The following is a 125448-nucleotide window of genomic DNA, read 5'->3' as shown; positions in this document are numbered from 1 at the left end:
TCACTGCATTTCACTTATCCATTTTAAAGCTAAAGGCAAAATTCTTTATCTTTGCCTGCCTGGTTTTGCTCCCCTCTTGTCTCTTTCCTTGGTAAGCCTCATAGAAATATTACTACAGTTTTAGTTCATTGGGGCTTTTTTTAAAAATCTCTCTCCTTTATTCATTTGCCCATCAATTCACCCAGTAAGCATTTATTAAGTATCTGTCAGGGACTGTGCTCGATGCTGGAGAGAGAGGTGAGTAAGAACCAATCCCTATTGTTGAGGAGCTCACAGTCTAGCATTTTCCCAATGTCTCCCTAAAAACATATTTCCTTTTCTTCATTCCAGGGTACTTTAGAATGGTATAAAACATTAAATAAGAATCCATGTGTTTCCAAAGTTGGTTCTAAAGAGTGGACCTCATTCTAATTTAATGACTACCAAATAGTACCTCCATTTGTTTGACCAAGCTATATGTAGCTGTGCCTGTCATGAAAAAAATAAAAGTGATATCCAGCAGTAATTAAATAAAGCATGATACACCCAAATGATGAATATACGGCCGTTACAATTATGTTGTGGAACATATTGTTCAAGAAAATTCCAATTTTGTTTTTCATATATACATATAAACCAAAAAAAGGAAAAAGGACTGGAAGGATAAGACATTGAAAAGAGCAGTGGGTTATTTCCAGGTATAATAGGTAGGATATAAGTGATTATTGCTTCAGACTTTCTGTACTTTCCAAAATTTTTACAGCTAACATTTATTTATGTTTTTGTAATCAGAAAATGTGTATATAACTAAAATGAGAGAGCTCTCCAAGGACAGAGACTGAATTTTTTCATGTCTTACAGTGCTTATGGCACTTTAGGAGTGCTTTACAAATGGCAAGGGGCAAATACAAAATTGAGCACTATGTGGTAACTGTAACAAGGCTGAAAACCAGACTGTTGAATTACAGGCTGCACTCTTACCCAATCCCCACTCCCAAATATCAGCCCTTTCTATGTTAGAGCCATTCACCTGTGGCTGATGTACCCTGACACCTGTCAACTGTGGGCATTCTTAGTTTAATTGAAGACAAAGATATATAATTTTAAGGATATGAAGGCTCTAGAGTATGAAGTCCCAGACTATGCATGAAGTCAGATTTATTTATCTTACAATGATAGCAGTAACCAGTATCTATTAAACCTACTATATATGTCAGGCAGGTGTACACCTCACTTAATCTTCACAGTATCCCTGTGAAGTATATTATCTCTGGTATTTCCTTCCAGTCTTTTTCTATGCATACATGTACACAGAATTTCTCTACGAAGTTAGGATATTAACTCCTCTTTAAAAAACGTGACATTAAAAAAAAAACAAACGTGACATTATATATCAGGAGCATTTTCCCAAGTCATTAGTTGTTGTTTTTTTCTTTAACAGATTTCATTTTTTAAAGCAGTTTTAGGTTCACAGCAAAACTGAGCAGAAAGTACAGGGAGTTCCCATATACTCTCTGCAACCACACCTGCACCGCCCCACCCCCAACTTCCCTTGAGTATCAACATTCCACAGAGTGGTACATTTGTTACAATTGATGAACCTACAGTGACATAACATTATCATTCAAAGCCAACAGTTTACGTGAGTTCACTTGTGGCATTGTACATTCTATGAGTTTTAACAAATGTATAATAACCTGTATCCATCCTTATGTAGTCACACAGAATAGTTTCACTGCTCTAAAAATCCTCTGTGCTCTGTGTGGTTAGTTTTTTAAACTGTGGTTGTTAACGATGACATCTTTTGTGTGAATACAACCAAAATCGATTTAACAATCCCCTATTATTGGACATTTGGATTGTCTTCTGATCTCTGTTTTAAAGATGAGAAAACTGAGATCTGGTAACTTGACAAATGACTTGTCCAAAGTCAACTGGTTAAAAAGCAGGCAGAGTTGAGATTAGAATCCTGGTCTTATCCAGAACTCACCCACTTTTACCCCACCACACTGCCTCTGAGTTAATAGACCATTAACCCCCCCTTAAATTGTCTCCCCTCAACTTGAAACCAGGCATTCTCCACTACCAGAGCAGCCAAGGATCCAAACGTGTTGAGAAAGGCAGGAAATACAAAAGACTGAGGTGGCCCAGCAGAGTCAGCACTGAAAAAGCAAAGGGAGGAACAGGGACATAGAAATAAGCAGAAGGTGGGAGATGGGTACACAGCATACTGGTTAAGATAAAGAGAAAGCTGGGTTTGGGAAACCTAAAGAAAATCCTAGCTTTTATCTCTGTATAGAGGAGAGAGCAAAAAAAACTCAAGGCCATGTGGGGAGCCAGATTTCTGGGAAAGTGAATGAGACAAGGGAGGATAAAACTCCCCAGGACTTAAGGCAAGGAGGGGCTTAGCGTGGGAAGGAAGAAAGGCCCAGGGCAAAGAAACAGGCTAGAGCAGGCACTGGTCACCTAACCCAGGAGTTCAAAAATCTGTGGCGGGACTCCCAGACTGAGCCTCCTCTAGTGTCTCAGATACTCAAGGCTCTCCAACCCTTAGTGGTTGGAAAGGGAGAGTGGGGGGCGGGGACTGGAAAGTGTTCTATCTATAATGGGGACTGAGAAGGGATCCCGGCACACATTTTTTAAAGCCAGTAGGGCTAAAACTAGTACCCCCCTCCCCCACTTCTCTAGCCTCAACCTCAGCCACACCCACATGCTAAGGACCATTCCGGAGAGCGCGCGCGCACGCGCGCGTGCGTGTGCGTGCTCGTGCAAAAGAGAGGTAGAGACTGAGACCGAGACAAAAAGAGACCGGGAGAAGCAGTGCGCCGTAGGGGAAGAGAGACAGGGAGACAAGGCGGTCGGGAGGGAGGGAGAAGGAGATAGGACAGGGACTGAAAGAGGGAGACAGAGAGAGCTAGAGAGGGACAGAGAAAAGGAGAGCTGTCGGCCTTGGGGAGGAAAACTACTGAGGAGATAATGCAGGGAGCTCCTGCAGGAAGACTCAGGGAGAAGATCCCAGAACTTACCCTAAGACCGTTGAGGGAGTGGGGGAGTGTCTTTGCAGGACCTGGTTTGGGGGTCATCAAGCAGTAACAGCTACTGCCTAGGCGTTGTCACTCAGCCAGAACCATCTAACCCGCTCTGGGTGGCTGGAGACCAAGCTTAAGACACCCCACAACTGTGACTCTCAGAATGGTTAAGAGGGCCCGAGGCTGTAGACAAGGGGAGGAGGGGCACGCGAGGGCTGGGTCTGTCTCCCCCAACACTCCACTGTCAGTACCCCTTGAGTCGCCCAGGGGGCGGGCCCTGGAGAGGTGGGGTTGGGGGGAGGGTAATCTTGGCAGGCGCCTGCTGCATGGCGTAGGTAGAGGCTATTGAGGGGGGGCGGACGCGGGGGTTTGAACACGAGTGGGAAGCGAAGAGAGACACGGGGAGGGGGAGGGGACCAGGAACCATTTGAATGAGAGGAGGGGATCACTGGTAGGGTGGGCTCCAGGAGGTAGGGCGGGCACGGGTGTGACGGGGGAGGGGGCCTGACTCTTGAGCCAGGTAAGAGAAGCAGGTGCGCAGATCTGATTTTTGAGGGTTAGGGTACTCGGCCCTTTCGTGGAAAGGGGGTGCTGCCTTTCCCGGAGGCGGGCTTCAAAGCTCCGGAGGCTAGCTTTTCCTCCTCAACTAACGGGGCCTCGGGCGGGGGCTCTAGCTCCATCTCCAACGACTAGACTCCACTCCGCAATTTCCAGGCGGCCACTGGGCTGGGAGTCTCGCGCCGGGGGCCGGCGCTGTCTCGCGAGCCCCCTCCTCGAGCCAGCCAATGGGGTTGGTTGCTGGCGCCGCCCGCCCGCCTGGTGCAGAGCGCTGGGCGCTGTGAGCGGCGCTGCCATTTAAAGGGGCCGCGACCCCTGTCCCGGCTGCTGGGGAGGGAGGTGGAGAAGGAGCGCGGGTCCGTCGCTGTCTGCAGTTTTAGGCTTGTAGCGGGTACGCTAACCCTGCCGCAGGTAGGGGTCGGGCCTGATCAAGCCGAACCGAACCTGCAGGCGGGATCTCGCAGTAGCCGGGGGTGGGGGGGTGGTCTAAGGAGAAATCGTAGCTCCAAAATGTCTTCCTGTAAATGCTTGCGGGGAGAGGTGGGCAACAGGAGGAGGAGAACTGGGGGAGCAATGGGAAAGGGGGACGGGGCTGAGGAAGTGGGCGACCCTGCAAGGTAACTGGGGGGAGGGGTTAGGAAGGGCAGTTTGTGGGGGCGAGGGAAGGGTTGAGGGAGGACCTTGCAGCACGGGGAGGGGGGTTGGGGCCAGACCGAGTGGGTAAGGACTGGGGAGCTGGGGGGCTCCCAAGAGAGAGGGTAGGGGATAGAAACTGGGCACGCGAGGGCCAGAAGGGCTTCTGGTGGCAATGGTCCTAGGAGACTCTAAGGGGGCGTTCAGCCCGAGTTGGTGGGGGAAGGTAATGGGGGAGGGGAATTGGGAGTTACAGTGGGGTGGTGGGGGCAGTCGGGTGGGTGGATGGACCCATTGCCTGGCGAGTGTGGGCACAGGGCCAGGACGGGAACGCCTCTCCCCATAGGAGGCGCTGTATGGGGGGGGTGGGGAATGGTCTTTTGGACTAAAGCCTGTGGAAATGCTTGTTGGTTGTGGTGGGGGCTGTTCGTGAGCTATCCAAGTGGATGATGGGGTGTGTCCCAGAACCTACATGGGAAGGAATTCTGGCAAAGACCACCCCTTCTTCTACCCTTTATCTACAGCCCATATCCAGTCATCCTCATGGACCCCAGTGATTTCCCCAGTCCGTTTGACCCATTGACCCTGCCAGAGAAGCCCCTGGCTGGAGACCTTCCAGTAGACATGGAATTTGGAGAAGATCTGCTGGAATCCCAGACTGCCCCAACTAGAGGATGGGCCCCTCCTGGCCCTTCTCCATCCTCAGGAGCCCTGGACCTGCTTGATACCCCAGCTGGCCTGGAAAAAGACCCTGGAGTCCTGGATGGAGCCACTGACCTGCTGGGGCTGGGGGGGCTGCTCTATAAAGCCCCCTCTCCCCCAGAGATGGACCATGGTCGGGAGGGAACCTTTGTGTGGGCTGCAGGAGATCAGACCCTAGATCCTGGACCAGGGGACCAGACCCCTGAGGTGGTGCCACCTGACCCAGGGGCTGGGGCAAATCCTTCTTTACCTGAGGGGCTGCTGGCACCTTTGGCTCCAGATTCTCCAATAACCCTGCAGTCCCCACATGTTGAAGAGGAGGCGACCACCTCCATAGCTACAGGGAGAAGGGGCTCCCCTGGGCAGGAGGAGGAGCTTCCCCAAGGGCAGCAACACAGCCCAAATGCTCCCCCGAGCCCTTCCGTGGGAGAGACCGTGGGGGATGGAATCAACAGTTCTCAGACCAAACCTAGGGGCCCTAGCCCCTCTGCACACACTTCCTTACCAGGTAGGTTGCCTACTGAGCTGGAGAATCAGGCTGGGAAGAGGGTGGGGATAAGGAGGGGTGGCTGTGTGTTTGGGGAAGAAGGGGAGGAGGAGGAGGGTAGAGTTAGAGATGTGCATGAAGAAGGAGTTGGGGGTTTGGAAGGGAGGAGTGGAGGTGTGAAGAAGATTAAGGAAAGTAGGGGTGGGGGAAGCTCAGCAGCTGTGGGGGAAGAATAGGGGTGAGGTTTTTGGGGGGTGGGTTGGGAAGGGTGGATTTGGTTGAAAGTTTCCCATTTTCTTGCACCAATGGGCCGTGGTACCAGGGTTCTTTCTTCAGGATTTGGGGGGGACACCAGGCTTCTTGGTTCTAAGATCTTTCCAGCTGTTTTCTAGATGAGTGGGGTTTCGGTTTAAGGAATGATAACTAGGTTCTGGAGCCACCAACAGCATAGTGATTTTAGGAGAATGATAGAAATGCAGGGCCTAGGATTGTGTATCTGATAGGGGAGCAACAGCCTAGACTTGAGAGGCTGTCATTTCTCCCCTGTTCTGCCTGGAGGTGGGCCTCTCCCATGCTGTGACCAGGCTCTTTAGGGCTTATATAACCACCTGAGTCCAGGGGAACCTACCCATACGTTAATGCTTGCTTTTTCCTTTGCTATCCCTGGGAGGCTCCATTTGTTTTTGTTGATAAACTATAAATTCTCGAAAGGTGTGTTACCTGTGTTTCCTTAATTCCCAATGATTGGGACAGAAAGCTGGTGGGAGGTAGGATTTTCTTTTCATGGAGGATAGCTGCGCCACCCCCACCCCCCACAATTAGTACAGAGCCCAAGGTAACCCTGAGAGGGGCACCAAGAAGCCACAGGCACTCGAGTTTTCCCTTTCAGTTTTGAGTAAGTTCTTCCCCAGGAATGGAGGCAGGGGTTGGGTTAGGGAGGAGGTGGTGAGGGCAGGTCAAGATTTAGGCTGCTTTCTGCTTCCTTTGCAGGAGATGGCCAGACTGGGAAGGCGAGTGAGAAGCCGCCAGAGAGGGTGAGTGGGGGAGGGGATTGGAAGAAGTCTGGTTCCCCCTATAGCTCTAGAAACGACAGACCCTTCATTTTCCCTCCCAGATGTTCTGTAGAGGGTGTGTGAGAGGAGAGCTAGGAGGAGGGCGGGAGCTCTGTGTCTACTGCTTCTTAAGAAGAAAGTCCGACCTCCTTTTCTCCCCTCCTCCGAAGGGCTGGGCCAAGGGTCCCTACTCTCTCTTCCCCCTCCCACCTCTGTACTACCCCAAGCCTTCTACTAGTGCAGCTGGCCCTTTAGCTGGGCCCTGGTGTCAACTTTCCTCCCTCCCGTGTTTCCAAGGTACAGAAGAGAAGTGAGCGCGTTAGAAGAGTGGAGCCTCCCAAACCTGAGGTCGTGGACTCCACTGAGAGCAGTGAGTAGGACTTGAGGAAGGGTGATGAGTGGGCTGCGGCATGGCAGGCCACAGATCGCCCGGCTCCCATTGTGCCTTGCCATGCAGAGTGTGAAGGGCCTATCTCTGCTCCGGGTTGGCATGGGAACCAGGGGCAGTGGGGGAAATTGAAAACAAGAGCAGTGAGAATGCAGTTTCCTGTTTCAGCTCTGCCATCCCTGTTCCTGAATCTTGTCACTTAGAGCCCTCTCTTCCCCTCCCCGGGCGATTCTGGAGTAACCAAGAGAAAGCATGACACCGGTGACTTTAAGATATCAATGTAATGGGGGCGGGGGCATAAAGGCAAGAACTACAGGGGTGGGGGCCCAGGGGCCCCAGTATCACTGGAGCTACCTGTTGGTCGGTTGGGGGATGGCTAGAGACCTGGCCGGCCCAGGTGCCTTTCCTCACTGCTCCTGCCCCTGCTGCCTCAGTTCCAGTGTCAGATGAGGATTCTGATGCCATGGTAGATGACCCCAATGACGAGGACTTTGTGCCATTCCGGCCCCGGCGCTCTCCTCGAATGTCCCTACGCTCAAGCGTGGCCCAGAGGGCAGGGCGCTCTGCAGCAGGCACCAAGATGACATGTGCTCATTGCCGGACACCACTGCAGAAGGGGCAGACGGCCTACCAGCGCAAGGGGCTGCCCCAGCTCTTCTGCTCTTCATCCTGCCTCACTACTTTCTCCAAGAAGCCCTCAGGCAAAAAGACCTGTACCTTCTGCAAGAAGTACGTCTCAGAGTGTGGGGCAGACAGGGATCAGGCCAGGAATAACAGGGGAAACAGAGACTGTTGGCAGGACCTAGCAGGGAGGAACTGGTAGGGAGAGGCAGCTGAGTGCAGGGGTCCCAGCAAATTTGTCTTTGTAGTCATGGATCCGCGGAGGAGGGGGTGGGAGCTGAGGAAATGAGCAGGTGGTGCCAGGAGAATATCCAGACCTGTTGCCACTTCCAGGGAGATCTGGAACACCAAGGACTCAGTTGTGGCGCAGACTGGTTCAGGAGGCTCCTTTCATGAGTTCTGCACGTCCGTCTGTCTCTCTCTCTATGAGGCCCAGCAGCAGCGCCCAATGCCCCAGGCTGGGGACCCCGCCGACGCCACTCGCTGCAGCATATGCCAGAAGACAGGAGAGGTGAGGAAGCTCGATGGGGGCTGCTTTACAGAGCCTGGCCAGCCCTGAGCTGCCCCTGCAATCCTGGGGCTGCAGGGGCCAGGCCCTGTGGAAGAAGGGAGTGGGGAGGAGAGGCAGCCATCATGAGGGAGCGTATTCAAGGATAGAGCTTCTCCAGGATGTGTGCAGCTGGCCTTCCTTGCCTCCCAGGACCTCACCATCAAGTCGGCAGCCTGATGTGCAGGTTGGGGGGTCCCTGGGCCCATTGTCCACTGTGAAGGTCTAGGGTGAGGCGGGGCGGGCTGTCCTTGCATTGGGGGGGTGGTAGTGGCCAGGCCCCATCTCAGGGTGTTTGTGTGTGTGGCAGGTCCTACATGAGGTCAGCAATGGCAGTGTGGTGCACCGGCTCTGCAGCGACTCCTGCTTCTCCAAATTCCGGGCCAACAAGGGACTGAAAACCAACTGTTGTGACCAGTGCGGGGCTTACATCTACAGCAAGATGGGGACCCCTGGCCCCGAGCTCCTCTTCCACGAGGGCCAGCAAAAGCGGTTCTGCAACACAACCTGCTTGGGGGCATACAAGAAGGTGGGGCCGAGGGAGTAGCACTTTAGAGGGCTGTGGATGGGGGTGTGGTTCTTGGGTAAAAAATAAAGGTGCCTAATGGGTCGAGGGCTGGGAGGAATAAAACAAATAAAGGGGGTTTCAGTTGTACCTGTTATGTTTTATTTTTGAAGCTGGCTGGTGGATACACAGGTCTTTGTTATCATCGTCTATACTTTTTTGTATGTCTGAAATATCTCATGTCTTAAAAATTTAACAAATAAAAGTGAAGGGACAAATCCAGCCTCAGCCTCTCCTTCCCCATCCTCACAGAAAAACACACGTGTGTACCCCTGTGTCTGGTGCAAGACCCTGTGTAAGAACTTTGAGATGCTATCACATGTGGATCGTAATGGCAAGACCAGCTTGTTCTGTTCCCTGTGCTGCACCACCTCTTACAAAGTGAAGCAGGCAGGGCTCACTGGTAGGTGCAAAGCCTTCTTCTCCGAGACCCCTGCTGGCCTTCCTTCTACCTCCCATACCCCCCTCTTCTGAAGTAATCCTTGCTGCCCAACCTCAGCCCCACCACATTTCCCCGTGGATCTCCTGTTCCATCTCTGCACTGCCTTACACCTTCTGTGTGCTCTCTCTCTCTCTCTGTCCCCCCATCTTCCACCTCCCCTCCCCCCGTTGCTCTCTCTCTTTCTCTTTCCCTCTCTCTCTCTCTATGCCCCAGGCCCTCCCCGACCCTGCAGCTTCTGCCGTCGCAGCCACTCTGACCCCTGTTACTACAACAAGGTTGATCGCACAGTCTACCAATTCTGCAGCCCCAGCTGCTGGACCAAATTCCAGGTACTCCAGACCCTGGACTGGGAATTAATGAAGGATGTGGTAACAGAGAGAGGGTATGAGAATTGGGGTAGGTAGGCCTGGACAGGGCAAAGAGCCAGCCTGACTTCCCCTCTCCACCACCACCACACACCTCCCTTGTCTTCCTTCCCTCCAGCGCACAAGCCCTGAGGGGGGCATTCACCTGAGCTGTCACTACTGCCACAGCCTCTTCAGTGGCAAGCCTGAGGTCTTGGACTGGCAGGTAAGATCCCACCCCCACCCACATCCTGCCACACGACCAGACACTTGTCTGAAGGGCTCCTTCCGCTGGGCTCGCACCAGGTCCGGATGTCACAGCTCTGTCTTCCCCGCCCTGTGCCCCCATCTCAGGACCAGGTGTTCCAGTTCTGCTGCCGTGATTGCTGTGAGGACTTCAAGCGGCTTCGAGGTGTGGTGTCCCAGTGTGAGCATTGTCGGCAGGAAAAACTCCTGCATGAGAAGCTCCGATTCAGTGGGGTGGAGAAGAGCTTCTGCAGTGAAGGTAAGCAACTGGAAAAGGGGCAGGAGGCCTTGTACGTCAGGCAGGGAGCTTGCGGAGAAAGGAGGCGGGGCTTGGAATGCTGTCTGTTGGGCAAGGGCTAGGATACTCTATGCTGTCCATCCTTGGGCTTTGGGCAAGAGATGAGAGGTTTCAGGTGGTCCACCTTGGAAAGGTTGGGTCTCGTGGCCATGAAGACCTCTGTGTCTCCAGATTCTTCCCTCTTTCCAGGCTGCGTGCTGCTGTACAAACAGGACTTCACCAAGAAGCTGGGATTGTGCTGCATCACTTGTACTTACTGCTCCCAGACCTGCCAGCGCGGAGTTACCGAGCAGCTGGATGGCAGCACCTGGGACTTCTGCAGTGAGGACTGTAAGAGCAAGTACCTGCTGTGGTACTGCAAGGTAAGGGGGGCAGAGCATTCGAAAGGAGGACCAGGGAGGCTTCTGTGTGTGATCCGGGTGTGGCCCATCTCCAGGGAGGGAGCTCCAGCTGGCCCAGCCTCTGACAGGAGCAGCCTGGCTCCTCCCAGGCTGAAGGGCCCAGCACGTGTGAGGGAGGCAGGTCTGACCATCCTGTCAACACCCCCAGGCGGCCCGGTGCCATGCCTGTAAGCGCCAGGGGAAGCTGCTGGAGACCATCCACTGGCGTGGGCAGATCCGTCACTTCTGCACCCAGCAGTGTCTGCTGCGCTTCTACAGCCAGCAGAACCAGCCCAACCTGGATACCCAGAGTGGGCCGGAGAGCCTCCTGAACAGTGAGTCCTGGACAGGGGGTGCGCTCTGGTACATCTGGCTGGGACTCGTCCAATCCTGGGCCTGGCCCCTCTCTTCTTCCTCTCGCTTTCACTGCACCCCTGGCCCGAGCTCCTGGTACTGTGTTGTCTTTTAGCTTCTAGACCGGACAGGTGCTAGGTGGGGGGTAGGGGAGACTTATGTAAGGATTCTTAGATTCCACTGATTTTCTGTAAAGGATGTGTTTTTAGGGAATGGGAACCTACCCACATGGGATGGGGCAGGTGGGGGCTGTGGTTAGTTTTCAGAGTGAAGGGAGTGTCAGCGTTAGTTCTACCTTTAGTGAGTTTGAAGTCTGGTGATGTTTCTGAAATGGTACGCTGGCCCCTCTGCCACTCCAGGGGTACGAAACTCCAGAGGGCCATCTAAATGAAAGGTCTTGAATTATGGGTGATTGGGGAAACTGTAATATTTTTCATTTTTCTTGGCAGCCAGGAGCAAAGAATCTTCCTGGCCTCTGTTCTGGGGTCTAGATAAGACTAGAACTGGGTGGCAAGGAGGGGAAATTCCAGACTTCCCCTTTGCATTTCGGGGGCCTTTTAGTGAAGCTCTCTAGGAACAGGGGTAAAGGAAATGGAGAGCTAGCCTCTCACTTGAGAGCATTCATTCATTTTGATCTACAGGTCAGTCTTCTGAGTTGAAGCCCCAGACCCCCTCTCAAACCAAAGTGGAGAACAGCAGTGCAGTGAAGATCCCAGAGGAAAATGGGAACCTGGGCAAGGTCAGGGCAAAGCCAATGGGTAGGATGGTCTCAGGTGGGTATCGTAGTTGGTGGCACTAATGTTCCTTTGTCTCTACAGATCCCTGCAAAGACCAGATCAGCTCCCAATGCTTCCACCCCTCCTCCACCCCCGCCGCCCCCAGCAACACCTCGCAAAAACAAAGCAGCCATGTGTAAGCCACTGATGCAGAATCGGGGGGTCTCCTGCAAGGTGGAGATGAAGTCCAAAGGGAGTCAGACAGGTGAGCCAGGATTACCTGGATGCTGCAGGCCACATTCCATAGACCCAGGCCTCCGGCCCTGTGCCCAGGAGCTGCACGAGAGGGTTTCTTAAGTGGCCGAAATATCATGTGTATGGTTGCCATAGAATCATGGAGTTGTCTCTCAGCCTTTGGTTCAAAGGCTGTTTTGTGACACTGAGCACGTGTTAGCACTTTGGGGATGACAGGCAGCCATTGGGTCCTGGGTTGAATGTCACCCATTTAGCAGGGGCCCTGAAAAGACCCCTTTCTCGGCAGCAGAAGAGTGGAAGCCGCAGGTGATTGTGCTGCCCATCCCAGTGCCCATCTTTGTGCCAGTGCCTATGCATCTGTACTGCCAGAAAGTCCCAGTGCCTTTCTCGATGCCTATCCCAGTAAGTTTCCCTGCCCTTCCTGGTGGGCTCCTCCTTCACCTTTCTGGGACTGAGATGCCCCCTCTGCCTTACTCTTACCAGCTGCCCCTCTCATCCACTGGTGGGGTTCTTGGCGTTCAGTTGGGATTCATGCTTCCAGGTGCCTGTGCCCATGTTCCTGCCCACTACCTTGGAAAGCACAGACAAGATCGTGGAGACCATTGAGGAGCTGAAGGTGAAGATCCCTTCCAACCCTTTGGAGGCCGACATCCTGGCTATGGCAGAAATGATTGCAGAGGCTGAGGAGTTAGACAAGGCCTCATCTGACCTTTGCGGTATGCCAGGGAAAGCAGTGATGAGGGAGACAGGGTGCTACCAGTCTGTCTCTGCATAAGAGGGTGTAGAGTGGTGATCTTGGTGCCCAGTGGACGGGGAAATGGTTGGGATTAGCCCCCGAAAGCCTGTGAGGGTGCTAGGTAGGCGCTGTAGTGACTAAGCCAACCTCCCCACCTCCTAGACCTGGTGAGCAATCAGAGTGCAGAGGGACTTCTGGAAGACTGTGACCTGTTTGGCCCAGCTCGAGACGATGTCCTGGCCATGGCTGTCAAGATGGCCAATGTCTTGGATGAGCCTGGGCAGGACTTGGAGGCGGACTTCCCCAAGAGTGAGTAGTATTTGAGGCATGCCAAGTGTAGTGGCATTTGTGCCGTCAGGAAAGGAGCATTCCTTGTGACCCTGAGCATGACCCTAAACAGTGCTTCTTGTGACCCTGCAACAGAAGGTGCTCACAGTGGGTGGCACCTGAGATGCAGGAGCCCCGTTTCACACCTGAGTCTGTTTTTTTTAAGTTGTGGTACAATAACGTAAAATGCACCATCTTGACCATAAACATGGTGACTGACCATAAACACCTTGACCATAAATGAAGGTGCAGTCTGAGAGTGTTATGAACGTTCCCACCGTTGAGTTTTTGTGTTTCCATGCCTCTGAGTGTGGCCTTGGTACAGCTTTGCTGTAATGCAGTGGTCTGGGAGGCTTATCTCGAGTCAAGTGGGCAAGCAGGGGTGGGGTGGGAGGCCCACAGGGTTGAGATCTTAAACAATTGATATCTTCTTCCTTTCCTCTCAAACAGATCCTTTGGACATTAACCCCAGTGTAGACTTCCTTTTTGACTGTGGCCTGGTAGGGCCTGAGGATGTGTCTGCTGAGCAAGACCTTCCCCGAACCATGAGGAAGGTGAGGGCTGGAGGCTCAAAGGGCCGGTTTAGGGGGTGTTCTCGTAGTGCGGTCAGCAGCCTCAGTTTGACCTTCTCTGACGTCCTTCCTCCACCGCCATGAGTACTGTGACACAGCCGGACTTTGCTCTCTCCCCAGTTGACAAGGTCAGCAGAGCATTCCTGGGGCCTCTGTGCTGTGGAAGCTTGCTGTGTTCTTCTGTCAGTCCCTCCTCTGGGTGGAAAACACTGTCCTGACTAACTGCCATGGTGCCCCCAGCCTTGCCTCCTCCACCTCCCCATCGCCTTTCTCCTCACCTCCAGGGTCAAAAGCGACTGGTGCTTTCGGAGAGCTGTTCCCGGGACTCCATGAGCAGCCAGCCCAGCTGTACTGGACTCAACTATTCCTATGGTGTCAATGCTTGGAAGTGCTGGGTGCAGTCAAAATATGCCAATGGAGAAACCAGCAAGGGGGATGAGCTGCGCTTTGGTCGTAAGTACCCAGGGGAGGGAGGCGGGGAAGGATTGGAGGGAGGGGCAAGGGGCAGGGCTGGGAAGGCTGATCCCTGATCACTTAAGGGCATTCTGTACAGATGGGGAGGAGTTGCAGAATAAGGGGAGATGCTGTCCAGGTTTCAAGGCTAAAGGCTCTTTTATATTTGGTGGGTTTGTTCTGGAGTTGGATGTGACTGAGGGATAAAGGGCTTAATGGTAGAGCTAAATGAAATTTTCCATGTGGACTTTTCTGAATCCCATCCACCTCCTCTACGTATCACCACAGCCAAGCCTATGCGTATCAAAGAGGACATTCTGGCCTGCTCAGCTGCTGAGCTCAACTACGGTCTGGCCCAGTTTGTGAGAGAAATCACTCGACCCAATGGTGAAAGATACGAACCTGACAGTATCTACTATCTGTGTCTTGGCATCCAGCAGGTACCCCTTGCACACTGCCTCGCTTGTCTTCACTGTCAGCACCCCAGGCAGGGTCTCACCAGAAATGATTCTGTCCCTTTCCCTGTTCCTCACCCTGTCTCCTCCTATCCTGAGATTGCAGCTTGCCTTTCATCTCCTGCTCTGAATAGGACAAGATAGGTCAATACCCTTCTAAAATCAAAGCTGCACTGCAGGACTGTGGACCAAAGATCAGTCTTCGTTGCTTTCTGGGTCCCCTTGGTGGTTCTCACACCCATTCTCGGAGGGGAAGGATGGGCAGACCTGGGCTCCCTGGAGGTTGGGCAGTGTTTGCTCCCCACTGGGGGTAGTTGGCCATGCATTATCTGACAAGGGGGTCTGGGGGGCTTGGGAAGAACCAGCCAGGACACATCTTCTCCATACCTCCTCCTTCTCCAGTAAGGCCTCAGTCCCTCGGAGTTTATAGGTGTGCCTGGGGAGCAGCACTCTGCGTCACTGAGCCATGCAGCTAGCTGTTCCAACATCTCCTGATTCTCAAGGCCACCATACCTGGGGCCTTCGGCACTATTGTCTTTCCTCTAGGACCTGGCATCTAGCTTTATGAGTGTCTGCTTTTCTTTCTCTAGTACTTGCTGGAAAATAACCGAATGGTGAACATTTTCACGGACCTTTACTACCTGACTTTCGTTCAAGAACTCAACAAGTCTCTGAGTACCTGGCAGCCCACACTCCTCCCCAACAGTAAGGGACAGGGATTCAGCAACCCCTGTGCCCTTTCCTCCACTCCAACACACCCTTCCAGGAGTCCTGGCCTGCTTGGTCTGCCCCTCCTCACAGAGGGGCCAAAGGCAGGAGCATGTAGCTGGGTGCCTCGGGGCTTAGAGCTAGGGGAGCCGAAGCCACTGATCTTGAACATGAGGAGGGCATCAAGATTTAGGTCTGAAGAGCCCTCTCTGGGCCCACAAGTAAGGTGGCCTGGGTGGGTGGTAAGGGAAGAAAGAAAGGAAGAAATTGTGGGCTCCTCAAGGTTCACATTGACCTGCCTGGAACTGAGGGTGGTAAGAGCTGCTCCAGCAGGTGGAAACTATAAAATCCAGTCCTGCTGTATCCTGGAGCTCGATGTCAGGGCTTTATATGGTGGCCACTTCCCCAGGGCATAGGGTGTGGTGAGTGCTTCTGAGCAGGTCCTCTGGGATCAGAAGTGATCGGCTTAGGGTAGTCCATCACGCCTGATCAGCCTCTCCCTCTTGCCTCTTGCAGACACAGTGTTCTCCAGAGTGGAGGAGGAGCACCTCTGGGAGTGTAAGCAGCTGGGGGTCTACTCCCCCTTTGTCCTTCTCAACACCCTCATGTTCTTCAACACTAAGTTTTTTGGGCTGCAAACAGCGGAGGAGCACATGCAGCTCTCCTTCACCAACGTGGTGCGGCAATCCCGCAAGTGTACCACCCCTCGGGGCACCACCAAGGTGGTGAGCATCCGCTACTACACCCCAGTCCGCCAGAGGAAAGGGCGAGGTATGAGGTTGCCCCTACTTTGCTCTACCCCCTCTCCAATTTCCCCTACCACCCGCTGTAACTGCCAGCTCCTTTGCCACTCGCTTCCCTATCCTTCCATTCCTGTGTTTGCAGGAAAAGTGAAAACAGCCAGTCCTTCAATCTGATGGGCAGTGGCTGTTGCATAAATAGGAGGCCACCCAGCTGCCTGTTTCCTGCCTTTCCTCATTTCAAAGCAATTTACTTGCTTGCCTACTTTTTTTGGGTGGTGGACAGGTAGGAAGCTATGGGGTGTGTTTGGCTGTGGGGGAGAGTTGGTGGGGTGAATGACAGGCTTTCTGTAGTTCTTTGCTATTGGGTGTAATAGGAACTGCACCTTGGTTTCCATTCTGGCCCTGGCATCCTGCCCCATCTGAGTGCAGTTCCCAAGGCCCCTTCTCTGGCTGGAGCCCCTACCTGGACTAATGCACTGGGGGCTGGGGCCATCGCTTTTGCTGTATCTCAGAAGGCAAACCCCACCTTGCAATAGGGCTCTTTTGTCCATTTGTCTGTATAACTTGTGAAATTACCTCTTCAGGGAATCAACTTGGGTGGGCTGCAGAGCAACACCCTTACAGGATGTTTGGTTGGTGTGGGGAGACTGACTGATTCTTCTTCCACCTTTAGTTCTTGATGAGACTGTATTCTGTGACCTGAGGCCTCCTCCCCATGTCCTGGACTGTGCTCTTGGAGGTGGCTCGTTGACACTGTGCTTTTAGCGGGTCTAAATCATGTGCCTCCTCCTCTACAGACATGGGTCCGGGGAAACGGAAGAGAGAAGACGAAGCCCCAGTCTTAGAGCAGCGTGAGAACCGCATGAATCCCCTCCGTTGCCCTGTCAAGTTCTATGAATTTTATCTCTCAAAATGGTGAGTTGGGTTTTCAGGAATACGTTGGCCTGGGGACCCACGAGATCTACATTGCCTTGGTATTGATCTCTGTCCTACCACCCCTGCTCCCACCATTGCAGTCCCGAAAGCCTCCGGACTCGCAACGATGTGTTCTACCTGCAACCTGAGCGGTCCTGCATCGCTGAGTCACCTCTCTGGTATTCTGTGATCCCCATGGACCGCAGCATGTTGGAGAGTATGCTCAATCGCATTCTGGCCGTGCGTGAGATTTATGAGGAGCTGGGTCGCCCCGGGGAGGAAGACCTGGACTGAGCCCATGTGCTGTTTGTGTCCATCTTTCATACCAGTATCTGTCCTGTGGCCATATCCCATAGGGTGACTGGCCCAGGAACCAGTGCTACTCAATTCTGAGGGGCCCCCAACTACCCTTTTCTACTCATCCCTCCCTGCCTTCCCCAAGGAACCCCTGGCTTTTACTTCCTTCCACACCACTGGATAACCATGGGGCCCCAGTCATCTGTCATCAGGGGCCAGCCTCCCAGTAATGGGTGAAACCCAGCTAGGTCATTTTCTTCATGTTTCAGAGTAAGCGCCTTCTCCTGGGGCCAGACTCTGGGTGGAGTGTGGATAGGTCTGGTGATCCTTTTGGCTTTGGGTTCCCTGACCCATCCGTGTAGGGAAAGCCCCTTGTTCCTAGGTTGGGCCAAGGGAAGAACCTGGCTGCCTTCTGTGCCCTGGGCCCACTCCCTGCTCTCTTATTCCCCAGTATTATGCTAGAGGGTCTTGTATGAAAGATACAAAATAAATGATGAAAGTTATGAGGGGACCACTTAACTAAAACACAGAGCTTAGACACCCCTCCCCTCTCATAAAATAACTGGTTGTTGGAACCCCCTTCCCACCTTGTCTCCCCTCCCCACCCCTGCAAGCACCAACCCTTGGTGCCACAATTGAAAAAAACTTCCAAATGCTTTCTTTTCCTCAAATGCAGAGAATGGCTCTTAAGTATGGGGAATAGACTCCTGTCCCCTTGGTTTATGGATTCGTCTCTCTCTGCCATCTTACGTTGGCATGACCCATGATGTCAACATGCTTTTAGCCCTCTTCTGTAACTGCCTCCCTTTAGTTCAATGGACAGTCCCAAGGCTAAAACTACCTTCTTCTGACTTGGGTTGGGGCTGGGTTCCCTGTCCTTGTTCTTCCCCTAGAAAAAGAACCAGGCTAAGTCTGGGGGAGCCCTAGGTCAGGCAGGATGGAATCTGTGGTCGAAGGATAGGTGAGGAGCTGTGGGCATGGGTCCAGCCCCCACTGCCTACATCTTTCTTCCCCATCTTGCCTTTGTAGTTCTAGAAAACTATTAGCGTCTGGCAAAGGGGGTACCCAGTTCCTTCCCTGATGGCTTTGCTGTTCCCCAGCCTCCTCTTTGTGTTTTTATAACTGTCATCAGTTTAGCCACTGTTTAAACTGTATATATTGTTCTGAGGTGCCTGACCTGTCCCTTCAGTGAGCCATGCCCCACCCTTGTGTTGTAATGAGAAGCTGTTGTCACTACTAACCTTCTGTCTCTGAAGTTGTTTGTTTCAAATAAAGAATTAAAATTGTCTTTTGCCTTCTCTGGGTAGGGAGAGCAGTGTTTGTAGGGGTGGGAGATGTAGAGGAGCAATGCTGGACAACTTCAGATCTCACAAGGGGTAAAGAAATAAGGAGTACTTCCTCAGTTTGAGAATCATTTTCACCTGCCTCACTGAATGAATCCACTAGGAATATCGTCCTTCTTATAACAAGTTTCCAAACACTTAAGGGAAAAAAATGTGTTCAACAGCTATCTGTTAAGGACCTACTATGTTTAAGGACCTACATTACAGGCTTCAGTGAAGATAAAAATTAATCAGACCAGGATCCTATCTCTAGCAGGCTCCTAGGCTAGAGGGGAGACAGACCAGGGCACAGCTAGTTCTAAGACAGGCAGGATGAAATAAATATCTAGTGCTGTGGGAGAGCAGAGGAATAAAGAACTCATTTCCAGTTTACGGGGAGATTGTGTGAGAGTTCACAACGATGGTGGCATTTGACCTGGGCCTCAGAGTAAGTGGGAGGGACTTAGGGGACCAGCAAAATCAAAGGCATAGGGATGGGAAGTGCAAGACTTAAGTTTCCCAACCAGGGAATGACAGGATCAGATCTGTTGCTCTGGGGAGGAGGTCCCTAGAACAATATGAAGGATGGAGTGGGGGGTGGGGGTTCAGGTCTGAAGGCTGGAAGATCAGTGAGAAGAGTATAGCTAATAGATTCTATGGGCCTCCATGGGGGCTATGGGGATAGAGAAGGAAAAGAGAGGATGTATTCAGACATTTTGAAGGTCAAGTCTGAAGGATCTTGGGGAGAGGGAAGAATGGAGCATGAATCCCAGGTTTTTAACCTTGATGATTGGGAGAGTGAGATGCCGTTACCTAAGTTGGGGAATGGGTGGGTTTTTTTTTCATGGTAGTTATTTTTTTCCATTGGGGAGCAGGAGTAGGAGTTGGTCAGTAACAAGGTGGGTTCAAGACTACATTGAAACTTTCATGTGGAAAGTGCATTCATATTGCACCCTTTCTCACAGAATTGTGAAAGTCAGATGACAAAATGGATATGAAAGAGCAATATTGATACTGCATGTTACCATGTATACTAGTCAGTTGGAAATGTATGTCTGAGGCTTAGTGGGGAGATGAAGTATCTTATTATGTTTCCAGCTCTATTGAGATGCAATTGACATACATCATTGTATAAGTATAAGGTACTGATTTGATAAACTTTTATATGTTGCAAAATGATTACCACTATGGCATTACTAACACCTTGATCTCATCACATAATTACCATTTCTTTTTTGTGGTGAGAACATTTAAGATGTACTCTCTTAGCAACTTTCAAGTGTATAATACAGTATTGTTAACTATAGTTACCATGCTGAGTATTAAAGCCCCAGAATTTACTTATCTGATAACTAGAAGTATGCACCCTTTGACCAACACCTCCCCATTTCTCCTGCCCCCAGCCCCTGGAAATCACCATTTTACTCTGTTTCTAGACGTTCAGCTTTTTTAGATTCCACAAATAAGTGATATCATATAGTATTTGTCTTTCTCTGACTTATTTCACATAGCATAATGCACGAGGTGTCAATTTAGAGGTCATCTGCAAAGAGCTCTTAGCTAAAACTCTGGAAGTGGACAAGATCACTCGGGGGAAAATAGAATGAAGAGAGAAGAGGACAAAAAAAATGGTACCTTGGGAGAATGTCTCCAGTTAGCCTCCAAAAGGAAGTGAGCGGGAGAGACCAGAGAAGTAGGAGGAGCCCAAATCTGCCAGATGCCAAAGATGGAGCCATCCTGTGAACAGCTGTCATCCCCCAGGCCAAGATGAGGTCTATTAAATTTGCCTTCTCCTTCTCCCATCCTTGACAGGGCCCAAAGCCATCTGGCTCTCTTACCTCCTTCCCCTACTGGAACAGAGAAGGGTCTGCTGTCATTTGTTCAACTGGATTTCTACTCCAATGTCCAGCCCTGTGCTGGCCACGAAGGATACAAAGATGAGTAAGAATATGGGGTCTGCTCTTGAGAAGTCCCTGGTCAGGTTGGGAGGACAGGGCTGGTTCCAAGGTACCTCAGGGGGAAAATATAAAAAGGCATTCACTGTCAGGGTCATGCCAGTCCAGGGTAGGCATCTGCCCAACCCTAGAGTGAGTGCCTCCTTCAATTGTACACCCGCATGCCTCGATTGCTTCATCCTAGTCCTGACCCTGGGCAAGACTCATATGTCAATAACATAACCAGGGTGGCATATAATTGTTACTCATTCGCTCCCAGGAACTCAAGAAAGACCACAGAGGTGCCCTGGGGGCTTGGCTTTCATGAAGAGTGGGCATAGTTTTTCAGGCAGAGCAGAGGTGCTGAGATCAGTGTGCACAAAAGGCATGGAGGTATGAGAACACAGTGTGTCTTCCGGAAAGCATGCTTGGGCTGCAGAGGAGGTAGAGAGGGCACAGTAAGAAGGGTGAGGAGTAGTGTTGCTGGGAAAATGGGGATCAGGTTGGGAGAGGCACTGGATGCCATGCCATGCCCTGCTAGGGTGACCAGCAATTGTGGTTTGCCCAGGACTTTCCCAGTTTTAGCAGTGGAAGTCCAGCACCCTGAGAACCCCCTTGGTCCTCACAAATCAGGACAGTTATACATTATCCTCAAAGCAGTGGAAAGCCATTAAAAAGGAGTTCCACAAAGAATTGGCAGGGTACTCTTCCTGCTTTAAGGTGACTCTAGCATGTCTGGGTGAAGTGGAGGAGGACTGGGTGTGCTGAAGAACCCCGAGAGGCCAATTACAGGGGGGCAATGGGACAGAAATGGTTAACATGCACGCTTCACCTTTGGCAGATGGCAGACATGAGTTTCAGTTCCCTGGTCAGCCCCTTCTTTCCTAGCTGTGTGGCCTGGGTGGGTTATTTAACCTATGTGGGCCTCACTTTCCTCATCTATAAAATGGGAACAATAATGGTGCTTACCTCAAAGAATGGCAAGGCTTAAAGGAGATACTGTTTAACACAGTGCCCAGCATACAGCAAGCGCTGAACAACGGTTAGCTTTTATTGGCCATGTAATTGGTTAGGAGCTGATTCCAAGGCCTGAAGGAGGGTGGCAGCTTAGCAGGAATGCCAAGGAGGAAGGGGACTTGAGAAAGATTTGAGAGGCAGAATCATCAGACCTTGTCTGTTAGTTAATTGATGATATTTTAATGTGAATGAGTTTTAGTTGGCATAAATTCCCCAAGGAATCTGCACTTCACGACTTTTATCTCTAACCGTGGAATGAAAGGCTTTGTCCAGTGAAAGGAAGCTGAAGGGGAAACAGAAAGGGGCAAGGGAAAAGGACTGGAAAAAAAGTGTGCCTTTTAGATCCTTAAGGTTAAGGGAGGGGAATGGTGGAAGTTTCCAAAGCTTCTCTTATAGGGGTTTGGAGACTAGAGGTTCTGATAGCTGTCTCTCCCCTTGTGCCCCGCACTCCCCAAATCGGCTTGCCTCCTGGGGATGGACAATTTCTGGATCCTGCTCCTGGCAGAGACCCTTGAAGAGGCCCTCTCCCTGCAGACGGCCCTTCCGTATCTGAGCACAGTGCAGCCCCTTCTTCAACTCTCACCATTTCACTTTGTGAATCTATTTGTGCAAAGGTCTGCCCATAATTCTGACGGCAAATTCTTAACCTTAGGGATCCCCAAATGCACATTTTGTTTTCCAGCAGATTAGTAGTTAGGGAAATTTTAATATCATGCTGAGCTCCCACATCTATATCCTGAAACACTCCTGAGGTAGCTGGGAGTGGCCAGTTTGCTGCAAAGGAGACAGAACAGACTTCGGAATAGCACAGGTCTAAGCTGTAATTCTCACTCTGTAGTTTTAAGCTGTGCCACCTTTGGACACATTACTTAACCTCTCTGAGCCTCCATTTCCTCATCTACAAGTATGCCTATGGTAATAGCTACCTTGCCACTACTGAGATTACATATGTAAGTGCTTAACTGAGCACCAAATCTGGTCCGCACTGGGTGATCCATAAACATGGCCTCCTTTCCTTTCATCCACCTATGTTATTTCTAAGTCTGCCAATGAAGTTACAGGCTTTAATATGGTTGAGACACATCCTTTTCCTTAAAACAATGTTCAGAATTAGGACATTCCCCTCACAGCCATCCTCCCACATGTATATGAATGTGGCCATTTATACTGCAACATATGTATGTGAACACATGGACTTGCTTACTTAAGCACACGCACATGGCAATTGACAACTTAACAGTCAAGAAAGCATGTTAATTCGGTGAGACAAAGAGTTTGCTTCTGACCTAAAAGTTAGGTCAACGTTTGCGAGAGTCAGTGAATAGTCAGAGGATGGCAGATACTGAGATGAAATAGTAGAGCTTGCACTTATGTAGAACTTACTATTGACAAGGTGCTGTTCTAAGGGCATTAGATATAATTCATGCATTTAAGCTTCACCACAGCCCCATGATATAGGTACTAGGATTATTTCTGTTTCACAGCTGAGGAAACTGAGGCACAGAGTGGCCAAGCATCTTGGCTGAAGTCACACAGGTAGGAAGTGGACCATGCTCTCAATCACCATGCCATACTGACTTTCCAGAGGGCCCCAGGTGAAATGGAGAACCATCCTGTCGGCATCCTGTGTTAATTACCCCTTCTCCTTGGGACCCACTGTCAAACCACTCTGCCCTTTCTTCCATACTTCACCATCAACCTTAATGAATCTATTTGTGCAAAGGTCTGCCCATAATTCTGAGAGCAGATTTGCCTGTAAGTCTAGTAGGGGCCTAACTTTTAGGTCAGAAGTATTCCTCCATGTGATAACTCAGAGTCCAAACTCCTGGGCAAACTTGTATGCCCAGAAAATTAGACCTTTCAAGGACTGATCCCAGCCTACTTTGCCCATCCCATGCATTCTCTGCTCTGGCCACATCCAGCACACCCTGCTCTTGCAAGACTCTGAGCCTTTACACATGCCTGTATCCTCTTCCCTACTTCTCTTAATTCAACAGGCTCAGTGCCTACTATGTGTTAAGCTTATGCAAGTCCTTACCACACAAATTAATCAACCCACACTACAATATACTGCAGGAATTTAGAATGGTGGTGAAGGCTTGTTCTCTCTGAGGGATTTGGGTGGGGGCAGTGAGGAGATGAGAGCTGAAGGCTTCACATAGGAAATGACATTCAACCTGAGTCCTGAATGATTAGGAGTCTTCCAGTCAAGGAAGGGGAAGGAATGCTCCAAACGATCTTGACTCCTCCATCTCCCCTGACTCACACATCAAGTCCTATTGTAGATTCTACATCTGAAGTGGCTCTCCAGTTGTCTCCTCTTACTCCTTCTGCCATCATCCTACTTTAGCACATGGCTATTGCAACAGCTCCACAACTGGTCATTCTGCCTCTCCTCCTTCCAATCCCCAATCTGCTCTCCACGTGGCTGCCAGAGTAAGCATCCAGATGGCAAATCTGAAGGTGGCACTCCACCACCTACAGGTCAGTCGTAACCCCTTATGGTGACATACATGGCCCATCATAAGCTGGTCATAGTTTATCTTTTCCCACCTCCTCTCTAGCCACTCCACTTCTCAAATCCTCCACAGCAGATTATTTGTCTAACTTTGAAGACAAAATCTGTTAGATATCTGTGTGTATTTTGCCCATGTTATTCCCCCCTCCCTAAAATGCCCCAGTCCTTTCCCCATCTGTTAGGTTCAGCATGGCCTAGTCCAGGAATCAAAGGGAGCCCAGCTTTATGCACTTTTACAGCCCTTTCTTTACCATAAGTCAGGCCTGGCATTTGAGTACTGTGGAATTGGTAAATGGAGCAGGCATTCTCCTCTAACCACCACTGTGCACACCCAGACTATCTGATTGGACATTTGAATCAGTTCATGGTTGCCATGCCAATTATCTATGGATACTGCAGCCTGCTTTGAAATCCCAACTCAGCTGGCTAGGGCCTTGACTCCTCTCCTAGTCCAGCCAGTCCCTTCATCCAGGAGCTGATTGTTGTCCCTTTGCCCCCAGGTCTTGGCATCTCTGTACACAGATGCCTCTAAAAGACCATAAATGTCCCTAAAAGCATCAGTGCTGTGAGAGAGAATGTACAAAAAGTTCCTGTAGCCAGGCCTTTTTTGTCCCCAGATCAGACCCCTTGAATATTGACCCTTAAATGGATCCTGCTCAAGAGAAGTTTGCACCATCCCTCAGATTTTGCTCTTTGGACAGCTGTCTGCTCCCTCAGGGGAGCCAACCCAATTGCTGCCATGTTCTTGCAATGAGCTCCCGCCTAGCTGAATCAGCCTTAGCTCCTTTCTGGCCCCTTCCAAGTTCTAGCATGCCTTAGGCTGTGGTCTCAGGGCTTAGGAAACTATCTTTCCTTACTTCACATTTTATAACCAGCTTTTGAACACATCTTGTTTGGTTCTCACAAAAGCTCTGTGAAAGAGGTAGTGAGGTTGTTATTGACCCTATATTGCAGATAAGGAAACTGAGACTCAGAGAAGGTAAGTATAAGGTGTCCACATGGGCAGAGCTAATAAGTGGAGAACCAGGTCTCCTAATTCTGACACCCTCTTCACTGCCCAGGTCACTTAGTACATTGAGTGTCTACTGTGTGGCAGGTACTAAGCCCCACTTGCCTCCTGTGTCTTCCTTATACTCTTGTGCTAGAGCCTCAGATAAAAAAGTCAGTCGGGTTAATTTGACTCACCCTCCTCCCTCCCTGTGACACTATGTCCACCAGCTCTCCTCGGGGTTCCTTTGGCCTGCTCCCATCTCGTTCACAGGACACAAGAGTAAATGTCCTCTCTTTGGCTGAAACACCCAGCCTGGTAGCTTTATTGTCCCACCACTGCCCCCTGGAGAGGAAAGCCTTGATCTGGAGTTGGAACCTCTTTCCAAGGGGGATTCTTAGAATCTTTTGAAGAGAAACTAGATTCCTGAGGTGATGATGGATTTTAGCATTTCTCAATGTGGAGAGGGCATGAGGTTCCTTTGTGGACCCCGGATGGGATTTAAAAAGAAAATCTCTTGATGGCCTTTTGGACAGAGAGGAGAAGCTCTGTGTTTATTGTGTGGTGGGTGAGTGGGGGGACGGATTTCAATAAGAAAAGGAATCTCTCCCACCATGAGGGGGTGGGGACCACTCCTCTGACAGAGTATGATGTCCGTCGTTTTCTAAGGAGAAAGGAAATTTCTTGCAGGAAAGGAATGTCTTTCTCTTTTAAGAGACAGGGAAGCTCTCTCTAAGGGATTGCTGAGTGTGGGGGAAAGGAATACTTACTCTCTCCTTTTTTTTCTAAAGGAGAAACCTCATTGAATAAGGAAAGCTTCCATGTGTTTGTCTGCTGGGGAAAGACTTTCTAGAGAACAATTCTGACAAGATTATGCCTGGTTTTCTCTTCCTTTCTGATATACTTCCCTCATGGACTCAGCTCTGAGAGGGAGTGGCAAATAATATTTTTCTGTTAAGAGGCTGGGGAAGCTGAGAAGAGAGACTTACTGTGGGGGAAAGTTTTACTCTGAGGGGCTGATGGTGGGGACATGAGATTGATGACTCTGAGATGGGGAAAGCCCAAGTTAGGCTGGGGAAGCCTTTTAGGAAGTCCAGAAGCTAAGAGTGTTAAAGGGAGCTTAGAGATGTGCTGGGCCAGCCCTTGTTTGCTTACCAGGTAACTAAGGCTTGGGGAAGGGAATGCCTCTCTAATGAGTGACAGAGCTAGGACTTGAACCTGGCTTGTCAAGTCCCAGCCTGGGGCTTTTCTCACCACAGTTGACTGATGGAGGGAGGGCTCTCTGCTGCTTTGGAGAATGACACTGGCGAGGGAACTTCTGCTGTGAAATGCCTGACCTATGGAGGTCAGGCACTGGAAACGTCTCTGGGGCAGGAGGCACTGATTCCTTAGAGAAGGAAACTGGGAAAGAGTGGAGAATCAGGGGCTATGCCCAGAGGAAAGGGGTCAAAGTCACTGTGCTGTCCGATGGGTGGCCTGCTTGTGGGGCATGGGTTTACAGTGCATGAGGAGTTTCAAGGAAGGAAGGGGACTATTTCTCCCAGGAGTGTGGGGAAGGGGCCCTTGCCAAGGTAATGTGTGCTACTTTCTTGGACTTATGAAATTTCTCTATCTTTTCCTATCTCTCTAGAGGAAGCTGTCATTTTAATCTTTCTAAAATTGGGCAAGAGGCCCAAGGAAACTTTCTGAGGTGATGTAAATGTTTTATAATATATTGTGGTCATGCTTACAAAAATGCACACAAAGTCTGAAACTCAGCAACATGCTATGTACTTAAATGGATGAAAAAATAAAATAAAATTAGAGGAAGGGGGTAAGCAAATTTGATCCCCATAAAGCTGTTATTAAAAAATGAAAAAGTAAAACAAAACAGAACAAAACCCGAAACCCGAACAACAGAGAACAGGAGAACATGGCTCAGAGGCTGGTTTTGTGGGGTTGGGAGGGAGAGCCTCTCCTTCTCTGCAGCTTCAGCTACTCAAGTTGTTATTTCTGTTACTCATTCCTTTCTTGATCAGCAAAGACCCATGGCCAGCTCATCCAGGGGGAGGTCAGAGGTTGCAGGATAAAGAACTTGACAAACACACAAGCCACCTCTACATTTACTCTAAAATTTTGTTTAATGTGTAACATTTCAGGCAGAGAGAGGCCTTGGGGACTAGAGGCAAAGACAGCTCTGACCACCCCCCACTCAGACTTATCTGCCTGCTTCTCCCTCCCTAGTTCCCTGCTTCAGACAGGTCTTCCTTTTCCCTTCTTCCTCCTTGTGTGCGCTACCCTCCCTTCTCCACCCACTTGTTCACATCACCCTCCTCCACTGCACTCACTCACATCCCTCCCCACTGATGTGACTCCAGAAATAGGGTCTCTGACAACATGGGGTTAAGATTAGTTTCACAATTGGAGATGCTGTCAGAACATCCCATCTCTTGTCCCCAGGGTCCCCAGGAGAGGGGTTGGGAAGAGGAAGGGGTCCAGTGAACAAGAGCTGCCCACACCCCCACCAGCTATGAGCACTGGGGTGGGTGACCTCCAGCTCCCCGCCCCTTCAGCCCCTCAGATGGAAAGCTCTGGGGAAAGGGACATGGAGGCAGGGAAGGGAGGTGTGGGTGGAGCGATCCCTCACAGGCAGAGGCCTGTGGGCAGGCAGGGGAGAAGGAGGGCCAGGCCCTGGCCAGGGGCGGGCAGGATGGGAGGTTGCCTGGTGTGTGGCCTCAGCAGGCCGAGCAGCGGTCGCTCTTCTCGGCCAGCCCGGCCCCACTGCCTGGGCTTCGACGCAGTATGTCTTTCAGGGAGCCGTCCTGCTCGCTCAGCAGCTTGTTGATCTCATTCTGCTTGTATTCAGGTGAGAGGCGGTGGCCGAAGCCCGAGCCCTTGCGGGAGGGCGGATTGGAGCGGCGCTGGGCTCGGCGGGCACAGGCCCGGATGATGAGGTACACCACCTCAGCCACGTTGAGAATGATGCAGATGCCTGAGGCGGCCAGCATAAAGACCGTGAAGACAGTTTTCTCAGTGGGGCGGGACACGAAGCAGTCTACCGTGTTGGGGCAGGGGTAGGCGTCACACTTGACAAGCCGCACCATGGCATAGCCCGGGTAGAGCAGATAAAAGACATACATAAAGGCAGCCTCGAACAGCAGCCGGAAGACCACACTGATGACATAGGTCCACCACAGTGTCCCTGAGATGTGGACCTTGTGCCTCTTCACCTCCTCCAGGTGAAGGGGGTCCCCATGGCCCTCAAGTCGCAGCATTTTCTTTTCTATGTGCTGCTGGTGAGCCACATGCATGGCTACCAGGAGAGCTGGGGTGGAAACCAAAATGAGCTGCAGAGACCAGAGACGCACATGGGAAATGGGGAAAAAGTGATCATAGCAGACGCTGTTGCAGCCGGGCTGGAGGGTGTTGCAGATGAAGGAAGACTTCTCGTCACCCCACACACTCTCCGCAGCCACCACCAGCACCATGATTCTGAAGATGAAGATGACCGAGAGCCACACTCGGCCAATGGCAGTAGAGTGCCGGTTCACGCCACTGAGCAAGGTGTACAAACCTGTCCAGTTCATCCTGCCTCATTCACACCTGCAAAACAGGAGCCACAAACAAGCTGGCAGGAAGCTGGAGCAGAAAGCCAGGCACCATGACACTGCCTGACACCCCCCAACCTCACCCCTTCCCAGAGCCAGTGGCAGGAAAGGAAGGACAGCCATAGCTTTCCTCATCACCCCATCTCCTTTGCCAGCCTCTCCTCCTTCTCCTCCTCCTCCTCCTCCTCCTCCTCACTTGACTTGAACTCCCTGAGCCCCATCTCTCTTCTTCATTTTCGTCCAATATTCTTTCCTCTCCAGCCCCTTTCTTTACCAGGTCCATTTTGTTCTGCCATCAGCCATCCTTTTTAGCTCCCCAGCCCCCGGCTCCTTAACTCTGGACCTGGGGCCAACCCAACAAAGCCCCATTACCTTGGGCAGCGCCTATCCCTGAGGCCACCCAGACAGGGCCCCTATGGTCTCATGTCTGTGCAGGGGGAGTGGCCCCTGGGTCCGCGCCTGCGTCCCAATTCAACGCCGCCCGGTGCTGGGGAGTCATATGCTGCTTTATACCCAGTGTCTGCACAATGGAACCTTTGTAGGGCTCTGAACAACACCCTTTAGAATTCAGATCAAACGCCCTGACTTCCGCCCACCCTACACACAGAGCACTTGTGTCCCAGAGCCGGACACCCAGCCTGCACCCACCTGTTCTGTGCCCGCCCGGTCCATCGCCGCACCCGCCCCAAGGCCCCGCCAGAAGAATGGCCATGGCTGGGACTGGGTGAGATGGAACAAAGACAGGTGCATGTAAAAGGGGACCCCAAGGGACCAGGAGGCTCTGGGCTGAGGCCCTCCCCCCTGACCCAGCTAGGAACATAGGGTCAGCAGGATTTTTCCTAGGCTTAGATTCTCTCCAGGGTATGGGAGAGCTAGAAGAGAGGAAAGGGAGCTCATATTTATGAAGGCAGGAATCATGTTAAGCTTTTTCCCACACAGTCTTTCTTTTGCCCCACTTAGCAAGCTTCTAAGGTCCGTTACCTCAGTCTTTCCACATGAGGAAGCTGAAGCTCAGACAAGTTAAGTAACTCAACTCAAAGTCACACAGCTAGGAAGTATAGAGTAAGATGAAACACAAAAGTATCTGAGGCAGCAGTCTAGACTTTTCACAGTACACTAAGATGGTGTCAGGAAAAACAAAGGCTAGCCATTATTAATAACAACAAAAAAAGCAAGAGTTAATACTACCCATAAAAGCATAAGAAACATGTAAGTGGATGAAACCCATGAGTACATTCCAGCTCCAGTGTCATGGAGCAAATGCTGACCATCCCTCCTTGAACTTCAGGAAAGGGAACCCATACAGAGGGTGGAGAGGAGGGCATATAGTGAGTACAAGCTGAAGGAAAAAGCAAAAGGTAACCAAGCAAACAGAAGTTTAGAAGATGGAATAGGTAGGAGTTCCATGGTTTTGGGTTTGAATCCCAGTACAATCATGGGCTTATTACTGACTTTCTCTGAGCCGGCTTGTTCATCTGTAACTAGGGTGAATACCCAGGGTTATCGTGAAGTTCAGTGAAGCAAGCAAAAGTTCTTAGCCTGGCTCCTGTTTCATAGTTGGTGATCAAGGTAAGGAAGAACGAATCAGGAAAAGAAAACATTGTTGCTTGAGGAGGGCCAGGTGGTCTATCAAATGCAATAGCCCTCTTTTTTTCTTAGTAATGCTGTTGTTGACCTAGAGTGTCCATCTGGATAGAACAGACTGTTTGACCCTGCCCCCAGCATTAGGTATACATTCTAACCTCCTGGCTTCCTGAGCTTGCCAATTGCTCCAGGGAAGAAATTCCCCTCTATCCCTTAGGCAGGCAGAGAAAGCCTCCCTCACCTCCCACCACTTCTGCCATTAAGTAGTAGAGAGATGGCACTGGAAGCTGGGAACTGAGAGGAGGCCACACAGGCGCACCATTTCCTGCCACCAGTGCAGGGGCAGTGGCTGTGGCAAAAGGCCCACGGCCAGTTCTGGGCAGTCCACTCTCTCTTGTTGGCGAAGGGGCAGGAGATTAGTGACTGGGAAAGTTGGGGAATGGGATGAAACAAACTAGGAGATGAAGGCATGGTCCACAGGACTCCTCTGAACTTCTCTGAACAAGGTTTCTTGATTTAATGAAGAAAAAAAAAGCCTTAGTGAGTCCATGCTGTGGGTTTAAACCAGTGTGGGGAGGCAGGGACACGGGTGCCCTTTGCCCCAAGCCTGGGATTCGGAAAGCAGGGATGCTATGGGAGGCAGCATGGTCGGCTCTAAAGAAAATGATTCCTCCAGTGAGACATGTTGGATACAAAACCAGGGGGCCAAGGAGCATTGTTAAGCATAACCCTTTACCGAGCAGGTGTTTCCATGCCAGACCCTTGTACACACACTGTCTCAAGTAAGCCCATGAATAACCCCATTAGTTAGGTGTCATTTTGAATCTTCATGTAACAGATGAGGAAACTGAGGTAAAGAAAGGTGAAGGGACTTGTCCAGGGGTCACAAGGGTCACACAGTCAGCATGTAATTAAACTGGGGTTTGAGCCAGGCCGAGCTGACTCCAGAACCCATACTCTTTCCCATAAGTCCTACCACCATGGCTAGAATTAGAATTTTCCTTCCTGTGAGTGTTTTTAGAAAAAGATTTTCAAAACTGGCCTGGCTTTTATTCTCTTCTAACCCTTTCCCCCTTTCCTATCAAATGACAGCACTTATTCCTCTCCTTCCTTCCCAGGGCTCTCTGCTGCCACCTGATTTGTTCTGTTTTTCCTTCCTTACCTTTCTTGGGCTGCTTTCTCAGGCTCCAAAGCAAAGTTCAGCTGTTCCTTTCTCTCTGCTCCTCAGGGGTACCCCACAGACAACCTGGCCACTGCTGAGTTTCTAGGTTTTGGTAGCTCTCTGCGTCTCATCTTCTTGAGCCCCCTGGGACATAGCCAGTAGCTCCCTCCAGGGCCCCTAAAGACTCTTGTATAGGCACTGAGAGCTCAAGCTTTGCTCTTCCCTTTGGAAGGAGAGCTGATCCCTTTGTCAACATAAATTCCTCAAAGGTTTCACTTTAAAAGCAGCCAGGGGAGTGACCTGATTTTGAAATCCAAACCGTTTTTGTGACTTTGGGTTAAAGTCCAGGTATTGATATACTCTGTGTTGCTCCAGGCATGTTTTGCTCTCCTGTGTAATTAGACAAGACTTCTCTGGTCACATCAGGCTCTGGCCTCATCCTCGCCACTCAAGCACAGTTCAAACTCAGATGATACTTAGTCCTTACAACAGCTTGTAATATTATCCACATTTTTCAGACAAGGAAAGTGAGGCTCAGAGATGTTAAATAACTTGCCTCAATGGCAACTGCACTGCTGCTAAATGGTAGAGTCGAGTTTCAAATTTATTTTCCTTTGACCCCAAAGACTTTGTACATTACACTGCCTGTGGTGGACTCACTTCCTTTAAGGACTTTGCATTCTAACCGAGACTAGGGCCACAACTCAAAAATGTATATCCTTTCCCACGTGTGCCTGTGTGTGCGGGCATACACACACACACTCATGCATGCACACCTGCTCCCCTACGCATGCATGTGTGGACATCAAGACCCCTCTCTCTTTCTGGGCACCCCTCCTTCCCTGTCCCTCCTTCTAACTACAGGAAATCCTTATGTTTTTTGGTTTGGGGAAGAAGGGCCTGGCTGGGCTAGATGAGGTTGTGTTCAGCCTCAGACTCCACTCTTCCTCCTCCATTTCACAGACAGCCTTTGGCCAGGAAAGGACAGGGGGCTCTCTTTGAGATTGCCTTTTGAATTTCAGGCTGCATTCATCACTTTGGCATGGCTAAGACCAAACCCCAGCCCTCTTCCTTTCCCCCTGCTTCTCTTCCCTGTCTCTTCCCTGTGGTTCCACAGCAGATCGGTCTGGCCCTTGTCCTCTCTACCCTGCCATATGTATTCTGTGGCCAGACTTGGGCCAGGGCGAGCCTAGATCAGTCCGATTTTCTTCTTCCCTCACTCTGCCACGGTCTTTTCATGGAACTCCAGCGAATGGCAGCTTTCTTAATCACTGTTTGGACCACAACCTCCTGCTCCTCCATCAACTTCTGACTTCCTGTTGTTCTCTACTTGGGCCTCTATAACAGCCACCATTTATGGAATGCCTACTGTGTTGTAGGAGCTGTCTGTTCATTAACTCTCATCCTCACAACCCTGCGAGCTGTAGGTTATTGTCTTCATTTCATGGACTAGGCAGTGGAGGCGCAAAGAAGCTGAATAACTTACCACACAGCCAGTAAGCAAGTGCTGGAGCTCACATTAGAACTCATGTTGGCCCCTCACCAAAGCCCAAGCCCTTTCCCCATTGCTGTGTGGCATCCTCAGCCTTCTCTCCCTTCAAGCCCCGCTTGTTTATGTTCTCCTATCTCATTTCCTAAGTCCATGCATTATGCCGTGCCATTCCCAACAGCTGGAACAACTTTCAAGCAGCTGGGGAGCTACCCCTCCTTTCAATCTCCCAATCGTCTTACTCAAAGCTCAGCTAGAGTCTGCCTACTTCCCTCAAGAAAATGGAGGTGTACATTCCCAAATCTCAGCCCCATTGCCTAGCTCCCTGTGCCCACCAAGGGCACTTTATTCATCTGTCTGCAGTCCCCATGCTGGTGGTGTGTCTGGTTTACTAATCAGGGAAGAAAACCCTAGCAGTGCCCAGCAGACCCACCAAGCCCTAACCTTATGTGGCAGGGAATGTCTTAAAGAGACAAACTTGGCCACCCTGTGCCTTGGGGGCCCCTTGAGTCTTCTCAGGCATTTGGCCCTGTGGGGATGAGGGGAATCCTTGGCTCAGAAAAAAAGACTGAGAGAAGCAAGTTTGAGCCCGGAAAGAAGATAAGAGTTGGGAGCTACAGAAAGAGGCTAAGCAAGCGTGGCACTTGGCAGGAGGGGCCTCACCCCAGCTCAGAGGAAAGAACAGAAGGGATCTAAGGGTCTGAGTGCTGAGGTCAAAAGAAGGCAAGACCTGGGTCTCTCCCCAGCCTCCGTTTCTGCCCCCACACCCTGTGCCACACCGCTCCCACCTGGTATACCTCCCTCACCCCCAAGCTTCCTCACCTGGCTGCTGCTTCCCTTTCCCAGAGAGTGTCTGCAGGCGTGTCTGCACTATGCCACTAGGCACTGTCAGCCCAGTTCAGGGGAGGGACCAAAAGCCCAGGGGCCGGAGCCAGATATGGCCCACAGCCCAAGAGGAACCAGACAAACATTAACCAGCCCTCCTCCTTCCACACAGTCATTAAATGAGATCGGTCCCCTGAGCTCCCAATGGGTTCAGAAAGACAGAACACATAGCCTGGAATTACTGCCCTGTCTCAGACAGAGAGAGGCATCATTGACACCCATGTGCCCATATTTAGCCCATCTGGGAGGCTGAGCTGGGCCTGGGCTCACCAACAGCCTTCAGCCTTCCTCTAGCTCCTGGCCACAGGCAGACACAACCTGTGGGCAAGCTGCAGAGAAGGCCTCAGCCCTGGGTGCCCTCCTTTCCATCCCTTACAGTCCCTGACTATAAAACGGTAAGACTGTGGGGGGAGAAATAGTCATGGGCAATGCTTACTGGCACCTTGAGGTCAAGGTAGGGAATGGCAGTGCTTCCCCGATAAGGCAGGAGCAGGGTGCTCTTTGACCCTCTGCTGATTGTCCATGACCTGAGTGGCTGGGGGTGGATCAAAGTATTTCCAATCCCATCCCAGAATCCTAAAACTGCTTCAAAAATTGCCTTCTACCCTCAGGGATCAAGGCAGTTGAGCCGCAAAGTGTATCACGTGCAACAACAGATCTTGGCAATCATTAAGGCAAACAAAGAATGTCAACCATTAACTGAGGGGTCAGTCCAATTTGTAGGAGGGCTTACCCGAAGACCCTGTTAGTTCTGTGGCCTGACTGGCAGTGAAGAAATGAACAAAGGCCCCTGCCTTCTGCCCTACATCCCAGCCTGAGTTCACTGCCAGAAAGAGAGTGTGAGCTTCAGCTTCCCTTGGCCAAACCCGGGCAAATGGATCCATTAATCCCTGAGTCTTTACTAGGCACCTATTGGGTCCCCAGTCCTGGATACATGCTGGGGACAGGTGGCAGAAGACGGGAGAGTATCCCAACTGTTCTTAGGAATTTGTCAACTGCCTGAGGAGAGAAGACCAAGACTCAACAAGTTGCCATGAAGAACATCAGTGTATGTTCAGTTACGTGCTGCTGACCTTGACTGCTCAGGGAGTTTGAAGAAGGGGAAGATGAGAATAAATGGAAGTTATTAAGGAAGGCTTCTTAGAGGAGGTGAGGCTTGAGTGGAGAAGTAAGGGTTGGGTGGGAGTTGGAAAGGGGAAGGGTAGGGCTAGCATTCCAGGGAGGAGGAAGAGTACCAGTAAGGGCACAGAGGTAGGAATGTGCAGGGCATGTCTGGAAGGCAGAAAGGAGGACTGTGTTGGGTGGCTGTGGAAGATACTGTCAGTCAGCTAAGAGGCTGAAAGTATGAAGAGCATTTTAAGTCAGGTGGGCACCTTCTTTAGAGAGTGTTTGGTAAACTCAATATAAGGCAAAACTGAGCTAGACACAGCGGGGGGTAGGGGGCACAGGCTGAATGTTATTCGTTGCACTTGGCAATTCCTGCTGAGAGTACAGGTTGGAGTGGATAAATAGGAGTAGCATATCTTGAGTACCTAGTGTGTGAAAGGTTCAAAGTGTGTACAAGTATTACTTTGTTTGATCCTCAAAATAACCCTATGCAGTAAGCATTATTAGCATTCCTGTGTTACAGGGAAATTAGGGCACACAGAGGTTAAGTGACATAACTGAGGTCACCCAGCTAATAAAAAAGCTAGATTTGAACCCAGGCAGTCTGGTTCCAGAACTTATTCATTTAGCCACTCCATCCCAGCTGATGAGCTCTACAGGTCCCACTGAGAATCTGTGTAAGAGCCAGTCCCTGACTCTAGAAGATTCTAATCTAGCAAGAGAGATGTGACAGGTACCTGAGTACCTTCAACAAGAGAGCACGTCCTCAATATCTTATGTAGATATGAAGTGCCAGAAGGCATTCAAATGTAGGAGAAAGGGTAGGTTTAATGGAAGAGGCCGAGCTGGACAAGGGGCAGACAGGAGATGGCCAGGCCAAGCATTCCAGGTGACAGGAGCTGTGAGATGTGTTTAGGGAATGGTGGGCAGACCTGTTTGACCAGAAGACAGAGCTCTTATAGCAGAGCTCCAAGGAAGGGAAACTACAGGTCAGTATCAGTGTGTACTCATTGTTCTTTGGAGTTCTGGCAGGGTTTCTCTAGGGTGTTTGTAGTTCTAGGCTACAGGAAGTCTATTTGAATAGTTTGTAGCTGTATGAAAAATACCGTTGCTAGAATAGACTTGCCCTCCACCCATTTACTGCTACATGAACACATCTTCTGGATGGGGTGCTGCTGCAAGAAGATAGAGAGGAAAGGGGAGGAGACAGAAAGAAGAAGGGAGGCACGGGAGGGAAAAAGGGCAGGAAAATGGAGAGCAGAGAAGGAAAGCTGTATTACAATGAGCAATGTAAATCCATGTGCTCCTGGTAAGCAGCTAAAATCAGCTTTTGCCTTGACTTCTAAGCAGACTTTCCTCCTCCAGAGGATGTTTTAGGGGAATATTTTTAATTTTGCATCAGCCTGCTTATTTCCTCAGATTCACTCAGGGAGATCTTCATTAGATCTTGACACATACAAGATAAGAGGCCTTAAACATAAGCCTGCTTTCTCCAGTGACTCAAACATCAAACCAAACAAGGTCTTTCCCCGTTCCTGTTCTGAAGGATGAAGACAGTTGATAGAGGAAACCGATTGCATTATTTTAAGAGCACATCTCACCAGCGACATCGTCATAGTTCAGCGATTCGGGCCTCATCAACAGAATCAGCAGGCTGGTGGGAGCTCTGTTCATTACATCAGGGAGCAGTGCCGGCTGCCTCAGCACAGCAGTCTGGAGGCTTCCTCGGATGGCACGCAACAGCACTGCCTCGCATGTGGACTCTATCATCCGGCCCATCCCCGGGCCTCATTACTGAACAAAATGTGGCATTTGGTATGGCTTTGATCAGTGAGACAGCATTGCTGTATGGCTCAGAAAGCAAAGGGGATAGCTTCCAATATAAATGTTGCTTAAGACACACGGGCAATGCTACTTCTATAGCTTTTCTTCTTCCTTCCTAATTACAACCCTTAAATAGAATTCGTGCCTCATATCAAATTTACCGAGTATCATAATTCTTCCAAGTGGTAAAGATACCTCAAGACAAATGCTGGGCATAGAAGCCACAGGGCATAAATATGCAAAGAAGTAAAAAGCTAACCTTTTCAAACAATAAGGCTTCTCTCTCACTTACCAACTTTACATTTCCCTGTATGGCTCTGGAAGATGACTGGTTAGCCAGAGACGGGTAAGATTCCTCAAGGGAGGAACAACCTAAGACAGGCACAGTCGCAGGGGGGCCATCAGGTGAGAAATTGGGGATCAACAGAGGTGAGGCTTAGAACCTCACCCCCCCTGTTCTGAGAGAAATCTTCTGCATCCATGGATGTTTTATTGCCCTGGTCTAGCTTGGATTAACACATAGTCTACAGGCACACACCTGATCATCTACATTTGCTCTCTTACAACACTAAACTATGTTTTCTACCTTTATCTTGTATCTACCTACCACTTCAGCATTTTATTAAAAATAATAATAATAAAGAGAGAAATGTGGTATCCACATATAAATCAAGTATAAAAACCAAATGAGTATTCATATTTGAACTGACTGTGTATAGTTCATAATGCATGAGCAAAACCGAAAGTTTCTGTGATGACTGCCCTTGTACTGTTCACCATGTAACCTATTCACTATGTAAGAATTTGTTCTCCATGTAAGAACTTGTTCGTTATGCTTCAGAAGATTGGAGACTGACGAAAATTAGGCTTGGGGTGGATTGATGATTGTGCATTGAGCATTGACTCCCCTATACAGAATTTTATTGTTGTTAACAACCATTTGATCAATAAATATGAGAGATGCCCTCACAAAAAAAAAAAAGTACACACTTCCAATTGTAAAATAAATAAGTAACCGGGATGTAATGTATAGCATAAGGAATATAGTCAAAATATTGTAACAACTTGGTATGGTGATAGCTGGTACCTAGAATTATCATGTATATAAATGTTGAATCACTGTGTTGTACACCTGAAACTAATGTAATACTGTGTGTCAACTACCCTTCAATAAAAAATAATTATCTACAAAAAAAAAAAAAAGACACACGGGCAAAAGCTCTTCCCAAATGGATCCATAGCATTAAGGAAATGGCTAAGTATGAAAATCTGTAGAACATTTCAAAAGTCCCCACCCCAGATCAGGCTGTGGAAAGTTATGCAAACTGTTTCCAGTAAGGGTTACTAGGGAAAGGCAGAAGTGGTCTTCTATTCATCACTGGCATTGGTTTTCACAAATCCTTTTCAAAAGGACACATAATTACATGAATGACTCTGTGCCCCAGGAATTTATATTCTTAGAAAAGGTCAGTTAGAGGGAGTTATCCATATTTTTCCAAGGGGGTTTCTAAAGAACTGTACCCAGATAATGCACCAATTCACTTGATAATTAGGCATATACCTTTTGCTCTAAGGATAGTTTGGAGTGGGGAACAAAAGCAAGGGTTGTTTCAGCTCTCCCTCAACTCCCCCCAAAACCCAAATTGTAGGCAACATCCTAAAACCAGCTGTACATAGTCAGGATGGTACACTCATCGTGCCAACAGTAAAGCCTAAAGGTGAAGTGGTGCTTCTTGGAGCTTATAGATGTCATGGGAATAAGGGCCTTAAGCAGTACCATATCCATTCCCTGCAATTTGGAATTCATTGTGCCTGTTTTTGTGGTTTATGAAAACCCTCATTCCGGGGTTTGAAGAATGGTACTATATTTCACTAATGTCTGATCCCCACACCAACAGAGGGTATGCTTGCAAAAGACTCCAGAAAGTTCCACATCCTTTCACTAGGCCAGGTAGCCAAGTGAAGAAAATTGAAATGAGAAACTGGAACTTTTTGGGCTCCCATCTTAATGTTGCTTATATTCAGCCAATACGGCTTGATGTCTATTACCTGATCTTTTCTGCTCTTGGGAGTATAGTGCAACTGTAGGACCTAGGGTGTAGCACGTGGTAGAAAGTTCTCAGATTGAATCCAATCCTGGGTTTTTACCCAAAGGGACTAGAGGTAATGTGGTTAGGGTGGTGAATCAGAGAGGAGTCCAGATCATAGCCAGAAAAATGGGGCCAAGTGTCAAGTTTAAAGGATGAAATGCAAAGGGCACACAGAAGAGTCGAGGTTGTTCTAATTGTCCAGATTTGGGCAGCCAGACTGATGAGACAGTGCCCTGCTCATTCAGTTGTTCATAGTTTGGTACTTTTCATCTAGTTTTCTTTCTTTACATACACATACCCATCATTGAAATTATATGGTATATACGGGAGGTTTTTTCTCATAAGATCCTTTTCCAGGTCCTCCAAACAGAAATCTACTGGTCTATCATCAATTCCTCAAACCGATGATCCAATAAAACATATATACCAGGCCCTAAGCAGAAGCCCTGGTGCTCACCCTTTCTGTCCAATCTTTGGACTCCTCAGCCAAGATTGCCAACAATAACACCATGAATGCCTCATCCTGCCTCAGTAATCACAACCACTAGCCCTGCTACTTCCCTGAACCACCCAGCACTACCAGGTCAATACCTAGGGAGTGCCAGGCCACTGCCCACACCCTGAAGGTCAAGGCTTCTGCTGACAAGCACTGTTCCAAGGAGAGATGGTGGGCTATCTGGGTAGGAAATCTAGGCATTTTCCCTCCAACTCCACCTGCCCAACCAACCCCGCTGCAAATTAGAGGACTGATTCCTAGGCCCATTAAGATAGCAGAAATCATGAACTCCATTGCTTTCTGATGAAGCCCCCGACCTTCTTGACCATGCGCATCCACCCGTCCTGTTGGGGATAGGAAGACAGAGTATATGTTACCTGATTCCGGGGAGCCCCACCGATGTGGTTTCCAGTACCTAGTCCAGGGAGAGAACTGTGTGCCAGAGGAGCACTCATAAGAGCTTGAGCCCAACCTTATCTCCCATCCATGGTGCCTTGTGCCTTCTGCGGAGCCAGCTCAGCACCAGCCCCAGCCAGTACAGTGGTGTGTGTGTGTGTGTGTGTGTGTGTGTGTGTGTGTGTGTGTGTGTGTGTGAAGGGGAAGCCAGGATATAGTCCTGTATACCTTCTTTAAACCACCAAATAAATCCCGGCAACAGGCTCTGGGCACCATATAAAAGGGGGAACTCTAACACATCTTCATCCTTCACAGCCTGCACCTAACTAACTTACTCTCCTTAATCTGTTCCTTGATTCTGAACAGGGCAATCCTGCTCCTGAGCCTCCCAGACAAAGACTTTGTCTCCCTTCTTCTGTTCTTCCCATCCTTGCCTTGCCATTTTTTCAGAGATTATGGCTCGCCTCTATGGCTGGCTGCCCTGGGCCTCCTCAAGTGGAAACATCTTCTAGCTGGATGCCCCTAGGATTCTCCTCCCTCTGCTCAACTCAGAAGCAGAAACTTCCAGAATAAGAATTCCACAATCTATGGGGCCTCTGCTTCAGACACAAAGTAAGGGAGGGCTTCGGGTCCTCTGAAGGGGCCTCCATCTTGGTTATGTGTTCCTCCTATGATAGACAGAAGTGACTGAGCTACCTCATTGTTTCCCAGGAAATGTGAGCTCAATGGCATCGGATTTGCCAGCACGGGGGTGCTTTTCAGGATGTCAAGCAGTTATTGATTTCTGAATCAGAGTTACTGCTTTACAGTAAACATGAACTGCTCTTTCTCACTGCTGACATGTCACCTCACAGAGTCAGGGCTGGGTGGAGCCATAGAATACACTGAGGTTTGGCATTATTCCTAGGGAACAATATTGTCTACAGAACTGAGCTACACACCTTGATAGATAAAGAAGCCCAGACTATTACCACATGAGTCACAAGAACTTCCACAACTGTTTCATACTCACCACAAGCTTTTGTGCAGTGGGTGGGGGGCTCTTTTCCAGGGATTAGCCCACATGCTAAATCGTGTAGTCACGTATGTAACATTGAAGTGTTCTGCTCAGTTTTAATTATGGTAAGTTTGTCTCTGAGCCCAGAAGAGCACTTTATGATTTGATTTCCCAAGCTGGCTGATGTTGCCAATCCTACACTCTGCTGTGCCCCTTACACTGAAAACCTGAATGTCAGAAGACCTCCATAACCTATGTCTCTTGAAGGCACTGACAGCCAGCACACCTAGGCTGGGAGTCTCAGATTGGATGGTACCTGAAGCCAGGCTGCCTTGCTAGCTCTTTTCCTTCTTTACCAAGGTTTGTGAAAGATATTCTGTACTTGCTGTCTACATTTTCTTCATCTCCGATTCATTCTTCTGTCCCACTCCAGTCTGCGTTCGGCCCCCACTGCCTATGCCACTGAAATAGTTGTCATCAAGGTCACCTTGCTGCTAAATCCCGTGGACCCCCCTCAGAATGAGTCTTAGTGACTCTGAGGTGTTTGATCCAACTGACCCCTCCCATCTTCCTGAAACTTTCTTCTGCTTTCATTTCTTCGTTTTTATATTAATTTCCATGTTTGCTGCTTAAACAAGTAATGCATGTTCTTTATGGGAAAACTGGAAAGCGAAGAACAATCATTTGGATGAAAATACAAATGGTCTGCAAAACCACAACCAGAGCTGTAGAATCTTATGTCATTTTTCAATGGACATATATACATATACTTGTAAAACAAAATTGTCATCATATGACACATAGTATTATTGTTATTCTTACTGAGGTATAGCTGACATATTACATTAGTTTCACATGTACAGTATAATGATTCGATATTTTGGATATATTGTGAAATGATCACCACCTTAAGTCTAGTTTACATCCTTAGTTACAAAATGATTTTTCTTAGCACCTTTTAAGTATGCCATACAGTATTATTGACTACAGTTGCCATGCTGTACCTTACACCCCCAGGACTTATTTACTTATTTTATAACCGGAAGATTGTACCTTTTGACCCCCGTCACCCATTTTGCCCACCCCACCCCAACCCTTATCTCTAGCAACCACTAATCTGTGCTCTGCAGTGCCTATTATTTTATGCCCTCTTTCACTGGCCATTATGTCATGACCATTTAAGAATGTCATTATGTATTTCTCTAAACACAGCTTTGGATGGCTACATAGTCTTCTTTGATTTTTGTTGCACTTTTCTCTATGGGTCTCTTATCCCTCTGACCGCTCATGCTTTCTTCTTATTCTGCCCCTTAAATGGTGATGTTCCTCAGAGCTCCATTCCTGTGTCCTTATCACTTTGCAAACTCCCCCTAAGCAGTCTCATCTACTCCCATGGCTTCAACACTCAGAGTTCCAAATCTGTATCTTCAGGCCAGACTTCACTCCTGGTCTCCAGACAGATGGATGGATAGATAGACAGACAGACAGATAGATAGATAGATAGATAGATAGATAGATAGATAGATAGATAGATAGATAGATAGATATCCACCTCATCTTTTGTGCTCTGAAATCTGCTGATCCTCCAGTGTTCCCTTATCCCACTGAATGGTGTCATATCCACCCATTTGCCCAAGTCAGGAATCTGGGGAGTCAGCATAGCTTCTTCCTCTTGCTCACTCTCCACCACTCTGTAATCAATAAATAACTAACCCATTGGGTTTAACCTGCCCATATCTTTTGACTCCTTCTCTTCCTCTCTTTCCCTCTTCCACTGCCCTGGCACACACTCAAACCTATTTACAGCTGAACGAGCAAACCAGGTTCCTAAGTGTCTTTCTCCCTGCATTCATGCTCTCCTCCAGCCCATCCTCAGAACTTTCTTCAGAGTGGTCTTTCTAAAACACATTTATCGGATCATGTTGCTTCCCTGTTCAAAATCCTCCATTGGCTCCTCACTGCCTTTGAGATAAAATCTGCTCTACCACCTTTTCTCCATTTTTTTTCCAACTTGTCTTCATTCCTTGGAACTCAGCTCAGATAGTCTGCCCCATGCACACAAAGGCTGAGGAGTGGTGAGAGGTAGCCAGCAGCCTCTTGTGCGGAATTCCAGAGCTTAAGTTTTATTTCCTCCCCTTTCCCTATCCCTTTGTTTCTCTTCTGTGCTGTGTATCTCTGATAAGTGAGAGCATCATATGTAGTCCACCATACGTCAGCTTACTTGTGAGTCTCCTCCATTAGTCTAACACTTTTTAAGGGCAGGGACCATTCATTTCACCTTTGTATCAGCACCTGTGTGCCTCGCACATAGCAGGTGTTTAGAAAACGTTTGGTGAGTGGCAATTGAACGAACAGATGGAGGTGGCCAACAGAGAAATGACCTCGGGGACTTCAGCCTGTCTTTAAGCTGTCAACATGAGAGCACACCCATCTTTCATCTTGGCCGTACCCAAGGCACCACTCCCAGGACTGGGATGAGCTGCACAGTAGCCTTAGCTAAAAGCTGTGGTCAGAATGACCTGGAATATACCTTGCCACTGAGAAGCCATAAAGGTATGCCATACGTGCCAACCTACTGGCCTACGTCATCCACCACAGTTACTCACTCTCCCAAGGGAAAAGATCCTGGGTGCTTGGTCAAGAATCCCTCTCCAAGGAAAGATTACTTCCTCAATCTTGGTAGTCTCCTTTTACAAATGGCTCCAAAGAGCTTCTGCTTCCACTGCCTCACCTCTTCAGTGCCAGTCACTGTTCTCTCCAGCTACTTGTAACCCCCTGGCTGGGGACAATGGGCCTGCACTGACCTCAGTTCACTTCAAAGAATGTGTGGAGGAGACCTCTACCTGAGTTAGGTCACCTTGCCCACCTTCTCATCCTCAAGCACACTGTCAGGTTAAAAGTTACCCAGGCTGCTGCAAAGCACATTGTTAAAGATTTGCCAACAAGGTTACCCAGATTTCTTTTCTCTCGACGTGTCAGTCCATGCTCAGCAACAGGAGTTGGTCTTGCTGAATTACTGACGACACAGTGTCTTAAGACTTGGCTCCACAGTTTTCATTTCACCTCAGTAATATTTCTTAAGTACCTATTGTGTGCTACGAACCCTGTTAGGAGCTGTGGAGGATGCAAAGCCAGATGAGACAAGTCACACTAGTTGTTGACATAACCAGCCCTAATATAAGGTAAGTGAAGTAAGTGTTGAACAGAGGCATAAGCCACATGTTGTGGGAACACAAGTGAAAAAAGGAAGGGAGACAGGAACTCATGTCGGCTAAACACCTCTCTCTGCTGGCAACTCCTGTCACATACATTATCATAGGGATCAGTTTTGACTGGGGGAGCCTGAAAAGTCTTCATGCACTAGAACATTTGAGTTGGGCCTTGAAAGTACGAATTTGACAGGAGGGAAATCAAAGTCAGGAGACTCAAAAAAGTTGAGAGAACAGTATGTGAAAAGGCAACAGGGCATGCAAGTTCATGAGCTGTTCAAGGAACACAGGGTATTGGGCACAGCTGGGACAAGGGGTATGAGAGGGCAGAGCAAGTAACGATGCATGGAAGGTGGGTTGGCACCAGACTTTGGGGGAATCTTGATGCCTAGCCTGGGCATCTGGATTTTATTTAGTAGGCAATGAGGAACCAGTAGAGCTTTCCAATGAGGGGAATGACAAGATGGAAAAGATGCCGTGGGGAGATCAACTTGGCAGATGAACTGGAGATAGGATAGGCGAGGGGTTACAAGAGTAGGTAGGAGGCTGTGTCAGTAACCCAGGCATGAGTTTATAAATATTTGATCTACGAAGGTGGCAGTGGTGCCAGATTGAATAAAACTGCATGAGGCAATAGGGTGTAGCACAAAGTGCACTGGACTGGAGCTCCAACAACTCTGGGTTCCAATCCTGCCTCCTATTCTCAGGGTATGGGCATTTACCATTTAGGGATTCAATACCATGTGAAAAAGGTGAAGCTTGGAGAAATAAGTATCTTTAAGGTCTCTTCCAGCTCTAATGGCCTCTGGTTTAGACTAAGTCACTTGCCCAGGATCACAGAGCCAGGATTTGGTCCCAGGCAGTCTTGTCCCTAGAGTCGGTATGCTTAACCGCTGTACTATGTGGGTGTGTATGTAAGACTAATTGACGCTCTCTAATGTCATTTCCTCTGTCAGAACTTCTCAGATTCCCAACCCCTTCTTCTGATAGAAATTATGTTCCCTCTTCCATGCTTCCAGACCTCCTTCTCTGCCTCCTACTACTTGGTGAGAGGGAACATCATTGCCTTTTCCCTGATCTTAGTGGGAGAGCTTCAGTTTTCCCACCATTAAGTATGATGTTAGCTGTAGGGCTTTTTTTCCTGGTACATATTATTTATCAAGTAGAGGAAGTTCCCCTCTATTTGTAGTTTACCAAGGTTTTATCATAAATGGGTGTTGGATTTTATCAAATACCTTTTCTTCATCTGTTGATATAATCATGTGATTTTTTTTTTTAGCCTGTTGATGCTACGGATTACAGTAACTGATTTTCGAATGTTGTAGCAGCCTTGCATACCTGGGATAAACCCTACTTGTTCATGGCAAATAATTATTTTTATACATTTTTAGAGTTGATTTGCTAATATTTTGTTGAGGATTTTTGTGTCTACGTTTATGAGTGGTATTGGTCTGCAAGGTTCTTTTCTGTAATGTTTTTGTCTGGTTTTGGTATTAGGGTAATGCTGACCTTATAGAATAAATTAGGAATTATTTCCTTTGCTTCTATCCTCTGAAAGCAATTGTAGAGCACTGATATAATTTGTTCCTAAAATTTTTGGTAGAATTCACCAACAAACCCATCTTGGGTCTAGTATTTTATGTTTTGGAAGGTTACTGATCCAATTACATGGATCCAAATACATGTATATCTATTTCTTAGATATAGATGCTTATTCAGATTATCTGTTTCTAATTGTGTGAGTTTTGACTGCGTGTGTCTTTCAAGGAACTGGTGGTCTATTTCATCTAGGTTATCAAATGTGTGGGCATAAAGTTGTTCATGGTATTATTTTATTATCCTTTTAATGTTCATGGATCTGTAATGATCCCCTTTTTCATTTCTGATATTAGTAATTTGTGTCCTCTCTTTTTCTTAGTCAGCCTGGCCAAAGGCTTATCAGTTTTACTAATCTTTTCAAAGAGTCAGCTTTTGTTGATTTTCTGCATTGATTTCCTGTTTTCAATTTCATTTTTTTCTGCTCTAATTCTCATTATTTATTTTCTTCTGCTTACCTTAGATTTAATTCTTTTCTAATACAGGCATTCAGTGTTATAAATTTACCTCTAAGCACTGCTTTTTCTGCATCCCATGTATTTTGTTAAGTTGTGTATTCATTTTCATTTAGCTTAAAATATTTTAAAATTTCTCTTGAGATTTCCTTTTTGACCCATGTATTATTTAGAAGTGGGTTGTTTAATCTCCATATATTTTGGGATTTTCCCGTTATCCTTCTGTTATTGATCTCTAGTTTAATTCCATTGTGGTCTGAGAGTAGACATATGATTTCTATTCTTTTAAATTTGTTAAGGTGTGTTTTGTGGCCCTGAATGTGGTCCATGTGAATGTTCCATGTGAACTTCAGAAGAATGTGTATGCTGCTATTGTTGGACAAAGTAATCTATAGATGTCAATTATGTCCAGTTGATTGGTGGTGCTGTTCAGTTCAACTATGTCTTTAATGATTTTCTGCCTACTGAATCTGTCCGTTTCTGGTGTTGAAGTACCCAGCTGTAATAGCGGGTTCATCTATTTCTCCTTGAAGTTTTATCAGGTTTTTCCTCACACGATGGTAAGGAAGACTTTGTCAAGCTAGGGGAGAGAGATCAGGCTCAACTCTGAATACAACAAGGACAAATGGGGATGTATATAGGCAATGAACAGAGTGAGGGGTAAGTAGGTAGAAAAGTACTAAGAGGAGATGTCTAGGATGGGGGATTCTTGCTAAAGTGACCTAACAGTCTTGCTAAAGGCAGGCCAAGGATTTAGACATCAAAGGTGGGGGATGAAGAAGTTGGTCAGCTATCAAAGATGATCAGAAGTCATGGGTAGGAAGATGACTTAGCAGGATTCTTTGCTAAGATTGGGATGGGTGGACCACAGACAGGTCAAAGGTAAAAGTTGAGGTCTAGGTAAAAAGAGAACTCACAGGAGCCTAACTAAAGTTTGATGAGGGAGAGAGTTTTTGTCAGTCCCTCTTCCTGTTTCTTGTCTTTCCTCTAAACAATTTAAGTCCATTTCTCATTTGGTGACCCATTGTTCATTAAAGACCACCTAATCCTTATGTTGAGATTTGGTAGTAGAGGATATTTATTGGATGGTATGAACCATCAGCCATTTAGTGAGGGAAATTTCTATAAAAACAAAACAAAGTCAAAGATTAATGATTAGAGCAGATTATAAACCCAATTTCTGAGTCCAGAGGGCAGCCAGTCAAGAGGATTTCTATATGCTGGAATCAAAGCATCTTTAGATGGTGGAATGAGGACAATAGTGGCAATCTGATAGATTTTTTGGTTTACAGTTTGCATGGTTATTTCCTGGAGCAGAGCATGGACGATGCAGGTGTTCTAGCAAATTTCTTGAGTTGCCCATACAGCAGCAGACACAAAGGTTGTCCGTATGTGATCTGCTGCAGTGATGACTCCTTTGAAGTTTATACCAATTTGTCCAGCATCAGCTTATAGGGCTTCTTCAGATCCTGGGGGGAAAGTCAGCCACAAGGCAACCCAGAGTCCCAATAAGGATCCAGGCAGTCAGGTTTTAATTCTCAGTGGCACCAAGTCAGAAGGGTGGGAGAGAAATTGGAAATGCCAACTTGGAGAGCTATAGTCAGAAACTACAATATTTAAGAAATTGTTAAGGAATGACAAAATGTGCAAGATGACAGGACCCAGTCCAATTTACAAGTGGAGAACAAAGTGAAAAGTAAAATGCAGTTTACAAAGAGGTAAAAAAGCTCAAAGACAATGAACAAGGCTAGAATCTAATAACCCACAAAAGTGTGCTATAGTTTTCTACTGAAACATAAAATCTCTCTCTATAGTCACCCCCACCTTTTGGTTCTTGTTTACAAAATAAGTCTGATCTTATTAGATTTGGCCTGATTATTTACATAAGTGCAGCAAGAATGTAATTGACCACATAGGCCTCTTTAAGTTTGCTTTTCTGGAACTTTTCGTAAGGAATCTCACATTAAACTTTTTTTAAAATTAAGGTATCATGGATATACAGTCTTATATTGGTTTCAAATGTACAACACAGTGGTTCAACAATTACCCATATTATTAAATCCTCACCCCCTCTAGTGTGGTTACTATCTATCAATGCAGAAAGATGTTATAGAATCATTATCGACTATATTCTCCATGCGGTACTACCATCCACGTGACCAACTTATATTGTGATTGCTAATTATTGTGACCCTTTATCCCTCTTTCCCCCACCACTTGCCCCAACACCTCCCCCTAGGTAACCACTAGTCACTTCTCAGTGTCTATGACTCTACTGCTGTTTTGCTTTGTTTTTATATTCCACAGATAAGTGAAATTATATGTCTTTCTCTGCCTGGCTTATTTCATTGAGCACAATACCCTCTAAACATTAGACTTTAAAAGCCTTCTGGAGGCTAGGAAGCCAAGCCAAGAACTTGCCACTATATTTCACCTGCAATACCTATAAATTTGGGTGAATTCCTCTCTCCTGGAAGTCCACCAAATAGCCTAAGATTCCTGGGCCTTCTCAGAAGTAACTTTCCCTAATCACCTGTAAGTCTGGTAAACTTGAAAGCCAGGTACCAGGCCAGTTTTCTCTAGAGGGCTTTGTAAGCATTGGTTCCATACAGTCAACCTTAGTTTTGTAAAATTGTCTGGTCATATCTGATTCTGTGAACATCATTCTCAAATATGACATTCCAATAAAAATCTTGGTTATATAAGCAGTGTTTCCAATTATGTCCTGTTACCAGGAGGACAGATTCTTATTGAACTTACATAAATAATTATATTGCCATGGGAATAAGAATGCTCAATAAGAGTTTTCAAATTCTGGAGAGATCAGTTAGGGAGAAAAAGTAAATGGTTCATTTCTGGTTACAAATGTATAATGTACTAGTTGTTACGAGTATAGGTAACTTCAGAGAAAAGAGCTCCTTAAATCCATCAGCAATATTCCAAACAAAAGCCATAATCATCCTTCATCATCAGTTCATTCAGTCCCATGTAATTAATTCTTGATCTGCTTGACGTTTGATTACCAATTTTATGAGCCCATTAGCTTCTCCACTGGAGTTCTCAAAATCCTGACTCACTACAGTGGTGTAGTCTCAAAATCACTTACACAATGGCATGAGAAACCTGTGCCCCAGACTACCTGGCACAGTCCTTTCTATGTGTCTCTGAGACTGATCATTGAATTTTCAGGAATTTTGTGAGTGGCTTGACATCACATTGGTAGCAGGAAATTGGCTTTGATGGGCATATTTACACCACAGAAATCAGTAAATCAAGACTCCCCCCCATCACCCAGAGCTGGTAGTGGTTGCCCAGCACACCACTAGGCATCTCCAGTTTCACATGTCCCAAACTGAACTCCTTATCTCCTCTTGTAAAACCCATTCCTCATCCCAGATTTCCAATCTCTATATGAATGGTGTCACCACAGACCCAGATGTCAAGCAAGAACTCTTTGCAGTTGTCTGTGGCTCCTTTCTCCCCACCACTCACCACATCAATCACTGAGTCTTGTCAACTCTCCCTCAGAAATGTTTTCCTGAATTAAGCCTCTCTGTCACTTCCTTAGTTCACACTCCCATCATCTTTTGCCTGCACAATCACAATAACCTCCTGAGTGATCTGCCTGTGTACAGTGCATCTGCGTGCTATTTCCCCATGTAGAGTTCCTAAAACACTCCACTGTAATCCAGTCACTTGCCAATACAAAGAGCACAGCTGGCTCTCCTTCACCTATGGGAGAATGTCCGAGATCTCAGCAGCACCAATCGAAGCCTTCAGAATCTGACCTCTGGTCTTCTTCAGATTCGTATTCCCTACCCCTTCCTACCATACATCCTATGGTCCCGAATGAATTGCTTACTGTTGTTCAAGTGTGACCTGCTCTTTCAGAACTTTATGCCTTGGCCCATGTTATTCTGTTTGCCTGAAATCCTTTCCACCACTCAGAGCCTAGGAAATTTCTCCTCTTCTTTAAAGACCCAGTTCAGAGTTCATATTCTTTGTGAACTCTCCCAATAAAAGTTAGTCTCCTCCCCACTCCACATACACAGTCTGTTTGTGCCTCTAGAACTAATCACACAGCATTGCAGCTACCTGTTTTACAGGTCTGGCTCCCCTGTCACACTATGTCTTACCCCAGAGCCTAGCAGAGTACTCGCAACATAATGAGAACCAAAAAATGTTGAAAGAATAGACAGGAGGGTGAATTAAAGAAGTTGATTCCTAGCTCTACTATCTGGACCATTTCCTGGTTTGTTGTATAAAATCCCCTACCTTAAGTGTCCCATTGGCACCTTAGTCCTACCTCAGTGTCCCCAGCTCCTAAGTCCTACGTCAGTGTCCCACTGGCACCTTTAGTCTTCATCTTGCTCTTGCCAGACCTTCTGACATCTGGCAGCCTGCTTTGGTAGCCTAGGCCCCACGGCAGAGCCTCTGTCACTGGCTGCCAGATACTCTGGCTGCCAACCACTGCCTGTCTGGGCTTCCTCCTAGTGTCTGCTGCATCCTGGTTACCCAGATGCTTGCTCTACCTGCCTGTCTAAATAACCCGCTGGGAGCTCTGCTGCTGCTTCTGGGATCTTCTGCTTTACCCTTGTCCTCTCTCAAAGTCCTGCCTTCCTTCCTTATTCCCCTGCCACCCAAGGAGTCCATTTCCATCACTGTTGGACTAGAAGATTAGTTAGAGTGCACAGAAATTCATGGGCTTTCGACTCTAACTGCCTAGATTAAAATCTCACCTCTCCCACTTACAGCCAGCTGTGTGATCTTGGCGCAAGTCACTTCATTTCTTTGAATCACTCATCTGCAAAATGGTCATGATAATGATACCTACAACAGAAGGGCAATGTGAGATTTAAATAAGATAATGTGCTTAACACAGTACCTGGCAGGCACATAGTCAACACTCAATAACTATTTGCTATCATTATTATTTTTGTTAGCAGCAGCTAGGACAGAGCTGGCACTCAACAAATGTGGTTGAGAGGGGAGGAGAAGGGATAACAATCACTGGGTATTCAAAGTTTCTTGATCAAAGTCTACTCCATCTGCTAATTTCATTCCCACTTCAGGATGTATATACCTTATGGCCATTTAATTTTGTCACTCAGCTATTTCTGAAATCTCACCTCCTCTAGGAATCCCTTGCAGTTGAGAGTCAATAGCTTTGCTCATCCTGATCTGCCTAGATCTAAAACTCTCATAATTGCCCACACCTACTTTCATCGCAATTACATGAATTTATCCTGATTCCTCAGATCCAAATTGCACTGACCCCGGATGTGGCGCTGCTGAGGACATCTCTGGACTGTACATTTTACACATTAGCACATTCTGCCGCCTCCCTCGACCCCTACTCCCCGCCCCGGCCATGTATATGCTTTCTGTAGTTTTGGTGTCACTCAGCCCTTTTTACCTCTGATTGTCAGAGCAAGGACTGTGTGTAAGCTAATGAGGACAGACAGAGCCTTGGACAAAGAAATGCTTCAGAATTGTTTTGTGATGAAGATGAAGGAAAGGAGGTGGAAACAGAAGCCGAGGAGGGGATAGGATTTGTGTCTCCACTAACTCTTCACCCTGGCAGGGTAGAAAGCATGCCGCCTCTTTCCTGCTTGGTGGCTACATTCCTCTCAGAGGCCAGAGGGGCGAGCTTGGACAATGCAAATGAGCTGTGGAAGGGACTCAGCCAAGGGGCCTCCAAAGGGAGAGCAGCCGGGCTGGCTGGGAAGGAATAGTAAAGGAAGGTGCCTACACATTTCTCAGCACCTTCTTTGTTTCCCCAAGCTGCAAACTACTCTCTTCTCCCGGAGACAATACCAAAGTGCAAAAGCTTCCCCTGAATAGATGCTTAAGTCTGAGAGCACTTTGCATACTGGGTGGTCCCTGAGTCTCTAACCTTTGGTAGGATACTCAGACTCCCGGGAATTTGTTGTGTACCCACTAAGCACAAAGTCCTGTACAGTTAAACCTAGGCAAAACTGGAAGCTTTCAATTAGAGACTTTAGGTGTAGCATGAGAGAGAGAGAAAGCAAAGAACTGGTGATGACTGTGTGAGCATGAAAGAGCGACGGAGGCGACAAGCACCCAAAGGGGATGAATTACGGCAGGCAGTTCCTTGCCAGCTTCCTACTAGAGATCTGGCTTCACTTGACTCTATCTAGGAAAGCATGCTGTGAGGTCGTGCAGAGGCACAGCATGGCTAGAGCCTCTTGCCCAGGTGAAAGTCCACTCACTTATTTAATGACTGCGTCCAGGGCAGTTTCTTAGATTCTGTCTGCCTCCTACTGGTTTTAGCCCTCCCTTCCCTCTCACCCCAATTGAGGACTCAAGGTCTGTTTCCCCTTTAGGGCTGCAGTCGCCAGCAAAGATGCAGATGCCCAAAGGATCCACAGCAATGTCTTAAATAAACTTCCAACCCTAATTGTGCCTCCCTGGACTCCTCCCTTCGTGAGGCCGGCTGGTGGAGCGGGGCAGCTTGACCTTTGCTATGAACTCAGGGGTGCCTCGGGATTCGTATTGAACTGGAAAGAGAGGCAGAAGCCCTGCCGGCGTTTCCCCCTCACACAGCCTCATCATGTGAAAGGAAAAGCTCAAAGAACACTGACTAGTTAAGCTCCTTATGAGGAGATGAACCGCCTCTTTCCTGTGCGTAATTTTTTTTTCTTCTATATGTCTAAAATACACTGAAAAACTATACACGATAGGATTCACAAAACCCATGCCCCAAAAAGGTGGGGGACAACTAGGAGCTAAAGAGAGCAAGGACGGGCGGGGCGAGCACCAGGTAGGAGAATGAGCGAAGAATTTGAGGGATGAGTCATCAAAAAGAAGCTGGCAAAGAAAGCGGAACTAGTAATCCGAGCTGGGAAGGAGGTGAACATTCATTAGACACAGATCATGTCAATCACATATGCTCCACAAATGACCTGAGAGCCTCTCCGACCTCTCAGACCGGAAAAAGGGTCTCGTTGGGCGGTCTAACGGCTTTGAAATCGGAAAAGACGGAGCGCTAGCAGCTGTCAAAGTAGTCTGAAGCGGGCTTCCTAGAAACTGCGTATGCCATTAAGGTCACATGGCCACTTTAGGGGACTGAACGAATTACTAGCTGAGAGTAATCGGAACGGCTGCCAGAGAAGCCACATTTTCAGAAGTAGTCTCGAATCCAAATGTTTTTTTCCAGTAGACTCATGAGCACACTAGTATTTGTTAGAACACATGTCCTAAAAACATCAAAACAATATGTGAAGGGGTGGAGTTTCGCAGGGGCCCTGCTCTCAGGGAGACGGAAAGGGTGGAGGAGCCCGGGGCCAAGGGTGACTGCCGAACCAGAAGGCAGTAGGTGCCAGGCCAGCAGGTCTCCACCGAGAGCAATATGGGAAACCGAATCTTCCGAGGACTGCAGACTTCACCAGATCTGTGTCAGGCTAAAGCCTAGGCAGCTTGCTCTAACCTCTGCCCTCTCTCACCTGCTTTGAAAGGTTGTCCTAGCCAAGAAGGGCTTGGTTGGGTACCCTGTACCATATGCCAGATCAGTTGACTTACACTTAGACTTGACTCAGATAGGATAAGAAACATGAGTTAACCCATAAACCCATTTGTTTGTATGTTTTTGTTAGTTTTCGCAGATGTTTCCTAGCAAATGTTGCTTTTAAAAAATTGCCAAACTACTGTAGCTAAACTGTAGGATAAACAGGGATTTGTTAACATCTTGGCCAGGCCAGTTTGGGGACCTCTTCTCCCACCACCCTGTGTGGTAGGGACCAGGGAAGAGTTGGGGCATATAAAAGTAGTGATCCAAGAATCGAAGCATTCCAATAGACTTGATGCCTTCCTTTTGCACTTCAGCCATTTGCATGCTACTACAATTCCTACTCCAAACTGAGAGGTGGCCCTGGGTTCACCAGGGCTCAGAAGAGCCTGAAAAGGCTACACATGGGGTGGTGGCGAGGTTGCCCAACAGAAAATCAGACTTCATGGGTACTTCAGAATGGAGGCAGTGGTGGAGTGATTAACCTTTTCACTGGCTCAGTCTTGTCCTTCCTCAGCTCTGGCCATCCCAATTCAAGCCACCCCCTCAATCTACGCTTTACTATTACCCCATTGGGAGGCATCATTGGACCAACCCGGTTTTAGTCTTCTTGATCGCTTTGACTGAGGTTTGAGGGGAAAAGGGGCCAACATCTGTTCTATTCTCCCAGGCCCCTGTTTCCCCTCCCCAACCTTTTAGAAGGACTGTAGGAAGCCTAAATGTGGCCTCAGGGAACATATTTCATATAGAGGAGTTTGGGTTCAGTTGTTCTAGAACTGTATAGTCCACTCAAGAGGAAACACTTAAATCTGCATTCATGGGGGCACAGACCAGACCCTTTTACTCTTTCTCCCCTGGCCACCCTAGAGGCCCACAATTTCTCTTGGGAAGTCTGAAAGGAGGACCTAGTCTTCTCTGTTACAGATACTCAAGTCATCATACGAGAGCTTGTATGAGTGTGTGGGGGGGTGAGGGGACATGGCAAACACAAATAGACGTGCCCCGGGGTACTCTGGGGGAAATAGAAACTTTGGCGACAGAGAAAAGGACGGCCACAAGGCCTGGAGGAACACTTGCCCTTTCTCTTTCTTTTCCATTACCCAGACCCTGAAGTGCCTCTGAATGGCTGGCTCTACCCTACTGGAAGGAAGACAGCCTAGACCCTAGATGCTGGGCAGCTAAACTTAGGAAGCAGGGGAAGGAGGCTGTGTGCTGTATTCTGTCTCTGACACCAGGTGGCACCAAATTATAACCGTAACTCTGAAGAAACCATCAGGCAATGGACCTTGAGAGCCCTTGAACTATTTTTCTCTCCCTTCCCGCTCCCCTCACGGGATTGAAGAATAAGAAACCTTTCATATATGGTGGATAACTTCCCCTCAATGAAAATGCTTGAATCCTTAAGCTAGAGCCACTTCCAGCTGAAAATTCCTAGGATTTAAATGCAGCCATAGTCTCCACCCTTCTTGGAGGCTTATTTCTCAGCTGCAGATAAGGAAAAAAGGTGATCTTCATGGAATCTTTCAGGGTGCCTCCACCCTCCCGAAGAGTCGTTTTTTCTCCTTGGAGGTCAGCTAAAGAACAACAGACATGAAACCCAAAGAGCGTTCTGCTCAAATGCTGGACCCCATTCTGAAGGGCTGAATGCTGGGAACGACCATGTCTAAAAAAGTTGTGATACGGTCAACCAGCTTCACTGCCTCTACGGTCAAACAGGATGGGTTCCTGCACCTCGGATATGCTCCACAAATTCTCATTCCTAGGCTCCTGCACCTGGAATGCTGTCCTATCTCAACCACTTCTATCTGTCGGATCTGGGCCACTTGTCAAGGGGCAGCTAGAACTCTGTGAAGCATTCCTTGATTTCCCCCAGTGTGAAGGGACCTCCTACTCTTCCAAATTACCATAACAATTGGTGCTATTTGCCCTATTTTTCTACTTTATATGATAGTTATTTGTAAATATATCTCCCCTACAAAACTGTGAGCTCTATGAAGGCAAGGATCGTATCTTATGTATCTTCTCATAGTCTATGCTGATGAACACAGTAGGCACTCAGTAAATAATAGTGATAATAATAATATCCTGCATTTGTATGGTGCCTACTCTTTACAAAGCACATTTGCATCTATTTTCCCACTTAATCCTCACAATGATCCTGTGAGGTAGGTGTTATCATCCCTATTTCACAGATGGGCAAATAGACTCAGAGTAGTTCGACAACTTGCCCAAGGTCAGACAGCTAGGAAGAGGTAGAGGTGGGTCTGAATGCAGGTTTTCTGAACCTAACTGCAGTTCCTTCACCATTCTATAGCCGAGCTCAAGGCTGGAAATTCCTTCATGGAGATCGAAGCCACAGACTCATGGGGACTGGGGATAAGGAAGGGGAAGAGCTAAAACTCAACTATCTCTCGTTTCATTTCTGCTCCCTTCTCTTCCCATTCCCTTGTTTCCAAAGAGGATTTCAGAATGCAATCTTACTTTGTTTAAGAATGCCCTGGTGTGAGATGACCTTGTGGATAAGAAGGGAAAATGTGGGGTGAACACAGGACAGGAAGGTGTATTCACAGCTGGTGACTAATGGATCTTTGCCAGCCTGGAGAGAGGTCCCAGGCCTGTCCAATAATTTCGTTCATGACTTGGACCAGGACATTGATGGCGTGCTGATCAAATTTGTAAATGACATGAAGCTAGTTTCAGGAAGATCCCAGGAGGCTATAAGGAACCAGGAAAATGAAATGTAAGGCTTTGTAGCCGAGTTCATCAAAACCAAATGCTTATATGCAAGGTAGGAGAACCATGACATACAACAGTCTGTGTAGAAAGGTTCAGGTGTTTCAGGTGCCTGCAAGCTCCTGGTTTTTGACACTGGCTACCTGAAGTGCGGACACATTCAGGGCCAGGATATGGGAGATTACAGCTGTGCTCTCCTCTCTGCTCAGGAGGTTGCAGTGCAGGATGGCCTTAAGCCTCGGACACCACATAGGAGCAGGGGCATTAGCAACCCGGAGCATCCACAAAAGAGATCAGGAGTGGGAAAAGACTTAAAAATCATTGTATATGACCTATTGGAGCTGTCTAAACCTGGAGAAGGGATCAACAGCATGGTGGTAGTAGTTCAGGATCGTTTTCAAATACTGGAAGGTTCATGATATAGAAGAGGGATTTGCCTTGTTTTGCTTTGTCAGAGGACGCCATCAGGAGCAAAGGGCAGGTGGTATGGGAAAACATATTTTGACTCAACCTAAGGAAGAACTTTATAATGGTTTGTGGTGACCAAGTATTATGCAATGGTCTGCTTTAAAAGGACAAGATTTTCCCATCACTGGAGGTATTTAAACAGAGGCAAGAGAAGTATTTGGCAAGGAGGTTGAAGAAGGGAACCAAGCATCAGATGGTAAGGGAGGGGTATTAGGCAACCATTAAGGCTGCTTTTGACACGGTAATTTTGGGACTCAAGGTGGGGTGGGCTGGAGGTGAAAATAGTTTGAACCCTTAGAGTAGGTACAGCTTAACCAGTTATTATCTCTGCTTCCAATCTCTCCTCCTCCAGCCTGCCCTGCACCTATGCTCCAGAAATATTTTCCTGAATACTTTACCACAAGACCTTCCAGTTCAAATATCATACAATCTCAGTAACCCTAGAGGTCATCTGGTTCAGTCCTTTACCAGATGCTTTCACTGCCTTTGCATCATTTTCAAGGAGTGGTTGTCTAGTTAGGGCTTGAATATTTCTGGTCGGGGGAGCTGCCTATCTTTTGGGGCAGGCCAGTATAATTTCAGAGAGTACTACTTATCATTAAAAGTTCTTCCTAAACTAGTAAAATGCTTAGATTTGGAATATTGAGGTTAGGAACTTTTTTCTTCTTTGTTTTTGAAAGTGTTGGTAATAAATTTTAAAAGGATTTCAAGAGGCTGGAATCATGAGCCAAACTTTTATTATCACTTTTTCATTATAAACAAGAAAGAAAAAAAAGCATCTTCCTTATGTTGAACTAAAATCTGCTTTCCTGTAACTTCCACCATTTGATCTTGGAGCCCTTGGAGTCATACACAGAACAAATCTACAGCTTCCTCTTCCGCATGAGCCCAGTAATGACTTGCTGGTAGTGGACAAATTTCCCCTGGGATTTGCCAATCTCCAACCCCACCATCCACTCTGCTATTCTCACTTTTTCTCTGGATATACTTTTGCTGGCATCTCCCCTTGAAGTGTGGTGCCCACAACTGAACAGAGGGTCCCTGGTATGGTCTGACCAAAGTAGAGTGGCACAAGATGATCACCTCCTTTATTCTCGACATTATATTCTCATGAACGCAGCCCAAGGCCACAGTACTTTTTGTAGCCACCAAACCACACTTTTGTCTCATGGCTCTTGATGAGCTTTTATTTACCCTACAGCTCTCTAAGCCACACTCATCTTTCACATTCTACACTTGTACTGTTACATTTTGGAATTCAAATAAGTGACTTTCTATTTGTCCCTGTTAGCTTTCATTTTGCTATAGTGAGCCCATCACACCAGCCTCTCGTCATCTCTATGAGTTCTTCTGTCATGTCACATTTTGGCTCTCTCGTCCAGTTATGTGTACAATTTCAAATTTGATCTAGTGACATTAAAACAGAACCTTTTTGTGTGTAGTCGTTCAACCAGTTAAGAATCTATCTAGGTTTATCTTTACCCACCCTGCATTTCTCAATATTGTCCCAACAGTATCACAAGATGATGTTTTGCTTGACTCCAGGTACATTGTAGGCATAGCATTTTCCTCAGCTACTCTTGCAGTCACCCTATCAAAGGAAGTAAGCTGAGTGGGGGATGATTTGTTTTTCCCAAATTCACGCAGGGGCTCAGTGATCTTCGTTTCCTTTTCTAAGTGTTCCACAACCGTCCTTTTAATCATTTGTTCTAGCATCTTGCTCGCAATGAATATTACTTATTGATCTATAATTTGTAGAATTAATCTCTTCCTGTTTGAAAATCTGTGGAGTCATGTTTGCCCATCTCTAAGCTGCAGTGTGCATCTCCCTCACTCCCTGTGGGGTTTTCAAAGTGGTTTTTCCTGCCATTTAAGCTGCAAGTCCTCACAATGTCCTAGGCTGTTATTGACCCTGACTCAGAGATAGTTTCTCCAAGCAGCGAGAGACTCTCTTGGACTACCTTGAGGAGCCTCTTCCTGGTGCTCACTCAGTCCTTTCTACTCTGAAAATCCTTCTCCTTGCAGAAGAGAAGGAGCAATAGAGGAACTGAGGGGGTTTTGTCTTCTTTCTATAAAACCATTAGCAAGAGAAAAAGTCAGTGTGTCCATCACTCCTTCAATAATACCCAAATGCCTCTGCTGTTATGAAGACCTCCACCACCTGCCTTTCCAATCTGATTTCCCATCATTTAACTTGAACCCTCTACTTTGCTCAAGTCCCCTTACTGTTCTTCAAGCATGCCTAGACCTTCTCATCTCCATGCTCTGGCTGACACTTTAATCATAATTTGGAATGGCCAGTATTACACGCACACACACACACACACACACACACACACTGCCCACCAAATCCCACCATAGCCTTTCTTGCAATTTCTCCAGCCCCTTTAATGTTTACCATACAATTGAAGTCACATACTAGATTTTGCACTTCATTCATTTTGTCATAATTCAGTTTTGTCTTCCTGACTGTATATATCCCAAAGGGGGTACCTTCTATCTTTCATAGTACGTAAACAAGTACAGGGTCAGGCCTACAGGCCAAGTCTTGATAACCATACTCGTTTCCTGTGGAGATTTCTACAGTGACCAGCCTCTGGCCCTTTACATACACCACAAGTTCAGATGCTGAGATAGCTGTGCCCAGTTTTTTGAAGGATTAATACAGAAACCAGATAAATCTGGGGATGCAGGCTGGACCCAGTCTAGGCACTAAAGATTTTTGCAATGAGAAATAAAATCCTCATTCCCTCTTCAAACAAGGAGCTGGGCTTTTGAGATGAGCTCAGGGCTGGCAGTCAGTAGTGGGGCTGAAAATAGCCAAGCTACCCAGGCAGAGCATTGACTGTCAATTAGATTGAAACCCTGCCTATCTTGGAGGTCACCTCTTTCACCCAAACCTTTCAAAGGTGTGAAGACCAATCATAATCTCTCACTGATGGGTCCCCATAGGATTGGAGCTGGGTTTGCTATAGCACCTTGAGTTCTTAGAGGAAATATGATGTTTGAATACTCCCCAAATAGAGACTCTCCTAATTTAGAGGTACACACACGTGCACACACACACACACACACTGAAAGAGGAGGTCCAATTTGACAATATCTGAGACAGAACAATCAAAGGATTATTACAACAAAGACACTGAATTGACCTAAAAAGGTCATGTAAAAGCAGCCCTCTGCTTTCAGGAAGATGAACAGCAGTGTTTTCCTTGTTATTCATTCATTCAACTTCACAGCTGTTTTCCAAGACTCAGTAAGAGCCATGATCATCTCCTATCTGTAGCGAAGTTTTTCTTTGTGTCTAACTTAATCATTTCCCTCTATCATTTTCAGAAGAAATGGAGAATAGATCATCAGCTCTGTCCTTATTTAGGAGTTAACTTTTTGAAGATGATCTAGTGTACTTGTCACATGCTCCACAAAGGTGCTCCACAATTATTGGATGTTACCTCATCAGCTTCCTCCTTTCTAAAAAGAAAAAGAAAAAGAAAAAAAACCTAGTCCTTTGGTACATTGTTTTTGCTCTTCTACAGACAGACCCTCTCCAGCTTTTCCACATATGCTGAAAATGTGTTGAGCAAGAGCAGACCCACTGATGTTTTAAAAGGCTTAACCAATGCTAGGCAAGGTGGGGAAAACTGAGGACCATGGGAAAGGTCATACATTACTGCACCATGTTCTAGGTATGTTTCTAACACTGTGACATTGGGCTTTTCTGGGCCCATTTCCCCAATTATAAAATAAGTGGGTTGGACTAAATGACTCTGAGGTTAGTTCTAATTACAAAACTCAGCCTCTACTTCCCAGCAACTCCATGCTGTATTTTTGTTATTATATGCTAGTATTCACATTAGGTTTGGAAAAGAGAAAGGAAGGGAGGAAGGGAGAGGAGGAAGGGAAGAGAAAACCAGTTCTACACTATGGACTTACTCAACTTGGGACCCAGCCTGACACCCTCCCCCCAAGTTCTTTCTTCTTTAACTATACTGTGTCAAGTCACCCACTGGGCAATGTCAAATCATTGCCCATCTCTGTCATCCCCATGCACCCTATCAGTATGTTATTTCTTGGTTTTGGTGTTTCTCTACTGCCTTGTGTTTGTCCCCTCTGAACATCACCCTATCATGTTGGTTCCTCTCCCTCATTTGGTCAGTGTCACTTTGAAGAGTTACATTACTGGTTTCTGAAGTGTCAGCAACCCTGCGCAACTGTCACACTTGATGAGCAGACTCCTGGTTCCATCCTTCAAGTCAGTGAGAATAATATGAAATACCATAAGGCTAACCCTGTGGAGCCCCACCAAATCTTCTGCTAGGGTTAATGGGGAGCCACTGATCACAATCCTGGAGAGAAACTACTCCCAGGGCCCCAGTGACTTCTCCAATTCTAATTCACACAACAGGAAACAAGTACCCCTGGGGAGGAGAGGGCCCCTGCTCTGTCAGTCACCCACGGCCAGGAAGTCCACATATCTGATGCTGCTCTGGATTCAGATACGAGGAAGAATTTGGACACGTTAGAGGTCAAACCTCCTCCCAGCACCCAGTCTATGATGAGGGCAGGGTGGTGGCAGTGGTGACTGTGGCAGTAGCGGGTGGTGGCGGCAGCGGTGCAGAGCAGGAAGCGTTATTTTTGCTGTTTTGTTAGGAGGCCCTAGGTGCTGAGAGAAGACTTTAGTCTCAGGAACCCAAAGTGTTGGGGGACAGGCCTGAGAAGTGGGGTGGGGACAGCAACCTGATTAAGAATGGAAAGGCCTTCATGTGGGGGCCAGCAGAGTATAGCCCAGACTTGTATCAGCTTAAAGGCGCAGGGTGCAGAGGGAGGCTGCGATTCCAGGTCTGCAGAGGCACCATGCTGGGAGGTCTGTGGGGACAAGGCCTGTGGAAGGGACGCAGGCTGGGAGTGCTAACTGGTTTTTTATTTTTGTATCAAGACACTGTGTTTAAAATCTGTACAAAGGACAAACTCCATGGGTTTCCGTTAGTGTTTTAAGAACTTTTCTTTAAAAAAAAAAGCCAACAAAATCACTGCCTTTTTGAAAGAGAAAGGACAGACACAAAAGAGACTCTGTAAAGAAAATGGGGCAAATTTTGGGTAGCATTACCCCAAGAGCAGAGGCAGAACCCAGATAATACCCAGGGGGCCCGCTAATGACACGGCCTCCACAGAACCTCATTTGCCAAATCTAAGGTCCCCTGGTCTAGTCGGGCCAATGCTCCTGGCCTTCGGGTGGGAAGCAGGTCACCCTGTGGTCTCTGCAGCTCTCCACAGGGACACAGAGATGGCTGGAGAGTTCTCCTCTCCAGCCCTCTGGCCCTACCCAGCAGTAGCCCCTTCCTGCTTCCACCCCATGGTCCCGCTTGAATCTGTTTCTTTCCCGAAGGTCATGTTCCTTGGTTGGATTAGGTGAGCCAGAAGGACCTGGGCCTGGAGCCCTCTCTTCTGGAGCCTCTTTGGATTCACGGGTTGGAGAGACATTTGTTCCAAAATTTTTGTTTAAAAATCAACAAAAACAAGACCCAGAAAAAAGACCAAGTCTGGGGGAGAAAGAGCTACTCTGCTCTTTAAAGCTCCCAAGTCTGGAGTTGGTTGGTGGTGCAGTTCCAAAAGAGGCAGAAGGCGAGCACCATGGGGGTGTCCAGCTGGTGCTTTCAGGCTCCCAGGAGTGTCTGTGGTCAGGTTCAGGGAGCTGGTTTCAGCTGCTTGTCTGTGGGTCCTCAGTTTCCCCAGGACTCATTTGCATCCCCATTTGAAGGGTTTGCTCAGGTTCGCTTCCTTGTTTGTGGTTTTATACATGCGGGCACATGCCCACATCTGTCTGTTTGTGCAGGTGGGTCTGCTGTCGGCTGTGGGTGCGTGCATATACATATATGTCTGTGCATGTCTTTGTGTGCATCCGTGTGTGCATGTGTGTGCGTGGATTTAGGACGGAGGGAGCCAAGAGATAGGCTGTGCTCCGGGCTGGAGCTATACCCGGGTAGTGGAGTGTGAGTGGGGCAGCCCAGTACTATTGAACCCTGCGGCAAAGGTGTTATAGGGATGCAGTGTTTGCAGCCCCACCAGGGAGTTGGGGATCATAGTGATGGTGTTGGGAGTCATGAGGGGGATGTCATCCGGGGAGCGCCGCAGGGTCAGCGTGTAGTCGGGCAGCGCAGTGAGGTGCAGAGTGTCATGGGGGGGGCCAGCCTCACACTCATGGTGGCTGGGGCCCAGCTGCAGTGCTGCCAGCTCCTCCTCAGGAGCAGCTCCCAGTTCAGGGGCCCCGGCTCCCCTCTGAGGGCTAGGCTGCCGCAGGGGCTCCTGACGCCGTTTGTCCTTGCGGTAGTAGAGGGCAGCAAAGGCCAGAACATTAAGGAACAGGAGGGAGGCCCCCACGGCAATGGTGACACTTAATTCGGTTGAGTAGTCACGAGGGTTCTCCACGAGGAGTGGCCCTGCATCCTGGTCCCCATTCCAGGACCCCTGGACATTCTCGCTGCCGGAGGCAGGGGAGATGGCTGGCCGCTTGGTGCTCCAGGTCTTGCCGTTGGGCCTGCGGGTGATGTGGGAGCTGTGGGTGGTATCCGGGGGCGGCACTTTGGTGGTTGTGGACGTATAGTGGAACATGTCATGCAGGTTGTATAGGTGGGGAACCAGGTGTTTCCAAAAGGCCACCTTAGTGGCCCGGTAATGATCACGGACCCTTGGTTTCAGACCGATGTGAAGGTAGAGTTGGTCTCGGGGGTTGTATTTGGACCAGGCCACTTCCTCAAAGCGGTTGGCCTTGGTGTGAATGAACTTGGTGTCCTGGGGGACCGGCTTGTTGGGATCCCTGAAATGCCACATGGAAATCTGGGGTCACCACTCTACCCAGATAAGGAAAGGGCCCAGCATCCTTCCTCTCACACCCACCCATGAACCTCTTCCCCAGTCCAAAACTTCCCACCACTTCCATCAATTTCAGACACCCTCCCTCTGTCCATGTCCCTCCTCTTCCCCAGGACTTTAACTCCTGTTGCCCCAGACAGCATCATGGAAACCGTCCCATCCTTCCCTGTGCCCATCCTGTAAGATAATGCTGTAGACGATTTTTCTTCTCACATGCTACTGAGCATCCATCAAATTTTTCAGCTGCCCTGTTTTCCCAAGAGCCCTTTAAAGGCTCTTTCTGAATGTACTTTATTCCCACTGTGCATGGCCTCCGACCATTTAACCTTGAATCCAGTGGTTCTGCCAGTAACTTACTCCAGCTCAATCCTAATGCTAACCAATTTTTGAACCTTAACAAAATTTTGAGGGAAAGAAATGGCATGAGAGACTCAAAAGGGGGCAGTGGGGGTGCGGGAGTGAAAGGTCACCAAGCAAAATTTGGGGAATATCTTAGGAAGGGAGGTGATGCAAGAGGATTAGACAGAGGAGCAGAGGGGAGGGCATGCTTAACTCCCAAAGAAGAACCACCCCCAACTTTCTCCTTACCCGGTCTTGGCAAAGTTGGTCCAATAAGTCATGACGACAGCACTGAGCATAACATCATTTTTGGAGAAGTTGCAAGGGAAGAGGTCTGTGGGGCCTACCATAGGGATGCCGAAAACATAAGGTACTTCGTCCCCATGAGCTGCATCTGACCAAGCAGGCTTCATGAGACTCTGGCAGTGATGGTAGAAGGCGTAGAAGTAGGTAGGTGAACCATAGCGGGCATGTAGATCAGCTGTCACCACCGAAGGCTCCACCCATTGGTGGTCAGTAAAGAGTGCCACCAGTGTTTTACGGCGGGTCTCAGGGTTGTCACGGTCTGCCCAGTCTGTGTACATGAACTTGATGGTCTCCCGCAAGGTGTCCTTACCCTCGGGATAGCCATACAGATTGTCCACAAAGTTGGAGACTGAGTAGTCAAAGTCAGTGCCGGAGACCCCATCTTCAGGGTCCACCACCCCTTCCACGAACTTGAGCCCCTCACCCTGGTTGACACCTAGCATGATGTCGTAGTTGAGGAACTCGCCCTGTTCCATGAGAATCTCAGGGTCATCAGGAATGACATCACCATCAATCACAGGGCCAAAGGCCACATGATAGCGGGCTGGCTGGATGTCCTGCTCTACCAACTCCTTGGCACTCTTCTGCCGAAGACAATCCACCATGTCCACTGTGTCCAGCACGTTGCAGCCCACCTTGTCTGCCAGCAGGCTGGTATACTTCACTGGCTGGTAGTTCACAGCCCAGCTGGACAGAGCAGAGCCACTTTGGATGATGGCCCTCTGGAAAAGCCCTACAGAAGACAGGCAGCACCAGGTCAGATCTGCTGAGTTGCTCACAGTCTAGGCCTTCCTCACCTGTCCCTGAACGACAAATCAAACACCTCCTCAATCCTTTGTCCCTGAGGCTGCCCTATGGGTTGAACAGACTGTGGGGAAAGAACCACCCTTTTGGCTGGGATGATGGGTTACGACCAGAGGAGGGGTTGCCAGGCCCCTTCCCTGACTGGTCCCCTGCCTGCTTCTTGCTTCTGTGTTCTGGGGTGATGGTTGGTAACTTGGGGGTTAAGGTAATGCCAGGAAGAATTAATCCCTTGGGTCCCAGATATCAACTTCCTTATGCTCCCTCTCTTTATCTCTCCTTGTCTTCCCCTCTTGCTTCCTGCCCAGCTGGGCCCAGCTCTGTGCCAGCACACCACCAGGGAGCTGGCACTTCCACCACAAAGGGGTCTTTTTCATGAGAGATGAGAAATGCAAGCAGGAGAGAGCCTCATATTCTGGGAGTTTGGGAAAGGATTCCAGAAGGCAAAGGCCTTGGGGTCTGAAAGTCTCCGGGGAATGTGCCCTCCCAGTCTGGAGTCTCCACAGAGACTTGCCTGTTCCTGAAGCTGGTGATGCCTCGGATCCAGATTTTCCCCTAGCTGAGAGGGATCCAGTCCCCCAAACTAAAAAAGTGGATGATTCCCACCCCCCAGGAATAAAAAAGGGTATCATTCTCTCCCTGGGTCCAGCATTCCCAAGGAAGAGAGAATCTGGCCCTCAGGCACACTATTCCATTCCTCCGAGAGGAAGGCAGTGTTCATGGGTGGAAAGGAATGGAGAGAAACATAGACTACTACTTAAGAGAGAGCCTCCCTTTTTGGAAGATTGTTCTCCATGAATCAATTACACACAAAAGACAGAGAGAACAAATCTTTAAGGCAGTCTGGCCTCCAGGGATGCAGGCTCCCAATTAGAGAGGGTATAGAATCACTCCAAGAAAGGCCTTCTCCTCCCAGAGCACTAGTCTTCAACCAGAGGAGGCATCATTCATATTTTTAGAGACAGGCACCCTTATAGCCAGTCACTTCACCCTCCTTTGTGGAAAAAAGGGACTTCTGTTCCCATTATTGTCACCTAGAAACACACTCTAAGGTAGGATGCCCACCTTAGTCTTCCCTCACCAGGATAGTCCTTGGAGGGACAGAGACAGAATTTCTAGGTCAGAGAAGGTGATTTTTCTCTCTCAGAGAGACAGGCCTTCTTCAGAGAGAGACTGGAAGTCTTCCTGTGAGAATATCACTAACTCAGGGCATTGATTTCAATGAAAAAAACCGTGTCCTCTCCCACAGACTTCTTTACTTCAGAGAAGGGTAGCTATTTCAGGAAGATCTCTCCTTCATGAGAAGCTCACCTTTGCCTTTCAGCGATAAAATGTGCTCTAGAGTCCAGAGGTGAAGAGAACTGCGTGAAAAAGGCCTATTCAGCCCCCTTGGAAGCATCACTAGCAGAAGGACCCACAGCAAGGGGAGAGGCTTTCCTTGTGGCTACAAATGAGAGTCTCCCTCTAGGGGCGGGTGATGTGCAGCCTGGAAGCAGGTCTGGAGCCTGATAATAGATCGCCATCCCTCAGAAAAAGCCCACCCCGCAGGTTAGTGATCTTCCCTTCAGACCCGTCTCCCCACTTAAGGGCAGCTCCCTTCTTATACAGACTTGTTCTTCAGAGAGAAAGGCAGAGAATGAGTGTTTTGTACACCTAAAAGCTAATTTCCACCCTAGATCTCTACCCTGAAGCCATGTGTCCTTCCCAGACGGAAAGATTTTCTCTGTCCCAAAAGAACCATTGTCCCTGCAGAGAGAGGCACTCTGCTCCCACTCTCCCAGGTAATACTCCCACATCAGAAGGAGAACCTTACGCTCTCAAGATATAAGTGGGATTCCCTCCTTCCCTCGCTCACACTGGGGGAATTACTCCTTCCCCTCGAGGAATAGCTCCCTTCCACTTTTCCCCAAAGGGATGCTGAGCTGGTAGAAGAGGGCTGGCTGCTTCCCCTGGGTGCTCCCAGGGTATAGAGCTGGGCACTTTGGAACATGGAAGGCCTGAGGCTCAGCACTTCACTCAGTTCATGTTTTGCCCCAAGAGGTACTCACCCTCAGAGTGATGTGACAGCGTCAGGAGGCTGACACAGGACGCGCCAATGCCTGAGCCAAAGACGGTGATTCGGCGGGGATCACCACCGAAGAAGGCAATATTCTCACTCACCCAGCGGAGGGCCTGGATTTGGTCAAGGAGCCCATAGTTGCCCTTGGCAGCCTGATCGCCAGTGCTTAGAAAACCTGGATCCGACAAAGGGCATGAGGACAGTGAAGGCAGGGCGATGGAAAGATTTGGGATGTAATGGTGAGCAGGGGTCCAGGGTGTGAGGACAGAGGTTTGGCATGCCGCCTGGTTCTTTCCACCTGGCTGATAAACTGCTGCCCCTCTCCTCAAGGTCCCGTGCCCTCAATACAGGAAGGACCTACTGGCTCCTTGCCTCCTGCTCATCCTCCAGTTTGGAAGGAAGGATTTCTAGACTATTCAAAGGGGTGCCTCTTGGTGGAGACACACAGCAGGAACTGCAATTGGCCAGGATCCAAAGCCTCTGCCCTGATGTACTCTCCTGGGCATTACCCTAGCACCTGGCAAGACAGAGTAGAAAGAGCAGAGGATGACCCCAGAGGCAGACAGTCCTTGGTTTGAGCCCTGGCTCTACCACTTACTGGCCATGTGGCCTTGGGCATGTTATTTGAAAGCTCTAGGCTATAGTTTCCTCTTCTGTCAAATGGGGATAAAAATTCGTCAAAGGGTTGTGATAAGGATAAAATGAACATAAGCCTCTCAAAAATGCTCAGCACATTGTAACTGTATCATTACTTCTCTTTCCTCTTCCCTCTCTCCCTGAAGGACGGGAAGATGCTGAGGGGCTACAAGCCCTAAGCCCTCCTTGCCCTTCCTGTACAAATTAGTCCATGTCCACCTCTTTCCAGGGATTTGGATGCCCCTTCCCCTCATTCTCTGGGCAGGTCCTCATTTCCCTTCCTTCAGGACCTAGTGAATCAGAAACCCTGGGGGTGGGGCCCAGCAATCTGTGTTTTGGTCAAGCTCTCCAGGTGATTCTGCTGTCTGCTAAAGTTGGAAAAACCACTGGCTTAGGCCCTTTTTTGTCTGACAGAGAATGGGGAAGTCAGTGCAGAGCGTTACCACAGAAACAGGTCTTCTTGCCCACCCACTGGGATTTGCTGCTGAGGAGACACGTCACCATGGAGACTACCTTCCCACCCACCTGCTGGGATTTGCTGCTGAGGAGACGTTGCCATGGAGACTACCTTCCCGCCCACCTGCTGGCTATTCCACAGAGATGTCCTATATTCCCCTCCACCCAGCTTCCATTTTAGACTGATCCTGCGGCCTCATTTCTGCTCTCTTCCCCAATCCTTAGGCTCCTTGCAAGGCTCTGTCTTCTCCTGCCTTTTGGAAGGGGTTCTTTCCGGGTGGGTAGTTGTGGCACTCCTCCACATTGGAAACCCATACCTGGGTCGGTATTTTTTGACCCCACACTTAAAAGCCCATTCGCAGCCCCTGGGATCAACTTTGTGAGAGGCCATGTTAGAGGAGGTTCCCTCAGCTCGGAGAGCTCTCCGGTGGTCCTGGTGGTCCCTGGGCAGAAGCTGAGTCAAATAGACTCAAGCAGGCACAAGACCTCATCACTGTCTTTCTTGAGTCCTTCTGTTTCTAGCTTCTGCAAAAGACCTCATTTCACCCTCTTCAAGGGTGTTATTAATTTACCTTTGGTACAATTAAGTATGTAAAGTACTTAGTTATTCCTCTCAGCAACTGGTCACAAGCTCTCTTTAGCCCCAGGTTCCCAATGAGGAAATAAGAAGGAATTAGAGAAAGCCTGAATGAAGATGAACGGAGGAGCCCTTTTTCCTCTAGACAAGGAGACCAAGTCCTCTTTTGCCCGGCCCATTCACAAACTAAAGCTGCTCCTGAGAGTCCTACAAAGTATGCTGACCAAGAGCCAAACCCAGCTGTCTGAGCCTTGAGACCCGCCAGCAACAGCCACTATGTGCTGCTCCTCGCCTGCTGGTCCTCCCTCCCTCCTCTCTCCTTCCCCCATATGCTCCTTTCCTCTTCTCTTACTTAGGCAATAGCACACTTGGCTTCAGCCCTTGCCAAGGTACCATTCAGTGAAATATGCCAACCACGTCTGTCCTAGTCGGTAGGAAGAACCTGCATTTGGATGTAGTAGAGTTCTCCAGCGCGTACCAATTTCCTAGGTTAGGAACAAAGGCCTGCAAAGACTGGGTGGAGGATTCAACTGTCACTCTGCTTCCTTGGACCATGAAGCTCAGGATACATGGCACTGAAGCATGTGGATGATGCCATGCCAACCATCCCTACTACACAAGCCCTGCTTGCAGTGCTGTATCCAACAGGCTCAGGCATATGATACAGCAAACGTGAGCGAGCACAAGCACAACAAAACCTGGCAGTCTGGGAGAGCAGCCACTCACTGCTAGTTCCCCAGCAACTCAGCCATCCACAGAAACCATGTGATAATGAGGGCTGAAATCCCAAACTCTAAAGACTATCAGAATAAATCTGAGCTGGTCTCCCTGCGCTCAGGTTTATACTGCAGTACATGGTGAGCTGCTTGTCAGCAGGAGACAAAGGAATCTGGCATGATGTATCAACCGGGTATCTGTGTCACTCAAGGCTTGACACTGACCAGGTTTTCAGTTTGTCCGAAGGGTACCTGAGCAATGGCATGGGATTAAATTCTGGAACCCAGAATAAAACTTGGCAAGCCCCCACTTCCTCAACACCAGGGATATCCACATCCTATATCCTGCTAGAGTCCCTTTCTTTTGTTGGTCTTAATCCCCGTGGGATACTAGAGAAGGCCCCACTGCCAGAGGGGTATCTGTAATACCCCTCTGCCTGGGATGGGATTCATGGACTAACTTGTGACATTCTCCAGACACATGAATCACCTGAGATGTCCAAAGAAGTACTTTAGAGTGAACTCTCTCTTGTGGCTCAGTGATCCAGAGTGCATGAAATTGGGGTATCAAAACTGGCCACCTGATCTGGATGTTTGGGAAGCAAAACAATAAAGCCTCAGCTACCCAGCAAAAATCTCCAAGTGTCAGGGACCAACCTATGTTCTACATCTGGTGTCAAAAGACAGAAACATCTTATATATACCCAGAATCCAGACTGTGGCCTATTGGTTACATTTGTGTTCCAGGGTGGGCACCAAAGGATACACAGGAAGTGGTGGGGAATTTCTGACCCAATCTCAGTTTGTGGGTCCTTCCTTCTGAGGTTTGGGTGATATTATTTTGGTTATTAATGGTTTAAGCCCAAAGAATAATATTCTTGCCCCTAGATGTGCTGTTCTGGTCATCCAGATGAGAGGAAGTTGTAAACTACCTGTGTGTGATGGTGGGGGTGGGAGGCAGTTCTTAACCTGAGTCTTATGGATGAGCTTCAGTGGGACCCATAAAATCATTTCTAGAAGTTTGTGTGTGTGCATTTTTCTAGGGAAGAGCCCCTAGGTTTTATTAGAATCGCAGAGAGGTCTAAGATTTCCCAAAAGGTTAAGAACTTCTGATTCAGAAGCTGAAGGATTAGAGCAGCTAAGGGTTGTAAAGCCACCAGCAAACCAGGATACCACTGGGAGTGCTCACCAGCAGGAGCCTTCTGTGCGACCTACAGCTCCCAACTGGCACTTCAAATCCTGCAAGCCTCTCCTTCTGTCTCCTTTCTGCTTCATTTTTCTGTGTCTCTCTTCTCTTGTTTTCTTTTTCCTCCCCCATTATTTTCTTCTCTTTCTTACTTCCTCCCCACTTTTCCCTACTCTTCTACCCTCTTTTCCTGCATCCCTAGCTGGTCTGAGAACATGGAACTGAAGCATACTTTTAGTAGTCTCTGTGCTTCCCAATAAACCCTACAGAATGGAGCTTTGTGTTTATAATTTTTAAAAGCAGGTGTGTTGAACATTTTTGATCCCTCTCACTATGAAAATAAAGTCACAAAATTATGTTGGGTCTTCAGCTGCCATGTACATGTGCCTGTATATCTGGGTGTGATTACGTTTGTATATTCATTCCTCTCCAAGAACTGTGTGGCCCTACAGTGTGGGTTTACAGCCACCTTCCTGGCACCATTTTTATGGTCAGAGACTCAGAAATCCCCTTTCTCAACAGGACAGAACAGCTTATGAGAGCCTTGCTGCGATATCTGGGGCAACTCAGGAAGACAGAAGCAGTGGCAGAAGCATGAAATCCCAAGCCAAGTGACTGTTGAGAGACCAGGGAGATGCCCTGCATGCTTTACACTCAGTATCCAGGTGCCACTGAAGGGGACACAGGCTCCACTTTTTTCAGGGAATATCATTTTTCTAGTCTGAACCCAAAAAAGGTGTCTGTCCATCCCATATAATATGAATGGCAAATCAAGAGGAGATTGCCTTTCTGCATACAGAACTGCACCCAAAAGTGAAACACAGCACCAAAGCCTCTGGGATTAGAACTGGCAAAGCGATATACTCCAAAGCAAATAAAAAGCAGGTCCTGTCAGCCAACTGGCCATGAAGTAAGCCATGCCTAACTGCTGGTTTGGCATCCAGGACCGCAGACCTGACAAAGCGCTTTGACCCCTACTGGAACTCTGAGGACAAGGGGCCTCCAGGCAAGAAGTTGGTGTTTTTCTGCCACTACAAGGATTGGGCTGCATGTGGTCCTGGAGGCCTGGGTGAACATCTGGAAGGGAGCAAGGCCCTGTATGCTTAGTCACCCTCTCTGAGGCACTGGTTTACCTCAAGACTTTGGCCACAGATAGGTATTAATAGTCACCATGGAAGGTACAGGGCAGAGAGGCTGCCTAAATCACTGACCCAGTGTGTGGACAACGGAGTATGTGTAGGACAGGGCGTTTGGGAAGTGAGTGTGTCTGTGTGGCAGTGCATTTGTGTGATGGGTTGGGAGTGTATGGGGACACAGGCAAAGAGAAAGGAGGAGAAACGTGTACATGTGTACCTAAGAGGTGTGCAGGTGTGGGGTACACACGAGTGTGGAGTGAGCAGAGGTGCGTGTGCACATGTGACTATGGTATCTAGATGTGTACGTATCTGTGGGTAGAGTGGGGAATATGTATAGCTGCATATATTGGATGCACATATCCAGGGTCTGCCTGGGAAGAGCATGTATGTGTGTGTGTGTATGTGTGGGGGACTATATAAGTGTAGTATACAGGATGTGTATGCAGATGTGGAAGGAGGGAACTGAGGGGCATGTGCATAGTATTTGTGTTTGTGTGGGGTGCGGAGGTATGGAGGTGCAGGCATGAGTGTATGTGTAGGGGGATATTGGTTTGTGTTTATGTGGGGAAGGTGAAGGATGTGTGTGTGCACAGTGACATTGGAGATGTGTAGATGGGGTGTGCAGGGGCTTAGGGGTGTGTGTGTATGTGTGTGTGGAAGGGATGTTGTGTACATTTAGGTATATGTGCGTGTGTGGTTTGTGTGGGGATGTGCATGCACAGGGTGTGGGTCTCCATGTAGCACATATATGTGGGGACAGAGGAAAGCATGAGTGTGGGGATGTACAGTGTGGAGGGGGTAGATGTGGATATAGAGATGTGGAGGGAGAGATAATATGGGGATGTGTGTGTGTGTGTGTGTGTGTGAAGGGTACAATGTGGTGTGAGGCTGTGGAGCATATAGAGGTATATGGGTATGTGGATGTGTGCACGTGGGAAACTATATGTGCACAGTGTACACAGCGTGGGGGATGTGTGCATGTGATGGGCTCTGTCCATGTGGATGTGGGGGTCTCTGTGTACAGGTAGATGTGTATGCTTGTGGTAAACCAGAAATCAGCATATGCATGGGAGTAGATGTGGGCAGTGTGGATATGTGCACATGTGAGGGTATGTGGGTGTGTGGCTATATGGCCAGCTAGAAGGAATATCTGTTTTTGTGGGGAGGGTGTTTCGAGATGGTGAGGGTAGGGATGAGGAAAAGACACTAGAAAACTCACAAATCCTACAAAACTCAGCCAAGCACAAGTCTGGAAGCAGAGACCGGGCTTGAGACCTACGAGAAGGTGTGAAGTTTTGAATGGAATTTTTAGTGGCATCCAAACATCTCAGGAGAGAGCCTGGAGACATGGGGGAGCTCCCAGTGCTTGGGTAGGGAGCGTGGGATAACATTTTTACTCTGGTCATTAACCCCAGCTAGAAAGCCAAAGATGCCCTTAACTCGCCATCATTCTTTCCTCCCTCCTTGAGAATGCAGGCTTCCCTCTAGGCACCTAGCGGGGAACCATACCTAGCACCCCAACCCGATAGTTGAGGGTGATGATGATGACGTTGCCATAACTGGCAAGGACGCTGCCATCAATCATGTTGCCAGTCCCTTCCATGTAAGACCCTCCGTGGATGTAGACCATGACAGGCTTAGCACCACTGTCCCGGATGTCTGCAAGGAGAAGGGGTGAGACCCAAGCTGGGTAGGGTGCCATTCCTCCCCCAACCCCGCCAGCCCTGGGGGGGTGTGGGCAGCAAAGCTATCCCAGGTGCCAGGACACCACCACCAACTCTGAGGGCAGGACTCAGGGAGCTGCTCAGCCTGGGGTTCAAGCATCGGCCAGAGATGACTGGACTTCAGTGTGTTTTTAAAGACTCTGGTTTCAAGTGCCTCCTCCCAGCTGAAGGCGCCAGGCATCCCTGATGCAGCTAGGCCTAGGTAGGCCAGGCCTGGGCCCAGGAGATGCATGGCAGAAGGGAGAGGAAGGGCTGGTCTCTTAGCTGGATCAAGTGAGTCCCTGCCCTGGGCACCCAGGAGTCCTGGGACCTGACATGGCTTCAGAGAGCAGGGGCTGGGGCTTCAGAGAGCAGGGGCTGAGACCCCTGAGACTAGACCAATTACATGGAAATATGGCCATTAGCAGCAGCTGGCCCCCCAGTGCAGACAGAGACAAGAGGGGTGACACAAGGAGAGAACAAGGAAGGATGTGCGGAAAGGGGAGTGAATGGCATAGATGGGGTGGGGGAGAAACCTTATCGACATAGTTTCTCAGCTATGTGCTCATTTGCCCCATTCTGCCAGGGCATCAGGCTGACTTAAGTGGAGACACTGGGGACGGAGAAGAGCAAGGGAGCAGAAGTGAGCATGAGAGAGCCTGCCCCAGTCAGCAATAAGAAGGAGATAGAGCCTCCCAGAGGCCATTCCATGAGGGACCTTCAAGAGGTTGCCCCAAGCCCAGGCAGCACAGAGTCAGGCTGGGCAGGCAAGAGAAGGCTCCCCATCTGCTGGTGTCTCCCCGCAGGCCCTCAGTGTGGGAGCTAGACCGGCGCTGTACCACACCAGTACAGCCCTGGCGTCCCCAGTGGGCCCCCCTGAGCTTCCTGGACCCTTCAGCGGCAGAAGGGCAGGGCCAGGACATGGAGGAAGAAGGCAATGCTCTACTGCTGAGCAAATACGACCTGCTTTTCCCAAGGAGGAAGACTGGTTTGACCATCACCCAAGGACCTTAGCCATCTACTGACTGGGCCATGGTGTCGCAGTCCAGTCTGGAGTTTTGCCCACAGTCTTCCCAGCCCTGCCCAGAAGCTGCTGCAGCCCCTGGCCCCAAGGCCACCTCTCCCTCTCTGGGACAAAGCTGAAGAGGCTCTAGGTGGTACTCTTCTTCAGCCCCAGTGGTTGTCCCTGTCTTCCTTAGCAGTTCAATACCCTGCTGGGCCCCTCTCCCAGAAGCCAGTCTCCCCACCAAACACAGGTGTTACCACAATGCAATACACTCATCTTCTGGCCCTTCCTCAGGGCGGGTGGCCATGACCCACAGAAGATGGGGGAGGAAACTGTCTCTGGCAGTGCCCACTTCCACGGGAGGACTGAGGACAGGGTGGGGACCAGGGCGAGGAGGATGCCCTCCCCATGGCTCTGCTTGTGGTCCTCTGCTCCCGCCAGTTGTGACCATCACCCTGGAACTGTCAGTGGCCAACCAGGCCTGAGATGCACGAACAGCCCAACGGCCTTGTACAGGAACAGAAACACATCAATGGACGGACAGACAGACAGACGGGGCTTCTCCCCATTGAGATGGGGAGGGGCTCTGTGCCATGCACCAGCCGTTGCACCCTGCAGCCCCCAAATACCTTCATCTTCATCCCCGTCATTATCCGCTAAGTCCTCGCCCTGTTTCTTAGCGCCGGATCCTGGGGACCAGACACAGGGAGACACAACAGCACAGAACAGAGAACAAAACAGAGAGAGAATTCAAAAACAGCATGACTGCAGTGTGGCCCAGCAAGCCAGCTCTGGGCCTGGGCCCAGGACAGGCAGGAGGGATGGCAAGAACTGAGGGAATGGGTGGGCTGAGGCCCAGACCTTCATCAGGACGATGGTGTTGCAGGTCCCTGCTGTGCTGGCCTCCCTGCACCTCCCTGCCCCACCTCCCTGTCCCCAGCAGTCCATCTCCACCAACTACCTTCCCAGTTAGGAAGGAGGTAGCAGCTGATGGGCCAGGGCACAGAGCCAAAGACCCGCTCAGGGAAAGGTTTTTTTTCTCAGGAAAGGGGCTGCACATGTGCACACAGGCAGGCTGAGCTGGAGAGCAGGGGCAGGCAGTGAGCTGAGAGGTGGCATTGCCAGCACTTGTGGATATGGATGTGAGCTACTGGGGCAGAGATGGGGCCCAGGGACCCCAGCCCTGAGCTGCCCAGGCGCAGTGGGCAGGCTCAAGCTGGGCCTCAGCTGACCCTGATTCCCACAGGAGAAAGTGGGAGATGAAGCTTTCCCTTTGGTTTTTCTCACTGGAGCCCCTGCTCTGGTTAATGGCAAATGGGGTTCCTGCCCACAGGAACCAGGCCTGAGAGCAGCAAGCATTGCTCCGAGAGCTAGAGAGAGCTAGAGAGGGAGGGAGGGAGGGAAAGGATGGAGAAAAGGGACATGAGAGAGATATAGGAATTATGGTAATAGCTCCTACCATGTACTGAATATTCAACATGGGCCAGACACTCTCCTTCTGCCATATTGCTTGACCCTTACACCCCAGTGAGGTAGGTACTAGCTCGATTCCTGTTTCACTCATGGGGAAACTGAGGTTCAGAGAGGTAAAGTGACTTGCTCAAGATCACAGAGCTAGGAAGTACTAGAGGTAAGATTCAAACCCAGGTCTGCTGACTCCAAAGCCCATGGTCTTTCCACTGCACCATGCCACCTTTCTGCTGTGGGGGAAAGGGAAGGGGAAAATAAATGAGAAACGAGGTGGAGCGTGGAGGGGGAAAGGAAAAGAGGGAAAGAAGAGACTGGAGGAAAGAAGAGAAACATTCAGGCCCTGGAGGTAAGCAGGCACCCATTCTCCTTTTTGCTCTAAGGAGACAAGAAGTATGCCTTGAGAATGGCTGCAGAGAAAGAGGACCTGCTGCCTAGATGCTGGACAGAGTGCGGAGACAGAAGTCATCCCGCAGGCATGCCTCTTGTCTATGACACCAGATGCTCTTAGCCTGGAGGCAGCAAATTACCCTCTTTCTCAGCTGCTCTGGTCTCTGGTGACTATTAATCAAAACAGAACCGCCCTCATCATACAATGGTTTTGCAACCAGGGCAAGAGCCCAGCCCAAAGGACAGAAACAGCCCCCAGCTTCCCGAACTTCTAGTGGTGCCTACTGCCTTCACACCTGCCAGTCTGGCCCTCAGAAACCCCGAGGGACATGGAGCATCATCACCCAGATGGTAGACAGCTCCACTCTTTAATGGAAAGGAGTCACTCATCCCTAACCATGAATTCCCTCCAACTCCATGGGCGTTTAGGAGGGGGGATGGGGCAAGTCTTCCCCCAGGAAATCCTTCACTTCACATGGGTCCTGACAAAGAAGATGCGACCCTTTTGCCCTCCTCTGGGAGTGTCCCTGGGTTGCTGCATTGTCCCAGCCCCCTCCACACACAGATGATGCCTTTGCTCCTTCAGCTTACCACTTACTGAGAAACTTCTTGCTGCCATGCCTGTCACCCAGGCCAGCTCGACCAACATCCCCCATCCGACACTGTGCTGCTACGGGATCCCAGCCAGGCCAGTCCTGCCTACCCTATGCACACCTAAACCCTAATAACCTCTAGGTCTCCCCCATGAAGCAGGGTTTGTAACTCCTTTCCAAATGGCCAGTGCACCTTGGGTATGGAACTCATTTGAACAGCTAAGTGACCAAATGCCCGCCCCCAAACTGTCTGAGATCCACTTCCCAGCAGGGCCTGCACGGCTTACTTAACCCCGCTGAGTTTGAATACTAGGTGAGGTGCTTCTTCAGAGTAGTAATCAGGCCTTTACTGTTTCTAAATCTTTCCTCTGCCTCACATCCCTCCACATAATAACAGCACCTAGCACATGGCCTTGCCCATAGTCACCAGTCAGTCAATGGTAAATGTTTCTATAGTCAGCTCTCAAGCCAAACTCAGGATAGGATGGGATTGCCCTTGGCGCCTGGGGAGATCATTCCTGCTAGGAAACAGCTAATGTTACTGTCAACTCCTCTCCCTCCCTGTCCCCACAAGTAAGTAATCCATAGGAGCAGGCTTAAGGGGCCCTCTCCAGAATTCATTTATAGGCTAATAGAACGTGAAGGCCAGAATGGGTCCCCTACTACCTTCAGATGCAGAACCAGAAGTTCTTTCAGGAAAAGACATGTCTAAAGTCTCCCTGTGTGTTAGCAGCCGAGCTGGGACTCAGCCAGGCTTTGTGGTTCAGGACCTGTACTCTTTCTGCAGCACCACAGTGCTTCTCCCTTCATGCAAAAAAGTGTTTACTGCTTGCTTACTGTCCATAAGGTCCTGGGTTGGGGCTGGGGATGTGGCAGAACACCATCCCTCAGGCAGCAGCCGTTATTCAATGCTTCAGTGTGAATCGAAGGCACTGCACATATGCGCAACACGGAGATTCCTGGGCTCTGCCTCCAGAGGTTCTGACTCAGTGGGGGACATCCCGTCCCAGGAATCCTGACAACCCCACTCGGGAATCTTGCCCTAGGATTTTGCAGGAAAATCAACTCCAAGCTTGCCAAAGGGTGGTAGGGATCAGGCTGTGACTTTTTCACCTGCTCCTTAGGCTGCCACTGTTCCTAGTTCGGCCCAACCCATCCACAGATTTCACCACTCTTTTCAAAGTTGGGAAGGTGGGAATGACCAGACAGGAGTTGCCTCTCGTGTGCTACAGTGGAAAGAGCACTGCCTCGAGGGTCAAGAGACCCAGGTTTTAGTCCCAGCTCTGCCACAGACCAGCCACAGGGCCTTTAGCAGCAGCAAGTCACTCCCTTGGGCTTGTTTCCTCATCCATAAAAGTGGGATACCAGTTCCTGCCTTAGAAGCTCCCAGATATATGCAGAGGGTTTTATGAGGTAAGTATGAAAGCGGTTTGCAGAAAACATGAACTAGTAATCAAACAGGATGAATTATTGTACAGGGGGAACCAATTTCTCCCAGCGAGAGGATAAATGTAAAATTCAGGCTCTTGGGCCTCCTTTGGAGTGCAGAGTTCCTGGAGACCCCCAGGGTATGTCACCAGATAGCCCACCTCATAGTGGCCAGAGGTGGTGGGTGGGGTAGCAGGATGACTTTGGTGTGAGCTTCAGGGCTGAAGAACTGAGTCTAGACCTTCAACCAGGGCAAGCACATGAGCACAGAGGGATGAACTGGTGGCTCCCTGACTGGAAAAAAGAAAGAGCCCCTGGCTCCCTCTCTGCAGCCTGGAGTTTCTCCCGCGTGTCTCACGGAGAACCATCGGCTCTGTCTTCCGCACATACTTAAGGGGAATTTGGGGCTGGGAAGAATAGAAGCAATGGGGTTGCTGCTTCTGCTCTGAATCTGCCTTAGGCCACCAACTCCTTCCTGAAAAGCAGCCAGGGCCCTTAGATGAGGTGGACCTTTCACCTGCTCACCGCCCACTGAGCCTGGGCTACTTGAAGGAAGGCTGGGTCCTCCGGGGTAAGGGCAGGTGGGCGGGAAGCCCTCCCTCTCTCTCTCTCTCCCTCCCCTCCGGCTCACTACCTACCTCCTTTCCTACAAATTTTCTTGTTGGGCTTTCGGGTGCATTCCTTGGAAATCCGCTTTACTGTAAAATGAATAAAAAACTAAAAAATAACAGGAGGCCTCTGCCCAGGGGCATGCATCCCCCACCCATCCAGGTCCCAAGAGCTGCTCTGCAGGCGGCACATGGCAGAGAGCCTATCCTACCATCTCCTTGTTTCTGTCACTTACCTTCGTGTGACCCCTGCGGGAGGAGGCATCAGCTAGTGAAAGAGGTGGCACCTAAGCAATGCCCACCAGGCCTGTTCCCCGCTCCCCACAGCTCCCTCGGCCACACACACCTACCACCTTTCAAAGCAGGTGGAATGGCAACGGGGGGCCTGGTGAAGCCATCGTCTTCCTGCGGGCAACTGCCAGCGGTGACCCATACTGCCCCAGGGAGCCCCCATCCAGAGCTCTGGCCCTAGACCTATCAAAGCCCTCAGGCCTGGCTGGGCCCCTCCTGGTAACAGTGTCACTCACACATGGGAGCTCAGACAATGCTGGGAAAGGGAAGAACAGGGAGGAGGAAGGGAAAGGCCAAGCAGAGTGATGGTTAGAAGCATTTCAACAGACAGACAGATACATGCTGCAGGGCACACAACCACATGCAAGCCACAAGCACAGCAGGGCAGGTGGGAGGCACGGAGGGCAGCGCCTGCCCTTAGCACTCACCATCCTCTGTGGGCACATAGACATTCAGGTAGAGGCAATCTTCGCTGGGCTCCTGGATGTAAGTAGTGACGATATCCAAGTTGGCAGTGAACCAGACGGGCAGCATGACTTCGGGCACAGCTGTGTGGATGTTCTGGGGGCACACTGGGGGAAAGTGTGTGGCGTTCCGGATGCCCGACCAGGATGGGGGTGGTTCAGGGGGCAGGAAACGTTTCTCGCCGATTGGGGGAGCTGCGTAGGGCACCCCCAGGTATTGGTCCACAGGTCCCAGGATTTCACTGGGTAATGGTACCCGGGTACCCCTTAACTTCCCAAAGTGAGTGTTGACTGTGGGTGCTGGGGCCTGCGTACTGGCCCTCAGCACCAAACTGAGGAACCACAGGGTGAGGCACAGGCTCCAGCCGACTGTGGGCTTGGGGCTCAGGGACAGCGAAGGCGGGCCAAGCTGTAGACACATGTTCTGGGCAGGGGGACTTGCAGGAAAGGCAGACTCCAGGGTCACAGCATCAGCCCAATAGGCAGCCCCTTCATGGCCACACTGACTTGAACCTCCAGACTGAGCTCTTGAGGGACACCTACAGGTGCCCTGGCAGGTACAGAGCAGATCGTCCAAGCACCACAGCTTCAGAAAAGGGGGTCCCTCAGGACCAGTCAGACCTGTGGAAAGAGGGAAGTATCTATCATCCAAGATGGTCCAGGAGGGTCACAGAGCCCTGAGGCCCTGCTGGGCTGCTACAGTGAGGTGAGGTTTCACAGGTTCAGGGTTCCAGGGACCCACAGATAATCTCCACTGCCAGTCAGAACTATTGTGTCTGGCCATGGTTGGAAAATCTGAGGGGATTGACAGAATGACAGTTTTTGCCACTGCCAGTTCTCAGTCCCCAACTCCAATGCCTCAGCCAATGGAGCTCATGGGAGTCAGCTGGAGCCAGAGTAGCATGTGGGGTGGGCAACGGTGGGGGCGCTGCAAATGGATCTCAGGTCCCTCAGCATGCTGCAAGAACAAGAGCCTTCCAGCCAGCTGGGCTCAGTCATCCCACACAGGGACCTCCCCACCAGGTGAGGGTAGGATGTCAACCTCACTCTGGGTCTCTAAGGCATAAGAAGCCAAAGCAGAAGATAGGCAAAGGGTCCCATAGAGAGACTTCCTCACCCTCAGGCAGGGCAGGGAGCAGGACAGCCATCCACAAGGAGCCCCAGACTCTACTGTGCCCTCCTACACATTTCTCCTCAGCCCTCACTGCTCCCAAACCCTAAAGCCTTAGTCCTTTCCGTCAGCTTTCTAATTCACACGGAGTGCCAGACCTGAGGCAGAAACCATTCTGCCTAACACCCTAGGCATTGTTGATGCTCAGCCAGTATGAAATAAACAATGGAGTGCAGGGGATACACACACTCAGAGACTCACAGGAATAAACTCCCAAAGACTCAAAGAAGGAGTGAGAGAAACCAAGCCAGGATCACAGACACAGACACTCACGGAGACATACATTCCAAACCCACAGAGACCCCCTCATATTGTCCCATATTCTGAGACAGAGAGCCTCACTGAACCAGAGACTCACAGAGAGATACATTCAGAGACACACACAGAGACTTACTAAAATATAATCACACATGCCACATAGGTAAATATCCAGAGACACATGCAGCATAATGGTCAGCATAATGGTGACACACAGGTGGAGACAGAAACAGAAATGGCAACACACTCAAGACACACAGGCCTTCTAACATGTAGTTATACAGTCAACACATATACAAAGGCATACACAGACATTCCTAGACACAGGCATACACACACACACACACACACACACACACACACACACACACACACACACACACACACACACACACACACACACACACACACACACACACACACACACACACACACACACACACACACACACAATTTCATTTTCCCCATCTCTCCCGCCTTTCCAAGATTGTAGGCCTGCTCCTTTAAGAACTGGCTGAAGGGGTGAGGGAGGGAGACTGGGAACACCACTTGAAGGGAATTAGTGTGCTTGTGAGTGTGTGTGAGAGAAAGAGAGAGGGAGAGAGGTGGGGGGAGAGGGAGAGAGAGAGGGAGGGAAGAAGGAAAAGGAGGAGGAGGGAGGCGGCATAGCTGCTACAGGGGTGGGGGCTCAGAGGAAATGGGAGTTAAGTATGGGGGTTGAGATCCCAGACACAGCCCAGAATGCACCCGGATGGGGGGAGGGAGGGAAGGGGTAGGAGTAGGGAGGTGGGGCAGGAGAGAGAGAGAGAGAAAAAAAGAGAGTGTGTGTGTATGGGGTGGGGGTTGTCCGCAGCTGAGTTCACACAATCCCCCCATTCACCGTCTCCATGGCAACTCTGGGGCACAGACCGCTCATTCACGCAGCTTCTCCGCCAGCAATCCCCCCCTATTAACCTCTTCGCTGCCGCCCCTCCACAATTCCATTAACCCTTTCAGGATGCCTCCCTCTCCAGTAACCCTTCTGTGCCAAACACCTTCCCCCATGAGTCAATTCCCTGCAGCCCTTCCCCCATGAACACCTAGACGAATCGACCGACCCCCAAACGCCCTCTGTACCCTAGGATCTACAGTGCTACAGTGCTCCCCAAGGCCAAGATCTCCATCCTGGTCCAACTTGCAGTTTGGGAGAAGACAGGGGGAGGTGGCAATGCCGGAGGTTAGGATGGCATCTAGGGGTATTTTGGGGGCTGTGGCAGTATTGGGCGAGGGGCTTTGTGCTGGAATGCACTGGCATTGAGGACTGCGGTATCGGTATCGGGGGCTACGCAGTCTCCGAACGGTATTGGGGGACGGAGCTGCATTGGAATGGGGAGGATGGGATAAAGGCCTCCGTTGGCGGAGGGGGGGGCGCGGCTGCAGAGTGGGGGAGGGGGTCTAGCTGTGAGATGCTGTGGTGGGAGAGGGATGGGGCAACACTGCGGGGGAGGGGGTACTGGCAATGTGCGATGCTGGAATGGGACTGGGGGTCCTCAGTAGGTGTATTTTCATGAACATGCGGGCCGGGCAGTGGAAATAGGGATCACGGGCGGGAGGATGATATAGATGCGGGATTCAGGGAGGAGGAGGAGGAGAGAAGTGGGGGAGGATTATGGGGGTCAGGGGTGCCGATGGAGAACATGGGGTTGAGAAGGATGGGGAGCACTGACTGGGGACTGGAGGAGCCTGGGACTGGGAGCGGATAGAATCAGAGCAAGGTATGGGCAGCTAGAGGATGAGAGACCGGGGCAGGCGGCCTCACCTGTTCCCCGGGCTGTTCGGAGCGACTGAACCGGGCCGCGGACCACCCATATCGCCTCCAGGCCAAGGGCTCCGCACCTGAATCCCCGAAATCTGCTCTCTGGCAGCCTGGCTGCTGTGCCCGCGCACCAAGGGGGCGCGCTGCGCGTGCCCGGACACGGGGGGTGGGGGTTGGGGGCGCGGTCCCTACCATTAACTCCTTTTGTGCCGAGATGGCTCAAGTCTTGGGGCTTGGCTCAATTCCTCCCCTGCTCAAGCATGCTCTGCTCCTGCTGTCTCGCGCTCTCTGCCACCCTCTCTCACACACACTGAATTACAGTCAGATCATCTTCTAGGGCAGCCAAGTCTAAAGTTTACCTGCAAAGGTTGAGACCTTGAGATAAAGGGAGAAACTGAGGCACTGCCTGTAAGAGGTCCATCATGCACCAGAGACACCTCCCCATGTCACTCAGCACCCCTCACCTCTCCTCAGCACCAGCACTACTCAGGCAACATCCAGCGTTCAGGGGGCACTTTGCTCTCATCCTGTCGTGCTCCCAAAGGTCAATGTTGTTCTTTCTGCTGGGGCATGTCAGACTGTCAGCATGCAGGTTGTCCAACTATTTCTGTCTCCCTCCAGATCCAGCTGCCTCTATGGCTTGTGTTTCTGTACACAGTACAACCTGTCCAGTTTGTTCAGCCCCCAGCCCCAACCAAGCCCTTCTGAGTGTCCCTTACCCCTGCCAAGCCTCTACCCCTGTAGTTCCTCAGAATGTTTATGTCAGAACACAAAAGGAAAGCTTCAGTCATATCTACCTTTATCCTGTGGCAGAGTTCCATTCCTTCTGCACACAACTCTTTAAACTCACTAAGTCCCATCTGAGCAAGGGCTTCATGGACCTCAAAGAGGGATTTTAGTTATTTACTTTTGTTAACTTGGGTATTGATGGGTGTGCTTCTGGTTTGACAGCACAATTGACACTTCCCAGTGACACAGCACAACTAGGGCCTGGACGGCATCCTCAAGTTGTCAGCCTGTCCTGTGCCATCCACCCACCGGGCCAGGGCGGGGTCCTCTGCCAGCCCCAGCTGGGCACACAGAAAGACTTGATTGCAGTAAACCAGTTAGCTCTCCTAGGCAGCCTTAGATCCAGAGCTGCAAAACTGAAGGCAAGGGGGCTGAGAATGGCCCTGCCATAGTCCAAAAGTGGCTCTGGAGCAACAGTTTTTTGTTTTCTCTACTGTAATGTAAAATGGGAGGGAGCAAGTCATCCTGGGTAAGTGCCATGGCTGGTTGTGTAAAAACGAGCAGGTCTAGCAACAGTGCAGAGAAAAAGGTGCTTCCTTTTACTGTTCTTTCTCTAGCACCATACCATCCCTCCTACCACATACTGGATGGTGATGCTTGCCAATGGAGGGCAGTTTTCCATCCCAGAAATGTGACTCTCAGGGGAGGTCTCTGTTTAGGGCACTGCTCAGTGTACTAGGGGAGCACACAGGGCAGCAAAGGGGCAGGCAGTGTCTGTGCCCTCCCTCCCAGGCTTATTCAAGGCCCAGCATGTGGGAGGGGTGGAAGGAGAACCAGGTTCCACCGACTCTTCCTGTGGCCCAGTGGCCCCTCCCCAATCCCAGTGTTATTTGCCCCACGAAGAAAAGCTGTAAAGCTGAGAGTAACATCTAGATGAGAAGTAAGCTGCCCTTCTTAAGAGACAAAAGGCCCAAACCTTAATATGTTGCCAGGTTGGAGAAGGGAAGAGAGGCTAGCAATCCAATTAGAATTAAGAAATGTAAGGGGTGGAAAGTCAGCAGGGGAGATGATCCAAACAGAACGACCGTCTGACTTGTAGGCGCAGCCACCAGCACTCTCCTGAGAGCCCACCTTTCCCGGACATGCAGAATTCACACACTCCCTTTGCAAAGAAGCTCTGTGTATTGGGTGCAACAGCTCTGGGGTCTCTATACAAATAATATACAAAACCCAACAGCTCAATGCCTCACATTAACAAAAATACTAAAAACTCATTAAAAATGGAGCCTGAGGGAAAAGCCCCAACCACTACTGGTGCTAGCCCAGGCAAGGGGATGGGGGATGAAGAGGAAAGGATGGGGCCACATCCAGTGCACAAGCAGATCCTCCAGGTGGCTCAGTAGCGTCCAAATATGTTGGTACTGGGCTGTGGCTGGGTATCTGTGAAAAACCAGAGCACATCAGGAGTGGGAGACCAAGCAGGGGGTGGGATATACCTGAGAAAAGTTATTCAGATACTAAGGGAAGGGACAGAATGCAATGCTTGCCCCACACACACACCCAGGACTTGGAGCCACCACCTGGGCTCTCTGTGCCCCACCCTCCGTTATTTCATGGGGTCTCCATGGGAAGGCAGGTGGGCTTACTGGAGAGCTGTTGTTGGAGTTGCCGGACCAAAGCTGCTGTCTGCTGCTGTTGCTGTGTCTGCTGAAGCCCCTGCCGCTGGAACTGAGGTGGAAACCAGAAGTAGAAGATTGAACTTGAAGCTTCCACATCCTTTGTCCACATCTCCTGACCCCTCTTAGTGTGCTGTGCCTTGCCTCCCACCTCTACCCTCTGTCCCCAGCCCAGTTTGCTGGCTGCGTGCCCAACCCAGGCAGCTGTCCCTGAGCCTGGAGCTGTAGTCCAGCAGCTACCTGAGGTTGGGACTGGGGCTGGGGCTGTGGGGGAGCCGCCTGCTGCTGCTGCTGCTGCTGGTGTGCTTGCTGCTGCTGCTGCTGCTGCTGCTGCTGCTGCTGCTGCTGCTGCTGCTGCTGCTGCTGCTGTGAAAACATGAGAGAGATTGCTGAGAGCCAGGGAGCCGCGCTTTAGTTGGGGAGTGGTTAAGGTGGGGGAAGCAACAGCAAGGAGGGATATCTGGGTCCACCACCTGCCATCCTCAGAGAACCACAGAGCATACTAACTCTGGAATACCCAGGGATGAGCCCAGCTTTCCCCACCAGCACCCCCAGAAAACAACACAGGGAGGGGAGGGAACAAACTTCTTAAGTCCCTGCCACGCCAGCCACTGTGCTGGGTGCTCTATGTATACTGCCTTGTTCAGTCTGGATAACCTGGAGGAGATTGCTCCTGTCCTCCCTGGGTTGCCCAGTCCCAGATGAAATGCCAGGGCCTTACCCGCAGGATCTGTTGCTGCTGCTGCTGCCGGATGTGGTACTGTTGCTGCTGCTGCTGCTGCTGCTGCTGCTGCTGCTGCTGCTGCTGCTCAGGCAGGATGGAAGCTGACCGGACACTGGCCTGGACACCCTGGGTGCCCAGCGGAGCCATAGTACCCATCATGGGCGCTTGCTGCAGTGCCTGGTGTGAAAACCTACAAAGATGAGAGGTTCAAAGGTCAAGATACAGGGAGGGAAGAGGCAGGTATAAGCCCCATGGCCCTGACCTGAAAGGAACCTTAAGTCATTTCATTCACCCTTCCTATCACTAACCAGGAGGGCCTATTTGGGTTCTGACAAGATTTCTAGGGTGGGGAATAAGGGGCAAAGACAGCACCCCATTTTAATGTCTCATAACCTTCACAGTTAGGAATTTGGTGAGAGTGAAAAAGAGTCTGGGCACAGAATAGGCATTCTGTGAACACTCACAGAGGGGGTTTCTCTTGTTGCTGGTCCCCAAGAATATTTCAGGGTCTGAAGGACTATTGAATTCTTCTCCCTCTGCCTTCCTGTCCCCAGTGTGTCTATCATTGCAACAAGTGACTGGCTGGGCCCCTTGTCTCCAGTGTTCTCTCACCTTCCCTATGCATCCTATCTCCACATATCCCAAAGCAAGCCTGCAACACGCCCAGCTTGTCTTATCACCTTCCTGGCCAGGAGAGTCCTTCTGGGATCATGTGTCAATTCTTCACCAAGCATTCTGAGGGCCCGCCCACTCCTGGCCTATCCCCTGCTGCTTACCTTCCTGGCATGGGAACTTTACAATCACTCCATCCAAACTCTTCTTCCCACGCCCTCCAAGCCATCCTGCTCATTCCAGGCCCCATGTCTTCACCTGCGACTCTCTTCCTTCCCCTTCTCTCCACAAATCCAAATCACAGCTATCCTTCAAAGGCACCACAAGTCTGACCACCTTCCTGGAACTTTCTATGATGACTCTGCCCCACCCAGATATTACTGCACCCTTTTTCTGAATTCCTGTTTTACCGCACAGGGCACCACTGACTGCGTCTTTTCTGTGTTCTCTAAATGTTCTTCCGCGTAAATCTCATCTCCCCAACTCTAGCATGAACTCTTTGTGGTGAGGGACTATGAAGGTTTTTAAATCTTTCTTCACCCCACCCAGTCTTAGCACAGTGCTGGCGACACAGTTAGTAGTCGAAAGTAAAGGACTTTTCTTTTGGCCCACCCCAAAAGTGTTCTAAATCCTACGCAGCAGAGCCTCAAGATGTGATTACAATGACTTAACTAAGGCCTTACTGACATGCAGCACAATGGGAGGATTCATTTGTCAGTCCACTCCCATGTTTAACTGTCCCACACTGGCTCAATGGCCCTTTATCATACACACTGTCTATGAACCCCAGATTGTTCCTTATCAAAGCATAAATGATTTTCCCTCTCTGGGTCTTGAAGAAATGCTGGGGAAGTAGGTGTGAGAATATTGGTTGCAAGGGTGCCTTCTAGCTCTGGCATTTTGTGGCAATAGGCTATGTGGTCAGATAAGTGTTCTTCACATCTCCTAAAGTTTTGACTAGTATGGGACTCCCTTCCTTCTCCTTCGCTCCACAAATCCAAATTGCAGCTATCCTTCAAAGGCACCACAAGTCTGACCACCTTCCAGTCTCACCTCCAAAAACAAGTTTCCTCAAGTCAAATGTTCCCTCACACCACATTGTGTCTTCACAGCGGCCCCCCTGCCCCCTGATGCTCCCCTGGGTACCTCTGAGTGGAGGTCAGCCCATGTCCATAGGTTGGGGCCTGCTGGTGCACATAGCCACTGGGCCGCTGCTGAAGATGGCGAGTAGGATCTACAAGAGTAGGATTGGTAGACGGGTGGGTGCTCTGGTAAGGCTGGCTGGAGTAGCTGGGGGGCACCATGGTACCTGCGGGGCCTGTGTGTTGTTGCAATCCCACATGGGAAACATAAGAAGTATAGCCCTGGAGGGGAGGAGGGGAGAGGAAGTCAGAGCCGGGAGCATGTGGAGCAGCTTACCTCAAGCCCCCTGATCATCACCATCTCATGCCCGTACCTGGGAGGTCTGCAAGCCATAGGAAGAGCTGGGAGTCATCTGGTGGACAGAGGACTGTCCTAACATCCCCTGACTCTGCTGAAGAGAAAAGGAGACAAACTCAAACTTAGGAACAGCTTTCTGCCATCTCATTTCCTGCGTCTCCCGCTCTGCAAGTCCTTGTGAGGATCCCAAGTGTCTCCTCTGCCCTGAGACCCTCAAAAGCCCCTCTCCCTGATGGCCCCCCCACTGCCCCTCTCACTATCTTTGCCTGGAGCTGTTGGCGAAGGCGCTGTCCTTGGGGCACCACAGGCTGCTGCTGTCGGTACACAGAGGTCTTGTAAGAGGAGGGATCCAGTCCCATGATGCTAGTCATGGCTGTGGGCAGTACTCCCGGGTAAGGGGATCGGGTTGGCATCTTCTGTATTGGTAACCGCACGGGGCGGTAGGGGTCCACACGAGGGCCACCTGGAAAGAGAAGTGGGCTGACCTCTCTAGGCTCCTCATCCCTCCATCCCCTGCTCATTGTCCTGCTCACCCACAGCCCCTCAGAGGAGTTCCAGCATCTCCCTTCTCCCAGTGGCTGGTGCTCACCTGCAGGCAGTGGCTGGTTTTGGGTGTACAGGCCTATGGAGCCCTGCCTGTAGCTCAAGTGGGATATAGAGCCAGGGTTAGCATGGTGCAGGAGATCTGGAGGCACCGTCACACCATAGGGGCCACTCCGCCCAGGGCCCATGCTATAGTCCTGTGTTGACAGCAGGAGAGAAAAGTGAGTGGGCTGGAGCTGGGTGGGCTATGGCGAAGTAGGGAAGGGGTGTGAAGAGGAGCTGGATCTACATGCTTGATTTTTGTAATTCTAAGGGCATCCCTTCCCCACATACCCTCACACCTGCCCACAAATCAGACCTGGACCTCTAGAGTTGTGGAGGGAGCCAGGCTGTGGAAGGAACATAATGGTGGTAGCAGCAGTGCTAACCTCTGCCTTGGCAGCTGGCTGGCTGCGTTTCTTGCTCTTGGTGGACTTCTTCTTACGTTCCTCAGTACTGGGGGCAGCAGCCCCGGGCTTGTCAGTTTTGGGGGGCTCTGGAGCCTTCTTCTCAGGCTCTAGCAGGGTGGGAGCAGGGGGTTCCTCATCTTCTGGTGGCAGCGGCAGGGGCTCCAGGTAGTAGGCACGGGGCCGGGGCCTCAGGTGGGTGTGGTAGAGCAGCAACCGCTGCTGCTCCTCTCCTCGGGCCACTCGCCGGTCGACCCGGACTGTCCCAAACCAGCCCCAAGAGAGTGGTGCTGACGGCTTCAAGCCCTCAAAAAGATCCCAGGGGGAGATTTTTTGTTTGGTGGAGACCTGTAGACCCTGCTCCAGAAAAGGAGAAACAGTTAGCTGTTGAGACTTGGGAAACAGAAGACAGACCTTGAGCCTTGTAGGAGAGGGGAAAATATCTTGACAACGAAAGAAAAAAAGTCATGGGCAGATTCAAGGAGACGGTGAGGAAGACAAATGGACTCAGACACACAACACATGCACGGAAGAGAGTTAGGAGGCAAGAGAGCAATGGAGGGGACAGGGGAAGCAGAGAGACAGAGACCTAGAGACAGACACTGACATCCTGACGAACAGATAGAAACAGGAAGTCAGAGAGAGAGAAAAGGCAGTGACCAAAGACAGGCAGAGAGAAAAGGCAGTGACCAAAGACAGGCAGAGAGAGAGAGTCAGGCAGAGACAGGTAGACAGAAACATAGAAAGGCAAAGTATGAGACAGGCAGAGAGTGGGACAGAGACACTGAGACAGACAGATGAGCTGGAAAGAAACAAAGAGAATGTATATATGCATGGGCTGGACTTCAGATTTTAAACTCTGCATCCTCTTTCTTTTTCCTCTCCCTCTCTACTTTACACAGTGATTATGGCCACTCAATAAATATTGCAACTGACACACAGTGGGGACAGAGAAACTGGGCAGAGCTGGGTGGACCTGGGGGAGAGATACAGGCTATCAGCCAGACAGTTGGGTGGGGTGCAGGCTGGGGTGGAGGATGACAGAAAGCAGGTGGGGCTGAGGAAAGAGGGGTGGGGGTGCTGAAAAATGTATGGTATGTGAAAAGGTGGGTGCAGGTGGTGGGAGGTGGGCAGGGAGAAGGGAGAGACCAAGGAGAGGGTGAGGCTCCTGAGATGGAGAGAAGAAACATAAGGAATGGTGAGTGATGAGCTCAACACCCCCGAGACAGCTCTCACAGGCAAGGCCCGACAATTCCCGGGCTTGGTGAGTCTGCTGCAGCTACAAGGCTGGTGCAGGGTAAGCTGGTGCCCAAAGGGGAAAAAAGGGGGATGGGACAGGAAGACAATGGAACTTGCCTCCTTCTTGAAGATGGAATCGAAGCCTGCGATCTTGTTGCCCTTGGTGTCAATCAGGGAGCCCTGTGGCTCACATGTGATGACATCTCGGGTCTGCTTGGGCAGTGGCAGCAGCTGGCGGACTTTTTCCAGACTGTCTGACTGGCGCTCCCCCAACTCTTTCTGCAGGCACAGGAAGGTGGGACAAGGGTTCAAAGACACAGAAAAAGAGGGATGGGAAGCCTCAGGGGACAGCACAGAACCTGGTGTGAAGAAGATAGTAAATCCTCCCTGTCTGAATAGCAAAGAACAAAGGGCCATGAAGGGGAAGGGTAGGGCTCTGGCCAGAACAAAGTCCCTGGGGCAGGCAGCACATGCAAGGTCAGGGGAGAGGGCACGCTCTTCTTGTCCCCCGAGCCTGGCCCCTGCCACCTCGGCTCACCCGCAGCTTCTTCACCAGGTTCATGTAGGCACGCTTGTTTTCCTCCATGCTGCCTTGAGAGATGCTGGACATATCCGCAGCCAGGGTCCCATTGATGAGCACACTCAGCATATCCAACACAGTGGTAAAGAGCTCACTGTGACAGGGAGCCATGGAGCAAAGCAGAGAGGAAAGAGGTTAAGAGAGACAAAGGCCTCAGGGTGGGACACAGGCAGGGAGCAGGGCTTAAGACAGCATCCCCAGGGTGCCAAAATGCATGGGGAACCCAGGTCTGCGGGCAGGCTCCATAGCGTGGGCCACACAAGTCCCAGTGGGTCGAGCACCTGGTGTGGGGGAAGGGGACCCTCCAGGGCACAAAACTGAAGGGAGGGGTGGGGATGTTTTACTTGTTGGACTGCATGTCAACAGTGCCGCTGATGATGATCTCCAGCAGGAGTACAGCCCACTCTGTGGTCTGCTGGGTGCTGCGCTGCACTGTGTCAAACATGCCCCCCACCTGTCAGAGCCACAGCAAACCAGTCAGATGGCATGGCTGTGAATCCCAGAGTCTAGGAGAAGCTTAGATTAGAACCTGGGGTGGGTGCGGCTTAGGACACCTGAAGTCACATTCCAGTTGTACCTATGATTTGCTACACGATCTCAGGCCAATGACTTGATTACTCAGGGCCTTGGTTTCCACAGTTATAAAATGGTGGGAGGTGGCCTAAACAATGTCCAGTATTTCAGTCAACATTCCACAATGGCTTTCTAGGGCTTTGAGGGCCCAGCCAGAATTCAGCTCCCTGCAAGGCTCGTCTCCTTAACCACTCTGAGGTCCTATGTCCTTCAGGAGAGCTGGGTTAATGCTTGAAGACCCAGCAGCACCCATGGCCCCTGTTCCCTGTGCCCTCCTGTGGGGCTCCTTCACTCTGCAGTCCTAGGCCCACACGATTCCTTCTCCCTAGCCCCACCTCTCACCAGGTTGAGCCGCAGTTTGAGAGCCTCATGCATCAGCTGCTTTGGTTTGCAATCATCTAAGTACTGGTCATCTCGCCAATTATTCACAATCTAAGACAGAAGCAAGTGTAACACAGCTCAGAGAGATTCTTGTTTCCATCCCAGAGCACACCCAAGGTGTTCATCAGAAAGTAGGTTCTGGGTACACAGTGGCCTCTTGGGTGCATCCTTCTCAACACTCCTGCCTGGCTCTGTGGCCCAGAGACCTGTACCTGGTGCACCTGGCTGTAGAGGGAGGTAAGGAGTCCCTCCCGTTGTTCATCCTGCCCTTTCAGACATGTCAGCACCAGGGACAAGAAGGGCTGCTGGCTCAGCAAGGACATGCTAGAGAAGGCAGGGAAAGAGACAGAAGAGAACAGGACGGTGGGCTGTAGCTCGGACCATTCCCAACCTGATTCCTCCAAGACCCTGACTCTATTGTCTATCCACCTAGCCTCTTACTCAACCATGCCCACTCTCATCCTCTGATTTCCCACTTTCCTATGGTTTTTCTCCTCACACCTCGAACCCCAACTTTTCTTCTTCCCAGGGCCTCCTCTACTTTCTAGCCCTCAGTCCGAGCCCCTGACAGTCACTTTACCTCTTCTGCTTTTGTCGATCACGTTCTTTGCGGGAAGAGGAACCAAGGTGCTGGCCCTTCTCCAGTTCCTCCCCAGCGGCCTTTAACACATGCCCCTGGACCGAGGTGGGCAGTTTAGCAATGAGGGGGGCCACCAGCCATACACCAGAGCGCTCCAGAGAGCTGGAGGACAGGTGGAGTACACAGTCACAGAGGAGCCTGGTGAGGCCGGCACAGACCATCCTCTCCTTTGCGGACAGGCCTGCCTGGTCTCTCTGTGGGGCTGAGATTGTTTATACTACTAGAAGAGCAGCCTGCAGGGGCATGGGCCCTCACACATTCATCCCCAACCTGAGCACAGGCTTGGTCTTGCTGCTGCTGGGCATGTTGCTTGCAGTGTTTCCAGATGATGACCCTGTCTCCGCTGACTGTTGGAAAACCTCGATTGTGGCCTTGGCAATGTTCTCTAAGAGGGAGTTCATCTCCTGGGGAGGATGAAAGGCACAGGGGTGCTAAATAGGTAGCTGGGGGTGAAGGAAAACAGATGGGAAATGGGAGCAGAGGAAGGCCTCTGTGGAGGACGTTAGGAGGGTAGGGAGACAATGCTGCTGGAAGTTGTGCCCACCAGCACCTTCACATTTCTCCAATTCCTGCTGTCTTTTCCTTTACACACCCCATTGTGGTTGTGGCCATAGAAAAGAGCCTCCTTCACTGCCACCACCACCCTTCCCCACAGCTCCAAGCCCCAATACTCCCAACCCATTTCCCTTATCATCAGCCCCACAGGCTTGCCATCTTCCCACCCTCTCTTCTCTCTTTTGGTTCAAGAACCCAAGGGCAGGACTTGGTTCTTGCACAGTGGTCCACCTCCCTGACACATGGATCAGGAAGTGAGCATAGGGAAGAGGGGGCCCAGGCACTGCTCACATTGTTAGGGGTTTGCTTGATCATGAGCTGCAGCTCCAAGGAAGACTGGCGCATGGTCCACTGGTCCAAGTTCTGTGAACAGAGACCCCCAACCCCAAACTAGTCATCCTCATGTCACCCTTGGCCACTCGTCTTCCTGGGGCCAGTTCCTGATTTCCCACAGCCTTGTATCACACATGCTTGAAGGTCCAAAAGGGACCTCTATGTCCCCATATTTAGGAAGGATTATACCTAAATCATCCAAAATGGTTGGAAAATACCTCTCATTCTGAAAGTGGTTCAGGAAGTATATTTTCCATCTCTCCCCAGTTTCCTGTTCCAGAATCTCACCTTTCTCACATCAGGAAGTTCTGCTTAATGCTTAACCCAAATCCTTGATGTTAAAAGACTGAAGCTTGCCTCTCCTGTTTTAAACCACTGCTCAAGGTCCTTTACAGACCCAAAGGCTACTGTTCATTAATGAGTCATCAGTATTATTTCCCCTGTGCTGCAGAGACCTCATTTCTTTAGCTTTTCCTCAAATATTTTATTTTCCCACCCTCCAGTCACCTGAATGTTTGAAGCAGCATGGCGAAGCGGAAAGGGCCCAGGCACTCCTGGATTCACATACTGACTCTAAACTTACTAGCTGTGTGGCCTTGGGCAAGTTATTTAACCTCTCCAAGTCTCAGTTTCCTCACTGGTCAAATGGGGGTACTCATCCCTACTTCCCAGGGCTGGGAAGATTAAATGAAAAAATGTACATTGAGTGCTGAGCACAGTACCCAGCAGGAAGCAGACACTTAGTAAGTAGCAGCTGTTCAGCGGTGTTACTCTTCATGGCTGAGCCATGCCCAAAATGCCAGCCATACAAGGCCAAAAACTAGACCCAGATTATGCTTCCCACTGATAAGCTACAGTCCCACTCCAGATAGCTGCGCCCTCACCTAACAGTTGACTCCAGAGTCTAGACTGTATTGGCTGGACTTCTAAACCCACACTAGAGCCATTTCTCTCCACACCTTGCGCCCATGTCCTTGTTCATCTTCCAACGTAACTCCCCCTCTTTTCCTCTCAAGGTCTCCCTGTTTCACCATAGGCTATGGTCCTGCTGCTGCCCCCAAGCCCCCAACCACCTTGCCCACCTGAAGAATGCGCTTAATGCGCTGCCGCTGGGGGTTCTCCCCATCTTCACTGTCCAGCAGTCGGTGTGGGTAACAGATGAGCTGCATGAGGCGCTGGGCCTGGGCGCTGCTCAGCACTGGGTCTTGGAGGTCATTGCTGTCCTCACACAGCGACTTAAGGCACCGTTCTCCTACCCATTCCTGAAGAAGCTGATTATCAGGGGCTGGGGGACCCAGGGAGGGGCTGGGTGAGGAATAAGGGTGATAGACCAGGGTTTGGCAAGGGCCACAGTGTGTAGCAGGGAGGTGGCACTGTCTGGCTGAAAACAGGACTGTATCATACACAGGCGTTCAGGGGTGGGGGGAGGTGGGACTGACCTGTTGGCAGATGCTGCGGAGCACGTACTTGGCATAGATGTCCAGACTGGCCGTCTCCACAGAGATGTTGCGGCCACCCTGCCTCCGCCCGCCACTGCCACCTCCTCCCTCCTCCTCTGGAAGTTCTTCTGTTCCGCCTGTCACAGTGAAGCCTGAACCCTTCAGTTCCGCATCCCCTGTGGTTCACAGGCAGGAGACAGGGAGGGCAGAGTGAGATCCAAATCCTGTGGGGAGACAGACCCTGGACCCACAGAGGCAGCAACTCACCAACGCCTGCCCTCCAGGACAGAAATACACCTCCCTCCCTCCTCTCCTCCCCAAAGGTCAGAGAGACCATCTTCAGGAAAGAGAAAGACTGCCCTTTGTAGCTTAGCTGGCGCTCCACCCTATACACACTTCTGGTGCCACTCCCTTCCTACCCCCATACCAAGTACAAACACAGCCTTGAGCACAGCAAACACAGCTCCATCCACGATGCGGTTCTGGGAGGCAGCCAGCAGGTGGCGGTCACAGGAGGAGCGGATTCCCACAGCAGGCTTGTCTGGGGAGGGAGCTGAAGTTAGGGCAAGCACAAGAGAAACGGTGGGGCTGGGGTAGCCACACTTTTTACAGATGGCAGGCTCAGACTGGGGTCACTTACTTCCATCTGACTGGCAAGGATTGAGTTGAGGTGTCTTGAAAAGGTGGAGGAGGATGCGGCAGGTAAGCCGAGCTCCAGGCTCAGAGTCCTGTTCACTACAAGCTAAAAAAAAAGGAAGACAGCAAGTGAGGAAGGATAAAGCAGACTGAATGTGGGCCTGTGGATGTTGGGGATCTGGAGGGGAGACAGGAGAAAACCCAAGATAATGCTGGAGGAGAGGTGGGCCAGTGGGCCGTTCTGTAGCAGAAGAGGAGTGCCTCAAAGGGTCAAAAGTGGAAAGACTGGGGCTGCAAATGCAGGGTTAGTGGCCTGCACACCACAGTGCTGGCCTCTGGTAATGCCAGCAAGCCCCACACTGAACAATGAGGGTGTGGCCATCAAGTATATATTGATATTTGGGCTCCAGATTGGTAGTTCACCAGCATTAAGGAGCGAAGGGATGGCGGCACAGCGAATCAGATCCTCGAGGAGCAAACACTGCCGAGCGATGAGGATGGCAACAAAAGTAGCCAGGGAGTCGTGAAAAGACAGGTCACTGACCTGCAGGAAAAAGCAGACAGACATCACAACTAGTGTGGAGAGAGGCTGCCTGCTCACAGCGGTAGGGATCCACTTAGCACAACCTTGCCCTACCACACCATCGATTACTGTGCCCATAACCCCGGCCCAGTAAGTGCCCTGTGGCCCAGCAGGGCAGGACATTGCCTTGAGCCTCACATCCACATTGCAGAGGAGGTCGTTGAACCCACAAGTGCCGTTGTTGGAGGAGCAGCACAAGGCCTTGAGCACTCCGAGCCATTCTGCACTCAGGGACTTGCAGTATCCAGTCAGCTCTGCACACAGGATTGCAATGTCATTCACCCTAGGGAGAAGTACAAATGCCCTCAGGAAAAACCTGGTGCCACAAAACCTCAGAGTCATTAGTTTTTCATCTCCACCCAGCAATAATGAGGTTGCAGTACCTCCCGAGCATCTCATCCCTCCCAACATAGGCGGAGCGTGGTGCCCACTCCTCACACAGTACGCCCCATACCTATCGGGGTCATGGTGCCCCACACAGACGTGCATAAGGGCATTGCAGACAAAGCTGTAGCGGTTAGCAGGGTTCTCACTAAGACTCTTGCCTAGCCCTGTGTAGGTGAAGGTGTGCGCTGCAGGGTTCTCCAGAGTGTCAATCATGAACTCAGGTGCCCAGCGCATGTTGGATTCTGATGGCTCCACGTTGCAATAGATGGTGTTCTTCACCTTGGAGCAGAAGTCGCTGCAGGGGTGGGGGGAAGGAGACAGTGGTGTTGAAGGTCTGGTGAGAAAGAGGGATGGGCAGGAGAGGGAAGAAAAAATTTAAATAGATAGTGAGGGACCAGGGACCTTGGGACAAGAAAAGGGGAGATGGGACAAAGCAGACTGGGCCAGACAGGAATCCAGTGAGAACAGGGTACAAGGGCCTCTGGAGACAGGGAAGAGGAGTGTGGGCCCCGCAAAGGTGGGCTGGAGGCAAGGCTGATGAGGAAGAAGGCCCACCCTCAGGAACCGAGAACTCGTGGAGGACACAGTCCCCAAATGATCCTGCAGTGACAGCAGGGTCCTGGGTGGTACTCTGCTCCTAAATTGGGCAGTAATGGGAAGGAGATGGGACCAGGTCCCATTCTCTACCCCTTACCTCCCACCTCTCTTACCTGAAAAGCTCCCCAAATTTGCTCTTTAAATGGCTACAGGAGGTGTACAGATCATAGAGATAAGCAAGGATACAGCGTTCTGCAGAGGAGCCATCAGACCGGTTCATCCCATGCTTCACTACGCCACATAGCCTATCATGAGGGGCAACATCCAGAGGATCAGTAGATGGTGTGCAGGGGTCAGGGCACAAAGGACCCTGGACACAGACCCAAGTCTTCTGGCAATACTCTCCCCTCCCATTCCAAATGGCCTGACATTCCCCACAGTGCGAACCCTGCATGTTCTTTGCGGGCCACTTCCACCAGCATGCATGAGAGCCCTGCGTGTCTCAGTTATTCTGCAGCCACACTTACCCCTCAAAGACCTGAGCCATCTGGTCCTGGTTGAGGATGAGGCAGGCATGGTAGTGCCGCAGGACAGCTACGATGCACAGGCATAGGCTGGTAGTGTAGCTGCCCACCAGATCCGAGGATTTGAGAAGCAACTCGGCCTCAACTACACTCAGTTCATTCAGTAGCTAGCAGAGTGGGGGCGCGGTGAGAAAAGAGAAAAGGCCCCATCTGTGATATGTAACCCCCTTCCTGCAAGGAACCTGCCCAGGCCGGGCCCCAGCCCCTTCCTGCTGGAGCCGCCTGAGTGTAGAAGGGCCTTGGTGCCATATGCCACTGTCCTTTATTCAGTTACCAATATATGCCACATTAATGATCTAAGCAGTTTCTCTCAGGATACAATGCTATGAATTCCACCATGGAAGGACAGTCTGTGTCCAGTGCTCTAATTTACCTCTTGGGCCACTTGAATCTCTATTCCTGCTGCCTCAGCTCACATTGCACTCTCCCATGCTAGGCTTTCTGCTCTCCAAATAACCTGGGACAGTGCCTGGAGCCTCCACTCTTGTCTTTAGGCCCCTAGATAGCAGAAAAATCTTTCCTCCACCCTTATATCCCCAACTTCCTCACCTGAATGGCAAAGTCGATGAGGCCACTGATGCTGAGGGAATATTCCATGAGGTCAAAGATGAACTGCACATGCTGCACCAGAGGCAAGTGGTATGACATGCCAAGGGCAAAGCTCGTGATCTGCTCCAGAACATTCCGGGAGACCTGATAAGGGCAGTGGGAGTGAGAAAGGAATGGAGGGGAGAGGTGGGAAGAACCAGGGAAACAGGAAAGGATGATGGTGGAAGGAATGAGACTGGGAGTAGCCTGCCTGGGGCAGGGGTGGGGGGGGGAATTGAAGATAAGGAGGAAAGCAAAATGGGACAGAAGGCCAGAATGTGGGAAGGGGGCTGGATTGAGGCCCACACCTGAGCCGTGACCTGGTGTTGGTCATAATGTGAAAGGTGCTGAAACTTAGCAAAGATATCTTCAGCAGTGGGGAAGGCTTCAGGCCGGTTGCGCCGCCGCTTCTGCCCATCCTCCCCACCTGAGGGGACAGTTGGAAGGCGCAAGTCAGGACAGAGAAGATAACTAGCTGATGGGGGTGGAGGGTGGGGGTTGGGGGGAGGGAAGGCTATGGGAGGCAGGGAGGGATAGGGGAAAAGAGGGAGAGAGGGAAGGAGGGAAGGAAGAGAGAAGCAGGGAAGGGAGGCCAAGGAGCAGGTCATGGAAGGATGAAGGGAAAGGCACACTGAAGCAGAGGTTTTGAGGACCACAGACTATGTGGACCTGTGAGGAACAGTACAGGGAGGTACTAGGTGGGAGGGGTGGGGGAGGGAGGGCAGGCAGTGCGGGGCTTACTGTGAGGTACCTAAGAATGTCAGGTCTCCAGGATTCAGAGGCACAATAGGAGCAAGCTGGTCTGCAGAGGGGGGGAACGAGGGGGGAAGTTTCAAAAGGACTAGAGCTCTCAGGAGACTCCAAGAGACAGGATATTGGGACGTGATCAGGAGTTCCCTATGCTGGGGAAGGGGAGACTGACTAGGGTGCTCTTTAGGGGAGACCTGTTTAAGGAGCCTCAAACCCACCAGTTTCTGCTGTCCCCTTGCGGTTCAGAACCTTCAGGATATCCTTGGTAATTTTCTTGATGGCATGGCGGGCATCATCTCGCTGCTTTCCCACCCCAAACAGTACGACCAACCGCTGGTTGCACTCATGGCTGCATGACTCCTCCTGCATCCCAGCAGCACCATCAGACTCTGGCATGGACCTCATCCCCTCCTCTTAAAAGTATGCCCCATACCCTGCATCACCCTGATGCTCAAGTCCTTCCCAGCAAGCCACCCCCTCAACAACAGTGCCAGCCCCACTTGGGCAAAAACCTGGCCTCAAAACAGACGCTCATGAGGTGCCAGGGACTAGTACCTGGGGGATGGGAAAGTGGGTGGCATACTGCACGTGCCGCGGCTGGTCATAAAGAACCCCAAGGGTCCCTTCTATCTTCTCCTTGGGTGGGGGCTTCACTTCCTTCTCAACATCTGGTTTCTCAGGGGATGGACTGCCCTTCCCCTCACAGGGCATGGTTGGGGAGAACAACTAAGAGGAAGGCAAGAGGGCAGAATGTTTAGAAGAAAAGGGGATGAGGGGGCATAAAGAAATCCTCCAAGAGGCACAATGGAGAACCTCAGGAGCTGGATTCATGCACAGCCCAATCTCACTTACTGAGAAATCTGGCTTCTCCATATCCTCAAAGAGTACACTGGAACTAGGGTCAATGTCCATAGACTCTGAGAGCCCTGGATCCTGAGGGCATAGAACATAAGTGAAGTCGCTTTAGGCCCAGGGAGCTGCTCCTCACTGCCCAGAAAAGCTGATGACAGAGTTGAAGAGAGGAGACCACCCTGGGAAGCACAGGATTCAGATTCCAGCCTTGACTGGTCACTTAACTAGCACAGGCCTTAGTTTCCTTCAGCTTTAAAGTGGGGATAAGAGTACCTCACAGTGCTGTTGCAAGGATTCAATGGAAAAAAAAATACTGATGTGAGGGTACTTTGCAGGCCTCAAAGCCCTAAGTACATACGACCTTCTTATTAGGTGAAGGATTCTCAGAGGACTCTGGGAGCCAGGAAGATGGGTGGGTCAGAAGGAACTACCTGGGGCACAGAAGAGCCCACTCACCTCCAGCTTGCTACTGCTACTGCCCTCAGCCTCCTTGCGCTCTGGATCATCACCAGGGTCGTCAAAGGGAGAGGGAGGCCGGGGACCAGGGGCTCCAAAGGCAAGATCCCCTCGGGAGATCAGGGTGCAGGTGTACATGTTGTGAGAGAAAACATCATGTCGAATCAGCTCACAGAACAGCAGTACCAGGTTAAAGAATTCCACCCGCTCGCTCTCACTTCGGGGATCGGCTGGAAGGAAGGAAGGAGAAAAGATGAGTTAGGGGGGCACCAAAGAGATGGGCAGAGAGGGGGCACACCCAAGGCCCAGTGCCCCTAGAGTACTTGAGATACGCAAGAAAACAAACAACCAGAAACACCAAAACCCCGAAACCGATGAGCCATAGTGTATGCTCGGTTACCCTGCCTCCTGCCCCACACCATCTCATAAAGGGAGTACAGCACCTTTGCTGCGGCTATCTCTATGTGAAAAGGCCATGACTGCATGTTCTTGTTTTTATGCTTCTCTCTCTATATATATCCTGTTAAACTGTACGATGATCAGAGACTAGAATTATGTCCAAAAGTCATTCTGCACAACAGAGCCCAAGAAGGAAATATATACCAGAAGGCCCTTTATTATGCTTTCTGCTGACAATGCCAGCTAACTGAGTTTAGGCAGAGGTAATCGGAGGGTGGCAGGGGGCCATACTCAGCATGGGAGCCTGTGTATCCAGAAACTGCAGGAGGACATCCTGGAAAATGGGAGCACTCGGAGCAGAAAGGGAGCCAGAGGCAATGGAACCCTTCTCATCTGCAGCTTCGGACTCTCCACAACGCTGTAAGGTAAGACAACAAACTGTAGGATTAGTTTTTACCTGTGTCTTCCCTCCTCCATGTGTATTCCTTGAACCACCACTGGTTTTGCCTTCACCCCCAAGCTTTTCACTTCAGTCCCCTCTGACCTCCATTTTCTTCAGTGCCTCCCAACTGAAGCCTCGATGGCTACTCTAACTCTGACACCAATCCACTTGCTACCTCCACCTATGCCCTCCACTTTCCACTTCTTTCCTCACAATGTCAAGCTGGGTCCTGCTACCAGCTCAATCATCTCCAGTCCACCTGCCCCAGCCCTGTCAGCTGGTTGTGATCTCTCATCTCGGCCCCCTAACCTCAGCCTCAATCTCTGCCTGTCTCTTCTCCAGCAGCTTGGCCACCACCATAGCACGATGCCGGCCAGAACGCTTGCAGCTGACGGCCCATTCACACAGTAACGATACAACAGCATCATCATCTGAGGAGATCTGGAGACCAAGGGAAGACAGGGATGAGTAAGGTGGGGTTGGGGACCGAGAACCGAGTTCCAGTTTCTTCAGGACTGGGCCCCATCCCAGGTCCAATGAGTTGGTCTCTCCAGACATCCCCTGGTTTCAATGCCTCACCATGCCCTCCCCTCAGACACACTGCTACTCTTGCAATGTTTTTTGCTCCTTATGTTCCCCTTTTCCTTACCTCATGCCCGTCCTTGCTAGGTCCCAATCCAAAGATACGGTTACAGAGGGAGTCAAGAGAGTTGCTGAAGTCAGAGCGCTCGAAACTATGGCTATCCAGCACTTCCAGAGTATGGAGCACCCGCCCAATGGTGAAGCCTAAGGAGGATGAGTGGTGAAGGGGACTTTAACGAGAGGCGCTATCCTTTCCTCAAACATCCTTCTCACTATCTGTCCTCTGGCACCCACCTGCAGTAGCTTCCTGGCACTTATCAAAAGACCAGCGAACCTCAACTGCCTGTCCACGCTCCTTGATCTGCTGCTCAATCTCCCGCAACTTTGCACGGACCTGCAATATTGAAAAGGAAGGCTTTAAGGACGTACCCAAGCATACCAAAGGCCAGGGCCGCAGCCTAAAAGAACACTACCAGACTCCAATTCAGGATTTCTGAATGAGTAATATAGCCTCACATCCCAATCTGGGGCTACCAGGCTACTAGGGACTTACCTGCTGAGTGAAGGCACTGTTGCCCTCTGGCATGGGTAGGTTGGAGGGGGCAATAGGCAGGTGGTCAAGTGGTGAGCCAGTCTTGATTCGGCTATCAGTCAGTGAGTAGTGCCAAACCAGAGCACTAGGACAACACAGGAGGATGGTCTGCCAGACAGGAACAGTTAAGTCAGACTCAGCTGCCATGGCTATCTTGCTAGAATCCCATTATAAGACCCAACTCTTAAATTTCTGATCCAGAGTTATTGGAGTCCCTAGGGTGGCATCACGCCATCTCTGAACTCCTCTGCTCACGCACTCCCCTGAAAGACTTTGGGCCTACTCTCTAGCCCTGGATGGAAGCTAACCCTCTGGAAAGGAGCTAACACCCCATGGATGAGAAGCAACAGCCTCCAAACAGGGACTCAGGGCCTCCTCCCACCTCCAGCTGAGAATCAGCCCCTTTCTCCCGGACGGGCACCCAGCTCTTCCACTGCCTCTCATTACTTCTGCAGGCCTACCCACTACCAACCTGAAGGATACAGCTGAGGCCAAAAACCAGAGGCCGGTGCTGAGGGCACATCAGCAGGTCACTAAAGGGTGCAGAGGGGGTGCTGCTAGCTGGGGGCTGAGGTGCAGGGGTGGTGGGCAGTGTGCTTGTCGACTGAGCAGACATAACGTGAGATGAGTGGCTGCTCACACCATCCAACTGCAGGGCCAGTCTCCGGGTACAGAAGTAGGCGAGGCGGCGGGAAAGGTACGCAGACTGAACGAACTCCCCAGAGTACTGTGAAGACATGCTGATCAAAACCCCCAGTTCTCTCCAAGAGATACTGCTCCCATGTCTTACTCCTCCTCAAATCCTCCCTAGACACCCCCAAATCCTAGGCCTTACTCGAAGCAGCAGGGGCAGCAGCAGTTTAAGCAATTCATCCTCTCCAGGGCGGATTTTCTCAAAACACTCAAGCACCCAGGTCAGGAACTCATGTCTGTCCAGCATTCCATCCTATGGGTACCAGGGGTGGGAAGGGTATTAGGTGAGCCCAGGGACTAGCAGAGATGAGGCAGGCAAAGTAAATGAAAGGACGAAGAGAACCACAACTGGGACTAGGTGGCAGGCAATTCTGTTCTATACTAGCAGAGTGCCAGATCAGGCTCAAAGCCATGCCCCGCACAACACGCCCTGCTTCCTACCTGAAACATGAACATAGCCAGCTTCTCATTGTAGTCCCATTGTCGGATTGCCACTTCTACATCATGGGGCAAGGGCCCTATAGTGGAAGCACAGCCCCCACTTCCTGCAGGCCCTGGCCTGTAGTATTCTGCCATCTTTTGCAGCTGCTCCCATAAGTACTTGGTGATGATCTGAGTCCATTCTAGGGGAGAGATGGGAAAAGGGCTATTTGATACAGTCCCTCTGCTTACAATACCTATAGTCCCCCACCTCCAATCACCATACTTCTATATCCTATTCATCCTCTTAGGCTGTAGTCAAATGCCGCCTTCCTTAAAGCCTTCCTAGGTGTTCCCAAAAGAAAGTAATCTTTCTGTCCACTGAAGTCTCAAGGAACCTTCTGCCTCTTCTTTGACACTTACTACTTTCTGTATTTAACTATGTGATTCATGCATATGCCTTAGCATCCCTACCAGACTATGAGCATCCTAAGGGCAGGGATTAGGTACCAGTCATCTTTGTTGCCCAGTACGTGCACACAGCAGATACTCAAGATATTCATTTCCTAAGTGAGTGAATGCAAGATAAAAGCAGAAGCAAGGAATACAGATGAGGAAGGAGAATAATTCCAAGGGTCTATCACTCCTTGAAGCAAGCAGTGGTGGGATCCCTGGTATTTGCAGTTACTCACCCATGAAAGGGTCAACAACATGTCTCTTCTTAACCTTGGTCTCAGTGATTGCTGCATAGTAGGCACAGGTCATCTTGATGAGCCAGGCGGCCCGCATCACAGGCACTGTGTATTTGGCTAAGTACCCAAACACTTCTTCCTTCTTACTGAAAATGGGGACCTGGATGGACATTGCAAATAGGGAGACCTCTGTTACCACCCCGAGCTGGCATCCATGTGCTTAATCTGGGAATAGGGGGGTAATTGGTACCCACAGTCACCACCTTGGCCTAAAGAAGAGGAAACAGTACCTCACCTTTTTGGCTAGTTGTGTGAGTGGCTTGGTGCCAGCCAGGTCAGTGAACCAGGTGTTAATGGCACTCTGGGATCGGGCAGTCACCAGCCAGAAGTTGTCCTTCTGGTTCACTTGGGGCTTCCTGCGACCAGTGTCAGGGAGGGTGTTACAACGTAACTTCTCTGCAATAATGCTGCTGAAGTTGGAACTGATCTGAGGGAAGAAAACTGCACCTTAGGGTGGGAAGAAGGGGCAGAGAGGTGGTTGCGCCTTTGAGCAGCAAATGCTAATGTGGTAGCATTAGGTTATGAAGGAAAACTCAGCCATTTGGGTCATCCCTTTAAGTCTTCCCAACCCAGGGCCTTTGCTCCTCAGATTCTTCCGGCCTTTTCATTCAGCCTGGCAGGGTTGTCTCACCTTGGCAGGATTGAAGTTGACGTTCTTGGCACTGCCATGCTCATCCCCAGAGACAGCAGGCTGGTTATTGAAACCTTGTTTTACATTCAAGGCCGTCAGTTCATCCTGAGGCAGAAAACCGAACAATTTAGCTTTTTTTCTTCTTGGGGGTGGTGGTGGTGGGAGACCAGAGCAGGTAAAAAAAAAAAGGGGGGACAAGGGGGAAAAAAGGTAGGGGGCAGATTCTGAGCAGAACAGATTGTTACTGAAAGCTGGGCCCTTATATTCATCTGGACCCCACCCTCACCCCCACAGTCACTAAGATTCCCAGCCACCCAGGGCACCGCTGCTCAACATCACTCTTCCCTTGCAAGCAGCCCTAGCTCACCAAGCTGCCGGAGACAACTTTCTGAGGGGTGTGTGTGGAGAAGGGGGCGCCTCCAGCGTGGCCCCTATATCGTTCTCTATCCACAGCCAGGACTCCCACCCGCCACCAGGTCCCACTCTCCCGCACCAGGCCACTTTACTCTTCTCCCTTTCGGGACTTGCGCTCCCACAAAACCGCCCCGCCCCCCCTTCCCCAAGCCATCAATGCTTCCTCCTCTGTTGATCGCCGACCCCTGGCCAACCCCGATTTTTTAACGCACCTCCTTCTGTTTGGGATCTTGAGGGTACACATCAGGAGGCCCCAGCCGCGGCCGCTTCAGCGGCCGGTGTTCGTAGCTCAGGATCCCGAAGGCCGCCATCTTGCCCAGCCCGTGGCGCCGGAGGCGCCAGCCGGCCAGACAGAGGGGGGAGGAGGGGGAGGAGGAGAGAGCCGAAGAGCGAGCCGAGGAGAGGGGAGGCGGGTGCGAGGACGGCAGCCGAGAGACAACAGGGGGCAAGGGAGAAACTCTCGACCATTGCCGGAAACAACCGAGGGAAACCGAGGGCAGCCGGGAACCGTCGGATAATACGACTGCGCGGAGGCGGGGCCCGGCCCGTCGTGGGGCGGAGCTCCGCGCCCGGAGAACCTTAAGCCAGCTGCCAGAGACGAGTTTGCTCAGCGAGTGTCTGAGAAACGTCGCCCCACCCTGCGCGGAGCTGGGGAGTGAGCCTGCAAGGCGGGAGGCAGCCGCGGGGCTGAGCTCTGACGGGAGCTGGTTCCCAGCGCCCGGCTCAATTCTTGGCCAAGAATAGGCGCTCAATAGTATATGCATTGGTTAAGAACTCTGCCTTTTCCAAACCACTTCCTTGGTTCTTGCTTTCCACATCTGAAAAATGGGTATGCTAATGCCCCCCTTCACAGGACTGTTGTGAAGATTAGAAACTATGCATAAAAAAGCACCTGTTAAACCCCTGGAAGGCTGGCTCTAATGCCTCAAGGTCTTTATGTCCTAGCGCTGAGGTTCTTAACCTTTTTTTGATTCACAAACCCTTTAAGATGCTGATGGCAGCTGTGGCCCTTCTTCTCAGAAAAATACACATGGAGACAGACAAAATGTTAGCTACTTCCCAGCGAGAGTATTAGGCCGCCTGAAACTCATCAGGTGTATTTCCCCCTAGGTGTCCATGAACTCCAGGTTGAGAGCCCTTGCTATCAAATGTCAAATGCTTTTCAGACATTATCTCCTTGAATCCGCAAACAGACCCTTGAATTAGGGGTTATTGTTCCCATTTGTGGGTGAGAAAACTGATTTTCAGAGTGAAGTTTCATTTGCTTGATAGTATACAGGTACTGAGTAAACAGAGTGAAGATGAGGGTTTTTTCGTGACTCTTGAGCTAGTATTCTTTCTATGGCTGCATTGCCTTCATGAGAAAAGACAGTGCTACAACGGCAGTAACAAATAATAAGAAATAAGAAATAGTAAGACTAGCAAATAGCAAAAGTAACAGTAACAAAATGCGATTGAATCACCATGGGAAGAAAAATGAATTCTGATCAGGCAGGTGAGGAAAACTTATCAGAGGAGGTAACCTTCAAGGTAACCCTGAGGAATCTTAACCCACAGAAAATTAGGATGGGTTAGAACATAAGCACAGAGCTTGGCACATATTAAAAGCCTTGATAAATGTTTATGGAATAAACAATTTATGTAAATAGTGTCTCCAATCAACTCTGTGTTTTGGGGGGAACATAAATCAATCTGGCAAGAAGATGAAGAGGTCAGAGAGCAGGGGACCTTTAGAAAGAGTTCTAGTAATAATTATGACTAAAGGGAATGAAAAGCTGATTTAGCACGGTGGCTGTGGTCATGCAAAGGAGGACACTGCTGGTCCAGACACCACAGAAAGAGAGCTGATTGGATTCTCAGGGTGAGAGACAGAGAGGAATTGAAGATGACCAAGAGGGTGGATAGGGAACACAGGAAGAAGAAGCAGATTTAGGGGAAGATGAATTTGAAGCTGGTATTGTTCCTTCATTTCCAGAATCTAGTTCTAAGTTAGACCTTCTCACTAAGTCTCAACAGGGACCCCACTCAGGCAGCAGCTAAAGGTGGATTGGATATTTGGTTTGGATTAGGTTAGAAGAGAGACAGCTATGTATGTGCCCATAGGAGCCAAGCCTGTATTTTCCATCCAGCTCAGACAGTAGAGCTTTGGCAGAGATTTCAGGGTGAGTGAGGCAAGGAAGGAGCATGGCATAGGAAAGCGGGGGTAGTGGGGTCCAGACCCTGTACTATATACGACAAAATGAGTTAGATGAAAAGGTGGTTGGGAATGGTGATGGTGGCGATGAACAGGTCCTTCCCAGGATCTGGGTGGTTTGAGGATTCTTGAGTCTGTGATAGTATCATACACTCAGCCTTCTCAGCCTTAGTCTCTTCGTACCACCACTTAACAGAGGTGGTGTTACACTTACAAATTTGATTAACACCTAATCTCCCAAAGGACTTAGCCTGTGTCATAGCAGACATTTGCCACACCCTCTGTAAAGCCCTGGTTTCTAAGGTTCTTTCCACCGGAAGCTATGACAGAAGGAAATGTGTGGGTGGGGAGGGGTAGTGGGTGAGGGGCCCAGGTTCCCGACACAGTCTACACCCAAGGAACGAAGAGCAAGCGCCATGTTGAAGCCACCATTGCCACTCAGATCCCTCTTATTCCTGCAGCTGCTTCTGCTGGGGGTGGGGCTGAATGCAATGCTCCCCACGCCCATTGGGAATGAAGACATCACAGCTGGTGGGAAACCTGGGACTGGAGGGGGTTGGTGAGGAGGGAGGCTATGGGAAGGGGCTGTACAGAAACTTGTAACCTGCCACTGGACATTACAAGTATGCAGGCAGAATTTAAGAGTACTGTGGGGAGGGCAAGGGGAAGGGTTCCCTACCTCACCCTGCTTCTTCTTCTGACCATCATTTCTTCTCTTTCCCTTCCCCACTTCATTTTCTCCCCAACCTAGATTTCTTCCTTACCTCTAGACTCCCTGGGACCCTCAGTGTTCCCATCCGGCCCCTCCCAGAGGTCCAGTGTTTTGTGTTCAATGTCGAGTACATGAATTGCACTTGGAACAGCAGCTCTGAGCCTCAGCCCACCAACTTGACTCTGTACTATTGGTATGAGAAGGGGGATGCATAGGGGAGGAGGAGGGGTAGGCTGAATGCGGGAGACTGCATGGGGACCAAGGAAGAGGGTATCTGGCATCCCAGGCTCCCCACTATTTTCTCATAAGTCAGTTCAGAAGAGATGAGTCGGGGCTGCAGATATCTGTAGTTCCCAAGTTCACTCACTGTTTCTGTTCCTTCCAACCCTTCTTTAGGTACAAGAACTCAGATGATGATAAAGTTCGGGAGTGTGGTCACTATCTATTCTCTGAAGAGATAACTTCTGGCTGTTGGTTGCGAAAAGAGGAGATCCATCTCTACCAAACATTTGTTGTCCAGCTTCAGGACACACAGGAACCCAAGAGGCAGGCCATACAGATGCTAAAACTGCAGGATCTGGGTAATTTGGAAAGGGGCTCATGCATCCAGGGATATTGTGGGGCACTGGAGTATATGGAGTGGTATTCCTTCACCATGAGGGTACTGTGCAAAAAGGAGGAGGTGAGGGATTGGGATGGGGAAGGGAGGAAGGGTCAGGGGCACTGCCTTCAGGATCCTGACTTGTCTAGGTCAGGGGAATGACCACACATGCACACATATCTCCAGTGATCCCCTGGGCTCCAGAGAATCTAACTCTGCGCAACCTGAGTGAATCCCAGCTAGAACTGAGCTGGAGCAACAGATACTTGGACCACTGTTTGGAGCACCTGGTGCAGTACCGGAGTGACCGGGACCGCAGCTGGACTGTGAGTGACAGGGATATGGATGCAGCAGCTAAGGCCAAGCAGGTGGGGAAGAAAGGATTCAGTCAGTCAAATAGGAGCACCTGATCCCAAGCTCCTGTTCTCTTGTCTACCCTCTACTCCCCTCCAGCACCTTTGCCAATCATTGCCAGTGAGTTTTCATCGTAGGTTTCCCTATCCATACTCTTCCCAGTGTCAGACAGGTAGATAAACCAAAGGAAGCCTTTCAGGTGATCTGGAGAGTAGGCATTAGATTCTAGTTGGGGAAAGGAGTAAGTAGTGTGGCTTGATTAGTCAAGAGTGGAGGAAGGCACTGGGAAGAACCAGAAGATGATGCTGGCCTGGCAGGGAGGGACAGCAGTTTTCCTTCCAACTTTTGCAGACATTCATCTTTCCTTCACCCTCTTTCTCCCCCAGGAACAATCAGTGGACTATAGGCATAGCTTCTTTCTGCCTAGTGTGGATGGGCAGAAACTGTACACATTCCGGGTTCGGAGCCGCTATAACCCACTCTGTGGGAGTGCCCAGCATTGGAGTGAATGGAGCCGACCAATCCACTGGGGCAGCACTACTTCAAAGGGTACAGTGAGCCTAATGCATCACCCCAACCCATGAGCCCAGCACCCCAACCTTTCTAGAATGACTTGACTTTTGCTCTGTCTCCCTACCCCTAAGCTCCCAAAGTTTGTGGGCCATCTCTCCTCACCATTCAACACCACCTCCCAGGAAGCGGGGTTATTTTGTGTAGAGTTGGGTGGGTGTGTTGTCAGAGAAGGGGGTGGCTTGAGAAGGAGGCTGAGGAGTGCTCAAAGTGGATAGAGAATGCATAAGGTTTCCCTGCAGTATTTCCAGAAAGTCTGCATGGTGAATGAAGATGGCTTTGGAACCAGACAAACCTAGGGTTTAAACCTGCCTCTGCTACTTACTACCTCTTTGACCATGGGCACCACGCTACCTCCTTGATTCTGTTTCCTCATCTGCAAAATGGAGATAATAACTGGCCCCCCACCAGACCCCTGTTCCCTCCCCACCCCCAGTGCCTTGGGAGTTGTGAGGATTATGTATATGGGAAAGTTTAGCACAGAGCCTGGCACTAAGTCGGGGCTCTGTACATGTTGGCACGTAATAGGGACACTACAAATGTAAATCCATTCTTTGTTCTCCTTTTCTATAGAGAATCCTTCGTTGTTTGCATTGGAAGCTGTGCTTATCCCCCTTAGCTCCATGGGATTGATTATCGGCCTCATCTGTGTGTACTGCTGGCTGGAACGGTGAGATTTCAAGAATCCCTGAAAAATAAGGGGGAATGCTGGGAATAGCAAAGGAGGGTTCTTACAGGGTCTCCAGGAATAGAGGGTGGGACAGTAAGGAATGAGGGATCACCCTCAGTGGGCATGGTGATGCATAGAAGCTTCAGGCGCAGAGGATACAGAATCCTTTTGTTCAGTGTGGGAGAATGGGGAGAAGGGCAACAGAAGAGCATAAACAGTGTGCTGCTGCTCCCTCTTTCTCCCCCTCAGGGCCATGCCCCGAATTCCTACCCTCAAGAGCCTAGAGGATCTGGTTACTGAATACCATGGGAACTTTTCGGTGAGAACGTTATCATAGGCAGACGGCAGTCTGTCAACTGCCGACTGCCTGACAACAAGACAGAGTGTGGAGGGCAGGCGTTGGGGGCCGAGGGGAGGGAAGGAGTGCTGCGCTAACTGTCAGGATGTGGCTGATCAATTGGGGGATGGGCTGGACAGAGAGAGACACACAGAAGAACTGATTATAGGTGGGTTGAAGCTGATGGAAAAAATGTTCTTGGGGGCCCAGGAGTGCAGATGCCCCTTCCATAATCACAGTGGTTGCAGACGTGAGAGCTCCCTTGGCACAGAGTCTGGGTCTTTTCCTTCCTTTCCCTAATTGACCCCTGACCTGGAGTTATCTGTCTTTAGGCCTGGAGTGGTGTGTCTAAAGGATTGGCGGAGAGTCTGCAGCCAGACTACAGTGAACGGCTCTGTCACGTCAGTGAGATTCCCCCAAAATGAGAGGCTCTAGGGGAGGGGCCTGGGGGCTACCCCTACTGGGCTCTTCTGTGTTACACAGTGACACCTGAAACCTGAGCACTGACACTCTGACGGAACCCTAGGGTCCTGTAGCCCTAAATTATACTAACTTCCCCTCAGATGAGCCAGCCAGTCCGATGCTCATCTTGCCCCACCATGGCTGATTTTGAATTTTGTGCCCCCTATAACTGCCCCCTTATTCAATATCTCTTACTTGAGAATTGCCCCTTTGCCCTGTATGTGTTTCTCATCCCTCCCAATCTAGCCTTCCTCCTCTCAGGATTGTTTCTTCCGCCGTCCTGCTGTCCCTCCCTCCCTCTTTCCATCTACCCTTCAGTTATTCCCGAATCAATGAGAAATAAAGTTTCTGTTGATAATCATTAAAAAATGTCTGTTGTTGGGGCACGGGAGCAAGGGAAACATGGGGCGCAATAAGTGTGATCAGCAAGCATGGTGCCGAGGGTAGGAAAAAGGAATAGTAGACTCATGCTATAAAGGCAGAGGTACTACAAATTAACTAGAAAAGAGTACTGTTCTGGAAACTTGCTTTTCTCTAGGTGTCCTGCTCTCCTTCCGGTCCAGCTTGGAGTTAGATTTGCCACGTTGTCCCCATTCCCAACAAATCTTTTACAGACCCCATCCAGGTTCTTCTCTCATCCTTACTCCACCTCCTGCCACACATACCACTTCTGACCTCATAATCCCTCAACTGCAGCCTCAGGCCCCACCCCTAGGGATGTTGGTTATCCACAACTGCCAACAGCTCTCTCCTGCCCGCCCTACCTGGGCCTCCTGAGCCTATGCAAACCATCTGCCTCTTCAGTCCCCAACCCTATGGGCCCACTTGGCCCACCAAGGCCTCTAGAACACCCTCCTTCTACATGACTCCTCAGGCCTCTCCCTGAAGAGTGAGATCTTGAGAACATGTTCATTTTCATCAAACATGGAGGTGAGGGGCCTCATAGAGCTGGAGTCTGTGTGAAGGGCTGGTGGGGGGGTTGAGGGCAGTGGAGATCACAGGGATAGTATAACTAGAGAAGGGCCACATGCCCCATCCCATCTTTTCTCAGATAATCAGTTTTTGGTCAATATTAATTGCTCTGTACTCCTGTTCCTGCATTACATCCGCAGTAAAGTGGGGTTGCCTAAAACAGGTGAGGAGTTCAGGGAGGGGACTCATGGCCAAGGGTCAGAAGTGGTAAGGTCATCTCTGGCCCCTAAACCTTCCTGCTGGCAAGAAGATAGCTCCTTGAATCCCGGCAGCTTCCTTCAACTCATTCTTGATAGGACCACTGGCCCTTTTTGCTCCCACTCTCCTTCCTTAGTTGCCCAGTTACCCTGTGGCTTCCCTCTAGACACCATCGATTTGTGTGATGAAACGGGGACAATGAAGATGCTTTTTCTGATGAAGACCCCTGGAGACTATGCCAGCAAATTCCTTACAGCTCGAAGCACCTACTATGTTTGTAAGGTGGAGTGTGGGAAACCAGGTAAAGGTTTGGGAGCATTCCCCAGAGAAAGGGCAAGGCCCTCCAGTGGGATTGTGAACCTTGTCCTTAAAAATGGCCCTCAACTGAATCCAGACTCAACATCTCTAGTCAGCCTAAGAAAGGGCACCACCTCTATGACAATGGGTTAGGTCCACACAAAGTTGGCCCACCACCTGATCCTAGGGATGGTCCTGAGGGAAGGAGATAAAGTACATCAGCTCCAGGTAGTGCTGGGCATTAAGGTCTTGAAATCTTGGGCTTTGGAAGGGTGGGTGGAGCCTGCATGACAGGCTTTGGATAGCACTCTGCCGTGTTCACAGGAACCCCACTCAGGAATGTCTACAAAGCTTTTGTGCCACTCCTGAAGAATCCAGAACCTGAGCTACTTGGTAAGGAGTAGATGGAGGAAGGAGGAACATGCACAGTACTGCACATAGCTGGGGGATGGAGAATTTAGGGAGGGACTTGAGTAATAAGGCAGGTAGGATCACATAATCCTAGGAAAGGGGAGTGGAGTCTAGGTCCACTTTAGGAGGGATGTTGAGCTCAAACCAGATGGAGTGTGAGTCTGTCACTACCCCTCCCCCCAGTTCCCTGTCATCTTCTTGGTGTACCTCCAGGGGCTCTCACCACTCCCATTATTTCCATCTTCCCCTTCATCCTTTTCTCTTGGAGTTCTGGTTCCAATTCCCATGGAAAAGGGCAAAGCTTGGGTGCCTGCAGATCACTCCTCAGCCTAACTTTAGGCCCAGTTACTCCCTGGTCAATGATGGGAGGGCTGGGATGGGTAGGTGAGGTCTCTAGTCCTCAGGGTGGGAGTGCCTTTTCCTGCTTCCTAGATGCCCTGCGTACACAATGTGACTCATTGGAGAAGAGCCGAGTGAAAATACTTAGAAGCCAAGAAGCCAAGAAAGTCACTTCAGTTGAGTCCTCTGCCAACGTCCCAGTAAGACTGCCCAAATGTGGTCTGTTCCAACACCCCCCATTCCCCACCAGACCATCAGTCTCCTCCACCCTGACCATCTGGCAAGAATTTCTGTTCCAAACCCAACATCTATGCCCCAAGACCTGCCTCCAACCTCTTTTGTCCTGCCTTTGGCCCTAGTTTGTAGAACATTCCCTGCAGGGGCCTCTTTACTTACTGACCCTTTCCTCTTCCAGTCCAAATCAGATGGAGAGGGGCCCACCCGCAGGGGTCTGCTCTTTAGGACCAGAGCGGACTTTCTGAATAGAAGCAATAAACATCGCTAACAAAATAAAGTGACCAAGTGAGTGCAGTATTACTAGTATGAAATTTCTAGAATTTAATGTGAGGTTCTGTTTGCAAGAAAGATTCATTCTCCCAACATCTGTGCCAAGGCTCAAGTATGGCCCAGACACTGGGGAGGCTGAGGGTGAATAGGAGTGGCAGGAGAGGGCAGGGGTGAGTACACTGGTGGTGGATGAGGAAAGGCTGTGAAGTCTAGTACAATGAACCATTAAGGGAAAGACTAGGGGGTGGGATCCTCTCCAAACAGACTACCTCCCCTTGAGAGGCCCTAGGACAGCCCGCTTACTCCTGCTGGGTTAGGTGGCAGATCAGTCTTCCCTCCTGCCACTGCACTCCACCACCTCCCCCTTTCAAAATTCCCCCACCCCCAACCTGGGTGTCTGGGCAGCAACCTCCTGCAAGCCCTTTGCTTTTCCCCTCCCTCCCCCACACCCAAGAGGAGCAACAAGGCAACAGAAACCAGAGCTGGTTATAGGCATTTATTGAATTTATTCATTTATTGATTTTACACACTTCCCCACTCCAATCTTGCACATGATGCAATCTGGGTAGGCCAGGCGCTGACACAGGAAATGATGGGAACCCACAGCAGGGGCGGGGGAGGAGACAATGCAAAGGGTAGGCAGGGGCACAGAACAGGGAGGGGCTGCTTTGGGGGCTGGGGTGGAGGAACCCCAGATGGCCTTCCTGGCAGGTGCTAGTAAATCTGATCCACATTACCCTCCATCCCCACTCATTTCCCAGACCCTTGGCCAAGCTCCCCAGCTCCCAATTCCCTGTTCCTCCCCTCCCCTTGCCTGTCACTACACACACCTCCATGTAACCCCCGTAGCTAGGCAAGGGGAAGAAGGGCAGAGACAGCTGTCAGGGTCTTTGAACAGGGAGGTCTCTGTGCCTAACTTTACCACCCTAAATCCTTACCCCCTTCTCATCTCCCCCTTCCCCCTTCCCAGGTCACAGACTAATTCCAGGCCTTCAATGCACCCTCCCACTTGAGCACTAGCACACAGTGGGTCAGGCGAGAGTGTGGCTGCACCCCAACACCACACATTCCCAGGCACAAAGTGACAGAAGGAGGGTACCTGGCTTCATTTTTTCTTAGGGAAACTCCAAACTAGTTCTGCACAGACCTTGTTCTAGACTTGGTCCCAACACGTGGGAGCACTTCCCCTTGCTCACTATATTGCTCCCCACTGCTGATCTCCCACCTCCCTGGAGTTCTCTCCCCCACTTCCCTGTGTTTCCCCAAGTAATGTCTGTAGTGTTTGCATCATGTCGCTATGACAAAGCCTTCAGAAAGAAAAAAGCATTCTCATCACTAGCACCTTGCCACTGTTAAAAAATCTCTATATTGGTGTTTATACTTCTTGAAAAGTTTATAAAAAGCCTTTCTTATCTACAGCCTTCCAAGGGTGATTTGGCCAGGCAAGCCACTCCATTGCTAAGACCTTGGCCTTTCCAGGTCCCTGCTACCCACCCACCCCCACACACATGCCACTGGCCTAAGGGGCCACTGCATAAAAATCCCAGGCTCAAGCTAGCTTGGACCAGCTCAGATAAGACTACAAAAAATCCTGCTCCCAAAGGCAGGGTAAGGCCACTGGTGACTTCACATTTCCAACAGCATTGCCCACCCCTGCTATAAAACCTAGGGGGTTGAAATGGGTCAGGGGGCCAGGGACACTCCTGAGAGGCAGCCTCACACCCTAATTGGCACAGTGAGAATAAGCCGTTTCCCTTTCCCCTCTCCCTTCCCTACCCCCATAGTTCCTATATGGGGCAGCTCTTTCTTTATAATTTCCTCAACACCTGTGTGAACAGACCCCACCTAACTCTAAAGCAGGGTCCCAAATTCCCAGGGAGTGGTCAAGGGTAAAGAGTGGTATGGGCACGCCTGCCCTCTCCTCTGTGCAGGGGACAAAGCTTCCCGTCATGGCTCAGGGATCTGTGGGAAGAAGAAATGGAGGACACGGTAAGAGGCTCATCTCTGCCAAGGGGCCTGGAGGTCCCATCTGGAAACTACGCCACTCTAATATGTCATCCTCTCTCCAATTCCCCAGGAGCTCCAGCTACCTCTTGTTCCAAATCTCCCCCTTGCTCAGATCACGGGACTAGCTGGGCACCTAGGAGCATGTATAGGTTGTGAGATGCTACTGTGATTAGCAGGTGCTGTACCTGGCTCAAAGTTGAAGTCCAGTCCCTCACCCCCATCCATGAGGTCACTGATGATGTTATCCATGTCACACTCCAGGTTCTCCATATACATGTCAAGATCAAGATCCTGAGGCATTCTGTCTTGGCTCGAAGCTTCAGTAGGGGGTGTGAGCACAGGTGTCCCCAGGGTCTTGGGGACAGGACTACCCGCCATGACTGGAGGTGGTGCTATCATAGAAAGAGCGGGAACCAGACTGCTGGGACCTGGAGCCTCTAGGGGCTTGGAACACAGGCCGACTCCTGTGGCTAGCTTACTGGAGGAAGGCATCCCCCCCAGCAACAGAAGTGTCGGAGCCTGGGACAGAATGGGATCTACCTGGGTCATGAGGACATCAGCAGGGGGTGGTGGTGTATCAGAGGTGAGCAGGGCCTCCAGAGACTGGGAGCTTGAGAAGCACCCTTCTCCTGCTGACAGGGGCCCCTCTGCTGGGCTGAAGAGGGAGGTGCTGTAGGTGTGTAGGGGGCCTGTAACCCCAGGATGCTGCAAAGAGAAGCCAGAGAGACTACTCCGAGATAGCAGAGAATGGGGAGATGTGAGATTGAGCCCATCTAACAGCTCAAGATCTTCGTTTAGGGTGGGAGGGACACCCCCTGCATAGCTGCTGGCTGAAGCTGGTATTTCCTCCTCTGCCAGCACCTCAGACTCTGGCCTCATGGGGGAGAGCCGGGTGCTGACAGTGCTAGCATTTGAACTGCTTCGTGGACGGAAGGTGGTCCACACATCAGCTTCCTCATGGTTTCGAGAGCAAGGGCTGCCTGACCACTTGGCAAAGTGGCCAACGGGGCTTATCGGGGTGGCACCTTTGGGTGGAGCTGGCAGCACAGCTGGCTTCTTCTTGGGGGCCTTGCTGCGGCCCCGGAGCAGCTTGCTGCTGCTATCCATGGAGGCTGCCCGGCGGCGGGGTGCCTTGCCGCTCTTGCCTCCCTCGGGGTTCAGCATCCACCAAGAGCTCTTGCCAGTAGACTCGTTGTGAACCTTAATGAACTTGCTGTGCAGGGACAGGTTGTGGCGGATCGAGTTCTGGAGGGGCAGAGGCAGAAGGAAAGGGGCATGAGGTGTGTGGAGGAAAGGTCAGTGGCTATCAGCTGACTCTCAGCAGTATCTCTCTGGGATGCAGCAGGAGCATTGCCAGAGATGCAAAGCTTTGTCAAGTCCAGAGGGAAAGCAGGCAAAGGGAGGGAGGGACAATGGGGGGAGACCATATACAGTTCCCACCCCAAGATAACCTGCCACAGACTTCCCATCACAGGGGTCCACCAGACAACCTAAGTAACCACCTACTGCAGAGAACACTGTGCCCACCCTGGAAAAGCTCACAGCACTGTACGCCATCCAAGTCTCGGGGGATGGGGTGGGCTGCTAGCTGGGGCTGGTAGGCATTTGGGAGACACACCCTGACTCTGCAAGAACTAGGGTCAGGTGGGAATGAGCATTCCACAGCTCCAACCTCTTTCTTTGAGACACACCCTCAACTCCATTGAGACCCAGTTTCTCATTGTGCCTCAGACACACAAGGCAGATTCTTCCTTTCTTCCCTCCTTGTCCTGGGAAGGACCTCCCCTCTAAATTCTACCAGTGTGTCAAGACCAAGTTTAAATCCCCTCTCTTTTAGAGAGTGGTTGTTTGACTTCTGCAGCCAAATTTCTGGTTGGGCATTTTAAATCTGCTCTACACAATTTTCATCTATATTGTATTGTTTATAGTTTCACATCATCAGCCTCATCAAGTGTAAGCACCCAGGGCCCAGATCATGCTGTTCACTCAGGCAGCCCCAACAGTGCCCCTCAGAGTGCCAAGCTCCCAGACCATAATCAATATTTGTTGCCTGATTGGTGCATGGCCCCCGGTGACGGGTGACAGTAGTGAGCCTCCCCTCGTAAGGCTGTCTCAGCTCCTGACAGCCTTGGGTATTGGGAGGTCCATGTTCTCCCCTCCTCCCTCACTGTTGCTATTCTGTTAGAGATAAGTTTCTTACTTCCAGGGGCCCAGGGAGCTGAGATTGACAGCTTCATGAGCCTCCAAAGCAGCTCATTTTTACTGGTTGCCCCAGGCTAGTTACACCAGCCTTTTGTGTCACCCCCACACCCTTCTCTTTCCTACCTCCTTTCCCCTACTTCTCCTCAGGAATTTGTGCAGAAGATCTCCAACCTTACAGGCATTTGACCTCCCACATGGAACTCTTCAGCTATTAGAAACTTGGGAGGAGCCCAGAAAGGCTTGGAGGAACTAGGAGGCTGAGGCTATGGATAGTCAGAAATCACTTTGTATGTTTCTGACTGCTGCTCTAGATCAGGAGACCCTTTGCCTGGGGAAAGATGCTTAAGCAGCTTCTTGTTCCAGCGCTCTTTAGCCAAAGAACTCCTTGTCTCCATGGCACCCTACAGTAATGGTATCCCAGCTACTCTGACTGCATTGACACTCCTAGTTCCCTCAAGGAATCATGCTTGTCCATCCAGCTGGGACTTTTAGTAACTGAGGACCACAGTGGCTTCTGGCACCATAATATCCCCCCTTTTTGTCCTCTAACTCTGGGTCTACTGAGAAGGCCCATTCCTTTCCCTACTATGCGGTACTCATGAGGCCCGAGGTCTATTTGTTTCATAACTTTTTCTTTGGGCCTCAGAACTAGTACATGGTACAGCCTCCTATCTGGAGAGGTCAGCTCCCTAAAAGCCTATGTAATTCTTACCTGTGGGAAGCGGAGTGACTGCTACTTGCTCATCAAGCCACCTAAACTAAGCTTTCTTGTCCTAAGTGAGTGCCGCCCCCTGGTGGGGTGGGAGTAACCTTGGCACATCACAAGGGAAGCCAGTTCAGGTCATGAGGCTTCCCCCTTGAGTAGGGTGGGGTTGGGGATAAGGAGGGACAACCATGGAAGCCCCAGGCTCAGCCTGACTTGGATTTGCCATCGCTCCAATGAAGAGAGTTTGGCAGAATGGACTACAGGAAGAGCACATGATTTATGATTTATACTTAGACCTGAATTTAGGTCCTCATTCTACTGCTATTAGGTGTTTCCTAACCTTTCTATTCCCTAATTTCCTAATATGTAAGATGTGGAATCTCAGAACTGCTGTGAAGATTAGTTAAAAAAAAATTAAAACTACTTTGTAAACTAAAACGCCCTAAGTGTAAATTATAAGGAGGGACTGCACTCCCACAGCGCAACTAACAACTCATGCTTATTTCTTCTACCCTGGAAAATGAACCTAAGGGAAAAGAAAAACAGCTGTGCAGGCTGGGTCCAAGGAGGGGAGCTCTTTATGAGCTGAGACTGTGGTGTGGCAGTCTACCCAGAAATAGTGCCAAGGGTCTCAGTCAGCTGTTCTCTTTTCTGTTCTGCCCACCCCCTAGGGACACAGCAGATCTGATCCCTTGCTCTTGTATACCTATGGGAAGACCCTCTGCTGGCTCAACCCTTCCTTATATGCTGACCTCACCACCTATGGGGACGCAAGATGTCAATAGATTGAAGCCACCAGATTTTGTGATTAGAACCCCAAATTTCTTAGGACAAGTTTTTGGAACATCTAATGAGACCTTTACTCACACGGTTTCTTCATGGAAGGCCAAAGGAACTCCCAACCTTGTGCTTTAAAGTCAGGGCCCTCTCTCTTTTTTGAATATCACTCGTTTCCTTTTGCAGCTCCACTCCAACTCTTGGGTGGAGTTCTAGAACAGTACCTCTACACTGAGGTACTGGGAGTCAGCAGGGAATCCAAATTAATCCCACAGGAATGGGAGAAAAGGTTTTGGGGTGAGAGGTGGGGGAAGGAGGAAAAGCAAGGTCCGTGTGGGCAATCTGCACAGTTCCTGCTGTACATGGGATAAAGACTTCTCTGTGGAAATAAGTGTTTGGGGCAGCCCAAGCCAAAGTGCTGGGAGTGTTGAGCAGTGAGCAGAGAATTCAATTTTCTGCGGGGCCAGGACAGTGTCTTTTTCATCTGTGATCTTCCAGCATCAAGCTCACTGAGCACAGCATATACCATGGCCTAAGTAAATGTTTGTGTAATTTTCGATTGAACGTGGATCTCCGGGGTGGGGGCGTAACAGGGGCCCCAGAGTAAGAAGTAAGAAGGCTAGGGGGCTCAGGGACAGATGGTATTGGGACGGAGGTAAGGGGGTCAGAGTTACCTTCCATCCTGCTGAGCTGTTGCTGTCGCCCTTGTCCTTGAAGTAGGGCACAGTGCGGACCATCCACTCATAGATCTGGGCGAGTGTCAGTCGCTTCTCAGGCGCGCTTTCAATGGCCTGGCTGATGAGTTCTGCATATGACTGATTTCCCCAGGCATTCCGGCGGGAGCCTCCCTTCCGAGGACCTGTTACAGCCCCCAGGATCCCGGGCTGGGGGCCCCCTGCCGGCTCTGGGAGCCGCGAGGGCAACAGGATAGGCTCTGAGCGCCCCTCCGTGTGTACCTTCTCTCCCAGACCTGGCTCCACCTCGGGTGGCTCGGGAGGCTCTGTAGCGAGCTCTGGTCGGGGAAGGGGCCAGGTGCAGGAGCGGGGACGGCTCTGGGGTTCGAAGTCGGGATCGAGGTCTATGATCGCGGCAGCCCCTGTGGCTGAATTCTCATTCCCTGGATCCATACGTGGAGTTGGACCTCCGCCGCTCAGCGTTCAGAGGAGCCTTCCACAGTCCCTCACGATGCCTCCCCCCAGGGGGGAAGCACCGAGGGCCAGGAGGCACATTCCTGCCAGTCCTCAGAAAGTAGCTAACTTCTCCCCTCGCCCCAGGACGCTAACCCCCAAGCTGTCCCTTCCACACAGTTATCTGATTCTCTTCACGACTACAGCCTGCAGCCTCAGAGCTCTTTCCGAGATACCACCTGTAACCTCCGCCTAAGCAAAGAGGCTTCTTCTCCAACCTCTCACTCAACTTCCTGCTCTTTTAAACCTGAGACACGGTATCCCCTCATACATTGTGCTTCCATTCCCGAAAGTCTCCTTAGCCTCAGTTCCCTCCCCCTTTTAAGTTGCTGACCCCCCGACACTCCTCCCAAATTTCCTCCACCGGGATCGCTGCCCTCCCCGACGCCCCGCTCCCTCGCGTCACTTGCCCCTCCCCTGACTCCCCTTCCCCCCGCCTCTTCCAGTCCCTCCACTCTTAATAGGGCCCAAGTCCTCGCGGCCACAGCCTCTCTGATTCCGGCACCAGTCTCCCTACCAGATCCCCGCTATTCCCCGCCCCCCTGGTTTCCTTTTTGTTTTGCTCCAAGCAACAGCCCCAGCCTGACGTCTCTGTTTACCACTCGCCGGGACAGCCATCTGCGCACGCGCTTGGAGAGCCCGTTGGGAAACCGAGTTCTTCAGTCTTGCCACCCCGGTCATTCTTGAGGACTACATTTCCCGTCCTGCTTCCCTTCCAGGAGCCTGATAAAGACGGCCGGGGAGCGGCGTGGAAGGATATAGGGAGGTGGTACTTCAATTACAAGAGGTCGTCGCGAACTTTTTCTTTTCTTTAGAAAGCTTTTCCTCCTCTCCCTCGCTTCCTACCTCCTGCCTGTGATTCGGCATCGCCCAGGTGACCGTGTTGGGAGATGCTGGGCCTTTTCCTCTTTCAGTTAAGAGAGGGCAAAAGGGGGGAAAGGCTTTCTCTACAAGAAGCAGAAAACCGCTTTAGGCATGTTGAACACTTGGGTGGAGGGCTCGTGTCACAGAAAGGAATGGTTAGTTGATGATTGTTTCCCCCCAACCCCCCGCCCGAAACCCCCATGTGCAGTTCATGCTGACAGTGCGGTCGCTGACAAATTTTCTCTACTGGCTCTTCTGGCCTCCCTTTAGTTATTGATATTCTCCAGGATTCCATCTTGAGCAGCTTCACTTCACATTCAACAGGTCTCAAAACGAACTCATTATCTGTTCCTGCACCCATACCCCTGCCCTCTGGCTACTCTTATCTCTAAATTTGGTTAATGGTTGTCCTCATCTACCCAGTCTCCCCAGCTAGATTTAGCCTTTGCCTTTTCATCTCCCTAACTTCCCACATCCACACCCCAGCTCAAGACCTTATTTATCACTAGATTAAATTGCAATATCCTCTTTTTTTTATTTTCGTATCATTAATCTACAATTACAGAAAGAACATTATGTTTACTAGGTTCCCCCCTTCACCAAGTCCCCCCCACATACCCCTTCACAGTTACTGTCCATCTGCGTAGTAAGATGCTGTAAAATCACTACTTGTCTTCTCTGTGTTGCGCAGCCCTCCCCGTGCCCCGCACGCACTATACATACTAATTGTAATGCCCTCTTTCTTTTTCTCTGCTCTTATCCCTCCCTTCCCACCCATTTTCCCAGTCCCTTTCCCTTTGGTAACCGTTAGTAGATTCCTGGGTTCTGTGATACTGCTGCTGTTTTGTTCCTTCAGTTTTCCTTTGTTCTTATACTCCACATATGAGTGAAATCATTTGGTACTTGTCCTTCTCCGCTTGGCTTTTTTCACTGAGCATAATGCCCTCTAGCTCCATCCATGTTGTTGCGAATGGTAGGATCTGTTTTTTTCTTATGGCTGCGTAATATTCCATTGTGTATATGTACCACCTCTTCTTTATCCATTCATCTACTGATGGACACTTAGGTTGCTTCCATACCTTGGCTATTGTAAACAGTGCAGCAATAAACATAGGGGTGCATCTGTCTTTTTCAAACTGGAGTGCTGCATTCTTAGGGTAAATTCCTAGAAGTGGAATTCCTGGGTCAAATGGTATTTCTATTTTAAGCATTCTGAGGAACCTCCATACTACTTTCCACAATGGCTGAACTAGTTTACATTCCCATTAGCAGTGTAGGAGGGTTCCCCTTTCTCCACAACCTCGCCAACATTTGTTGTTTGTCTTTTCGATGATGGTGATCCTTACTGGTGTGAGGTGATATCTTATTGTGGTTTTAATTTGCATTTCTCTGATTAGCGACGTGGAACATCTTTTCATGTGCCTGATGGCCATCTGGATTTCTTCTTTAGAGAACTGTCTATTCAGCTCGTCTGCCCATTTTTAAATTGGATTATTTGCTTTTTGTTTGTTGAGGTGTGTGAGCTCTTTATATATTTTGGATGTCAATCCTTTATCGGATCTGTCATTTATGAATATGTTCTCCCATACTGTAGGATAACTTTTTGTTCTATTGATGGTGTCCTTTGCCATACAGAAGCTTTTTAGCTTGATATAGTCCCACTTGTTCAATTTTGCCTTTGTTCCCTTGCCTGGGGAGATATGTTCATGAAGAAGTCACTCATGTTTATGTCCATGAGATTTTTGCCTATGTTTTTTTCTAAGAGTTTTATGGTTTCATGACTTACATTCAGGTGTTTGATCCATTTGGAGTTTACTTTTGTGTATGGGGTTAGATGGTGATCCAGTTTCATTCTCTTACATGTAGCTGTCCAGTTTTGCCAGCACCATCTGTTGAAGAGACTGTCATTTCCCCATTGTATGTCCATGGCTCCTTTATCAAATATTAATTGGCCATATATGTTCAGGTTAATGTCTGGAGTCTCTATTCTGTTCCACTGGTCTGTGGCTCTGTTCTTGTGCCAGTACCAAATTGTCTTGATTACTGTGGCTTTGTAGTAGAGCTTGAAGTTGGGGAGCGAGATCCCCCCACTTTATTCTTCCTTCTCAGGATTGCGTTGGCTATTCGGGGTCTTTGACGGTTCCATATGAATTTTTGAACTATTTGTTCCAGTTCATTGAAGAATGCTGTTGGTAATTTGATAGGGATTGTATCAAATCTGTATATTGCTTTGGGCAGGATGGCCATTTTGACGATATTAATTCTTCCTAGCCAGGAGCATGGGATGAGTTTCCATTTGTTAGTGACCTCTTTAATTCCTCTTAAGAGTGTCTTGTAGTTTTCAGGGTATAGGTCTTTCACTTCCTTGGTTAGGTTTATTCCTAGCTTTTTTATTCTTTTTGATGCTATTGTGAATGGAATTGTTTTCCTGATTTCTCTATTAGTTCATTGTTAGTGTATAGGAAAGCTACAGGTTTCTGTGTGTTAATTTTGTATCCTGCAACTTTGCTGAATTCCGATATTAGTTCTAGTAGTCTTGGAGTGGAGTCTTTAGGGTTTTTTATGTACAATAGCATATCATCTGCAAATAGTGACAGTTTAACTTCTTCTTTACCAATCTGGATTCCTTGTATTTCTTTGTTTTGTCTGATTGCCGTGGCTAGTACCTCCAGTACCACGTTGAATAACAGTGGGGAGAGTGGGCATCCCTGTCTTGTTCCCGATCTCAGAGGAAAAGCTTTCAGCCTCTCGCTGTTCAGTATGATGTTAGCTGTGGGTTTATCATATATGGCCTTTATTATGTTGAGGTACTTGCACTCTATGCCCATTTTGTTGAGAATGTTTATCATGAATGGATGTTGAATTTTGTCGAATGCTTTTTCAGCATCTGTGGAGATGATCATGTGGTTTTTGTCTTTTTTGTTGATGTGGTGGATAATGTTGATGGATTTTCGAATGTTGTACCATCCTTGCATCCCTGGGATGAGTCCCACTTGGTCATGGTGTATGATCCTCTTGATGTATTTTTGAATTCGGTTTGCTAATATTTTGTTGAGTATTTTTGCATCTACATTCATCAGGGATATTGGTCTGTAGTTTTCTTTTTTGGTGGAGTCTTTGCTTGGTTTTGGTATTAGGGTGATGTTGGCTTCATAGAATGAGTTTGGGAGTATTCCCTCCTCTTCTATTTTTTGGAAAACTTGAAGGAGAATGGGTGTTATGTCTTCTCTGTATGTCTGATAAAATTCAGAGGTAAATCCATCTAGGCCAGGGGTTTTGTTCTTGGGTAGTTTTTTGATTACCAATTCAATTTCGTTGCTGGTAATTGGTCTGTTTAGATTTTCTGTTTCTTTCTGGGTCAGTCTTGGAAGGTTGTATTTTTCTAGGAAGTTGTCCATTTCTTCAAGGTTTTCTAGCTTGTTAGCATATAGGTTTTCATAGTATTCTCTAATTATTCTTTGTATTTCTGTGGGGCCGATCGTGATTCTTCCTTTCTCATTTCTAATTCTGTTGATGTGTGTTGACTCTCTTTTTCTCTTAATAAGTCTGGCTAGAGGCTCATCTATTTTGTTTATTTTCTCAAAGAACCAGCTCTTGGTTTCATTGATTTTTTTTCTATTGTTGTATTGTTCTCAATTTTATTTATTTCTTCTCTGATCTTTATTATGTCCCTCCGTCTGCTGACCTTAGGTCTCATTTGTTCTTCTTTTTCCAATTTTGATAATTGTGACATTAGACTATTCATTTAGGATTGTTCTTCCTTCTTTAAATATGCCTGGATTGCTATATACTTTCCTCTTAAGACTGCTTTTGCTGTGTCCCACAGAAGTTGGGGCGTTGTGTTATTGTTGTCATTTGTTTCCATATATTGCTGGATCTCCATTTTAATTTGGTCATTGATCCATTGATTATTTAGGAGCATGTTGTTAAGCCTCCATGTGTTTGTGGGCCTTTTTGCTTTCTTGGTACAATTTATTTCTAGTTTTATACCTTTGTGGTCTGAAAAGTTGGCTGGTAGGATCTCAATCTTTTGGAATTTAGTGAGGTTCTTTTTGTGGCCTAGTATGTGGTCTATTCTGGAGAATGTTCCATGTGCACTTGAGAAGAATGTGTATCCTGTTGCTTTTGGATGTAGAGTTCTATAGATGTCTATTAGGTCCATCTGTTCTAGCGTGTTGTTCAGTGCCTCTGTGTCCTTACTTATTTTCTGTCTGGCGGATCTGACCTTTGGAGTGAGTGGTGTGTTAAAGTCTCCCAAAATTTATGCATTGCATTCTATTTCCTCCTTTAATTCTGTTAGTATTTGTTTCACATATATTGGTGCTCCTGTATTGGGTGCATATATGTTTATAATGGTTATATCCTCTTGTTGGACTGAGCCCTTTATCATTATGTAATGTCCTTCTTTATCTCTTGTTACTTTCTTTATT

The 125448-nt window shown here is 49.8% G+C and overlaps 7 protein-coding genes across 19 annotated transcripts; 3 read left to right on the top strand and 4 right to left on the bottom strand.

Annotated features, from left to right (window-relative positions):
- Window positions 1-3796: 3796 nt before the first annotated feature.
- Window positions 3797-18089, top strand: ZMYM3 (zinc finger MYM-type containing 3). 6 transcript variants are annotated; one of them, XM_036898235.2, is made up of 25 exons: window positions 3798-3977; window positions 4724-5409; window positions 6379-6422; window positions 6744-6810; window positions 7263-7557; window positions 7783-7960; window positions 8307-8525; window positions 8814-8964; window positions 9217-9332; window positions 9487-9573; window positions 9702-9852; window positions 10081-10253; window positions 10441-10606; window positions 11267-11364; window positions 11444-11606; window positions 11883-11998; window positions 12138-12312; window positions 12495-12641; window positions 13110-13213; window positions 13516-13684; window positions 13973-14124; window positions 14730-14844; window positions 15364-15618; window positions 16388-16505; window positions 16607-18089. In XM_036898235.2, exons 2-25 carry the CDS (start codon window positions 4743-4745, stop codon window positions 16797-16799), a joined length of 4119 nt encoding a protein of 1372 aa, XP_036754130.2. In that variant the 5' UTR covers window positions 3798-3977; window positions 4724-4742; the 3' UTR covers window positions 16800-18089. The 6 variants fall into 6 exon arrangements, with proteins under 6 accessions (XP_057351310.1, XP_036754130.2, XP_036754128.2 ...); XM_036898233.2 differs by having other exon boundaries at window positions 6738-6810; XM_036898236.2 differs by having other exon boundaries at window positions 3799-3977; window positions 11886-11998.
- Window positions 18090-26682: 8593 nt separating this feature from the next.
- On the bottom strand, window positions 26683-33854 carry GJB1 (gap junction protein beta 1). Of its 4 annotated transcripts, none has more exons than XM_036898242.2 (2): window positions 33725-33854; window positions 26683-28163 (listed from the first exon to the last, which is right to left on the bottom strand). In XM_036898242.2, exon 2 carries the CDS (start codon window positions 28145-28147, stop codon window positions 27296-27298), a length of 852 nt encoding a protein of 283 aa, XP_036754137.1. In that variant the 5' UTR covers window positions 28148-28163; window positions 33725-33854; the 3' UTR covers window positions 26683-27295. The 4 variants fall into 4 exon arrangements, with proteins under 4 accessions (XP_036754137.1, XP_036754135.1, XP_036754136.1 ...); XM_036898240.2 differs by lacking the exon at window positions 33725-33854 and adding an exon at window positions 33226-33306; XM_036898241.2 differs by lacking the exon at window positions 33725-33854 and adding an exon at window positions 30915-31070.
- A 27316-nt stretch (window positions 33855-61170) lies between these two features.
- Window positions 61171-79730, bottom strand: NLGN3 (neuroligin 3). 3 transcript variants are annotated; one of them, XM_036898328.2, is made up of 7 exons: window positions 79184-79730; window positions 78495-78554; window positions 74608-74667; window positions 72779-72928; window positions 66552-66737; window positions 63646-64435; window positions 61171-63001 (listed from the first exon to the last, which is right to left on the bottom strand). In XM_036898328.2, the coding sequence occupies exons 1-7, from the start codon at window positions 79638-79640 to the stop codon at window positions 62158-62160; spliced, it is 2547 nt and encodes an 848-aa protein (XP_036754223.2). In that variant the 5' UTR covers window positions 79641-79730; the 3' UTR covers window positions 61171-62157. The 3 variants fall into 3 exon arrangements, with proteins under 3 accessions (XP_036754223.2, XP_036754221.2, XP_036754222.2); XM_036898326.2 differs by lacking the exon at window positions 78495-78554; XM_036898327.2 differs by lacking the exons at window positions 74608-74667; window positions 78495-78554.
- Window positions 79731-84335: 4605 nt separating this feature from the next.
- MED12 (mediator complex subunit 12) lies at window positions 84336-105185 on the bottom strand. Its single transcript, XM_057496091.1, has 45 exons — window positions 104864-105185; window positions 104238-104342; window positions 103842-104033; window positions 103547-103706; window positions 102876-103057; window positions 102577-102687; window positions 102214-102468; window positions 101703-101849; window positions 101444-101543; window positions 101217-101353; window positions 100877-101008; window positions 100417-100543; window positions 99727-99956; window positions 99271-99351; window positions 98974-99144; window positions 98637-98781; window positions 98420-98470; window positions 97977-98095; window positions 97630-97773; window positions 97024-97187; window positions 96670-96801; window positions 96027-96254; window positions 95711-95855; window positions 95413-95533; window positions 94994-95095; window positions 94781-94894; window positions 94354-94529; window positions 93997-94176; window positions 92873-92944; window positions 92297-92430; window positions 91967-92128; window positions 91599-91710; window positions 91348-91437; window positions 90777-90886; window positions 90391-90526; window positions 89970-90131; window positions 88596-88970; window positions 88214-88364; window positions 87891-88087; window positions 87641-87718; window positions 87331-87548; window positions 85570-85762; window positions 85089-85214; window positions 84819-84900; window positions 84336-84612 (listed from the first exon to the last, which is right to left on the bottom strand). Exons 1-45 carry the CDS (start codon window positions 104960-104962, stop codon window positions 84569-84571), a joined length of 6492 nt encoding a protein of 2163 aa, XP_057352074.1. The 5' UTR covers window positions 104963-105185; the 3' UTR covers window positions 84336-84568.
- A 2033-nt stretch (window positions 105186-107218) lies between these two features.
- Window positions 107219-110920, top strand: IL2RG (interleukin 2 receptor subunit gamma). Its single transcript, XM_036898294.2, has 8 exons — window positions 107219-107376; window positions 107597-107750; window positions 107954-108138; window positions 108345-108484; window positions 108899-109061; window positions 109656-109752; window positions 110002-110071; window positions 110422-110920. Exons 1-8 carry the CDS (start codon window positions 107262-107264, stop codon window positions 110512-110514), a joined length of 1017 nt encoding a protein of 338 aa, XP_036754189.2. The 5' UTR covers window positions 107219-107261; the 3' UTR covers window positions 110515-110920.
- Window positions 110921-111456: 536 nt separating this feature from the next.
- CXHXorf65 (chromosome X CXorf65 homolog) lies at window positions 111457-113273 on the top strand. The gene is made up of 6 exons (XM_036898226.2): window positions 111457-111481; window positions 111603-111686; window positions 111888-112022; window positions 112343-112411; window positions 112862-112968; window positions 113184-113273. Exons 1-6 carry the CDS (start codon window positions 111457-111459, stop codon window positions 113271-113273), a joined length of 510 nt encoding a protein of 169 aa, XP_036754121.2.
- A 484-nt stretch (window positions 113274-113757) lies between these two features.
- FOXO4 (forkhead box O4) lies at window positions 113758-120549 on the bottom strand. 3 transcript variants are annotated; one of them, XM_036898276.2, is made up of 4 exons: window positions 119642-120548; window positions 115823-116527; window positions 115468-115674; window positions 113758-115237 (listed from the first exon to the last, which is right to left on the bottom strand). In XM_036898276.2, the coding sequence occupies exons 1-4, from the start codon at window positions 120092-120094 to the stop codon at window positions 115223-115225; spliced, it is 1380 nt and encodes a 459-aa protein (XP_036754171.2). In that variant the 5' UTR covers window positions 120095-120548; the 3' UTR covers window positions 113758-115222. The 3 variants fall into 3 exon arrangements, with proteins under 3 accessions (XP_036754171.2, XP_036754170.2, XP_057351457.1); XM_036898275.2 differs by having other exon boundaries at window positions 115468-116527; window positions 119642-120549; XM_057495474.1 differs by lacking the exon at window positions 115468-115674 and having other exon boundaries at window positions 119642-120549.
- Window positions 120550-125448: the final 4899 nt, after the last annotated feature.

The sequence above is a fragment of the Manis pentadactyla genome, chromosome X (assembly GCF_030020395.1).
Source record: "Manis pentadactyla isolate mManPen7 chromosome X, mManPen7.hap1, whole genome shotgun sequence".
NCBI classification, from domain to species: Eukaryota; Metazoa; Chordata; class Mammalia; order Pholidota; family Manidae; genus Manis; species Manis pentadactyla.
The sequence above is the reverse complement of the archived record's forward strand: the minus strand, read 5'-3'. Positions and strand labels throughout refer to the sequence as shown.

Excerpts from the sequence above, each read along its gene's own strand:
- ZMYM3 (XM_036898233.2), top strand. The coding sequence starts at position 4,743 with ATGGACCCCAGTGATTTCCCCAGTCCGTTTGACCCATTGACCCTGCCA. Across the intron at positions 13,214-13,515 it reads TTCCCCGAACCATGAGGAAG|GGTCAAAAGCGACTGGTGCT; the intron begins GTGAGGGCTGGA and ends CCTCACCTCCAG. Across the intron at positions 16,506-16,606 it reads GAATTTTATCTCTCAAAATG|TCCCGAAAGCCTCCGGACTC; the intron begins GTGAGTTGGGTT and ends CCACCATTGCAG.
- GJB1 (XM_036898242.2), bottom strand. The coding sequence starts at position 28,147 with ATGAACTGGACAGGTTTGTACACCTTGCTCAGTGGCGTGAACCGGCAC.
- NLGN3 (XM_036898328.2), bottom strand. The coding sequence starts at position 79,640 with ATGTGTCTACAGCTTGGCCCGCCTTCGCTGTCCCTGAGCCCCAAGCCC. Across the intron at positions 72,929-74,607 it reads TGACGGGGATGAAGATGAAG|ACATCCGGGACAGTGGTGCT; the intron begins GTATTTGGGGGC and ends TTCTCCTTGCAG. Across the intron at positions 64,436-66,551 it reads GCTGTCACATCACTCTGAGG|GGCTTTTCCAGAGGGCCATC; the intron begins GTGAGTACCTCT and ends TGTCTTCTGTAG.
- MED12 (XM_057496091.1), bottom strand. The coding sequence starts at position 104,962 with ATGGCGGCCTTCGGGATCCTGAGCTACGAACACCGGCCGCTGAAGCGG. Across the intron at positions 101,544-101,702 it reads ACAGTGCCTTCACTCAGCAG|GTCCGTGCAAAGTTGCGGGA; the intron begins GTAAGTCCCTAG and ends TCAATATTGCAG. Across the intron at positions 97,188-97,629 it reads TCATCGACTTTGCCATTCAG|CTACTGAATGAACTGAGTGT; the intron begins GTGAGGAAGTTG and ends CCACTCTGCTAG.
- IL2RG (XM_036898294.2), top strand. The coding sequence starts at position 107,262 with ATGTTGAAGCCACCATTGCCACTCAGATCCCTCTTATTCCTGCAGCTG. Across the intron at positions 109,062-109,655 it reads GGGCAGCACTACTTCAAAGG|AGAATCCTTCGTTGTTTGCA; the intron begins GTACAGTGAGCC and ends CCTTTTCTATAG. Across the intron at positions 110,072-110,421 it reads AATACCATGGGAACTTTTCG|GCCTGGAGTGGTGTGTCTAA; the intron begins GTGAGAACGTTA and ends ATCTGTCTTTAG.
- CXHXorf65 (XM_036898226.2), top strand. The coding sequence starts at position 111,457 with ATGTTCATTTTCATCAAACATGGAG. Across the intron at positions 112,023-112,342 it reads GGTGGAGTGTGGGAAACCAG|GAACCCCACTCAGGAATGTC; the intron begins GTAAAGGTTTGG and ends CCGTGTTCACAG. Across the intron at positions 112,969-113,183 it reads AGTCCTCTGCCAACGTCCCA|TCCAAATCAGATGGAGAGGG; the intron begins GTAAGACTGCCC and ends TTCCTCTTCCAG.
- FOXO4 (XM_036898275.2), bottom strand. The coding sequence starts at position 120,094 with ATGGATCCAGGGAATGAGAATTCAGCCACAGGGGCTGCCGCGATCATA. Across the intron at positions 116,528-119,641 it reads ACAGCTCAGCAGGATGGAAG|AACTCGATCCGCCACAACCT; the intron begins GTAACTCTGACC and ends CTGCCCCTCCAG.